This window comes from Lichenostomus cassidix, chromosome 4 (assembly GCF_008360975.1).
Source record: "Lichenostomus cassidix isolate B80296 chromosome 4, HeHo_3.0, whole genome shotgun sequence".
Lineage (NCBI taxonomy): Eukaryota > Metazoa > Chordata > Aves > Passeriformes > Meliphagidae > Lichenostomus > Lichenostomus cassidix.
Genome location: NC_139484.1, coordinates 49,402,676 through 49,512,437, shown reverse-complemented (window position 1 = coordinate 49,512,437; position 109,762 = coordinate 49,402,676). Strand labels below are relative to the sequence as shown.

The following is a 109,762-nucleotide window of genomic DNA, read 5'->3' as shown; positions in this document are numbered from 1 at the left end:
GGACCCACCAGGCTGTAGGTCTGTTCCTCCTATGGCTACCTACCCTCCCCACTGTATTGCAATGGCTATGTGTAGACTGGACTGTATTTCTTACACTCACTTCCCCCTTCAACACACAGCCACTTTGAAACCCTGTTTTATCAGCAGTAGATTTGGGAGTGCCCAGTTTTATCTACCTTATTAAGCACCTGAGCTTTGTGCAACAGCCTAGGGTGCAGAAAGCACCACCTATGCCGTGACACAGACACCCAGCAATTTCCTCCTCTCCCTTCTGGGCCATGCGCTCCTTCCCACAGGCAGGCTGGTGCACAAATACCCCCACCAGGGCCCAGGCCCACTGTGCCAGGGCACCTCCCACTTCTAGGACTGCAGCCCACAGCCAATCCAGGCTCCCTTGCCAGCTGCTCCACTTGCCCTGCCAGTGAATCCATGCTGTTCCACTACATTACAGGCAGTTTATTACCTCCTGTAAAAAAGTGTTATCCACTCTTCCTCCTCTCTTAGGGCTAGCAAAGCTTGATAGCACTTGCATTAACATCCCTAACACTCCACATTTCCATGGAGCTATTCTTCTCATCTACTTCTGATCTACTCATAGTAAAAGAAGCCTAAATCTCAGGCTAATCGATCCTTTTGACGTAAGCTAGCAGACTTGCTCACTTACAGGCCAGTAGAAAACATGCAGTTACTGTCAGCTGTCAGGAACCTGAAACAAGCTTTGTTAAGGCCTCCTCTGTCTCTATTTTTGGTTTGGGTGTGGCATGGAAAAAACAATATTTACCATCTCAGTAGCTGTACCCTTTGTGTATTTGTTTTTCTGTTCCCTTTCCCCACGTGAATTTAGCAGATGTTGCACGGCTCGGTATCAGCCCTGAATTTTGTTGTCAGAGTACATGCATGTCTCCACTGCACATTAGTAATGAATAGGTAATGTCTGCACAGAAAAGATACAGATTCAGCTGCCAGGCACCATTTCAGGGGCAGACGTGGATAAAGGGATAAATACCAAGAACACCATAAGATTTCATTTTCAATGTAAATGAAACAAAAACTACAGCCAGCAGCCCTGAATGGAAGGCTACCAGGGGCCCAAGGAGCTACTGCCATATGCCATGTCCAATTTTTGTCTTAACATCTCTTTTTAAATTAAAATCACTTGGGAATATTTTCCATAGCTTTGGATGAATGCACACATTGCTAAAAGGCTAGTTCATATTTACCAATATACATTAAAGACTAATGTTCAGTGGAATTATCCCATTTATTACCTTCTATAAAAACATTTCCATTCATTTTATGCTTATACAGAGCCAAAACACAGGGATTTGCTAGTGTACAAATGATCAGAAACCCTCAAAGACAGTTAAGAAAACAGAGGAAAGCCAAGGACAAAAAGCTAGATGCTAGGGAAAGGTCAGCTTGCTGTTTTCACAGTCAATACCAGTACCTGGTATCCATCAAACTACAGCCTCAGCTTTCTTTCATTTCCCTGCCATCCTTCCACAATAAAGTTTTACAGTGGCACCACTGAAATCAGTGTGGCTGGACTTTCTTCCTGAACAGTGAGAGATGCTGCAAGCATCCTATTTATCCCAGAGCACACAACTACTGAGATTTCCCATGCAGGGGAAAGGCCAGGTTTGAGAAGCAAGGAGGTAAATCACCCCCATCTCTGTAGGAGGCAGAATTTGAATCTAAATCTCCCAAATGCCCTAAGAGCCAAATCTGCCTCTAGAGAATAACACTCTTTAAAAATCCAGTCCAGTGACTTTCTTGTCACAGGGCAATATGTCAGATTGACCAATAAATAAAGTTCCAACACAAACAGCAGGTATTTGCTTTATGATAGTGTGACCTGAGACACACCATTTATAGTCATTGGAACAAGGAGTTCTGCTGGAAATGTCAGCCTGTTGTTAGCATACAGCATTACAGCATCATGAACAGCTCCACAGGCAAAACATAGTCCAGCAAATTAGACCTGACAGTGCAATCTTCATTGATAATTTCAGTGAATATAGCCCATTCTTTTGCACAGGATTAAAAGAAGAAAAAACAACCAAAAAAAAATTACTATACTGGGTTGATGCCAGACAAAGTCTTTTAAGACAATGAATCCTTTCCTATAGTTTTCAAGTATTGTTTTATTGAGAGACTAAAAAAGGTTGCAAATGCAATCATGATCAGCAATTCAATAATACTACAGAAATGCAGCTGTATTTCACTCTTATCTCACCATTATCACATCTTAGCCACATTTGGTCCTTTTAAATGCAGTGGTCAATATTTTGTGTCTTCCTTGTTCTGAGAAATAATTATTGTAACTAAAACATAAAAGCTTTTTGCTCTTGTTCATAAAATAGTGGTGTCTAATCATTTCTTTAGCCACCCATCATCACTCAATGTCTGTGAAGGAAATTGGTTTAAAATGACCAAATGGAAAAGTTCACCTGCACTCTAAGAAGCTCTAGATTAAATTATCTCTATGCTTTACACTTTAATCTAAGTGCTGTATTTAAAAGGAAAGAAGAACCCTTTGAATCAAAAAGAACTCATGTAAGAGAAAAAGGCATATAACATAAAAGGGCCTTTATTAAAGTATTGTATCAGAGTCATTGCTTGAAAATTTTTGAGTGTGACTTCTAATTGTTTTCAGTATTTTTTCTGTTTTAAGAGGTTTGCTATCCATTTTCACAGTCTTCTGTAACTATGCTTTTTCTACTCTTTGTTGATCAATCTTTATGTGAAATATTCAGGAACGAGATTAAAAAAAGCATCCTGGTATGTTTCCCACACTTGTTATGTAAAAGCAGCATTGTGTAGGGGAAGCATCTTGAGCAGTGAAACTGGGGGGAAAAGACATCCTCCACTCCACCACCACCCCTCTCCCCCCCATAAAAAAAGGGGGAAGGAAAAATAAATGCATCAGGTGTATTAATAACTTTCAGGCTATGTCTGATCTGAGAGCAGACACAGATAAAATCTGATAAAGAAACCGATTTATATGGTTTATACTGTTTTAGAAGGATTTGTTATTTTAGTGTACTTGTTTGATCCTCCTCTAACATCCCCACAGCTGACTAGGTCTAAGCAGCTCTAGATTACAGGCTGCAAGATTGTCTCAGAAACAATGACTTGAGCCAGGCACACCCCAGCCTTGCCATTCATTGAAATACCTGATTATAAACAATTGGCGTCCCTACCATGCCAGGCATTTGTGCAAACTCTGGACCACCAATACCTGACATAACTAACAATATTACTATTTTGCTCACAGAATAAACCAAATTTGCTCCCATAACATGCAAAATTCTTTTGCTGAGGAAAGCATCTTCTCCAGGTGTCCAAACGGAAGCTGTATTACTTATCTGGATTTAATGTTATGATCCAATTAAAAAGCAACAAGGATAAGGAATAATGATTGAAGCAATAAAATTATTTTTGTCACTGTTATCCAGGACAACTGGGTGAGATTTGTTTTTTGAAATGAGCAAAATCAGATTTATTTTTCAAACCTGACTCTTCTGCACCAAGTATATTGTTCTCCAGGTTTTACTTTTATTTCTCCAAATCCATTTTTCTGTGTATGCCTTAGCCCAAACATTGTGCCCTATGCATAGCTGTCTGATTCTCAGACCTGCTAGGAGCTATGAATTTGGGCAGGTGGCCAAGCTGTTAATTCATCACCTTTGTTTCAGTCTTGCCAGGAAAATATAGGTTTTGTCTGAATAATGAATTTATAGCATGTGCTTTGTGGGTCATACCTACTCCTTTGTGTAGGATTCACTTCAGGCTAGCAGTAACAAACCAAGGATGTAATTCTCTCAAACTCAAGCTATTTATAAACAGGTTTCAGTATCTTTTCTTTCTGTTTGCATTCCAAGTTGAAGATCCAGTTAAAACTTGAAACATTCCCAAAAGAGTTTTCAGTGTTTCAGCCACAGAAAATACAATTTTTTCTTCTATCCACCTAAATGTTCTTTGAAATAGTGAAACCGACATTTTCTCTTTTCCCTGTGCATTCTGTTTGCCCTTCAGGGAGGTAGTTTCATCTTTTCCCCCCCAAAGCTGTTATTCTTTAGCCTGTTAAGCTGCCTCACATGTTAAAATTGCCTTTGTCAAACCATTATGATGTTTGTAAACCACAAATTCTTCTTATTTTCTGAAATTCTTGTCCATTCTCTATATCAGTCTAGCTTGATGCAAAAAAGGCAAATGTGCAAAAAAATGGTTTCATAAGGCCAGTATTTCAGATGAGCCCCAGGAGCATGGGTTATTGCAAACTTGTGGTTTGCACTGCTGTAACAGCTGCATTAAATGAGTATTTGTTAGCATAAACTAGATCTGACTGAATTTCTCTAAAGTACATTTAGGACAAATAATCCAGCAGTGGTATGCTCTGTGCTACAGGGCTTGTATTGCTCAGTATCATGCCATGAAAGAGCCTAGATTTGTATGTTCTTCTCTTGACATGAAATAAAGTTAATAATAGACTGAGATTTCCTTTTCAGTACAACAGATTTCTTTTCTGGCCTGTACAAATTCTAGTTTATCTCACATTCCTACAGCCTGCAATATTGCTCTGTCCACAGAACTCCCTGTGCAGTGCAGTGCTAACACAGTTGAACAGCTTACCTAGATACTGGCACAGATTCTCTAGCCCAAGGACTGATTCCATCAAGAGCCTCCTGTTCTCTAGACCTGGCTTCCTGTTTCCCAACCTATACAAGTCTATTGTTACCCTGCAGGATTTGTACTTTATTCAGGTTGTTTTGGTTTTCTCATCTCCATGGTACTCCCAGTAAGGAGCATAATATTCAAAGATATCATAAAAAAGCCTTTTGTGCTCCATACAGAGTTTCCAGAGTAAGACTCTGGAAAGGAAAGTTTCTTGCAAAGGAAATTACATGAGTAAATACACTACTGCCCAGGAAAAGCCATGCTCCTTCTCCCAAACAAAATGGAAAGGTTAACTCCATCAAGGCCTGCAGATACTGGAGTCCTTCATCCCAAAATTTCCTCATCACACAGCTTTTGCAGCTCTTTTGACAGAAGGAAAAATAAGTTTAAATTGGCAAAGACCCCATGCATTTATGCCAGGAAAATCCTACACAATTTGAAATTAATCAATAGCACAGAAATCCACTCCCACCTACCACATGGAGCCCAGTCTCCAAAAATCTGCAGCCTCTCTCTAAGGTGGTATTTGAAATAAGAATGTTTGCAGAACCAGCTTCACCCTCCTCCCATGCCACCTTCCCACACAGAGAGATCTTTTAGTACTTTCCTCCCATGGGAAAAATAACACACCTATGTGGAAAGCAAAGGCTAGAAATGCCTGATTTGAGAAAATCTTCTCCTTGCTGAGCCAACACAATTTTCTCCCACTGAGAAACACTGTCTTTCTAGTACAGCAAAACACAACACCAATATGATTTAGCCTTCATGTCAATAAACCTTTTTGAAAGGCCTGTTGAGAAAGGCATGCCTGAAACAGAGCCTGAGCTTTACCCTCCTACTTTTTCCAGGCACTTCTTTTGCTTTCCAGGAGGCCTGAAGGTCTCTTCATGGAAGCAAGATTTCAATTGATTACTGCAAATATTTCCATGAACTGCTTTTTTGGAGCATCCAGGTGAGACATCTGGAAGGCTCAGAGGTGTTTGTTACTCACGGTGTGCAATTACCCAGCTCCCTTTAAACTTCAGGGGTTTGTCCCCTCCCTTCCTGCAGGATTTGTCCATGTAAGGAGGCTATAGATGCCTTGTCTCTGAGCTACCATCAGGGTTTTGCAGCATTTCCTTGTTTGTGTTAGGGCAGAATCTACAGGCACCATAAGTAATAGAGGCCTTGCTGCTTTGACTGTCCCAGAGATACCTAATAACACATACCATATTTAAACATTTATAGATTACCCTAGACTGTTCCAGACTAGATCCAGACTTCTGGCACATCTTTACATTAGGGAGAATGAGGAAGCACAACCCAGTTCCATCTTGCTTATTATTAAAGAATTAATTATCCCTGAGAAGTAAATTGTGTGGGTTTTAATTCCTTTGGGTTTAGGAGGCACCTAATTGCAGGTGCCTGAAATCCCAAGTGATGGGTGTCATCAGGAGGTCATTACAAAACCTGTGGTGACCACTGCCTCATGTGTCTTTGGCAGCAGCAGGTTCCAGTGCCTGCACTGTGCATGAGGTGGCTCAGAGTTCACCCAGAGCAGCAGGGACTCTCTAAAGTATAGGATACACCAGGTTTGTGAACTTTAAGTTGCTTTGGATAACGTGGCTGTCAGGCTGCCTTGCTCAGAAAGAATGAATCTACCACTAGCATGCTGATGTCAGGCCCAGTAAAAGGACTTAAGACAACTAGACAGATTTTGCTGGACCAAGCATTATGCATAAAAACACTAATATCCCACACAGCTATGCAGGGAATTCTGAATTTTTGTTCTGTCATGGTGTGGCACTTGACTGCAGCTGGAGCTGGACCCAAGCTGTGTCCCATGGACCACTCCTGCAGGGCACCCATGCTTAGAACAACAGAGAGGACAAACAGGCAGGCAGTGCCAGCAGGAAGCCACAACCAGACTGTTGGGAGTTAGTCAGGCCTGGTAATCACAAAGCTGTCCTCCCCAATCATTGCTCCACCCAAACCACACAACCAATTACCCTCACATTAATGTTTGCCACCTGTTTCCTTCTTCTTAGGCTTTGCCTATGGAGACATCCTTTGTCCAGGACTGATTTTCCAGGTTTCCACATTTCTTTCACATTTGAAAAACTTTCTACTATCTGAAAAAGTAATAAATGAAAAAAAAAAATCAACAGATCTTTCAATAAAGTTTGAACTAGCCAAGCTTTGTTCCTTTTCTACAGCATCATATACAGTGCATTCCTTTCCAGAGGCAATAATAGTGAAAAATTTTCACTCTCCCAGTTCTGACTTCAGTAGGGCTGGTGTTTTAACACAATGTCACAAGCATAGGCATTACAATTAAGCCACAGGCTTGTTTAGCAAACTCCCATGTTGGTGTTTGACTATTAAACACCACCTGAATAAGGAACTGACTAACAAACACAACCTTTGTTACAAGAAGGAAGGAGGAAATCAGCAGAGAGTTGTCTCTCTGTCTCACCTCTGTGGAAAACCACTCTCCCCTATCACCAGGGGCCACTTCACTGCTGCACTCTGAGCTGGTGTCCCTCGAGACACCCTCGAGACATCCTCAGCTCCAGCTGTCTTTGGGCAATGCAATGGTTTCTGTGGGCATCAAGGCCTCTGGTTCACAGGCTCTCACCTTATGAACTCAGGTTAAACTCTAGCCACAGCAGACTGGTGGTTTTTTCAGCACTTCTGTTCATTGTGAATCTTCAAATTCACTTTTTTCCTGTTGAATACATAGAGCATAGCACAAGGAATAGGTGAGAAAAGGGCTGGCTCTTGGCAGCAGTTCAGCATCACAGAAATTTAATTGGGACAGTAAGCTACGCAGCAAGTCACTCATAAGTCACTTTTGCAAGAACATTTTGCTACAGAGAAAATAAAAACATAAAGCTTGATACAATTAAAGGATTTCAGGAGGTAATATGCCAGATAGCACAGTGTGAAAAGGCCTTCTTTCCTGTATAGGACAAAAATACCTTATTCCTTCAGATCCCTTCCTCACTTCATCACAATGAGATGTGAAGACTGAAACTTGATCAGCTAACAGGAGGGTTAGGAGAGCACTGACTGCACCTTTATGCAGATTTGCCTGTCCATCCTAGCTGAAATGAATTCTGATGTCTTTCTGACATGAACAAGGCAGGATTTGACAGAATCTAGGAGCTATCTGGGTCTCCACTAGTGACTCAACCACTTTCCTGTCGCTTCGCCATCTCATCTTTCCAGCACTGTGAGGCAAATTGGGACAGCAGCCCAGTGCCTTGGATATCTGAGGAAAACCACAAAACCCAAGCCTTGATATTTATTCCAGGGGCCCAAGAACCTCAAGGCTCTCTCAAATAGGTAAAGACCATCACAAAGATCATGCTATAAAGTTAAAGGGGAAATGGCCTTTTCACAAAGACTTTTTAAAAGAAACCACACGAAAATTATGTTTTCTCAACCAGAATAAAGATACATCTTTGTGGCTTCTGTAAATCTGGCTTACCTTTCCTCACTCGTCTTTATTAACACATGCCATTTAAAAAAAATATGTACAATAAATAAAATGCCTCTAGATGACAAAATATGGGAAGTCTATATGGTGAATCACCACAACAAAAGACTGAGAACACTGCAGTGCAAGGGACAGCACAGACCCTTATAGGCTCCAGTGTCCCCAGTCCATGAGCATCCCTGTCATTAGAACCTGAGAAACAGCTTAAAGAGCTGAAAGGAAACGAAGTCCTTATTGGAGGTAGTATTTATTCTTATTTCCCATAGACCATTTAGGCCCTCAGTTAAATGTGATTTGTAAAAGAAAAGCACTGCAGCATTATTTGCTTTGGATGCATAATAGAACTCCAGTATTTTAACTGATTTTAACATAAAAAAAAAGTTTCGTCAAAACTGAGGAATCATCCATTGAAAGAATGAAATCACACGACTGAAGGACTGATATCAGTCATCTCTGATTGCATTAAAGAAAAAAGAAGTCTTTGCTAGACTTATCCATCCTCAGCAGCTCCAAAATTTCAATAAAGCTCATTCAAGATGTGATACACAGCATTTGTGAATGTAAAACCAAAAGAAATGCTGAGTAATAGTAACCTTTGCATTGCATTGTCTGCTTAAAATCCTTGGAATACATAAAAATCACACCAGTTAGTAAGTTAAAACTACAACAGAGAAATAAATACCTGAATTTCAGACCTTCATTACGTATGAAATGATCAAAGACTGCAAACAGGGAGGATGTTTCTCACCCTTTAAAACTATCCCTTTGGTTTCAATCCTGCATATGCAAATTGCAAGTAAATACCAACACCTGCCAAGGAAGGCAGTCTCACACCAGCACACGGCAGGGGTCTCTTGGCACTGGAAATGTGACAATCCAGCCTGGATTTAATGCCACAGTAGCACTGCTTCAGCTGCAAAACCATTGCCCAGAGCATCTCATGGAAAGACCAATGTGTACTACACACAGCTCTAAAAAATGTGTGGTGTTGCACTGGCATAGTTAAACTGAAGCAATTCTGTACATAAGAATGATGAGCTGATTTAAAACAGGATTATTTATTTGTATATTTTTGCTTCACAGTGGTGCCATTTCTATGGCCAAAGTAGGCTTCAGGCTTAAGTAATTGCTTGGATTGTCAGTCTCATAGGATTAGCAATTTTAAATTAAGGAATGGGTTGCAAGAAAAAGTAATTTCTTGCTTTGAAAAGAACTTTTATTTATTTCAAAGGCTTGGAACCTAGGACCATCACTCCATAATCTTATTCAAATGGTGATGTCATCAATGCATTTTAAAAATCAGCATTTAATTAGGTTAAATAAAGAAAACATAGCTGCTAAAGAAAGCCCAGTAAGAATTTCTATTTCTAGATAAAGCTGCTTTAAATGCGTGACCAATTCTGCTAACTGTGGGATGTGATGCACATGACCGAGTTTTTAGGTGTTTAGTGAGACTTTTGTGCCATTTAATGTGTCACTGTGAGCAGTCAGCACAAAAAGAATGATATAAATATAGAAGAGTGGGCCTATAACTTCTAATTCTAATTGAAAAACTATATATATTGCATAAGTCATACCCTGTAACATTTGCCCTGGGCTGCAACAATGCTTACTTTCCTTCTAAAAAGTTTCTTCTTCCCAAATCAAAAGAGCCCTTTTTAAGTTTTTTAGCTCAAATGAGCATATGGACAAGGAAAGCATTAAGGAACATTCCCTGTATTTAAACTCTGTCAATTAACAGTGCTGTACCCAAATCCCATCCAAGCCATAACATGATCTTAAGAAAGCTAAATTGAATCAGTGTGGAAATCTGTAGCAGAAAGAGAAGAAATAAATTTAGGTCAGTGTAATTGAATTGCAGTAGCTTGTCTGAAAAACACTTTCGCTACCCACTTTGAAAGGGCATTAGGCATCACATTAGGGAACTGTTTTCATTTTGAAAATCTTCTTCATTATTGCCTTCTTTGCTGAAATTACTTTCAAAATATTCATCTTTGCTGCTGCTGCTTTGCTTAGAGGACTCACTGCTGATGCCTCCTCCTGAGCTTTTATTTGTCTGGAGGATGAAAATACAGCCAACGTTAAAGCTAGAACTTTCAAATGGATGAGCACATTATGTGCACATTAAATTTTAACAAAAAACTCCTATGTTTCTCACCCAGAGGAGATGCCCCACCACATTCTGGTCTGTAGGCTGCATATGCAGAAAGCAGAAGGAGAAAAGGGTAGAGCTATTAAATGCTTTGGCAATGGGGTTTTCTGACCTTTGGGTACAGCTTTACACCTCCCACACACAAGTCAGGGAACTTCAGGAAAAGCAGTATGATTGACTCATATTAACACTTAACCACACTGACAGCTGCTCCAGCCCTGGCTCTCCAGGACTAAGTGCTCTTGCTGCTCTGATGCAGACACCAGAAAGCTGTCAGCCAAAGTCCCCTGGATTGCAATCCCTATCCCCTAGATGTGACAGGAGTGTCACACTGCGGGCACAAGTATTTAGTAATGAATTGCAAACCAAATGTACGTGTCATTTTTATCAAGGGTTGATTACACTGATTACTGATGTAAGATGAGCTAGCTAAATGTATGTCAACTATAGAATAAGGGCCCATCCATTTGTTCCACTCTTCATCAGTGGAACAGTATCAGTATCATACTTCTGAAGCAAGAGAAAACCTGGCTCCACCCTTTCAAGAAAAACTCATTCTCAAAAGGAAGATGCACCCTACCAAAAGCAGGAGGAAGAAGCAGCAGCCACTGCAATTCACTTATCTTTCTAGGTGAATGTATACTATTAAAAACTAAATTTCGTAGTGCAGGACTTTTTACACTCTAACCACAATAAGTAGGAAATATATGCACACAACAAAAGTGATGAGGAAAGCCTACACACAAGTCTATTTCCCAGCACTGAAGATTCAAAATTTCACATTGGTTCATTCTCTAATTGTGTCAAGTGTAATATTCACACAATTACAAACTGTAATGAACAAGTCCCACTCTGAAATCTGAGCCCTAAAGGCTGTATATGTTATCTAAATATATAACTGAATGCTAAGTACATTGGGATTTCTTCAACCACAAATTTACATAATTACAATTATTCCTAATGTTGCAATAGCAAATCATGTTCAACTAATTATAACTCAGAACCTTTTTCTACTACATCTTCTGGAAAAGAAATACCATTTTTCAAAGTTACCCAATTTTCATAGCCTTCAGCAAAATATTTCAGCTAAATTTCTTACCTCTATTAGCACAATCTTTACTATTAAGCCATTTGTATAAGTTAGTTTTTGACTGGCTCTCTGATCTTCTGACTGACAGGATTTTAGACATAATGTGTTTTTTCAAGGGATTTTTCTACTTACAGAATCAGTCTGCGAACTTCTCACTGTCTATATTATAGCCTGTGATTTGATGTCATCCATTTTCACATCCTCAAAAACATGAGAGGGAGATCCTGTTCCCAGAGGTGGCTCTCCATGGCTCTTTGCCAACAAAAGTGCTCATAACAGTGAATGACACTCTTCAGAAACCTTACTAATTTTTGTAGCTAAATTAGATGTTGCCTGAAAACAGTCAGAGACTGGGAGATGCCTGGGTGTCTGGGAATATTGTTAACAGAAACAGGCCTTAAGCAAGATACCTGCAACCCAGACAAAAGCTGACAAGACTAGCTAATCATGCGGATTTATTTGCATCAGTACATACCATATCAGACAGTTTTAATGAAAAAGGTAGTGGAAAGAGACATCTACAGCACACACATCTCCCCTTCCCCTCCACTAGTAAATACATGATTTGTTGTAAGAATATAGACAACACAAGCTCCCCAGTAAGGGCAAGCAAAAAGAAGATTCACAGCAGGTCTACAGAGAGGGCCTACAGGGAGCAGAGCATCAGGGAAACATGAGGTCAGGCTTCCAGCACATCCTTGGCTCTGCCCAGCTATAAGTCACCTTTTAATGCTCGGTGACACCACAGCATTACAGTCAGGCACTGATCCTCAGTGTTTTCCCCTCCAGCACAAAGGCTGAAAACAAGTCTTTTGTTGTGGTGATTATACACACTTTCCCCCAGTGCATCCCCATGAAGCTCCTGACATGATGTAGAGACAGCTGAGATTGGCTCGGTTGGATAGAGCGTGGTGCTAATTCTGCCACAGTTCTGGGTTCAATCCCTATTGGGCCATTCTCATAAGAGTTGGACTTGATGAACCTTGTGGATCCTTTTCCAACTCAGAATATTCTGTGATTCTGTGAACAGCTAAACTCAGTGGATGATTGTGAATAAGGCCTTGCCTTTAATTTGTCAGATGGTTCAGCAATCAAGTAATAAAACAATACAGAGCCAAGCTTAACACTCAAGTACAAGTGATTCACAGTCCAGCTTTTACCAAGCTTAAGGACCGAACAAGTTTCTTCCCCTTGAGGAAACCTTCTTGCCATGGAGAAGACACCAGAGAACATGCAGCAATGATGGCTAAAGAGCAGTAAATTTCAGTTCATATGAATGCACATGCTGCAAACCCGGGCAAAAAGGAGCAGAAGAAATGTAACCTCTTCTACATTCCCAATACTGAAAATAGCCTTATCCAGTAATGCAGATGGGAAGATGATTTACGTTTCCAGTCACCCCTACATAAGACTCCAGAGTGTGCAAAATGGCCTTTGCACAAAGTTGTGTATGATGAAATCAGGATGATGAATGGTTTTTTCTTTTTAAGATGCTGTCAGACATAGCTGTAATAATAATTGTAAAAATTATTGAAGTCTTTGATTAATGATGTTATATATAGATGAGAAAGGTAAACTATTTATTCTAGAGTTAGATGAAAAAATGTTCTCTTATAAGAAACACAAAAAACAGTCTCTCAGTGTCTGGCATTCTCTGTGAATATTTTCCAGAATTACAGTGTCAGTGTCTGGCCAGTGTAGCTATAAGTGTGTTTAAATATTTAAACATAGAAAAGATGAAATATTTTTTAACTTGAATTTGTCATGTATATTTTTGGCATGAAATGTTAAAAAACAAGGATCATGGATCTTGTCAGGGTATGAGCATCATAGGGGAAAAAAGAGAGGTTTGAGGATTTTGCCAGATTAAAATATTCAGTGGCTTGCACTCTTAACACTCGCTCTGAATGTTAACTTCCAGGCAAATATTCATAAATGCATTCACCACAGGTCTGGCAATGTTGTTCTGAAATTTAGAGGCTCAGTTTTCCTTGAATCCCCAGATACATACTGTATAGAAGTCTCTCTAAGCAACAACAAAAACAAGAAAATAGCAAGAACTGACACTTTTAGTACATCACATGGTTCAAGAAATCATAGGTCTGTATCTATAGCTTACAGTATGCTTTCATTTGTAGGCAACACAGGGCATAGAGCACATAAATCAACATTTGATCATTTTTCAGTATTTTCAAGCTTATTTTTCAGTATTTGAATAAAGAATCACTATTTTCCAATTTATTTGGAGATTATCTCCACATCTCAGACATTGACAATAACCAAAAGTCCCATCCATATAGAAGAGCTCAAATAATGTTCTGAATAACTCTTTCTTATTTAAAAAAAAAAAAAAAGAAAACCACATTTATCAATAAACATTTTTTCAAGTCATCTAGCTGTCTAGACAGTGAAATCCTACACTTCACTGTAGACTAAAGGGAAAATGTAGCCATCTTGTTACATAACATAAATATGGAGGAACATTCAATCAGATCAAAAAAGGAACTCACCCAGGTGCAAACAAAATTCCACCTCCTGAATAACAAGTCTGAGCAATTGCCATCTATAAATTTGTTACCAGGGGAAAGAGTATAATGAGTTTCCACAGAAAAAACTTAAAACATTGTCCAGCATCACAACAGTGAACATGACAAAATCAAATTAAGGTTTTAAAAAGGTCAAATCTTAGGAGAGTGTAGGTCTTCAGCCACAAGAGACTTAAAACCATGATTGATGTGATGTAAATGCTATGTAATTCCAGCTCCCCATAACACCGGAGGTGTTTCCACAATTTCCTCTGAGGTATCTGATGCTGAACAGCAACAGCACTGAACTGGGGTCTGATCCAGCCTGACAGTTTCTGTGTCTCTTTGCAGTTAACAAGGTAGAACTAAAAATACAATAAAAATCAAACAGTGTAGAGACATTCCTGGTGATCCATTGCAGAGACAGTTTTTAAAAGAGCAAGATATTCCCTTTCTTTTTTTTAACCAGCGGGGCAGAATAAATCTATTTGGTATTTTTTCGTATTATGATTAAATACCCAATCATGTAAAACAGACAAACCCACTCCTTTTTTTTTCCCTTAGAGTTTCCTGTAGCAGTCATTACTAATGCCTTTGTTAAGCAGAAGTCGGCTGGAACCAAGAAAACAGGAGCTAACCTGCTACTCCTCTGATCTGGGTGTCCAAAGAACAAGAATTTGTTGCAGTCATTGTCTTGCCACCTGCCTGAGGCATTCAACTGTATCTAGCACAATAATGCTGGAAAGCATTCATGAGTAAATACACAATAACATGTGTATGTTTACAGCATCTGTGAAAGGCGTGGGTAGGGCGATTTCTCTACTGTGTGTTTCCAGAGCAAGTCAAACCCATTAATTAAATTCATAATCTTGTCCTGTGTCAAAAGTAAAAACAGAGATGATTTATGGGCACTGACAGCTGCAGGAACCAGGAGCTAGTTTTGCTCACTCCCTCTACTTAATTAATTTTGAAGCATCTGGATAGGTTGATTTCTCAGATTCTGATCATAAAAAAGGCTGCACATCCTCAATTTCTACAAAGGAAGAAAAAGAGCTGCTTCATGCAGAGTACTGTCGGTCATGGTTTCTCAGTGCTGGCTGAAGAGTGTTTATTGAAATTGTGTACTTCAACATCCCTGTGCCTGCTCAAGCAACCTGTAGGATAAAACTATAAGAGGTCCCGGTCATAAAACATTTCTTATCTAGTAATTATTTTACTTGTCCTAAAACCAAAAACTCTAAAATTAGAAAGCAGTACATGCAGAACAGTGTAATCTACAGCAACAAAAACTTTCTCTAATAACAGACTTAGGGAAATTACCACAAACACTTCCTTCTAGAGGGAATATCAATGTCTCTATATTGCCACAGCACGTAATGATATATGCAAATATAAATATACAGCAAGACACCAGTGTGTTTATTTCTTCTTCTAGGTTCTTTAAACAGGAGGCAGATTGCTAGAATTTGGGGCTGAAAGCTGGAGGTAAGCAATCAGAAGACATTTAACACACAAGCTAGGACCAGGAAACTGTTACAGAAGTGGAAAATTTTGGGCACTGAACTTTCACCGTTGGCTCCTGTGAGATTTTTTCTAAGAACTATATAAACATAGACAGATTATATTGACATTGGATCACCTGCCCAGCAGAGCCATATGGTGCTGCTGGAGACATGGCCAATAAAGATCAAAGCTTCCCATGCATTAATGAGCTAAACCTGGGTGTTATATGTTTCGTACTATGCTGTAGACCTATATCGACCTATATTGACACAGTGAAAGGCTGGGCCAAAAGAACTGTGCATCTCTCTTTCAATCAACTATTTTACTATTCTGTAGAACACTTTGTAAAACATAAGGCAAATTGATATTGGTGTGATTCATAGCCCAGGCAGCAGAAAGCCTGAGAGGAACAAGGATATTGCCACCTAAAACAGCTCATGATCACTAGTTACCAGGAAGAAATAGAAAGTATCCAGCATAGTCTATAAAAGTGGTGGAGCAAACAGGACATAAAAGTCTTCCTGCCAGTGACTCAAAGGGGCCTCACTAATAGATGACTATAACTAAGGACCTCTATCTAGACATGCATGGGCACATGATAATGGATGACAGAATCAAATAAACAGACAACACTATTCTAAGGTGCCTTAGCTAATAGAAAAATAGTAATTCTCCAGAAAACCCTTGTACAACAGACAAGACCACAAAGCTCTTTCAAACAACCTATTTTCAGCTGTGGAACAAAAGGATCTCTCCTTTTGTCAGCTTCTTTTTACCACTCAGGAAACAACCTGTGCCTTATCATTTACTGGAGAGCTGCTTCACGAATCAGGGAGATTGGTCAGATTTCAAAGAATTGTTAAACAATGTTCATTAAATATTAACTGGTGCATAGTGTCTTACCTTCTTACATTCTTCATGTTGTTGGTGACAAGTTTGGTATTTACAAGGAGTAATGTGATGACAGAATTCAAGACATACTGATGTGTAAAAATATTTTTAAATTCAAGAACTTTGATAGAATGAATAACTTCAACATGATTATAATTCTTATATACTTTTTGTAAAGAAAACTGCCTATTCATTTCTCTTCAATTCCCTCAGTGAACCAAGACCCAAGACAAGTATAGTTACCTATGCTTCCTTCTTCTCATCCCTATAGAGTTTAAGAGAGAAGTGTGCAGTTTGGCAGTTGGAAGATTATTTCTTCACTCCAAGCACTCATAGAAACAATTCAGGATTTTCAAATTCAGCTTTGATTTCACAAAACTACTCCTTTTCTTGAACTTACAACAGATTCTTAAAGGCTTTGAATCCACTCCTAGCAAGGTTAATCAAAGTTTCACCATCAAAATGTAGAAAGAGCACATTAATACAACCATATGTAAACAATTGTAGTGAAATACATGGGCACAATGGCAAAGAATGCACGGAAATCTGAGATTTGTTCTACTGAAAATTAAATTGTGTTCAAGAATTGAACTCATCAAAAAGACTTCCAAAAAAGCTATTGGACTACAGACTTTGCAGCAGAGAAAATATTTGAATGGTACCACAAAAGCACAGGGGCCAAGGCTGTTAGAGAAGGGAAGGAATCTATCAGGGGAATGCAAACCTCAGGGCATTTAAATTAAATGGGCAATTAAAACCACCATTGATAGCTAAGCATTTTCTGAAACTGTCAGGGACAGCATAGAATTCTAACACTTTTTATCAACAAAGGAAAACAAGTAGTGTCTACAACCAACTCAGCTTGGAAGACCAAGTTATGATTTCCAGAAAGAAAGAGTAAAGCCCTGTATGATTTGAGTAAAATCTACTAGTTGTCTGATCCTTAGGGTGAGGGACACTTTTCTTATTAAAAGTGCTGTTCGACTTCACACATTACACAAAGAGAGGCTGTGTGTGGCGCTTGCAAGTTTCAGTATGGGAGATCCTAATGGAGCAGGAGCACAGGTGGGACAGTGACAGCTGTCCAGCCTGCTCAGAAAACGCAGCACCCCATGCATATTTCCACTTTCAGTGGTGGACAAACACAACTTTTAAAACCAAAAGCCTAGAAAGAGATTCAAGAGCAGCACAAGAAGGTAACTAGGGAAACAATTGCTCAGTGGCGAAAAGGTTTATTTTGTCCAGCATGACACCCAGGGTCTGAAGCATACCTATGGTCTATGCCAAAGAAGGTTTAAAGTATTTCATTTTGATTTTATCACTTTGAGGTAGCATGTTTTTTAGCAACTAAATGAAATGGAAAATGCTAATACGAGCTTCTGAGAGCCTAATAATTTTGTTTAAATTCCAGGTTATTTTGGAATGTGAAAACTACTTGCTGCTTGGATCCATGACAACCATGTAGATACTATTTCCTTGCTTTAACAATCTACACCACCATGGTAAGCCATATTCCAAAGACTGAGTCCCACTGGTAATTGTGTTGTGCAATAAGCTGGAGTGAGTAGGTGTATAGGATCTCATATTTCTGTCTCAGAGTAATATAAAAACTATTAAATAGCATAAGCAAGAAGCAAGCAGGATATGGCAACACACCTTGATTCATGAATACTGTTTTACACACCAAACAAGTATTAAATTTCCCAGAATATCTCAAAACAGATGTTGCTAAGCAAAGATGATGGTAGAAAGAGTATTTAATTAAGATGTCTGAATGCAATTTGTAGGACTAACAGCCATGCTCCAAACTATTACCACCAAGCAGAAGAGGAAAAATGTCCAAATACAATGATAAAAGAGATATTTTCAACTCAAGATTAAGTAAAAATAGAGAATGATTTATGCCTAATCCTATCTGGCAATGACAAAATTAATTATTGGCTCAATGCCAGTTTCTACACTTTTCTATTAAATATACATCACTTGAGACTGAATTTTTAGCAGTCATTTTAACATTATATGCAAACAGTTTCCCTAATTCATTGGCTGCCCTTTTCCTTAAAGGAAAAATAGACACATTCTACTTTTGAATCAAAAGCCAATTACACACATCAGATAGAGGTAGATAAAGTAGTTATCACTGGACATGATACAATGAGTAAGCTGACAGCTTACCAACAGCTGTGACTCCCAGCAGCTCTCCTTTTTGGCACTTTCATTTCAAATTTCTAGGGAATTAGAGGAATTTCCTAGAGAATTCAAAAACAAACAAAACCCAATAATAAAGGAAAACCCTATAGCTAACCCACAACTTCAAAATGTGTTAAACAGGCAAAACAAATTTACAGCAGTTAAGAATGCACTTGAAGGTTTAGTTAAACAAGCTATCTCTTTTGAATTTGTTAAATGAAACTGCATCCTTTCCAAACCGGACCTTGGATTTTATTTTTCATTTTACTTTCATTGTATGTATAAACATTTAGGTCATGGCTTACACAAAACAACTAAGGACATCAAGACAGAATTACAGTGCAAATAAGATTATTAGAGATCAGAACAAAAATTAATGGGAGGAATCTTCTCAGTAATCAATAATGATAGCTGTATTAAAAAATAGAATTAATGCAAAAAAAGGACATAAAATGGCTCCAGTAAAAGGTTGCATAAAAACAGGAACACCCCATGACTCATTCTTCATAAGGTTTATTATTCACTTCACATAAAGTACTGATCACACCTTTAAGAGATGCACAAAAACATTCTCAGCCCTTTACAACAGTATAGTAAGATTGAATGGGGCTATAAATCTTTGAAGTGCAGCACAAACATTAAGCTCTGAGAAGGATATGAAATGGTGACACACAAGACAACTTAAGTGACTTGCTCTAAGGGCAACAGAGCGACACAATGAATGGAGGTTGAATGAATCTCAGGTTCTCCTTAGCAATGAGTCACATCAGATATCCAGGCCACTTAAACTTACATTTAGTTTTCAATCACATTTCAGGCTGTTAATGGAAAATTGTCTAAATATTACCTATGGGTCAGACACTATGCAGTTTTGTCCTCTCAGATTTATAAGCAAACAGCAACAATAAAACTACCTATACAGCCAGGGGTACTTTCAAACCTGGAAGCTAGACAGTGAAGTTTTATAAGAACTTGTCAGAGTTTACCCATAAATTTTGAAAATTATAACTGCAAAGAATATGTATGCAAAGAGAGTATAGCAAAAAGAGCAGCAGCAGTGATGACCATGTTGCTTGTACTGTCCTTGCTGCTTTGTGCTGTCCTTCCCTAGCCCCATTACCTGTGGACCCTGAATTCAGGGATGAACTACCCTGGCTTAGACCCTAGGAGTGTTCTGCTGAAAGGTATTTCAAGGCCAATAAAAACTTCACTCTTTTACAAGAAAAGCCTTCCAGGTTTCAAGAATGGTGCAAGCATAAGTCTGTCTGGATTTGTGGTTTGTAATGTAAGCTACACTGAGATTTTTCAAGTTATCATTCAAGCAGAGAGATGCTGAGAATGAAAGCAAGTGTGTGGCCCAAGTTCTAAAATACAAAGCAAAAAATATTGCCCATTTCACAGAAATGAGCTCAACTTGGTGATTAATGGTCATTATAGGTTTGTATGCACACACAAATCCACATGGGCTCACATTTCGCTCACTATAAGAAACACTGAAAATGTTTGTATTTTTAAAGGAGAAAAGGCATCTGCATTGCAGTATTGTTATACTCTAATTCTAGAATTATCTCATTAATTTATTTGTGTCTTCAGAAATTCTTAATAGAAAACCTTTTGCTGAGTTTTCCATTTAGTTGGAGCACATGTCTGAAAGAACAACAGCTTTACTAATATCTAGAATATTATTGCAATGCCAGAGGCATTTCTTAAGTTTCAACGTTTGTGAATATAGGAAGGGTGAAGTTCTGACAAGCCCATAGTAAAGTTTTAACTGATACTATAAATATCCTGGCTCCCAGAAAGAAAAAGAAAAAGAAAAAACAAAGAAAAAAAGTTCCATAATACTGCATATTTGAAAGTTTTCTAATTTTACTGTTGTTGTTTAAACACTTCACATGAGTTCTAATCCACTGCAGTAAAGCTTATGCTCACTTTAAGCAGGTTAGCATTCCAGTTCAGCTCAAGGGGATGAGCATACTACTCAAGTGATTTATTTGATCACTGTCTAAATTTAAAATTCACAATGGTACCAAGAGGAGGTTGTTCTATTTCCACATTGTTTGCAGTAGACACTCTTTGCCTCAGAGTAGCCTTTTTACTTACATGGGAACATGAAGAAATCACTTGCAAATTGTTTTACTATTGCAGGACCAAGACATTTAAAACAATTCTTTCAAGCAGTCAATGGAGTACAATTGGAAAGGTAGGATTTTTTTTTATTCTCCTTGTGTAGGTTTAAAACTTACTGGCCATTCACTATTGTAACTTCAGCATCCCCCAACATAAACCATCTATGGATTATTTTTCTCTCTGCAGTACGCCACAATATTTTATAATGACAATGCTCAGCTGCTATAAGCACTTAAGACAGAGCAGAACTGTGTTTCTTTCCAACCCATAAGTTTCCTGATGTAGCAAATAAAAGCTTGCCAATTTCCACTCTGATGTTTAGAAAAAGAAGAATTACAGGTTTATAACAGTACAGAAGAATTACAGGAATACAAAATTGAATCAATCTCTGTCAGTCAACACAGGTGAAAAATGGCAAAAGAAAATTTGAAAATGGTATGGGAAGAACAAAAATAATGGAAGGCAAGCAGGGAAGAGAGGGGGATTTGGGAAAAGAGAACTAATTGGGAAACATAAGGATTAATTTGGTTGGAGAGGGAGAGCATACTGACTTTTAACAGTTTCCTTACAAGAAGCTGCAGGTTATGCCATTAAGTGGTCAATCACAAAAGCACAATATCCTGAAAATTTTAAGAAATTCCCTTGATCAATGTGTTGGATTTGGGGTTTTTTGGGGGCGTTTGTTTGGGGTGGGTTTTTGTGCTGGTTTCTTTTTGAGGGCAAGGGGTTAGTTTTTGCTGGGTTGGGTTTCTTTGCTTTTTTTTTGAGAGAAGAGAATCATTGACTCATTCTAACTGCTTATGGCCTTATCCAATTTTCTTGGTATTAAGAGAGGCTGATGTTCTGAGCAGTACAATAATACCACCACAGTACCTGCCACTAGCAATATTTTGCATTATATAAACAAATCAGAAGCATCTGAAATATTTAGGGCAAGATGATTTTTGGGCACACTAATCTACAGTTGAATACCAGAGCTGAGATCACATATTCTGCCTGGCCTAAATCCTGCCCAAAGGCATAGACACAAAACACTCCAATACCTATATTTGAAGCAATCTCTATAGACGTCCAAGTCTATTTTCAGACTATTGCTCCCTTAAGTAAAAATGTATGGCATACTTAAAGGATAAAGGCCTGCTAAACTCCAGCAGTCTCATCATGCCCACTTCTAAAGACTCAACAGGGTAAAAAACAAATAAAAATTAAAGAAGCATTGAGCCTTTCCATAGAACTGATGTGCAACCAAGAGTTTTCAATAAGATAGAATTACAAAATTACAGGAGTTAAGCTGCTTAGACTTCATTGCTGATTTCCCAATTTTTATTTTCTTATTTTAACTTACAAGAATTTCGCAATATCTAAAACATATGAGATCTCCACCTCTCTCTCTTTTTCCTTCTTCCTCTGTTCACCAAGATCACCTAAAGATTCAAAGTCTTTTAACAGCATGTTTTCAAGGTCCTGTTATCTTTGGCCCCAAATTTCTGCCACAGGCCAATAAATTATTTTTGCACCGAACTCACAGGCAAATACAAGAGGCAACAACTTCCAGCAGATGGACCAAGAAAGAGTTTGATTTCTTAGTGTACAGAGTGCTGCTATGCTGCAAGCAAGTGGCACTATGTGACAAGGTACATGGCACAAGCACAGAATCACAGAATAAGCTGAGTTGGAAGGTGCCCACAAGGATCATTGAGTCCAACTCATGACCCTGCACAGCATCATCCCCAAGAGTTCACACCATGTGCCTGAGAGCATCCAAACATTTCTGCACCTCTGTTAGGCTTGGTGCTGTGACCACTTCCCTAGGGAACCTGTTCCAGTGCCCAACCACCCTCTGGGCAAAGAACCATTCTTTAATATCCGACTTTAACCTCCCCGACACAGCTTCCTGCCATTCCCTTGGGTCTTGTCACAGGGCACCACTGAGAAGAGATCAGTGTCTGCCCCTCCTCTTCCCCTCGTGAGGAAGTTGTGGACTGCAATGAGGTCTACCCTCAGTCTCCTCCAGGCTGAACAGAACAAGTGACCTCAGAATATACTTGGGAAGCATTCTGACTTGTCAAGTTTTTCTCACAGATTAAGTCCTGTGGCAGTATGCTGCAGCCAATGTGCTCACTGTCTGACATTTTCCATTTTCCTAATGTCCCAAGTAGGATTTCTTATTGATACCAGCATCCATAAAACTAATACAATAAAAATGGAATTATTCCAGGAGGCTAAAAAAAAATAGCCTTTATATATATTCAGTTGAGAAACAATCCACATCTAGAAAATACTTCTATATTTAAGCAGGTTTATACTCATCAGCTGATTCTGTAAATGGAAGTCTAAGAAAAAGTGTCTTCTAGGCAAGAAGACAGCACTCACATCAACTGCCAGTCAAAACCACAGCAGAGGCAGTGATTATTTTACACAGTGTTCAAAGAGTTAGAGAATTCCTTCATAAATTAGGATCCCCAGTTCAGTTTGACCCTCAGTCTCAAAGCCACATCTCACAGCTACCAAAATCACATCCTAGATGGCATGCTCTGAAGCAGGCTGCTCAAGCCTGCCACTGTGAAAGGAACAAAGCATAAGTAAAGGAACCTTGTGAAGTGGCAGCACTATCTCCAAACCAAATTCTAGAGCTGTTTCTATGTTAAATGTTTAAAAAAGACATTGGATACAATCAAGGATTTTCAGATGAAGGGCTGGAACCCAAGAATCTATCCTCCAAACTGCGCTGTTGTGCAAGATCACATAGAGACACTTTAACTTCTAAAGAGAAATGATATTACAGTACAGTCTCTGTGTTACATAAAAATTGGCTATAACTTGTTTGAGGCTCCACGTCTGTTGCCAAACAAAGACCCCCACTGGGGCCTAGCCTAACACAATTGCTGACTCAAATATAGTTTCTCTGCTGATTGCTTCTTTCACATGTACATGACCATTTGCTTGCCCAGTTTTTGCCTTGTCACACACTTAGACCATTAATCCCTTGGGAAGAAGCAAGTTTCTATGTTTGCCTCTTTACAATATGGGACGAAAAAAGACTCAGGGTTTTAGGCTCTGCTGTTAAACAAACTATTATATTTTATGGGAATAACAGTATTAAAAGACAGGAAACATAAACTTCAGTAATTTAAACACCAGCCAATGATCTAAATTTGGTCAAGCCAAAAGTAGAAAACACATTTAGCTGAAGAGGAAATGAAGAGATTTATGCTACCAGCTATATTTGGTTTTCCTTTATGCAAACTGGCTAATGATTGTGAGAGTTTTACCCTTTTCCCCACTCTTCCTTTTACTCTTTAAAAATAAAACAGTCATTTTGTATGGTAAACAATGGGAGTAGGGAAATTATCTATGACTTAGTGCTGTGAATGATGAGGAACTAGTCAGAGAGAATGCATATGCTTTTAAGTATCTTATAAATATTTAAAATCAATTGCAAAGAGCATAACAAGAAAACAAATGATGTGTTCAGATCACCTCCAAGCTGTAGCCCTTATGCCCTCTGGGGCACTCTGCTGGAGCAATAATACCTCACGAAAAGGTCCACCTTCTGTGTGAGCTGGCCTTACTCTCTCGAGTGTTTATAAAACAGTTGATAGCCACCAGAGATAGTAGTCAGTGAATTAAATAGTACAAGAATAACTTCTACAAAACAAAACAAACAAAGAAAACTCATGGAAAAAAAAAAAAACAGGAACAGAAAAAAGAGAAAAAAAACAAACAAAACTGGCAAGGTAGAAATAGGAATCTATGATAAGAATAAAACATGGCACTTCATATGCTGACTAATACTGTCAGGAAGCCACCACAACTAAGTGGAGGGTCTGGCTGACCTTACTGGTTTGAAAAGAAGGTCATTTTGTGGAGAAGCCTGGCAGGACTTAACATAGCTATGCATATTATTACATTTTTTTGAAGATCAGCTTAGGCAATGACCAACACTTACAGAAAAAAATAGAACACCTTTTGTAAAACTGGTAGCATCTACTTTTCATTTCCTTTTCCTTCTGCCAACAAGTGCAGGTGTACTCAAGCAGTACTGGCAGCACCCAAACTTCCCTGCCTTGAGACCTGCCCATTGCTGCCTCTTAGTTTGGTGCAAAGCAGCTGCATGAAAAAGCAAAAATATAAAGGGGCAATGTGGGAGCAGAAAACCCATTAGGATCAGATAAAACACAGCTACATGCCTGGAGGCATGGGAAGAGAGCAGCTGGAAAGAAGTGGAGCAGTTTCTAATGTTGCATTTGCATCAATCCAGATGTTCCTCCTTCCAGCTGAGGTATTTACACTGGCACATAACAATTAGCAGGTATTGCCATTGGCAGCTATACTGTAGTTTCTTGGCAGTACAACTACACATATGTAAGATAATCAGCAAGTATTTTTCTAGTATAAGCAAAGGTCAAACTAAATCTGACCTTTTCTCTGCATTTTGAGAAAACAAACGTAGGCAGATATTTCCATTACTCTGACCATCCTGACTGCCAAAGTAGTTTCTCATCACATTGCAGCTAGACATCAGCTGGCAGGAAGCTTCTTCCCCTATGCTGAGAAATATCACAGCATACATCCACAACTAGAGGGTAGAATTGATCCCTTCACAGTGGACACACTTCTCAGCTGGGAGACTGCACTCTAGTTTGTTGTTACAAACAATCCAAAGATATAATACACAGTTTATCCTATTATAGTACTATTTAATGTACATGGTAATTAGTGTTGACTGCTGTTGTTGTGATCCCAGGACAAAGATCATAGTAATTGCATGTTTTCGTCAACTATTTCTATTGCAAATTTCCTGGATGAACACTTGATAGATGCACATGCATGCCTTTTCATATGACACAACACAAATAAAGGTTAAAATCATGATAGCATACTCCCACTGGTTATTTGGTGAGTAGGCCATACTTTGGTGATTAGCTGATGCCATACTGATGATTCATCAGGCAACTATATTGTTTGTTATTTGGGTATTTGATATTCACAGAATCATAGAAAGGCTTGGTTCACAAGCGACCCTAAAGACTATCTAGCTCCAATCCCCCTGCCATGGGCAGGGATGCCACCCTCTAGAACAGGTTGCTCAGGACTCCATCCAATCTGGCCTTGAACACTGTGAGGAATGGGGCATCCACAGCTTCTCTGGGCAACTTGTTCCAGTGCCTCACTATCCTCTGGGCAAAGAATTTCTTTCCAACATCTCATCTAAATTTCTTCTCTTTCAGTGTAAAATCATTCTGCCTTGTCCCATCATTATCTCCCCATGCAAAAAGTTGCTCTCCTTCATTTTTCTAAGCCCCCTTTAAGTACTGGAAGGCCACAACAAGGTCTCCCCAGAGCCTTCTCTTCTCCAGCTTGAGCAACTCCAGCTTTCATAGCTTGTCTTCAGAGGAGACGTCCTCCAACTGCCTGAATCTTTAAATCACTTTGCTCTTTATCTTCTGAAAAGTGTTGGATTCTGCTAATTAGAAACAAATCTGTTTAAATGTCACTTGGTTTGCTTTACCCCTTGCTATGACTGTTAACATAACTTTGTCATTTAAGGATTTATTTCTCCTGCTATGTATTACCCTGAAGAAGCAAAAACTTTTTGGGATATCAGACCTACTTCTTTTGTAATAAAAAATTACATCAGAATACAAAGCATCCAAATTTATGAGGCCATAACTGTGAGAGTTCTTTAAGTTTCCAGATAACAAGCAACACATGCTTCTGATCAAAGAGAGCCTCCAGATTTTGATACCTGGCCTCATTAAAGCCACTTTTTTCCCTTGAAAAATCTAAAAGTCTAAATCAGTTTCATAGCATTACTGGGAAGAAGCCAAAATTGTATCACTAAATCCTTACACACAAAACCAACAGCAACTTTCATGTCTTGAATAGCACACAAAACACATCAAATTCTTCCCTCATTGAAATAAATACCCACCGTCTCTACACAGTGTCTGTGTGTCATATCACCCAGAAGTGTGATGCTTTAGTCATAAAAACACAAAGAATCAGTCCCCCTTGAACAATATAAAACCCATGGGCATGATTCAGCCTGGCCAAGGAGAAAGGGAACAAATCACCTTAAAAAAATACATTATCATTCTTAACAACTGATGATAGTGTAAGGATTATTTGCATTCAAGCAATGATCATATTTATCTGTAAAAACAGGGCATTCAGTTTAAAAAGGGACAAGCAAAGGGTGGCAATGGGAGTGAAACAGCCAAAGCAGACTGCCATAAGTCACCACTGCAGCTAGGCTGTATCTCAAGAAGTTTTATACGAGTTTTTGATGAGTCCCTATGTGTCAATTTCTCCTATCTTCACAGTTAGCTGTACCAGAAATGCATGCAAACTCTTCAGTGGGCAAATAGTATTCTCAGCGGAGAATAGAAGTGGCTGGTAGACCTGTGCAGCTCCTCAGCTTCGTAAAATAAAGGAAAATAGGACCAGGAACAATAACCTTGGCAATAACCTTGTGCTAGCTGGATAGCATACGGCTTTCTGGCAGACACTGACACTCCCAAATATAGATCCTGCCTCCCTTAAAAACAGGAGAGTAAGCTGCACCAGAAAAAGCACTTGCACAGTTTTCTTTTCTTGCAGAGCAGCACAGATAGCAAAGAGTGCAGGGTGACTCAAAGCCAATCCGACGGTCATACTCTGTCAGCAGGACAGCACAGCCAGATATCTCACTAGGGCTGGACTGCAAGATGGCTGAAGCACAAGGACAACACCTCAGGGATGCATTTTAAGAAAGTGTGAACAAAAAGACCAAAGTCAATTCAGCTAGAGAAAAACAGACAGACTGAAAGAGCCCATGAGGTGGGTTCTGCTTCCTATAAGGGATTATATTACAATATTTCCTCAGTTTAATTCATTTGTTTTAAGTTATACATGTCAATTGAGTTATTCCCTGAGGCACATTTAAAATAAATTTCCAGATTAAGTTTCAGTCAGGAAAAGTGAAATTAGATTTTGGCCCAGCTCTAAGTATTGGTCTCAGGGAAGATTTGAGCACAGACTGTGCTCTCCACAGACCACGATAGAATCATAGAATAGTCTAGGTTGAAAGAGATCCTTAAAGGTTACCTAGATCATGCCACACACACTGAGCAGGGACATCTTCAAGTATATCAGGTTGTTCAGATAATTCTGGGCCCATGATGTATTGGGTTCCCCTGCTCCCCAAGCCTTGCACTTGTTCTGAGGCCCTCTGGTCTCAAAACAGTGACTAAGGCCAGGGAAAAAACCACAGGATTTGAAGCGCTCTCTGTATCTTAAGTAAGACAGTTCTTACAGATTATATTCATCCAATAATAGTGATTAGCCTGCACAATGTGTGGCTAAGTTATGTTTCTTTCTTTTTTCCTTTACAAGCTTTTCCCTGTTATTCTCTCTCCCCTTCTAGCACAGGCTGGTAATTTTTTCTACTGTATGTTTACTAGTTTTCTAAATTTCTAAATATAGTTCTTCTCAACTCTACCACCCCTCCTACAGTTTTTTTGTGCCTCTTTTATATCATCTGTCATCCAGATCAATTATTCTTCTGCCTCCATGCCTCAGTAACACATGAACTCATAGAACAATTTGGGCTCAAAGGGACTTTAAAGGTCATCTAGTCAACACCCCTGCAATGAGCATTGCACTTCCTTCCTCCAGCCAAGGCACATCTTAGCCTTTGGCAGACCCAGCACATGCTGAGGACAGTCTCTGAAACCTTCTGAGAGGTGTGAATGCCTGCTTAGCACAGAAGGCAAACTGCACCTCCTGTTAGGAGATGCTTGTCAAGTGTTAGAGCTCTCTAAGGTTATTCCAATCCCATGTTCTCTGTATTTCCTCTGCACATACTTCTATGCAAACACTTTCTCTTCCCAAACTTGCTTCTGTGCATATGTCTCCTAGCTGGTTAGCGTTGGCATCTCTGACTTTGTTAGCAAAATAATATCGACAAAGTAATTTGTGTTTTTGTTGCTACTGAGGCAAACAGACTTAATTTTGATGAACAAGGATTTCTCTCCATTGCAAAGAGACTAGTAGCTCAGGCCAGTGTCCTTAGAATGGACAGGTTTCACTGAGTGCAAAATACAGCAAACTGGTGGGGAAGACACTGTCAGGATTAAGACTGAAAGGTGCCTCTACTGGAAAAAGTCATCAGAAAGAGGTACCTCAGGCCCCTGGAAGATACATCATTCAGGCCCACCAGCCTAGATAATACACATGTAGGAAAAAGCTCCTTACTTGCTAAAGTAATGTAGACGGGGAAACAATGGAGGAGAGTGAAAAGCCAAACAACAGAAGCATCAGGGTGTGTGGGATAAAAACTTCAAACAAATGGGGGAAAAAAAGAGAAAAACAGTGGTTTAAAAATAATGATCCAAAGTCAGAGTTTATCTGTTTGAGATCTACTAGAGAAACTATTTTAATATGCTCTCCCTCAGCATTCTGCTGCTGCTTCTGGAGGTGTCTAGAAAAAAATTTAAATAAAAATCAAGACAGAAGAAAAAATACACCATGAACAAAAATAAGACTGACCTTTTTCTGTTTCTATGTAAACTTCCAAGAATATTGAAAAAGGTGCCAAACCATTTTTATGACTCAAAAATATTTCTTCTTCCCTTTTCATTACATCATCTCTTGTTTGCCTTTTGTTTGCTCATAACACAGCCACAGTTTAAATAGACAATATGAGCTATGTTATTACATAATTTAAAGTCAGATACCTTGTGTTTCTCAAATCTGATAAAGAAAAGCAGACTTCTCTTAAAGCACACTGTGGCTTGAAAAGCAAGGTTGTGGGTTTGGAGTCAGACATTATTCTTGTTATCTTCACCAAGGTCTCACACTACAAAGAAAAGCCCTATCTCTTTCTCTTGGCAGGTACCATCATAAATGTATTTAACAACCTCTCCTTTTTAAGCATTTGTTTTACTCATAGGATTTGTGTTCTGCTCTCCACAAACTAATTACTACCTCCTTCCATTGTCCAATTCTTTCCGACTTTTAAAAAAAAGTTGCTCTTCTGTATGATATTGCTTTAAAAGAAAGTCAGCCTTTCATAACATCAGTCTTCCTGGTCTTTCTGTGAACACATATTTAATACATTGCAAGGACATTATGTCTAGACTACCTTTAACATGGTCAGCTAAAGGTCTGCTGGAGTGGCTGAGGTAAGCATGCAAAGTTGGGCCTCTTCCATCTCTTTCACTGAAGAAAATATCATAACTTCAAATGAAACAAGCACTGACACTGAATATGCAAACCACAAGGCTATTCTACATGATCATACTGCAAGAATCTGACTGTTTTGTAGAAACTGCTACAAAGCTAATTCACAGAGACACACTTCAGCGACTACTAAAAGCTGAAAAATAAAGCTGAAAAATTCAAGTTCAAAATCTGGGAGAGTAAAAAAATTTAACTCTAGACTTCCTTCATTCCTTTCACCTCAACAGCTCCATCTCCTTCCTGGAAATGCTCCAAGTGTTCCAGTCCACATCTAAAAAAGACATTTAAAAATCTCTACTTAACATTTTTGCTGAGCTTTAATGCCAGTTGATATGTTAGTGTTCAGGATTAAGTAACCACATAATAATCAGTGACAGACATTTACAGGCCTTCACAAATTTCATGGTCAAAAAAGAATAATATCTAGGATTAATAGCAGTTTGATCTGAATTCTGAAGATCTGACTGTTAAGGCCAAGGATTTTACTGCCACTTCAGATAAGCAGCCTTTTTTGGGGGCAAAAATAGCCCCCAAAGTGTTCAACAAGAGAGCATTCCACATCATGTCATGTTTATCTGAAATTATCTAATCAATTTATCAGCACAGCATATCTGACAGAATAAACATTTCATAAGGATTCAATGTTTCTAAATTCAGTATCAGTTAACATATCACCAGCCATTGCTTGAATGGTCTTTTGTTTCAAGTCTGTAGCACTTGCTTGATTCAAACTACTCCAGACAGCAGCTTATTAGTGCTATTTATCCATTAATGCAACTATGAACATCACACAATACACAAGTCTTTAGAGCTATGTACCTAAAACAAGACCAGCAGGATTAAAACATGCCTTTCCATGTCATAGAAGCAATTTGTTTCCCAGAATTATTTTCCAGCTTGACTTGAAAGATTATTATAAATGGAAAGAAAGGGCAAGGGAAAAAGAAAAACAACCCAATGTTCAAACAGTGACATTGTAAAACTATATTCCTATTTCAGGGATGTGAAATAATTCATAAGATAATACAACATACACTATTTTCCATATGTAATAGTTTATTCATGCCAGAGGACAGATCCAGTTGTAACTAATCAGTGGAAAAGCTTAATGCAGTAGCTGCAGAGATAATTCCAACAGCAGCTGTAATAAAAATAAAAAAAAAATACCCCAACCCCAATACCAAATCAAAATAAAAGCCCATACCAAAAAACAGGAAAGTGTTTTCTGTGAAAACTACAACAGTAATTTCAATTTATAATTTCCTTTTATGACAATGAGAAATGTCTTTACAACAGAATAAATAAAGGCCAGCAATTAGGACTTCCCAATGCTTAAAACATATGAGCAATATTTTGTGCTTTCAAAAAATCACAGAATTTGTAAATTAAACCACTGAGTAGGAAATCTGTTGGACAAAACTCTAAGCAGAAACACAGTAGCCCACTCTCAGCTAGAAGCAACATCTATTATCAGAGCTGGTCTACAAACAAATCAAAACTGGGTTCACCAAACCTATAAACTTTAAAGCCAAGCCAAAGGCTGTATGGACGTTTCCGTGGGCAATCCTTTTCATATGAAACAGCCTGTGTCAGAATTGCTGCTGTGATGTTGCTGAGGTGTGTGGGATGAGCACACACAGCACCAGATCCGCAGAGGTGCGGAAGGGAAGCTGCATTTCAGGGAGACAAGCAGCGCCACGAGAAAGGAACCAAAGCAGTTGACTTAAAAGCCATCCCAATAAGCACCGAGCTACATCAAGCTGGCTACTCCTGCCAGAAATTCCTGCCACAGAACAGTTCATGTGCAGACAAAGACAAAAAGCATAGGTATGAGCAGCTATACCCTACCTTAAAGCAGCTGCTGAAGGGCTGCAGGCCCTGAGAGGCTCCAAGGGAGTGGAAGGCCTGACATCAGGCCTGACAAGAACGAGAGGCCTGACATCAGGTATTTTGTTCAGTGCTAACACCAGATTTTAGAAGGGAAATGTTCTGATTTACATTTCTACTAGCAAAATTGCCAGTGTGCAGTTCAGGCCATGCCTGGGAAGAATAAATCAATACTGCTCTCCTTGGATGTTTTGTTAACAAATTACTCCAGAAAATACCCTGACCTTGCTTCATCAATTTCTGTTTTATGGGAAGTGAGCCTCTGTCCTTAGGCACTGGCAAAAGTATGCGAGGTTGTAGAGTGCTTCAAGAGAAAGAGCCTGAATAACAATGCACAAAATATATTAAATACCTTGTCCTGACTTATTAACTTGAAATAAGATAGCCACCACCCATAAAGAATATTGGGAGTTTTGGGGGGTTTGGATGTTTAGATCTGGGACTTCAGTTTAGGTCCAGAACAGGAAAGTTCTCTAGGGTCCAAATTAGCAAATAATTTCTTCTCAAATTAAAGACTTTGGCATAAGAACCATACAATAGATAGTTCTTAGCATCTCACCAGGTCAGGCAATGACGCAGCAAAACACAGACACTCTGCTAGTTCTAGTCAAACTCTGGAATTTTACTGTAGTAAAATGGAGGTGCAACATACTGCATTTAATAAAATGCCCATCCCATGAATTTGTCTGTGCCTCACTAACAGATAGTTCCACAAAAATTTCACCTCAGTGCTCAGTAGCTGCCACAGGGTCAAGTGAATGGAGACAAGAAGATATAAGAAAGAATAAACCTGTGGTTTCAAACACCTTGAGAACTCTGCATTTGTGGTTCCCACACTTCATTTGGAAAGGATGTTGAAATGCAGAAAGACTCAGAAAGCACCACAAGGACAGTTTGTAGTCATGAAATAATGTCAGTACAGGTAACATTTAAATAGATGAGCACTGAAGGGGCAGTGCAGCACCTCTACTATAGTGATAATTGGACATGATGGTCACTACCTGCTCTAATACAAGAACTACAAGGCACCAAACACTACTAGTAAACCCAGGTGCAAGTCAAACAACAGCAGGCAATTCTTCACACAGGCAGGGCTGGTCTGTGAAAGTCCTGAGTAAAAGATGTGGTAGATGAAACAGTTTACTGTTTAAAAAGACAACTGGAAAAATTCATGGAAGAGAACTTCACCAAGAGCTCCAAGTGGAAAAAAACGGAAAAAAAAAACCCAACTGAAAAACAAACCAACAACCCACACCCAATACATTGAATTAGAATTTTCCAAATCATAAAACTGCTTAGGAAACTATTCTGGGAAAACATCACTATCTAAGAATTGTTAAATTCTTCCCCAGATTTTTCCCCAATTAAAGGCCATTGCCAGTGCAAGACAACAACCTACAAAGACCTTGAACAGTACTCCATCCATTCTTGTGTAGACATCTTCCTTTTTAGCTAACAATACCCTTCTAAACATGAACATAATTTTCAGTGAAATTGCTCATATAATAACTTCATAATGCTTCACTCACTCTGTCTCTCCCTTGCCTTCCCTTTCTCTCTTTTCAGATTAAAGAAAATCCAGATGGGGTGCAGGTGCTGCAAAATGATACAAAGGTACAACAGCATAAGTGTTGCTTAGATGGAATGAAAGAAAAGCATTAAACCTTGTGTCTGTGCTTCCCTATACCCCTTGCTTTAATTAGACATTGTAAAAGGCTGGAGTTTTCTTAAAGTTTACAGCATCTTTAAGCATAGGCATACTGATTTCCTATGAATGTCCTTTTGATTTACTGTAATTAAGGTCCACTTCTATAACTCCTATCCCACAAAAGGAACAGTATGGCATTGAAAACTCTTCTTTAGTAAAGCTTTTTCTCATTTAGGTAGCATGAGCTTCCCTCAATTCAGTAGAACAAGGAGTACACATTTTGTCAGATCCTCCCTCTCTCCCAAGCAATGGAAATGAACTACAGTTCCTTGCTTCCATCACAGCTTTTAAATGTAGTTGGTTGGGGGAAGAATTCCCATATTAAAATTCTCCCTAGAGAGGACTAAACAGTTTTATAAAGACCGCATTTCAGCCCTACTTGAGGGTTACTCCTTCCCTGGGCCACTTCTGTAGAACAGGAAAGGAAGTGGGGAGAAAATGGTGCCATGAGAGAAAAAAGGAAGATGAAGAAAAGAGAGGGGCCCTAGAAGAGATAGGTCAAGGAAAATATAGAGCAAGAGGAAGAAAATAAATCAGGAGGGGGGGGGAGAAGGAAGAAAAAAAAAGAAAAAGAAAGGGGAAAAAAAAAAAAAAATATAAAAGGACAAAAGACTTGAAGGAAGAACACCAGGAAAAAATGGGAGATATTTTAGCAACTACATGAGGACATATTAATTAACAATCCACGTGATGGCTATTCATTGGCTAATCAGCTCCCCAGAGAAAACAAAAAATGAAGCTGGAAATAAGAAACAACCAGTACACTGTTCTCCAACATCCTCCTTATGCCCCTGGTGAATCTCACTACAGGGGTTAGTTATGATCAATCCCAGGAGACAGCAGCCAACAGCATAGTTCAGTGTTTTCATTCAGTTTGACTCATTCTCAGGGCCCAAGGCCAAGTTCAGTGACATTTGCTCCTCAAGACCTTCAGCTTAAAAATGAAGCTTAATCTTTTTTACTAATTATATTGATTAACATCATAATTAACATCTCCTTTACAAATTTTCTTCACTCCAGCTATATTTTTGAACCAGAAGAAGTACAAGCATCTGGATGCATCCATGAAGTAAACAGCTATAAACGCAATGAACTAGGCAGCAACAAATTCAAATTCAAAGAGAACAGTGAAAATGAAGAACACAAAAATGAACTCCACAAGGGTGAGGTAAACAGAACAGAAAATAAATATCCAGTAAACAGTACAAAAGAAACTCTCTGGAATCACAGAGGCAATGATTCTCAAGAGGATGGCCCTGTGAAGTGTGCTGCAAAGCTCGATGTTGCAGTCAATGGTGGCAACTCCTGTGCTGAGCACTCCATGCTCAACCCCAACACAAACCTAGTCAAAGAAACCAACGAAAAGGGAACCTCCAGCCAGTCAGAGGCTTCTTCAGCCAGCGACAGAGACTTTCACACCAAATCAAACAGGTCTGGACAAGAACTTGACCTGGAAACAGGCAGCCAGAGTAAGGCAGCCAGCAATGTGCCTAACAGTATTCCAGACTCCCAGTCTGCAGAACACAGCATCTTTCTCAAAGGAAACTCAATACTGGAGACAGAAAGCAATGCCATAGAACTGCCAGATATTGATTATCCCCAAAATGGCAATCAAACTGAGAACTATATTGAAAAAGACAGCTTTTCAGTCAACTGTGCACATTCAGACCAAAACACTGGTGCTTCACCAATACAGGACCAGGACCTTTGTGTAATCCCGCCTTCATCTGTGAGGGAGAGCAGTATGGAACCTTTTAAAACTGACTCTGTAAGTCTGACTGAGAGCCTAACTGGTGGTATCACTGCAGTGGCTGTTACCAAAGCTGCACTGGCACCCACACATACCAGCCATAAAGATGTGAACGGAGAAATTGAGGAGGAAGATGCAGAAGTTGCAGCAGCTCTGGCTGCACTGGAAGCTGCAACAGCAGGAGAAGACCTGGAAGACGATGATGATGAGTCCTAGTGATGAAGGTTTTTTTCTAATACACTGGGTAAGATCCAGATGCTATTTCTGGATCTATAGGAGCAGATATACAGCATACACAGAGAGCTGTTATGAACAGCATATTTATAAGGAGTTCAGACTAAATCTCTGTCTCTTCAGCTGTTTTATACAGCCTTTTAATTTCTACTGCCTGAGGTAGAGAAGTGCTCCCTTGGCTAATGGTAATACTCCTCTCTGTGGGCCCAAACAGGTGGACAAAGCATCATTTTTTCCACACAGAATATTCAGCTGTACACCCAGATAAGGTATCTGGACTCATGCAAATGTTGTCTTTGGGTCTGACCCTATAAGGGTCTGTGCACACTGCATGTTCCAGGTTCACAAAACTTCCATTATTTAAAACAGAACTGAAGCCATGGAGTTAGAAACCACAGATTTTCATCATTAGCAGAAAAAAATACATAAATTAGCCCAAGTTCTATAATCTACTGAAGCACGAAATAGGGAAGGCCGCTTGGGTTGAACTTTACCGTGGCTATGTCTCCATTATGGATTAAGCCTAAATCTGTGCATGTGCACCTGGCATTGAGGTAGTAACATCATATCTCCCCTCACAACTCCCTCAGCTTCGTTTGATACCCCAAGTGTTGCTGCTTCAGTTCCTTAAAGAGCAGAAGCCCAGGCAAATCCAAGAGAGTGGGTAACTGTTGGTTTAATGTGCTAAAGTAGCTCACATAAGAATTGTACACACAGTATCAGAGGCCAGAGAGAGATCGAAACTCAGTCCCTACCAGTTTGGATAGATTAAAGTTCTTGTAAAACTACAGCCTGAAACCTCTGAACTCCACTGAATTTTCCAGGTGCATGTCACTTGTCTTAACAACTCAGTTTTCAAACAGGTTGTGCCTCAAACATCCCCAGCAAGCTGTGTTTTGTTTATATAAAAGCAGAAAGGGCCAATGTGGACCCCTGCTTGGCTCTGCTGTAGTCCCTAAATTTACAGCAAGAAAGGGATCAAGTTTCCAAGTTGGGTTAAGCATAAGACCTGAAAATAGTTGCATTCCTGGAAGGGGCTGCATTTCTAATGGGAGAAAAAAAAGGAGGTAGGCATTAATTTGGTGCTGCCAATTCAGCAAAAGTACAGTTGAAATAGAAAGTGCTTGAAATTTACTACTGAAATTTTGTGGTTTCCAAGTTTTTGTTATAAACTCCAAATAAATTTTAGCCATGTAAAAAAATAATCTGGTGGCTTTTGTATTTTATGCATTTTCTGAATATAAAAGTTACATTAAAGACGTTCAATAAGATATAGCCCTCATTAGATACATGAAAAGCACCAACAATGTATTTGCCTACAGTATATGCTGATTTCAATTTCTCAAAACATTATTGATACTCCTAGGAGCAATTAAAACAATGTAAAGTCTCAGCTTCTACAGAACTATATTCAGCTGCAGGCGAGAGTCACAACATTGTATCTGTAAAATAAAAAAGCTTTATATGGTTTTAAAGTATTGTAGTACTGTTGATTTCTCTACCACTTTCCCATTTTAATAGGTCCTTGTAAGCCATTTCATAAGTGCATACAAGTTTTATGTACGCATTTGTCTTTCAAAGATTACTACAATACTGCAAGTCAGTGAAAGAGTCCTGGCACATTGCCGACCGATTACCAGTTACGGTTAGGAAAGGACACCACGTATGTCTGTCAGTACTGGGAGGGACCTGAGGGTCTCACAAGTCCTGACTGTCCCTGCCCACCACCCCAGGGCTCTCCCTGCCTTGCCTAGGGCCCAGACCCCATGTCAGCCCCCCAGGGGCACCAGACCCTGCCAGCCCTGCCATGAAACCCACCAGAGGTACCTGTGCTGGGGCTATCCTGGTGCCTTCAGCTGCCCCGTTCCTCACTGGGGTAGCAGGACAGACTCTGTGGGATCCAGCCCTGCTGTCCCCAGGGAGCCCCCTCTGCTCCCCACATCCCAGCCCCGGGGAGCCAGCAGCCCCTTGCTGCACCATGGCATGAACCATGAAAAACAATTCAAATAAAAGAAGATGTAAAAGAAAGAAATAGAACAAATACCCCAGAAAACTTACCTGATTTTTTCAATATCCACTCAATCAGATTTTTCTAACCTGAACTACATTTGAACTTCAAGTGCAAATCACAGCAAGTTTCTCACCTTGCTCCCCAAGCATTAAAACATATTGGAGGAGAGCCCCTGGTCAGACCCAGCCCAAACAACCCAAACCAGGCAAATCTTCTATGGGCAACTGCCTACAGCCATGGGCCACCAGGCTGAAATCCTCTGCAAGAGAAATGCTGAGCCACAGACAGTGCATGCCTTGCAGCCCAAGTTCTCATTGTCATAAACAGAAGAGGCAAAATCCAGTGTCTATTCACTGCAAGTCTATTCACTGAATTGGAAATAACTGCTCAGTGTTCTCTCACACAAAAAAAAAAAAAAAAAAAAAAGTCAGGCATCTGCATATCTCAAAGCTACATCATATGGAAAGCTTCCATAAAATAAACCTATGAGGTAAAACCAACATTTAGACTTCTCTTATCTGCTGTCTAAAAAAAACAAAACAAAACAAAAACAAAAAAACCCCACTTGCATGCATTTTATACTTATGTATGTGTTTATATACCTTTAACTCTACAATGATACTCTGAGTATCAGAATTCTTAGCCATTTTTCAGACTGCAGTACAATTTTCACAATAAATGTGAATCACTTATTTAAGAATAATGTTTAAATGCCACACACAATTCTCTCCATAAAAATCTGATTTTAAATAATTATGTGAGAACAAAATCTTACTCAGTCCATCAGATGTTGATGCAAATAAACACAAACATTGCCAACTTGAAGAACCCATTTTGCTCAGGCAATTGTGAGAGTAAAATTCAGCAACTTGAGAAAACAGAAAATCACAGGGAAAAATTTTACTAGAAGCAAGAGTAAACTGTATTTTAAGATTTCTCTCCAAAACTACACATTTTTTTAAGATACCCAAACACTGTGACTTCAGCTACCAATCAACTATTGTTGCTTATATTCAGAGAGCTCACAAAGTATCATTTAAAACTTTCAGTTTTCCTTTGATACAAAAGGAATATGGGAGCTGGTTGGCCAATATCTATTATTATTAATGTGAGTGTGAAGACATAGGTAGCAATAAAGAACAGGCAATAGAATGGGAAACTATGATAAGAGTTGGTATTTCTATGAAAGTTCTTGCATCTTGGAAGGTCATGTTTTACTCAGTATTCTTCAAAGTCAGTAATACAACTTCAAGGGAGTTTTCAATCTTTCATATGTAAGCAAAGACACATGGAATAAGACTGTTTAGCAGCATCTCCTTTAGCAGTAAGTCAACCTTGGATTATTAAAAAAGAAATTCAGATCACTGCAGAGGTTCCACAGATGAAACAAGAGTGGAAAACAGCACAGGCTACCCTCAAGGAAGTTGATTATTTCCTAGAGAGAACATAGCAAGAGTAGAACCCAAAATTTGACACTGCGTAATTCTTCAGCTCAGCAAACAAAGTTCTAAAAAGTAAGCAGGAACCTGGAAATAGATGAAGTCCACAGAGATGGAGCTTTTCCCTTCCCTGGTAAAGAACAAAGGTTATTGTCCAGGCAAGTGTTGCTATGGAGACTTCCCATTAAAAAATGAAATTCAGAAAGTACATTATTTTCTAAAAAATATTTCAGATTTGATTGTTTAAATAAAAATACCATTTTTATCATAATTTGAAGGGTAAAACAAGAAACACTGACTTGGAAATAAGAAAAAAAATTAATCTTGACCTTATGCTGCATCTGTAGTTCTGTAGTTTCAATTTCTTAAGTGTGATTTAGTTTTCCAGAAGATTAATTCTTACCAATGTATCTCATTGTGCTAAATGAGAATAGAATATCTCACCATTTGTTAAGATCTGTGTATATGGTATTCCATGTATTTATTCAAATGCCTATATTATACATTTTAATTACATTGAAACAATGAATCTTAATAGATTATCTCTCTGGACTCGCAGTATCTCTCCTTGCATGTAGACAGAAATTGAAATCCACTAAATTGCACAAGAGCAGCACTTCAAAATTAAATGTATTAAAACTTCTTTAACATGCTGAATACACAAGGAAGTTAATTTATCAAAGTCATTCTACATTAAAAACTAATTTATTTTTAAACAATTCTGTTGATAAAACTTCCTTTCAGACATTATGTCCTACATTTTAGAACACAGATATCACAAAATGTGTAAGAGTAATTGTTAGAAACAGATTAAAATTTTTTCATTGGTCTTTCCAACATGAAATGCCCTTGGAAGAGACTTTTTTCCCTTACCATCATGAAATCAAAACAGAAACTCCTCAGCTTGTTTTCTGACCAGGCTTTTCAAATTTCATGCATTCACATACACTGCTAGAGACATTAGCCTTAGGATTCCCTTCTCCATTAACAATTTCACTTGGTATCTCAGGGAGGTTTGATTTTAAGTTTTCCTTCATTTTGAACCTTCACAATCATCTTCTAAACTTCAGATCAGACAATCCTTGAACTGAACTAGTTGAGTAAACAGATAACAGGAAATACTGCCTGCCCCTAAAATGGTACTACTGCTGACCACTTCTGCAAATTCTATCCCACCTGCTTTGGGAATTCTTCCATTTCAAACTATGAACTGTTGAAATTTTGGAAGAAACTAAATGTGTGTCTTGGACTCTGTAATAAAAATTGAAATAAATTATAACAATATAATACCTTAACTTAAGCAGCAATGACTTTTTAATTGTTTTATTGTTAAATGCCGTTTTAACTTTTTTTACATGGTTTAGTAAAATTTCACAACAGAATTTATTACATGTACTTATTTCCCCACTCCCTATCTCTTCTTTTCGTCAGAGAAAAGAAATATTCCCTTGTATAACTTAGTTTGGAAAAGAGGATTCTCTCAAAGAAGCATGAAAAACATTGCCTCTCTTGATTTTGTTCCCAATCCAATTGTTGAAGTACACATCCCAAGTGGTCACCTCACAATGACTGTGATCAAAGCTACGGAGGTAACATCATTCTCTGCTCTGAACCGTGACTGAAATTGTAAACAGGATTTAACAGGTTTTTGCTTTGATTCATAGTTCAATTACTGTACACTAACTACTGAGAAACCTTTCATTCTTTAGCAAAACAAAAAAGCCCACAAGTCTTTCAGGAAATACAGCATCAAGACAACTTAAGTATTCTACCAACACCACGATAAAATCATGTCACATGAAGACAGCAGTTTAAGTAATAAGCTCCTTAAGCTCCCTTCTGTTTACTCTGAGCTAGAGATTAGCTTGATTATTACAAGGGTGCAGAAGCAAAAAGGAGAAAGGCTACACCCTCAGCAATTCACCTTAACCTCGAGCAGGCCAGATTTTCAATAATCTGTGATCACACATACTATTCCCTCCCTGCTCTTAATACTGGGAACTGGTACCAAGTGATTTACCTAGACTTATGCAAAATGAAAGGAAGCTAAGTGACAAAGGCAAGATAACAACAGAGCAAAATGAATGAGATTAAAATTCTGTTTAGGTATTCGAGAAGAAACCATAGGGATCTGGCCAAGAATTAAAAACCTAGGTTGTTTCCATCTCACTTTTCTTCCGTTCTTATTTGAGATCCTCTTCCAGAAATAATGTATTAAATAATTTAGGGGCATTGCTCAGATAAGCTTTTTCATAAAACCTTCAGAAAAAAAAAAAAATCCATGCTAATGTCCCTAATTTCAATTGTCCTGGTTTCAGCTGGGATAGAATTTATTTCTTCTCAGTAGCTGTTACAGTGCTGTGGTTTGGATTCAGAATAAGAATGGCACTGACCACACAATAATGTTCTGGGTTTTTGGGAAGTCATGTTTATCCCTAAGTCAAGAACCTTCTTTTCTTGTCTAGTGCTCTGCCAGTGAGGAGGTGCGCAAAAGAAACTGGGAGGGAGCAGAGCTGGGACAGCTGGCCTGAACTGACCAAAGGGATATTCCACACCACAGAACATCATGCCCACTGGGAGATGTTTGGGCTCATGGTGTTTGTCTTCCCAAGTCACTGTTACACGCGATGGGCTTCTGCCCTCCCAGAGATGGCTGAACACCTGCCTTTCCATGAGAAGCAGTGAATTAATTCCTTGTTTTGCTTTGCTTGCATGCATGGCTTTTGCTTTCCCTATTAAACTGTCTCTATCTCAACCCACGAGTTTTCCAGCATTTACCCTTGTGATTCTCCCCCCAAACCCACTGGTGTGGGAGTGAGCAAGCAGCTGCCTGGAGCTTGGGGTTGAACCATGACATTAATACATGATGCACTACACAAAGTGATTTTGCTGTGGCCAGCAGTGGTACAAGTTTCCCCAGAATCAATCTCCAGAACAGATGAAATATTACAGATTTTTAATGCCACAGTTTCAGTTTGGTGGGTAAAAGTGACACAGGGGTTAATCTAACAAGTACATACCGTACTTTGCCTGTCTGATTTTACCTTTTACTCATTAATCTGCTGTTTATGTAGACTTGCATAAAAAACTCATCCAACTAGCACCTGCAAAAAAACCAACCATACTAGAGATCTGGCATTAATTAAAATCAAGACAAATTATCAAAAGCCTTACAAAAGGATATGCATACTCCACCCTGTCTGGGAATTATTTTTCCAGATTCATGCATGAGTGTTAATTACCAGGCAATGCACACTGCTATTGTTTTGACATACAGCACACAGATCCTGTTCTTCCTCATCGCTTTGATTAAAAATTTGGCTCAGAGAGAAGTTTACTTTTTTTTTTTTAGTAACTGCAGCAGCTACTTCCAGGCCACTGCAGGGCAGGAGAGGGGCTGAGCTGGGTCCTGACCAGCCACAGCTCTGCTCCAAACCTATGAGGCACCTCAGATCTCCCATTAAATTGGGACTTTTTCAAATTTTTTGGTTTAATTTTTTTCACAGTGACCTGCTCCGACCTCTCCGAATTATCAATAAAAGCTTCATAGCTCCCTCTGCTGCCAGCAAGTATGTAATTCAGCTACTCTACACAAAACCTGCTTACACCTGACAAAACATTGCATTCCTGTCTCTCTATGCATGTAGGTGTGTAGAGTCCTTTAAAAATAAGATTTGGGAAATATGGGTATTTTAAGGCTCTCCTAAGATTGCTGATTTTATTGGATAATTATTTTACTGTAAATTAATATTGAATACCAGTGGTTAAATACTATTTTAATATGGTAATTTCAAAGTACTACCTTATTTAATGTGAAAATCAAACCATTTTATTACCTGGGTATTTAGCTGAATATCTAATCACACCCATGGAGCAATGGTCAATTTTTCAGAACAGTTAGAGACAACAGTTTGTCTCAAAGTAATTCTACCCTATCACTACTTTATTTCAGTCCTTCTTCCCAAGTCTTTCACACTCTCATTGCTGCCTCTTCTCTGAAGCTGCCCCTCCCCAGCAGTGCCTCTCAACCTGCCCCTCTGCATCAGCTACCAGCTAGGTTTGTTAGTTGTTTTGCTGTTGCTGTTCTGCTGCATACTGACAGCTATGAAAAGTGTACTGAATTCAATGCTCCCTATTCCCCAACACCATTTCAACACAATCATGACACACCAGCACGAGTGCCTCCCATCTGCCCCTGCTGGAATCTAACAATGCTGCAGCCCAGAAGAGACAGGACTGGGATGACCAGCTGAAAATAGGCAAGGAAAGGACAGCTAACAAGGGAAGGTTTATACATATAAAGCTGAGGTAGATATATTGGCATATATACATATTGGTAGAAAAATGCATTTGCTACTACATCCTCGTTTGCATTGTAGGTGCAGCTATGTTATTGCACCGATGCTATTGCACCTCTACAGCACTAGAGGCTGCCCAGGCCTACACAGCTGACACACAGTGACACAGAGCCCTGCAAGGCTTGGCATCCAGAAACAGCCAGCCAAGCACTACCCACCTAACTGGTTCTGGATGAAGTCCATGTCACAGGGAACTTGGCTTCATTTATCTAAACTTAGTAGCAAAATATACCACCAACCCACTCTTTTCCTTCAGATAATTTGGAGGTTGCCTACTGTAACAGCACAGAGCCTTCAGACCTTGCCACTATGTCTCTTTGAAAGCTTCCACCACCTTCTCACTTCCAGCTCGACAGGCCTGGCATCTCTCCTGCCTTTTCTCTGAAAGTTAGAGGAACAGACTCCTACTTTCCCAAACTGTTCAGCTTCCTTTTCCTCATCCTGCTCCAGCCTCATGTATCCTTTTATTAGTTTTGCCTCAGCAGATGACCTTAACGTGCCAGGAAGGCAGCTCCAAGGCTGACAGGGTGCTTTCCAGCTCTGCACAATGGTAGCTCCAGAATAAGCCAGTCCTGCCTCAGGTGGTGCAGAGAGGGGAAAGGGAGCATCCAGAACAAGGGATACTATCGAATTATGGCTTGAGTAAACAGACCAGCAGCACCTTAGTGCAGGCCCTCTATCACTAGAAAAAATCTAAAAATTTACAATTAAAAAAAAAAAAAAAATCAACAAGTGGAAATTGCAGGTGCCAGTACTTTGAGCCTGATCTCCCTCAAACAAAATCCCAAAATACAGGATTTCACAAAACACTGAGAAAAAAATTAAATCCAAATCCATCTTTCTCTGTCCAAGTTTTATATGCTGTTCATTAATATTAGATAGCCAAGGCTTAACCACTCTTTTCTTGTTTACTCATTAGCAGTAGCATTACTCACTTAGCACGGAAAAGGAACAAGCCCAAAGCGCACAGAAACCCCAAATTAATAGCTACAAATTGATTCACAATTCAAACTACTGGGCATAGGTGGGAGACCTCAACAATCACTAAACATCCAGGAAACTTAATTCCTTAGGAGAGACAGTCTCACATTCCAACCCAGTACGCACTTTCAAGCCAGAACAGACCGTATGTCCTCCCCTCTTCCAGACAGCACTAATCTCATAAAAAGGCTCTTTTTAATCCACATGATTTTGTATTAGTATGCAGTAAGTACCAGCTCAATTCATTTGTAGGGGGGAAAAAAACAACAAAAAAACAAACCAAACAAAAACAAAAAACCAAACAAAAAAAAAAAAACCAAACAAAAAAAACAAACAAAAAAAAAAAACCCAGAAAACAAATTTATCTGGCACCCTTTTCTCCTGTCATTTCTTATGATGCTCTTAGTGACCATTTCCCTCTTCTGTGCCTTTTGAGTCTGGCTCTGCTACACAGCCCCCCAAGCAGCCCCACAAGCAGCCCCATCACTCCAGCAGCCCCAAAACAGCTCCCTTCTCCAAACTGTATGCACACATTCTTCAGGAACAGTGGAGTCTGGGGTCATTTCTACAGACAGCTGCAAGATCTACCTGCAGAGCTCAGTACACAAAAAACCACTTGAGCATTAGCATTCCCCCAAAATGAGACCAGCTGGCTGAAATAACACTTTCACCAAGTGACACGCAACACACTTAGGAGTACCAATTTTGTCAAGGTTTCTGTACATGTGAAAAATGGGGATATAGTTCAGAAAGAAAATGGCAATGAGAAACCAGGTACACTATGGATGCTTTTCAATTGAGATTGTTTTATAAAGAGATTCAGAAGCAAAAGAAATGCTTTAATCCTTTCTATGTTTCAAAAATACATTGTACATGGGCTCTGTGCTCAGATTTTATTCAACACAGAAGTAGCTCCCTAGACTGTTTGCTACAGCTGCATAAGGTAAGATGCTGAATTTTGGAATAATGCTTTACTAAATAATAAAGTGTCTGAAATGGGTAAAAGTAACCGTGTACCATAAAAAAAACAAAATCCATTTGAAAAGCATTCTTTGTGTTTCTTTTGAGGACTTGCCTATGTCAGCCTAGTTATAACAGAATTTCTCAAACTTTAATACAGCAATCCTCTTGTATTTCAATATATATAAAAATTATCTAATAAAAACTGTGTATTACACAGAATTCTTCTGTAGAGGAAAAAAAAGAAACAAAAGAAAAATCCCTAAAAAAGAGAATCACATAGTGTGTTTAATTTACAGAAGCTTCATCAGTATCAGCGCCTCAATTCTGTTTGAAAAGTAAGGCCTGGAAGGACTTTTTTTATTTTTTTCCATTCTGAATATAAACCACAGCTGTATATCAACCTCTGAAATTTAAACACAGAGCTCAAAACAGACCTTATGTGATGCTGCTAGGAACACTGAAATAATAATTTAAAAAACCCAAGCCTGCAAACAGGATGGTACACTTATAATCCCATCTCAGATAGCCACAACTTGCTTCAAGGCTCCTTCACACTATTCAAACAGCAAAACCCATTTTTAATGCCATTTACAGATCACAGTCATCCGTGAGAACATAATGGAACAAATTAAGCATTGTAGTATCACAGACGGACACAGACTGAGAGGAAATAACTGCAAAGAGCTTCCTGTCATTTGTGACTTTTTGTTCCCCACCTTGCAAAAAATTAAGAATAATGTTGAGTATTTTTTAAAAGCTCCATGTCAAATATAATAAAAACTGAAGTCTTGATACTTTTAATCTAAGATACCAGCTCGGGTTAAAGCACAGATCTCTGCCTTTCCCATTTAAATATGAAACCAAAGCAGTATTTGTAATTGTCCTTTCTGAAGAAAATAAAACTGCTCTGAAGTACATCACACTATAACCTAATCTTCTCACTACCTCCACAAACAAAAACTTAAAGAGGCAAAAAGATTGCATTTTACATTTAGATTGCAAAAATTAAATTTCACTCAATGGGTACAGGCTTAAGGAAGTCACAAGCAAGCTTAAGAATCAATATTTTTTATTTACTGCTTGGTAGTATAAAAGTTGTATATAAACTATTTTGTTAAAAATACATTTGATATGCAAATTTTAAAAAAGCAGACTAATATGGCAATATCCATACCCCTACAAAATAGCAGTGTAGTGTTAAAGGCAATGAAACAGGCACGGTTTCTAAATCCTCTCTTACTTAGGTAGCAATACATAAATTCAATTCTTGCACATATCAGATCTTATAATACCTAACATAATTACTTTATACAGGTAAACAATGTTGTACATATCCAACATCTTTCCATCCCTTTTATTCTACATATTTTCAATGGAATCAAAATACAAACTACTATTAAAATAAGTTAAAAAATACATACTACTGTTTCAGCTTTCTCCCAACCTTTTGACAAATTTATTCACAGTACTAACCCATCACACATCAAAACAGGATATCAAGAGAAACTGTCCTCTTTTTAGAAAAAGCTCTGGGGACAGTCTGTAACTGTGCATCCTCTTTCTGAAAATTATTTGAAACAGCTGTTTTGCTCAATACTCCCTGTTTCTGGTAACATTTTACACTCCTAGCTATCAATCTCTTGGAAACTGAAAGCTAATTACTACAACCAATACTAATTAAATCTTCTAGAAATATTCTTCACACAAATCATGTGAAGCTTAATATATGCCTGTACAATGAGGTTGGTATTTATGTTGTACTTAAATATTGATGAGATTTCACAAGCTGAGTTTAAATCTGTGGAAGCAGGGATGCTGAACACTGAAGTTCCAGTCCCGTCCAAACAGTTATTTTGGGTTCTCAAGGACAGAAAATTATCTCTAAAAATATCCATTTTAAGAAGAATAAAACATTTACTGTTTTCAAAGTCTGAGTGAGTAGTGGTGGGGTTTTTTTGGCAAATACAGAATAGCTGAAAAGTACATATAGATAGGTCCAATCAGTATCTTGTGGACACACATATAAGGAAGACCATCAGCAGCACATACTTTCAGCAAGAATGAAAAAAACTTGATGTTTCCTGATAAGACATGGGAGTATCTAATACACAAGCAAAGAGAGTACTTTTGTACACACTGATTGTTAACACTGCATAATCTGAGGAAGAAACACAATTCTCAGATATGAAGGAGAAATACAATTTAGAGCACTTGTATTAAAAAGATTGAAGGTATTAATTTAAAATAAATCTATTTCAAAAACAGACACTGATTTTCATTGAGTTCATAAAGCAGATTAAGTTATAGTTCTCAGAATACAGTGCAATCTCTATGAAAATGCATTATATTAGAGCTTATATTCTTAGGCACTCAGAACAAATAATATTTTTCAGTTTCTATTACACAGAAAAGTTTGCTGAAGTATTACAAAGATTTCCCTCCCCAAAACAAGTAACAGGATAAAGCAGAGATCATAAGTAGATACACAGAATTAGCATCACAATACCATAGTAATTTTAGCAGTAAGTCACACTTAAAATATGAAGGGAGTAACACTGGCTTAAGATTTTGGTGCCAATGAATACAGCTACCCTCAGTCCAATAAAGCCACTCTGAAGCACTTTAGTATATATTCCATAAAATTTTAATGCCAAATATTCCATATCCTTATCTAAGGGTTGAAATATGTTGCCTTAGCTTAATAAGGAACCTGTGGGCAAGAACAAAAAAAAAAAGCAAAACTATTAGGCATTCTTCAAATACGAGTGAGCAGTTACAAGAAAACAGGAGAACAAAGGGCCTTGAGGAAAGTAACCTCACCAAGAGCTCATCCAACTGCATAGGAATAGATGCTCCTCAGCCTTTGTTAAGTAGTAAGGGAGAGGTACAGGTCCAGGGCACAAGTATTTTATTTAACATCTGCATATAACTGAACCAGTCTCTACTGTTAAGTACCCTGCACAGAGTTCAAGGGCTTATGTAATAAAGGCACACATGCAGATTTGGTTGACAGTTATTTCCTTGTATGTTTTACTTGGCTATGAGCAGCTAGATTTAAAGATTATTTTTATCTTTCAAAGGCTGGCTTTTATCTTCAGCAAACACTTGTCAATTCTGGAGTGGGCAGAACAGAAGAAAAATCCTGATGGACCACTGGGGTGAATGCAGTTTATCCACGAGGTAATTGTATTACTTTTAATATTGAGCTCATTAAATATGCTTGTCTAAGTACAAAAAAAGTTTAAGACTTGATAAAGCTTTTACCTTTCCTGTCCAAAACCTTGTATGTATGTTTTCTTTCCAAGATGAAGCCATTCGTTATGATGTCCACACAGCTCAATAGTATTTAAATGTCTAAATCTTACTATTTTACTGGTCAAAAACCATTAAGTGTTTAACCTTGCGGGAATGACATCACAGAACTTGTAAAATGCCACACTGCCATAAATACATTTCCTTAAATAGTTCGCATCTCTTGGGAGTTTTCAGTTTTCTCCAAAGTGCTTGCAGACAAACTTCTAAAGGTTCCACCTGTAAGAGAAGAAAACAATTCGAAAAATAAACCTACATAGCAAAATTAGTTTTAGGATGGACACACCAATTAAAAAGTTAGCAGGTACTCTGAAATGGAAAAAAAAGCCACAATTGCATGAAGTAGTTGCTGTGCATTCAAAGTTTAGCATCTGAAATCCTAAAGAGGAACTAAAAGTTGAGCTAGGACTCTTGAAATGCATGGACAAACTGACAAATCACACCACAGTGCAAAGCACTAGGAATGGAAAATGTCACATAGCTTCAGTGTACCAATACCAGTTTCTGTTTACCCAGTAGCTTAAAATGGATGTGCAAGCGCTCAACTCAAAGTTTTGTCTTCAACTATCAGCTGTGTATCTGCTCTTTTTATGCGCCACTAAGCATATTCAAAATAAAATTACTGATGAAGTCTGCTGAGAACATGAATCTTGAAGACATGGAGAAGACATGCTACAACTTCAAATGATGCAACCAGCAAGATACTAGATAAGCTGAAACACTGTAGAGGTCACTTCAGAACACGCCAGTTTAGGAGGAAAAAAACCCTGGACTTGAGAGTAGCAGTGAATACAGGTAACCAGCAATGCTACTTCATTCAGGTACTGTCCAATTCAGGAATTCCACCTCATACAAGAACTCTCAGCAACAGTGATTAAAGTCAGCCACAAAGCACAAATCTACTGCCTCTGAATGACAGAAAAAAACCTTTTCTGGAAGCAATTAAACACACATTTCTGTCTGCCTTCTTCCTCTGCATCTGAAGATCTGAGTCTAATTCCCCCAAACTATAAGCTTTTAATCAGAAATGTATTGACTAGAGGCACAGAAGTCTTAAATGCTGATTTTATCTACTCAGTTTCAGTAAACTGGGCCACAATGATTTACTAGAAGTCTGAAATAAGTAATTGAAGTAAAGGTCTAACTGCTACTCATTTACATGTGAACAGTTTCTCATGACAGTAGACAAAAACTGCTGTAGAACCAGGCCAGGAAATAATATCACACCCTTTCAAGCAAGATCTGTTTATTTTTTGTAGTGCACATCAAACAGACCTGGCTAGTTACCCAGATGATTTACAAAATAGCTCTGTTGGACTGGAGAGACCATTAAAAAAGTCTGCTGAGCCATTTCTCTGCTATTAGAACACTTGTTTTCACAAGGGGCAAAACTTTATTACTAAGGGAGGTTTTACAATAAAAAGCTGCTGTAGATGGACATTTTTTATAGCTTTACTGTCATATCTCTCTAGAGAACAGCTTGTTTTTAAATTAAAGTAGTAATGGTTTAAATTTATAGAACTTTTAGGTAATTACAGGGAACAGCTTTCCTATTTAGGAGAGGAAAGAGCAAATTAGAGAGAAAACTGGACTATAAAACATTTTGAGTGATTTCAAAATGTTGGGGTTTTTTTAATCAAAGTGCACTGGAATTTATTTTCATATATGCCCTATTATTTCTAATGCTTAAAGAGAAGATAAATAGCCTGCCTTTAAGAAAAAAACATATTACAAACAATCTGATGATTCTCCCACTAGAGATATAAAAAGAAATAAAAATAGTCACAGGAGTAAGAAAACAATTAGTTGGGCATAGAAATGCCAATCCAGTGAAGAAAGCTGTTATCTCCTATTGCATTTAGCTCAAATTGATTTTTAAAAAGAGAAGAAATAAAAAAGAAACCACACCAACATAAAAAAACCCTGAGCACAAGGACATTATTCTGAATCAGAAAATGAGAGTACAGTTTGCCTTTCACTAACATCTGTAGATCCCTCACAGATTACACTGCAACAATGAATCAGCAGCCACTAGGCAGCTGTGATTTGCCAAAATGTGCTACAGAAAAAAAATCAAAGCACTGGCATAGATAAGCATTTCTTCAGTCTGGTCTTATATATGTCCAGCAATTAAGATGCAACAGCTTATTCCAATTTTGTAATTTTTGAAACCTGAACTCCACCTCCTTGCAATTTACTGTATCATTGTCTTCTTATCCACTGAGCAAAAAAAAAAAAAAAATCAATTTACTTCATTATTCTCCGTAACTTCTTTAATATTTAGAAGGGTACCACATCTCCAAATCTCTCTTCCTCTATAGCAATGGTTCAAAAAAAGCTGGGTATAGTTTAGTGATGAGGCATAGAGGCCAGACAAATACACTCTGCTTAGTTCAACAGTCAAACCTGTGCTGCCAGTAAGGGTTGGGAGGAAGTATCTCACTGCATACTAGCTCTCTACTTTATCCTCAAGATAATTGAGGGCATTTGAGTCTTGTTGCTTTTTTAAACAGACCCAATTTCCTCTTACGCATTTCCCTCTTCCATTTGAAGTTACCAATAGTTTGACACAACATAATTTTATCCTTTCTCTCAGCATACAAAGAGTTTGGCACTGTGCACTTTGTTCATTTTCTTCAAGTCCAGTACCTTTCCTATGTCACCTCAGAACCTCTCTTCCTCAAGGGTCAAGTCTGACTTTTCAGTCACATTTGTGTAAAATCACCTTTCCCCTTCTTATTATCCCTCAAATAGATAGCATGTCATCAAATAGAGGCAAATCCAGGGGTTTTTTCCCACCAACATTCTAAACTATTAAAAAAAAAACACCAACACAGTGAGGGTTGAATTTTAAAGCCATGCTGGACATATTTTTCACATGCTTAACAGAGGAACGCAAGCAATTCACTGAAGTTTAATGACTCACAAGAAAACCCCAACCGCCTGGTTTAGTTAGATCCCCGTGAGACCAGCAGTTTCACATGTCTCCATTGCTATTAGTCAAAGCTCCACAGATCTATCAGAGAAGTATCTAGTAAGCAATTATCTTATACAAGCATGCAGTACAAAGCAGCAAGCATAAGGAAGCAGCTGTAGTTACTGAATAACTGTAGTTATTCCAGTGATACAACTGTCACTAGCTGCTGTTTGTTTTGGGCAGTAAGCACATTGCCACTAAATCTGAGCCATTGTTTATTGGCAGAAAATTAATATGCACATGTTTTATCTCTTGGACTACTGATGCCACACCCGCAAAGAAGTTTTTATTTCAATACCTAATCTAATTACAATGTCTGACTAAAAAATTAGATAAGAATTTGGTGGATAAAAAAGCCTTTACAAATTTATCATTAACTGAGTGATCAAATGTAATGTTTGCAGACCTGTGTAGAAAATTTTGAAATTGAAAGATGAGTTTTCACACAGAACAGATACGTTTTCAACTTTACTGACTACTTCCACATATGTCACAACGTAACACTCATAACAGTGTGAGTTCCAAACATGCAATAGTTTGATACCTGCAGTTTACTCTGAGCTTCTCCTCTCTTGCATTTCCTGTTTCACAGGTGTGGCAGGCGCTTCGCTCCCTCCCTGTTTGGCAGGCGTGGCAGGCATCTCACCATTGACACCCTCCACACCAGTAACGGACATCAAGCTTTTCCGTTCTTTGGAGTTTGACTTGTGATCCACTTTTGTCACTCGAAATCTGAGGTGAGCAAAATAAAGTTCACTTGTATTTCCCCACAGATCAGTTAGATCATTCTCAGGACCAATAGCATGGGCAGGAAAAAATTCCCAGGTCCCAAGAACAGGATGCCAGAGCAGACACATACACAGACCCTGCTTCTCTTCTGAGTATCCTCCTTCCTTTTACCTACAGGTATCTCTAGTACTCACTACTGCTGAATCACACTTCCTCAGGGAATTGTGTTTTGAAGCGGAATCCACAGATTGCATACCACTTCTTAGAATATTAACTTTCAAAGACAACTATGACATAAGGTAGGAATTAAAAATAACAAAGAGAATGAAGTGGTTTCTATAGCTCACACTTAATTGAGAAATACCAAATTAAGAAACAGAGAAATTTATTAGTATGCAATTTTTGTTTCTTTTTAGCCTGCACCAGTACAGCAATAGCCTTAGATTTATACCCACAGTAAATCTGCATCTTTTTACATAGTTCTCAAAAAAAAAAAAAAAGAAAATCACATTTCCTTCTTCCAGAAATAATTTCTGTCTACTAGTAACAGAGTTATAAAAAATTGTAAAAATAATCCCTGATGTTATAAACAGAGAAGAATCAGTGGATATTTGATCCAACACTGGCCACTGTAGCATTCCCAAGAAAGGTATACAACAAAATGACCTAAGCCTTACCTTCCCACAGAAAGGACTGTAACTTCTCCAATCCGACTTCTTCTGTTCTCTTTAGATTTTTGAGCTGGCTTTATAAGGTGCCATCGTTTGTGACTACAACGAGTACAAACATCCTTTTCTACCACTCCTCCAACAGTGTGGAAGTGGTGGGCTTTGCAGCTGTGTCTGAATGGAACAACACCTGGTGACAAAGGAGTCCCTGGACTCACTGGACTCTCAGGAGAGGCAGGAGATAAAGGGCTGTAGGAAAAAGAAATAAAGAAAATTTAATGTTTGCTATAAAATACTGTTTCTTGAAAAGGAAAAAGGATGAAATCCAAGCTTCGGTTATGTCTAGTGAACAGCTACTTTTTACAGGGAACATATATTTGTGAGGATGTTCAGCTTAAGGTTCCCTCCAATAGCATATTTTTGCAGTTAGAACCCCTTCCAGAAATTAATTCAGCTGCAGTCATGTGTTAAAGGTAACTAACACAGAAGATCAGGAAATAAAGAGGGAAAAAAAAAATCAGGCTAAAGTAGAAGAGAACAGGATACATGAACTTATACTGATGAGGACATTTAATAAGCTGATTACACTCATGAAAGCACTACCTTGGAGAACCATGGAAAGTATTTCAGAACTGTTACAGTATTTCAAGGAACACACAGAAGAAGAGCACAGTCCCACAATATTGAAAGGAGGCAAAACTAAAATGTCTTCCACAACGACAAGAGGAAACAACAGATCATTAAGTTTCAGGGGAAAAACAAATTTTTAAGTACCTAGAAAGAAAGAAAAAGCAGTACAACCTCCAAAAGACATTTGAGAATATCTAATCAAATCAATCTGATTTTCTTCTAAAACAGAAAGATAGCACACACAGAAACCAGGTGTACTTTTTTTGGACTTTAGCATCAATTTTGATGCTGTCTTGTAACACATTCCCCTAAAGCAGGTCAGAGCTCATGAAAGCTGAAGTAACTGTAGAGTAAGGCAGCACATCTTGTGACAAAAAAAAATTAAAAAAACATACAGAAAGTAATGAATCTGTAGTTGCTATGAAACTGGAAAGACATACTAAATGTGGGGGTTTTGGTCCTGAAAAAATTCAGTGTTTTAAATAGTTCACTGGGAAATAGAATAGAAGAATAGCTAAAGTACCCATAGACTTTGGGTCACCCACAGTAACTGTAGAGGACAAGATAAGAAATTAGAATGAGGAGAGGAGAACATGCATGTGAAAGACATTCACACATACATAAATCTTACTAAAAATATTGGATGTATTGCAGTAAGGACAACACAAATATTCAGTGCTTTAGCAGAAAACCTTTACACAAATGTAGATTAAAAAGCAACTAGACAGATGATCATTCTTCAGAAAAAGAGAATCATGAGCTGAACATGAATCATTTACAATGTTCTTGCTTAAAAAGGACAAACTTAGCAGTGGAAATAACCGATGTATAACCTGTGAATCTAAGGTTACATTACTCAGCATTAATCATGCCACATCTGACCCTACCATGCAGATTTAAAAATGTTATTTCAAGAAAAATACTAACAAACTGAAGAGACTCCAAAGGGGAACAAAAAGAACAAATTAAAGTAAAACATGCCAGAGAAGATTGGAGGTACTTAAATGTTTATTTTCTAAATAAAAATATTGACAGGAGATATTTAATTGTCCTCAAATAAATAAGAAAATGCTATTAAAGGAAATAAAAGTTGTTCAATATCTGAAGCAAAGACAGAACTAACTGGCTTCAAGTGAGAGAAGAATAGATTTTACTCAGCCATTACTATTGCTATAATTAGGAAGTTTCATAGTGCGCTGAACATAAAAAGAAATACATCGGATTTCTACTTGATTACAAAAGCTTCAGGAATATCTGTCAAATTCTCTAAGAGCAATCATTTTTCCCTCCCCCTTTTCATATTTTAATTCACCACTAAAACTATAGTCTAAAACTCCCAAGATAACATTACACGTGCCTGTGCAAAAAATTCAAACAAATATTTCTACAGCATCATAGAAGTTTAAAAATACCTCCACTTGAGTAGAAATCTCCTTGGAAATTCAGTTTTTTTCAATAACCAAGCTTCTCACCATTAGAACAGGTGTTTAATGGTTGCATACTCAACTCTTTGTTTTGCTGAAACTATATACTCCTACTTCTTTTACAGATGACACAATACTACTTGAACTCCCATCTCCCCTGCCTTGAATATGAGCACAGAGCTACATCCGAAGAGTATCTAGAGTAGTATAAATATAGCTAAAAGTACTCATGTACAGATAAAAGCACCTTTACCCATATGATGCATCTACAAGTTCTTTTACATGTAAAATGCATCTGTAAGGCAAAGCTGCTTTCCCTACCTAATTATCTAAACAGGTGTACAGTGAAAAAACATAAGAGGTAGATCAACCAATGTCTATTGCCACAATTATAAAGAGAAAAGTGAACGAAAAGGACACAGAAAGAGATGTCTAATGTAAATTAGCATCTATACAAATGGAATGAGTGCTACTTCTATTCTTTGAAGTCAGAGTAGCTTTGGACTAAGCCACCTGGTATGTAACTTCATCCCAAAGTAAACCAGCATTTGCAGCTTCTGTAAATCTTTAGCCCAAAATGCAGTAAAACTGTATCATGCACCTAGAACACATAGCCAGAAGAGCCAGTCACTAACCCAGGGTATATGTTAAAATTTAAGGACTCAGACACAACAGAAAATCAAAGTATTATCCTCTTTAGCTGGTAACTCAAGCAAGCAATGTAGTCTTAAAAGCGTGCAGGAAACAAAATCCTTTGAAAGGGTATGTTTTTGGTTGCCTCAAGAAACATGCATTATAATGAGGAGTAATTACCTTTCAGGTTCAAAGACACTGCTATCTGCTACCATGGCCTTTAACACATCAGCATTTGCTGCAATGAGAATAAACAGAATTCTTCAAAAGTGAATGGCTCTAACTTCAGAAAAAACCAAAACAAAAATTAAAGTTCCTCAAAGAAATTTCATCTACAAGAAAGATGACTGCATTACGTATATCTCCAAAAAGGCATAAGAGAAAACTGCAGAAAACAAAGGTTAAAATAATTCTATGGGAAGTCTTAACATGAGCTCCTAAAATTGCAGGTCATATTGCACTCAAAGCTCCACCCCAATACAAGCCATGAAACGTAGCCATCTACACAAAACTCTGAAACAAGATCTCTTGATCAGCTCACACGTTTAACACAACTTCAGATTAAAAACATCAGTTCAAGTGAGCCCTACAAAATGCAAATTCATTATCAGCCAAAAAACTATCAGATGCTCACTTCTTATCAAAACACATGAATTACCTAATCCCAATCTCAAGGAAAAATACACAAGCTCAAAGCTCTGACAGTCTAAAAGAACAAAAAACACCAAAACAACAACAACCAAAAAACCAAAAAAAAAAAAAAAAAAAGCCCCAAAAACCCCACATGCAAACCAAAAACACCACTTTTCCAGAGGACTTCATTCAGAGGTAACTCAAAGCCAGTTCAATGATTAGAACTCTGATTTATACAAATGTAAAATTAAAAGGCTGAAGGCCCTTGTCCTATAAAAACATCCAGTCTCCTAAACATTTCTTCTCTTGGGCAAATACATTCTGAATTAACCAAGCATTCCATGGGGTGCTTAGCTATGATTTTATCTTCTCAGTCACATTTTCCTCTTTATTCTTTACTTTGCACACACATGAAGATACCATGTAGGGAATTCAACATTAGTGCTATATACCCAATTGTCTCAGTTGTGCACAAGCCTCTCATCAGAAAAGAGCTGCAAGAATCACTTCAGGACAAAAAGCTCAATCTAGTCAAAACATAGAAGTTTCTGCAGGCTTTAAACACTGCCACTAAGAAAGCAACCTTGAGCTTTTACTTCACAAACAAAGCAAAAGGTTGAACCAAAAAACCCCAAATATCTAAACAGTTAAAATATCAGGAACTGCATGACCTGAATTTACCATACAAAATAATTTTCAAGTAAGCAAGAAACTTCCCTATTGTCCTTGAAGTTATTGCCTTGTGAAGGCAAATTCAAAGAGCTAAGAATGAACAAACTGGTTAATAAATGAAAGCACATGAACATACCATACATCAGACTATCTGAAAAAACATTTGTTATAGAACGCCATCACAGGGGCTGATAACTTCAATGTCACAATACTATACCTTCATTTTTCATGATGTAGTTAACAATTTGTCCCACAGTGTCACTATTCTCATGTATAGTATCATTCATTTCTGTGCAAAGAAATAAATACATTGTCAGTATTTTATAGGCCTCATGAACCAAGAACAGAACTATTTTAAAAGTAAATAATGCTGAAAAAGTCACAACTAAAACCAAACACATACCAGAAGAAACTATATTTTTTCTAAAAAAGCAAGATCTGTTGTCATTATGGAGGGACAGCTTAGATAAGTCTTTATAGTCCTTATTCACTAAAAACTATGAATACGTTTATCATGTATATATCAGCTCTAACAAATTCAGCTAAGATTTAAATAAGCTCAGTATTTTCACACACATACTTCAAAATTCCTTCTCTAGCTAGTAAAGAGGAGACAAAAGAGAGCAGCATTTCTAATCCTGACAACAGGGAGAAAAAGAATCAAACCAAAACAAATCATTAAACTGTTTCAAGTCACTATTCTAAAATACGTATTATTGGCTTTTAGAATGAGGAGGATTCAAATTATGTTTTCCACCATATCTACAAGGACATAACAACTGATTAATTTAAAAAAAAATCCAAAAACTTTTGGAACAGAATGCACCTATTAACAGCATTAAAAGCTTACCTAGAATAACCTGCAAAGGCTGAAAAAGATCAGTGGGGGAACTAAAACAGTAAAGAGGCAACACTGTGCCCTTCCCTAATAATTGTTATAACCCTTCATGAAAACAATAAATAGAGATGAGGCAAGCTTGATAGGCTAGACTCTAAAGCCTTCTCTTAGGTAGTAAATTAGGGGCTTCTCCACCTCTGTACCCATGCTTCATCTTAATACCTGCAACTCTGCAATGTAATTTAGACACAGCTAGTTCCTGACACTCAGACACAGGTCACGTCCCTGTTTCATTACCATTCACCTCACTGTTAGCACTCAGGTGAACTAACAGATCACACAGCTCACTCACTGCACAGATGCCCCAGGCAGTAAATGCTTAAGGACACATTGACCCATCATTACTGCACCACATGGGTCTACCCTTACCATGCAGCCACTGTAATTTGCACTCATTATGAACCTACTGAAATTAACTGGGAGAAAGGAAGAGGCCCAGAGTATTTACAAGTGACTTTTGTTTTTACCTACATTTTACAAATGCTATACCAGGTTACTATAGCTCTCCCCCATGACAACACCCTTATTTTTGCTCCCAAGAAAGAATAGATGGGAATAAGAAACAATAAAAACAAGGGAACAAATAAACAAACATTAGGATAAAAACAAAGCTATCTTTGAGAAAAAGTTATAAGCAGCAGACATTACATAAAACAGAATGAAGATATTCAGTCCAAACGCTTGGTTTTATACAGAGAGGATATGAGAATGACAGGACAACAGGAACAAATTAAGATTGCAAAACATAAAACTAATATTTTAGGCTTTAAATGGCAGCTTTTTGCCATGTCTCAGCTAGTACACTAATAATTTGTTGTTAACAGCATGCAGAATGCAGAAAAGTGATCTGGTGACTCCAGCTGTAGACCTGCAAACAAATATACTGATGCTTTGATCCCTCTGTAAGCTCTTACATGATGTTAGCAGACTAGCATGGGAAATTGGAACACTTCTAGTTTTGACTGGCAAAGACCAAACCCCAAGTGACATACAATAACAAAAATATTTCTCTTAATACTGCTTTGATGTCAAATATAGCCATAGAAATGACAGAAGTCTCACAAAAAACTATTTTATAGTAGTTGCAATGTACAGAAATAGGAATTTGTTTTTTAGACTTGATTACCTATTTTTTCATCAAGTTTTTCTTCTTCTACTTCTTCAGCCTCGGTTGTACAACGATATCCTTTTTTCTTAAGGACATGGCAGATAAGGATCCCCAAGAGACCCATGATGAAGAAAACAGGAACCAAAGCAAAGGCAATGTACTCTAGGTGTTCAGCCTTGCCATCATTGCCATCCGTTTTAGTTGTCAAAGTAGTTGTCTGTAAGCCATAGCTTGACAAAACCACAGGAACGTCTCCAACTATGTGAATCAATAAACACATTTATCACTATACACTGTAAATCACTTGAAAGCATTCAGAAAATTACAAGTATGACCAAATCCCCCCAGTGTCAATGCAAGGTACCTTCTGTGATGATGTGGACAACACATACTCTACCGGCTGAGAACTGACAGCAGAAACAGCAGATATTCCCTCTTCACCAAATAATTACAAACATCTAACATCCAAAAAGCCTCCGTGATATTTCTTCAATATAACGGTGAAGAACCAACAATATTCTAGCCTGACAGGCTTGTAATCTCAAATAGAGGGCTCATATATTTCACACAGGAGTAACACCACTACTGCTTCTTGTTCACATCAGTAAGGAAAATGCCATACCATTCCTCCAGTCCTAAATTCCTGCAAAATTACCAATAAAATGTGGATCCTTCCCTAATATGAGAGTAAATAAAGGATTTAATATTGACCCTCGAATAGAAAAAGTATCAGGTGTGAGAGAAATAGACTTGATTTTTTTTCTTTTTTTTTGACAGTGGAAATTCGCAAAAGAAAGAGCATCTATCCCCTGCTCACCAGAATAAGGTGGGCTCATTCTTTGCTTTTCTGAGATTTGGAAATCATTTTGTATTTAAACTTGCAACAGGACATGAAATAGAATTCTTTTTGTTTGCAAAGAATTTAAGTTGAAGCATTGTCCCACACTAACTCTATACCCACAATTAAGCACTTTTGTTTCTATTTAATTCTGAATTTCACAGATGTATACTCAATGTTATAAACTGGGATTTTGACCTATCAAAAGTATAGAATATTTACATTAGAAGGGGACATCTGAAGTTCATCAGTCCAAATGTTGCTAAAAGCAGCATTGATTAGATCAGGTTTCTCAGGTAAGCTCCATTAGATGATGAATGCTCCACATTTCTGGGCAATCTGTTCCAATATTAACACACTTTTATGTCCAACATACACAGAGAAACTAAAAACTCAGTACCTTCTCACATATCAAACATAAAAGTATAGAAAGTTCAACAGCTCAGATGAATCCAAAATTACATATGTTGCATACTCAAAATTTTCCTATACCCTTAGAGCTTATACATAGTACCCACCCCATATAATAAAGACTTAAACATTACTATCCCAACATGCAAGAATGGTCCTGCATTTCTACCTTCTATTCTTCTCCTCCACTCCAGCTGACAACAATTTTTTTGGAGCAGGAAATCATGACAACCAGAAAGTGTTAGTCTATTTCAAGGTATTTTCCATCTACGTGTATTAAAATGGACAAGGCAATTCACAATTGTTCCATTCACCAAGCTCGTTGAAGAAATGAAGAGTCAGCAGAAAACCATTTACATGACAGGGACACTTTCACAACACAAATGCCTAGAGTAATAATCCTTCCCAGTCAAAAATAAAATAATGGAAGCTTCCACAAACTTGCAGAAAGAGCATTATTCCAAAAACATCTCCTGCACTGGATGAACAACTAAGTTGCATTTGAGAAACACCAGTAAGCTGACAGACAGTAAGTGAAGAAAAGTTAAAACTGCAGTTTGGTATTCACCCTAGTTTTCTTTATTCCTCTAGAAACAGGAAACCTTTTATTTTAAAATATTTCTGAAATTTTCAGAACAGTCTTGAATTGTCAGTTGAGTAGTATGCAATACACAAGACTTGCTCAAAGTGAAAACAATGGAAATTATTTGACATAACAATTGATAAACCCCAATTAGCAACAACAAAAGAAAAAGATGTATTAAGAATTTCACTAAAATAATTTTCTAGAAAATAGAGGAAATGCAGAAAAACAGAAAGAAGTGCAAACAAATTACTGAACAGATCACAAAACTAAATGTTAAAACAAAATCCTAGGATATTTGCTTTGGACAAAACCAGATAGTCTAGTTTGTTTACAAAACCAAAAGAGAAAGCTATTCACTTTTAAGAGGCCAGCAATCCTACAGATGATTTTATGCAGAATTTACCAAAACATAACCCTTAGAAGCTTTAACTCATGCCTGAGTAGGACAACTGAACAATATGTACAATTTAACACTTTAAGGTTGCAATTGTTTTATACAATTACACAAGGACAATTACAAAAGACAGGAAAGGGTATGGATTACAATCATATAACTGAGTAAGCTGTTCTTACATGAAGTTTATTTGCATTCTAAGGATTTATAATTCATGCTTCAATATACCAAAATAAAATCATAATTATGATTAACTTTTTTCTAACTCATCAGGTAGCAACAGCCACAAAGTCCCCCACTTAAGAAAGTAGCTTCATTTATTTTTGAGGCAGGAGAAAAGCCATCACACCAGAGAAGTGATTGGCTGTGTGAATGGCAGACATTACTTGGCTGACTATGACATCTCAGAATCTAAGAAACCAAACTGAAACAGTATGCATCACAAGCTCTGAATAGTATTAATAAATAAGCACCTTTCCTGCTCAAATATAAGACCAAAACAGGCAGATGCTCTGGATTTTGTTGTACTGCATCCATTTTAAGAATGAACAGGAAACACCTCCCTGCTATCAACAGCCACTTGCTAATCAAGTTACTTTGTGGAAGGGTCACAGAATTTATCCAACTCAACTTTTTAGGTTTTCTGCCTCTCTTCGTGGCAAGAGTGGCATGCATTGTCCAAAGAAATACCTATTTTCTCCATAACCATGGCAAGAAATTCCCACCAAACCCAGAAAGAAACGGGGCATTATCACATGGCTAGAGGTCCATTCCTCACTTTCCAAGCTGTGGTTTATGGCAATTCCTCCTCAGATGCAAAGTTGCTTCAGGAGGTCCCTTCCCATTCAGTTTTCTGCTACCCCACTGGCTGTGCTCCTGACAGACAACAGCCCTGAAAACAGTTTTAAACCGGATTACTGAGATAACCAGGTTTTAAGAAAAAATACCACAAAGTGTCTTAAGCAGTCATTTTACTGAATCAATATAGCCTGAGGTTTGGCAAACTCCTCTATTACAACAATATTTACACAAAGTCCAGAAACTGCTTGATGCCATTCATTTTTTGTTCAGAGACACAAAAATTCACCAAAAGCAAACCAAAAATATCCAAGAAGAAATTAACTAGCTGAAACAAATACTTGGTGCTGTGTAACCTTACAAGTAGAGCAAAGCACTCAGCTTTCATTATCAAACACCCTACACAGTCTGCCCTCAAAACCCTCAGCAGTTATGACATAATGCAAAGCCAAGCCCGGCATACCTAAATGGACAATATATTTTATGTCCCAAGTCACAGCTACCTCATTCATTGCACATTCCCTATTCCCTTTCCCCAGAGGCACATTATGCTTATATCAGACTGTTGACAGTTTACCTCATTCTCGTGATGCATGACACTGCTTCTCAATGGTCTTAATCAGGCCATAGCAGTCTTCCTTAATTTGAGTCAATTCATAAAAGAACTGATTTGTTTCAGTGCTCTGCTGTCCTGGCATTGTGATACACCAGTCACTGTATACCAGTTTATATACCACACTTACTTGAAGGTGTGATCTAAATGAAAATATTTAGGAGCAATATTTGGCACGTTTAGTGGTGCTTAAACAGTAAATAACAAATTGCACTCATGCTACTAATTCAGATCACATGCACTCATTTGCTTAAAAATTAATACATTCCAAGTACTGAAGTTGAACATTGCCTGTCCTTACTTAATCCTTACCTAGGAAGTAAAATATAAAGAGTCAACCTCAGACAAGTCTTTTGGTTCTAATCACTGTTACTCAGATACAAAGGTAGCATTCTTCCACCTCAGCAACTGCTCAAGACAATTTTACAGCACCTTCAGGAAACAGAATATAAGAGGAAAAAAGTTAACAGATAGATGAAAAAATATCTCATCCTTCATTAAACTGCAATTTTTACATGACCTAGACAAGCTTTTCATAAAGTACATGAGAAATTTCTAGAAATATTTAATCTTATCTTGCTTAAAGTACATCTTGGATTCTTGAAAAACAAATCCTTTCAATAACAAGGATCAAAACTGTTTAGTTCTTACAGAAGCAATATACAACTCAGCCTAAAAATTATCCAGTTTTTCTAAATCTCCTATGTTAAACCTAAGCATAATCTATATCCAGATGATTATTTCAATCACATCCCACAAGTTTTTGTATTTAACTTATAGAAAGTGGCTCACAAACAATTAAGTAATCTTCTCTCTGATAAGGAATCCTATTTGGCTGGATTTTGCCCATTATGCCCATGCCATTTATCTTTTATGGCATGCCTTTTAAAAAGATTTGTTTATATGTTATGAATGTGATTATTCTAGCAATGTACCTGCTAAAAATAAGTACCTATATATTCACTATCTTGTCCATGAAGTTTAAAAAGTTACAGGATCATATTCCCTGCTTTCAGGCAGGAAAATGAAACATGGCTATCAATCTCACAGTATACAGAAACAAATTACTGATGGCTTTAATGTTAATTAATATTTAAAGAAATTACATATGATCACATTCAACCTATTTAAGTACAAGACATGAAATATTCAGGTATGGCACGTGATCTGCTCAAACATCTCTGCTAAGCATAGCTGGAAAACATGCCTCAGCAGCAACATCAGCTAAGGCATTTCTCACCCTCCTCACCATTAACGTGCCAGTCCACCCATATGCAGAAAAAAGGACAACCACTTCAGGATCAAAACAATGAGACAGAATTTGCATGGTGAGTTTGGGTTCTTTTTTAGGGTTTAATGGTGCTTTTATTTTCTCTTTTTCTTTCTTTTGTACCTGGATCACTTCTGCTTCAATTCACCATGCAGACACACTGCTAAAAGGGCATAATCAAAGCATTGCTTAAGCTTTTTGTGGCAATGCCAAAAGGAGAAACTGTCAGGCAGCCTGTGACCCCAGCCCCCCTGCAAGGAAAAGCCTACCTCCAGGACAGATATCAAAGGTGGATGGAACATGGAATGATTTGGATCGGAAAGGACTTTAAGGAGTACGTAATCCCAACCCCCCCTCACTGACTAGTACACCTTCACTAGATCAGGCTGCTCAATCTGGACATGCTCTTTGATTTACAGCATTCATTTTAAGTATCATTTAGTTTAAAACTTCTTTCAGTTTAAATAATAAGCTTTTAAATTCAGGCATGAAAATAAAAACTCCTTGTTTATTAGCACAATTTCCTAAATACACACTAAATACCCCACTCTCAAGAATTTAAGAAATTAACTTTACTTTTGAAAACTTAATTGAGTTTTAGTGAATATAATTAAATGCCAGCTTGTATCTCTCAGCATTTCTGAAGTGGTGTATATTTCCTTCAAAGAAAAGAACTTCTAAATCAGCTCTATACTTTCATTTGGTATATTCAACTTATTCAGAGATAAAGCATTCTACTAGAGCTGTAGTAGAGGTTTCTGTTATCAAAGTTGAATTTAATTTTTTTAGATTCTTAATTCAAGTGCTTAGCAGTGAAATCATTTAGATAAATCATTTACTCTGACAGTAATCAAGTACTTATTTAATACATGTTTTTAATTATTTTAACAGTAGTAAATTTAACAAGAAAAGTTTGATGCAACTTCAAATTAAACATACTTTTTACGAATTATCTGACTTAAACAGTAGCTCTCTAGTGTTTATCTAGTAAACAGATGAAATTACAAGCAATTTCAGTCATAAGACAAACTATACTACTGCCAAAACACACATACACAAAAATAATTACGAAACATTTGGGCTTCTCTGTCTTACTAGTAAGGTGGTAGCTACAGAAGAGAGCAGACAAACCAAAAAAGTCAGTAAAGAACAGGTTAAAAAAGGTTTATTTTCTAGAGCCAAAAAAACTCTTAAGTGAAGAAAACCTATTGCCTACCACTTGCTTTGTCTATTGTTCAAGGAAATTGTACTTCAGGGAATAGGCTTAAAGTGAATAACAAAGGGAAAACACCTATCATCGAAGAACATTCAACACATTTGTGAATTCCACTTAACTTCTAGCTTCCTTGTAGTAATCACAACCTACAACCAGAAGCGAAATAAGCAGGAAGTGAGATGAGAAAAAGGAAGACACATGATGAAAGAACATATGACAACTAGTAACACACTGCCAACTGCCTTAGAGTTTAAGCAGGGCTGATTAAGAACTTCTGTCAAGAACAGACCTCAAAATCTTCATTAGATTTGTCAAAAGCAGTATCTCAAGAAAGTGAGCAGAAGGATCAGCCATGCTTCTTTAAAACTTATTCTAAGTGCACCTACTTTGGGAACAGGCAGTAAGTCTCAGGCATGACCCACCTGAACACAACACCAAACAGAATCCTTCATACCCAATACTGCATTACAACCAAAAAACACCAAGCTTTTCATAGTACCTCAGGCTGGAGCCTGCTAAGAGTTCTTGCATTACAGAAAATGTCTCTGGCTCACTGAATCCACTACAAAAATTTTGACTGTAGGCAACTTTTGCAGTAGCTCAGAAAAGAGCTTTCTACTCTGAGAGGTAAGCCTCTGCCCTGACGAGTTCTTCACTAATCCCAAATTTTTCGAAGTTACACGCCCTATCAACACGTTTAGTAAATTGTCTGCAGAAAGTTTTAGGCTGGCTTCTCTGAAAGCCTGAGGGTAGGGTGGGGATTCAGAAAGGATGTACCTGCTATGTAAGGTAGGTCCTGCTCACAGCAAAAAAATCGATAGCTAAAAGTATTACAGTATAAGGCACACAACTCTCGACAATTCTGAGTGTTGAAATAAGTGCAATAAAAATTGCAATTCCCACATAGCCAGATAGAACTTGTTAGTAACCAAAAGGGAAGACCAAATCTAACAAATCATCCTGTCAGTCACCCAGACAGTCCAAACAGTCACACCATGAAGGCATCTGACATTATTAAAAATTCAATGGGGAAAAAAATAAATTAAGAGTATACAGAGCAGTTTTGTCCTGCTGAGAAAGGGAAAAATTGAAATATAAAGGGAAGTAACAGATTCACCCCGTTCTTTGTGCAGCACAGTATGTGGTTGCTAATGCTGTGTTAACATATACAGAGACAAAAAGCTTACAGTTCACTGTTTACCAGTACTAAATTGCAGTGCTTATGGTCTAAGTGCTTTGGTCACTACTTGAGCAACACATAGTTCCTACTGCAAAATTACACAGAACTGGTGCTTTACATTTGCATTTTGCTTGGAAAACTTTTCCTCAAATTTCAGTTTTCAAATAAAACACACCCGGCAAATAGCTACCAGGTACATTTAACAAAGCTCACTTCACCAGTATGGCTGATAAAAAACAATGAAATAAAATCCATCCTGGACACATCACCTATTTAAAACTATTGCATATCACAGGTTAAATTTACAAGGGCAATTGGCATCTAGTAAGCAGCATTAAATCAATGTCACCAAGAACATTATATCGATGGATTTATGCAAGCTAGCAATCCTCACTAGCTTACAGGAGTCAAAAATCAATTTTAACCAAAACCAATGTATGTCCTACATGAAGAGCTATAGTGTGATCTTGAGATACAGCAGATACATTGACAGAAAGCATTTGTAGAACTCCAAAAATTCTTTCATAGTTTTTGCATCTCTTGCTAGATTTGCCAACTTTTAGTCAGCCAAAGTACAATCCTATTCACCTAAATATACGACTAAATTGCTGCTATAGTTATTAAATCCTACAAATGCAGAGAGCATACTAAGAGTCCTCCACCCACATAACTGCCCTGAAGTTCAATAAAGGAATCCTGAGCATAAACATTTGGAAAAAGTCTGTATAAGCCTACTTATACACATCCTTTCATTTAGTGAAAGATCTGTTTACAGTCTCTTCAAGATACCAGTAGTAGGTAAACGGTATAGTAATCATAACATGTAGAAACAAGCAGTAATATGATGAAGTAACAACCATCAAAGAGCAAATTATTCTTTTATCCGTTAAAAAAACTATATATGGTCATGATCAAGAAGAGAACAAAACTCCACAATTTTTCTTTTCCTCCTTCTTTTGCATGGAAAACCTCATGTCCTCAGATAGCAGCTACCACTAGCTACCAGTCAACACAAATCTGAGCTCAAGATGCCTAGTGGTACTTATTTGTTTCCACTTTCCTGAAGAGAAGCATGGACGGGATGACAAGCTTTCCATTTCTCTTGCTTTCAGAAAACAAACAGCAGGTAGTAGATATCTCCAGCCCTTCTGGCCAAGCTTACCTGCACCAACTAATATACAGATGTACAAAAGGAAGCACAGAAAGACAAGAAACATTTCTTGATTTATTGCTTGCTAGTAAGTATGGCCATCTTAACTGTTTCCACCAAACTGAAAGTTTACTCTCGAACAAGCTGATACACTCTTGCCATGTCGTACCACCCAAAGGTAACACAGATGATCAAGTTGAAAGAGGAAATTAACATCATTTTTTAACACAAGTGTTTGAGCAGCACAGACAATGCACAAAAAAAAGCCCTTCGGACTACACAGGCAACAAATTCGGTTTCATTTGAGATTATTAGTACCACAGCAGTTGGAGTTAGACATAAACAAAGAAAATGTCATTTTAAACTAACTTCCTCTTGGGATTGTATGTGAGCGAGGGCTCTTCAGAGTTCTCAAGGGTCACAGTCAACTTTTCATTTCGAAAACCTAAACTCTAAGCCAAGTTTAACCTAGCAGATGAGGGTAAAATAGAAACAATTCTTTAGTGCGCTTCTGCCTTAAGAGACGATTCCAGTTAAGATGAATCGGCTACGGAGGAGTTATCAGACTCGAGTTCGTACAGCTCTTTAGAGTTTTTCTCTTTTTTTTTCCCTCAACTCCCGACCACGAGCGACTACATCAGCGGGCCGGGGTGTTGCGACAGCGAGCACCGTTCGATCGCGGCGGGCACTCAGCCCCGCGCCGCTCCCCAGCCCGCCCGGGCGGGACCCTGCAGCGCCCGCCCCGAGCGCCCCGCCGCGCTCCGCTGACAGGCGGGAGGAACTTCAGCCGCTGCCGCCGCGGAGCCCCGACCGCCCCCCGCCTGCCCGCCGGGCTGCCCGCGGCTAGGGCGGAGGGGAACGCGCCCCTGCCGTGCCGCTCTCCAGCGGGCCCCGCAGGGACTCGAACGCGGGGCAGCCCCAGGAACCCGAGCGGCCCGCGGCAGAAGCAGCGGGGTCAGCCGAGGCACCCGAGCGCCGAGAGAGGCCGCACTGCCCAGCGAGGTGACAGGTGCGCAGAGGCGCCAGGGCCGCCGGCGGGGAACGAGGGGGTCCCGGACTGCACCTTCCCACCGCGGCGAAAGACCGAGGCCGCAGCGACCCACCGAGAGCGGAGCTGTTGCCCAGCCAGTTGGCCATCAGGCCCAGCGATGGCGTAGTCGGCGGGACCCCGCCGGTCGCTGCCGGGGCCATTCCCGACGCCTTGCCCGCGCTTCTCCGCGTTGGCAGCGGGGCTGCCGCCACCCTGCCCGCCCCGGCCCAGCCCGGCCCAGCGGCGGCTGGGCGCGCCCTACCGCACGGCGCCTGCGCGGGCCGCCGGCCCGGGGCGGTGCTGCGCCTCAGCGCCCGCCCTGGCGGGGGTGGTGTGGGGATGGCGGGGCGAGGGGTGCCTGTGCCCAGCCTTGGCGGAGGAGTTACGCAGTCCTGCGGGGATTAGCCTGAGGTCTCGCCATACAGCAGTTTATTAGTACAGCTCCCAGAGACGGTTCCCTGAGCCCGGCCCCCTCAGCCCGGCAACCGCAACGCTGGGGTGCAGCGAGGGGGCAAGACGGGCAGGGGCATCGTGACCTGAAGGGTCCAGGGCGGGCCGAGATGACTCCTTGACCCGTTTGCTTGGCGTTGCCCGTGTGCCACAATGGCTCCCGAGCGCTTGAGGTGCAGTACCAGCCTCACGGGGCTGCCCGTGGCGGAGCCTGTCACCCAGGCAGGTTTGGGTGTGTCTCTTTTGACAGCAGGGAGGTTCAGCTGTGGCCAGGGAAGGCTGCTCTGCCGCTGCTGCCCCAGGGGCCGTGCTCACCGTGCCGCCAGCTTCTTGGCTGCATGGGCGTAGCATGGCTCAAGGGCTGAGGAGATACGGCAGGAACACTTGTTCTGCCCCGGCACGGAGCCTGGTTTCAGAGCTGCACTGAAGCTCCTGCTGTAAGGGCAGGGCCATGGACCTGCCCCGAGGAGCCATAAGGCCCTGGCGAAGTTTTTGCCACTACTGCAGCATTAATACCAAGATACACTAGCATTCAGAAGCTAAATGTGTCCCTGTATCCACTGCCCCTTAACTTGTGGGGGCATTGCTTACACTCACTCTGTTACCTGTTCCCTCACACTAGGCCTCAAAATCATGCTTTATTCCTTATATCTTCACTGCTAAACTTCAGCTTAGTTTTATACTCTGGTAAACTAACTCTCATACTTAGACCTTGGCCCACTTTGCATTTCAGCAACCACAGATTGACTTTTCTAATGACATGGAGTGAAACTAAGGACTTATTCTTGCATCAAGGCAAAGGCAAATATAGCTTCCCAGTACTTCCAAATACAATACTCTAAATTATTCTAATCTAAATAATTTATTCACTTACTTTTACTGATTTTTGAATACCCAAAAAAGCCACCCTCATTTAAGATATAATATTGCACTAATTATAAAGACAGATACATTATTGAATGGTTTTTGTATCTGGCACCAACATTGTGTGCAGAAATACCCTTATCAGCCTCTGACTAGACCTACCCACAGGTAGATTCAGAATACCAGACTGCCAGCTTCCTGTTTGGGACAATAACCCCATCTCACATCTCCTCCCCTCACTACCCCCCAGTCATCTCTTCTAGTGGAGAAAATACGCAAAAATTACGTTGTGAAAAATAAAGTGCTCTGGAAATAATGACAGTTTTAACCCTTTTCCTCTGTGCTTGACTGTCAGCTCTATTCCTGGTACAAACTGTAGCCACTATTTTTTTATCCAATTTTCTTTTTCAGAGATACAAGTATAAAAAGATTAGGGTGATTCCATCCCTGAGATGTTTATAGTTGGAAATATCTCTTCTCAGTCAAGTAAATAACCAAGAACATGAAAACTGAGATGTCTTCTTGCTACTTGGTGGGAGACTTACCCGTTTATTAACAAAACTAATGAGGAACTAGCAGAACTGTTGTTTTCAACAGAATAGGAAGTCAAGCAGCAGGACATGGGGTTCTTTGCACTTATAAAAACATTTCTTTCTTCCTCTTGGATTTTCTACAGAAAGTACTGCTGCTCACCCAACTTGCTTCTGCTCTGTCTCTTAAATTTTTATGTACTCTTTTTTTCAGGGTGTGGTTCTGTGTCAACTGTTCTCAGTGTCACAAAGGAGAAAGACTTGAAAAGAGAGACAATCCTCCTTTTCTCCTGGGTAAAGTGCAGCTCTGCAGATTGCAACTCAAAGGAAATGGCAAAATGCAGCAGGATTACTGAACCATATCTGCCTCCATGAAACAAGTTCTCCAGAGGTAGGCTTTATCTCAATCTCCCTCTGACTTCAGAAAGAAAGACTGTACTTTTTTTTTTTTTCCCCTTGAAGATTAGAGAACCAATCTGGGTTTACAGCAAAACCCACAGGCAAGGAATTGGCACAATTTCTGGGGCAGTAACTTCCTGCCCTTCTTCACCCACTGGAACAAACAGCCCTGGGCACAGGAAGTTATCAAATTAGCTTTGCCACTAGAAGATCTGTGAAACCACCTGTCAGTTTTTATGGAAAACAATAAATCCCACTCAAAACATTACCAAGTTTCCTTAACAGTCTCAAAACTAAGTTGCAATAACATTTAATTGGCCCAATCTATGTCAGTTATTTAGTCAAGTTTTCTAGAATGTTTCTTTGGTTTGTTCCTATTACTAGAAAATGCAATGAATTAGGAAAAATATAAGAAGTTTTTCTATTGCAAACCAGTCAAGAAATTTTCTTTAAGTAGTCTTTGGCTCTACCCACTAGTAATTCTTGAAAGTTCGTCTCCAGTGTTGACTTTTTTCATTGGAATCTTTTCTGGATTTTATTTTTATTTGTAATAATGCCTGAACAGACCAGACAACTATCTGTCCTAAATTGTAAAAGTTACAGAAAGAATAAACATTAGCAGAGATAAATGGAAGACAGGAATCTATTTCTTTCACATCTTAAGTAGCATGGTCTTAAAGATCAAAACAAAGATAGTGACACTGGAAATCTCACATCATCAAGCCCTTTTATATGACTTAATGAGATACTTTATACTGACTTAGCAGGATGCTAATTTCACAATTAATTATATATATATATATATGTAATTACATATTAAAACCTATCTATTTCAAGTATGCATAAATACCTCAGTAAATCAACTAATCAATTCTAGTGCTAGTAAAACTTGAATACTTGAAATTCCCCTTGATAGTCAAATTATACATATTCCCACATCACTTAATAGAATCACAGTTAAGACTGTCTCTGTTTTCTAAGCATCCTTTCTACAAGCATCCTTTGTATATATTATCTATATATTCAAGGCAAAAATACTTCCAAAACATTTTAAAGCTGCATCTAAATGCCAGCAGTAATTCCTCATTCATAAGAAACTATTACAAATCTCTGTGGGACTGAGACCTTCCTAGTATGGGCATCTGCAGTTTGAAAACTAAAAAACCTTGTGTATTTGTTTATGGAAAATGACATATTGAAAAAAAAATAAAATTCATAGACCCAGACAGTATAACCCACCATGATGTTCCAGGTTTGGCTGTTTGGTGCTTAACTGCTTAGTGGAATTAAACCACACCACTTGGAAATGGTACCTCTGACTCAAAGTAGCTGTATTCATCAAACCATTAGTGATGGAAAACTGGTAAGGAACACTCCCAGCAACTTTATATATAGTTATATAAAGACTCCTAATTAGTTGTTTCCACTTTGTCCAGCAAGCAGCTGTTTCTGATGATGAAAGTAAAAGCAATGCTGAAAGGTATTGCTAATGGGCAGCCTGGTCTAGTGGAAGGTGTGTCTTCCCTTGGAGAACTACAAGATCTTTAAGGTCCCTTCCAGCCCAAGCCATTCTGTGATTCTACGATTTTTACACAGAAAAATAAATCCCTAAACCTAACACAGGTGTAAAGAAGATACAGTTCTTTATTAAAATTCTGAACTTTTTATTTGAAAAATTGCCCAATTTTACAATATTTCAGCCTGTCAGATTGAGAAAATATCAGTAGAAAAACCAAACTACAAGGTAGTATGTCTCTAAAATAAAGCTCTCTCTCCTGCTTACTCTCTTTATCTCCCTGTGTCTTTCATGACACTGTCCTTCTAATTCAATAATCAATTAGCTTACATGACTTTGTAAGCAGGAATTCAGTTTCAGTTTTATTTGTTCATGTGTAAGGTCAGGGGTCAGGTGGCTGTCACCTTTCAGGGAAATAGTTTAACCACTAGACTTTTGGCTTGAGAAGGACTGTCTTCCCTTTGTTTGTAATGAGTTCCACTGATGAGGATAAAATCTGTTTCTCTGCTCCAGAGAGAATAAAAAAACCTGGACTTGGTTCTACTTGCCAAAGAAGAGAGTAAGGTTTTGATGCTGTCCCAAGGACAGAGGCAATACTTTGCAATCATTTGCATGTGGATTGAAAAAATCTATTGGAAACCAGAATTGGAACCTAGCACATCCTTTCAGGACACCAGCACTTAACATTATAGCAGTTGTGGTAAGGAACAAAGAGGGAAGTGGTGCAATTAGCTTTAAGTCTTAAAACTGTTGTGGTTGCCATTACATCTCCTGAAAAGACAGATCCTGTTGATACTCAATAAGGTTCTCCCCAGGAATGCCTGATAGATAGAGCTTTCTTCAGGGGACTGAAGAAGAATATTGGTGTTCTGGATGTAACCAGGTTTAGGCATGATATGCAATTAACTTGGTCCTAAGCTTCAAACCAAATATGCCTTCAATGCCTTGGGAGACTTTAAAGGTTCTGCTATGGCTCTTAGGAAGCTCAGGTACATCCTAAATTTATCAACAGCTTTGGGCTTTAGTGGGATATAAGGAGTTGCATGTTATTAGATCAGTTCTTTGGAACATAGAGGAAAGAGGATCTTGAGCAGCTTCTGAGCTTGACAAGGGGACCACAGCAAAACAATGAAGTCCATTCTAGGCTGAAAGAAGACTAGTGGTTTTGTGGAGAACCATATTATGAATAAGCAATGTACACAGGTGGCTTGCTTGGGGTGGGGTAGAGGCAGAAACTGAAGCAGCACAAAGTAGATCAAGTCTCTACAGATGACAACTTTTTCTTGGGTTTTATGCTGGCACATTTGTCAAGGAATTTATCACACAATAGTTAGCAAGTAAAAATCAGCATGTAAATATTATATTAATATTTTAAATTGTAATGCTTAAGTAAATTAGAAGTGAAGCAAAAGTCTACAATAATGAAACCAAAATCCACTGGTTCCTATTCCCCATTCATACATTATTATCAATTAACCTGATGAAGTTTGAATTTGTCGTATCTGGGCAAGTACTCCTTGAGGAATTTAACAATAGTACTGGGGTTGGGAAACTGAAGAACGATTAGTGGAATTGTGTGCAGGGACAAAGCATGAAGGGATGGGCTTCATTAGTGGCCTTATTCCAGAGAACACATTCACAGCTCCGCATGCCTAAGGCTATATATGTACGTACAAAAGGAAATGTAGAAGTATTCTATTAATATTTCAATTCAACTCTAATAATTTTGGCAACATTCATAAATGGAAGTGTGGGAGGTCCAGACCTGGTAGTTGTTGTCCTTCAACATGGAAGCAAGAGAGTAACTGGGGAAGATTGCTTTTGCATTTTGGCAAACAGGGAAGCATGGAGACGTGTGGAAACCTGGAAGCATTTCTTAGTTCTTCAGTGACTGCATGGCTGTGTAAAGCCAGGCAGAAAGCACTTCTGAGAGGATTTACTCCCAGCTTCTGCCTAGGGCAGACTTGCATTTGGTGTTGCATTGCAGATGTTTTCCACTTACCAGAGCTAGTAAAAAGATCAGTACAAAGTGAAAATCTTGGCTATTCTGATTAACCAAATCCTATTGATTTGTTTTATCTGACCAATTTGAAGATACTTGTTTTCCTTATCTTCTCTATCCTGGTTCCTATTAAGGAAAACAGAGTAACTGAAAGTTGAATTTCAAGTTAAATTATTTTCAATGCTCAAAACTTAAGATAACATTTTAAGTAACTCTCTTTATCTTCTGAGATCTGATTATCAATAACAAACTGCCTATCCTGCAAGATGATAGCAGTAAATTTGTTTGAAAAAGGACAGTAAGAAAGTATTTTGTAAAATATAAGTATTAATCAAGTTTCTAGGTTAATAATTCTGGAGTGACTTTATCCAAATGCAACAAAGAGATTTGCTCTTTGCTAAAAATGGACTGCTTGGCAGCCTTTTCTTGCATTTTTGTAGATCAAACCTTCTAAAGAAGTCCTCTGTCTCCAGCTGTCTCTAGCACCATAAGAGAGATAGCAGTTAAATCGCTATAGAAAGTGATTAGTCATGGAAAATATGCTTATCCTGGACTCTTCAAAAATTACCTTTGTACTGCTTTTGCTCCCTTATGATTTCATGGAACTGTTTGTCTGGTTGGGTTTTTTTAATGTATAAAAACCTAATGTTAAACCAATTGCATTTTGATTATTTTTCCATACTGGTCTGACATACGAGTAAAAAAGGTAGCCCAATAGCACTAACTTGTGCAGATTATGCCACATCCATCTTTATTAAATAACCTGCTGAAGACTGTATTCATAACAAAAACCAGGCTAGGAGAATGCAATGACTGTAAACTAGCAAGGAAATATGGCAGAAGTACATCTGTTTGGCCTTTCCATCTTACGACTCGTGGTCCTAGTCTGTCAGCAGCATTTAGGCTTAGCTGTACACTGCCTAGCCACTTTCTCAATCCTCTGTTCAGAAGCTTCTTTCTAGTTCTTCATCACTCATAAGTAATATTTTCCAGAAAATTTAAAATCTAATTCTAGGACTTATGAACTGGGGAAAAAAAAGACCTGCAAGGGACCTCTGGCAGAGAACTTAAGAGTTTCAGTTATTAGCTTGGAGGATCACTTACTCATAACAAGCCTTGCTTTAATTTGAGCATGCTGGCTGTGCAGGTGGAATAGCACATTCCTTTGAAATAACACTGAGGCTGAATCTGTTACAGTAAAATAAAAGACACTACTGCAGTAACAGTTCCTCATACATTTTCAGAGGATGGAGGTCAGGAAAGTGATCTGTTAGCCTGTTATGATTGAACTTCTCATGTTGGTTGACCAAACTATTAGCTACAACATTTAATCTCCTTAAGCATGAATATATAATGTAGATAAAAGCCCAGAGCCAAGTACATAATCACTAAATTACAATTTAAAGTTCTAGTAAGGACAGCCTTTATTTCCTCCGAGATTTCAGAAGCACACTCTGCTTTATGCAAATATGACTCACCAAGTTTGCATGTCAGGAGTTTGGTTTAAAACTCAGTGAAGAACAGATCTGTTAAGATAAACCTCAAATCTTGTTAGACCTGTTTATTTCCACTTATTTTGATATGAAACTCTTTAGATAAGAAGCCACAAACAGACTCAAAAGCTATAGGGAGATCGAAAAGATTTGATTTTAATTCCAGTCTGTTGTTTCCACAACAGTGTTTCTATTTATATGTATAATCCCTGGTAGGTCACCAATTGTTTAGAGACAGAGAAAGCACTTGTACACAAGTAAATGTAGAAAAATGTAAAAGCTTGACTTCACTAAGGTATAAAGTGATCATGGCTGTCTGAATGCTTATTAAATGTAACATCTGAAGTACTATTTGGGGATTTGCAAAAATAATGTGAATATTGAGAATTTCTTCAGCTTCTTATCTTGCCTTCTCTTAGCCCAATGGTGCAGTAATCTTCATACCAAGGTAGCATCTTTCAGTAAATCTTTTTCTCTGGGAGACACAAAATAGTTTATTGACAAGAATTTAAATGAGAAAAGATAGTGACATCATAGATGATTTCTGATGCACAGTGTTTTCATTGTACTGACCAGACCTTGTTGGATAAAGTACCTGAGAATGTGGGTTTGAAGCACAGGTGATTCAGGATTTGATTCAGTTTTGAAGCCTGAGAGGGAATCAAGGGATAGATGGAAGCAGGAGGCAGGTGGATGAGAGTCTAGGGAAAAGTCAATGGAAGAAGTTTCTTAAAGCTGGTCAGGAAATAACATCCCCTGACGGTGAGGATTTACAAGATTTGGACAGCTTTTTCTTTTTCATTTAAGGAAAAAGCTGAGATCTGAACCATGATTAAATCAGAATAATTTTTGCTTTAACAGCTCATTAACAGACAGTGTTTGTGACAGCTTTAAAAAGGTGAAGTATATAATTCTGAGAAGTCACAGTTTCCCAAGGAATGTATTATCTATAGATTAATCTTCTATTTTGTTTACTTTAAATTGATGAGAATTTTCACTGAGGACAGAAAAAACTATAATCAGGAAACAAGTAGTGCCAAAGGCCAGCAGGAGTGCTGAGAGTCACTCTGGGGAAAAGAATAATGTTCCACAAGCAAGAGGGACTCAGGCACTGTTTTTTGAAGAGGATCTTGTGGCAAGAACAAAAATCTTGGTGCCTCTCACTGAATGTCAGAAATCTGGTCCTGCCCTGGCTGAATTAGTACCAGTGTAGAGCTCACCTATCTTTAGTGTCATACTTTCAAAAACTGGAATGTTTAACTCTGATACAAACTGCACTTAAACAATAATATTGTTACCAGAAGGCAGTGTGCTTTTTTAAAAAAGAAAAAAGCAGGTTGTGTTCTCAAACAATTGGAGATAAAGGAGCTGCTGATCTTCCATGTTTTGTGTGGAGCATATGGTCTGGTTAATAGTCCTGGTTACCCTGCTGTATCACCTACTCTTGCTGTAGGATTTGAGACAAATGTCTTTTACAGGATTTTAATAGGTGTCTGATAATTTAATTAATATTAAAGTAATATTTTAAATGAATAGTTTTTTTGGTTAAGACATGCCCATATATATCAAGTCTTAGCAAGCTAGGTTTTCTTGCCCAATGTGGAGGGGCAGGGCAAGGGTGACAGGTAAATTAATTAAAATATATGATTTCAGATATGCCCAAACAGTTTATTAAATGCAGTCAAACTTGTTGCAGTATAAGAACAGCAAAAACATTCTGCAGGAGGTGGGAACAGGCTCCCATGTTTGCAGAGGGAGGAGACACGTTTTAATCAAAACGCCCAGTGTTAGCCTTCTTTTCAGATGTTCACAAGTTGTTTGATTTACTTCTGGAACTAAAAGGACATATATCCATAGGTCCTATTTTGCTAAACAGATTCTTAATTAAAGGATTGTGAAAGCTGAGGTTTTCTGTTCTGTTTCTCAACTATGGATGCTGTTTTACTTTATACAACCAGACAAATCTTTAGAGCAGCAGAAACTATTGTCAGCAGTACCTTGTGTCCTAATCACAAAGATATGGAGTAATCATCTCTTTTTGCTGCTACCTCAATGATTATTTGAAAAATTGTAATGTTTCAAACAATGTCTAAGTCTCAAAACATTATGTAGTTTGATGATTTAACACATTGCTAGAATACTTAGTTTCAGTATCTGGGGGAATGTAGCAAATGCTAGACTACAGGGAAAAAAGGAAAGAAACTCCTCTGTAGTTCATCGTTAATTTTTTTCTTACTAATAGTTTCAATGAAATATTTACCTTTATGTTAAACGTTTCCTATAAAGTGTTTTTGCTTTATATTTTCAGGAAAGCAACAATGTATACATGGGATATAAACAAATCAGTTTCTTCCTGCCAGAGCGTTTTCTAATGGAAATGGAGGTGGGAATGAAAATGTACAAACAGGACTTTATTATAACCAGACTAGGCTTGCAAAGCATTATCTCAGAATAGTGAAAAAAATATTAATACATTAAGATGAGGACAGATTTATGAAGGATATTTTTTGCATTAATCACTATGTACACCAAACACTACCCTGCAATAATCACAACCTTAATAATCATTATTCCAGGAGCAGTGTGTAACCCAGCCTTCCTCAGGAGAGTCATTGCCTAAAGTTATATTAGAACCTAGATAGATATAATACATCTCTCTATATTATCTGTATTATTTATATCTCTATCATATGTATATTAAATAATATATTATAGAGAGATATTTTCACCTAGAATTCTGTTAGGTAAAAATCTTAAACCATTCAGTCACTTCACGGGAAATATATAGGTAGTCTACTGTACAAGAGATATTTCCTAAGGATTCGTTTGACCTTTATTCAGCCTCCTAAAGTAAACACCTAAATTATTCCATAGCATCCCTCAAGAGTGTTAAGTCTACAAAAGGCTTTGTATTCTCCAAATATTTGCTTCTGGTGATAGCACAGTACAAATAGTAGCCATAATCAGGAATTCCACCTAATGTTTACAAAATGTAACCTTGTCTCAGTTATTGAGGTCCTCAAAAGGTAAGGTCTTCCTGAATGGTTTCACATTCCTTGAGTTCAAAATACTTTGCCTGAAAAGAAAGCAAAGGCTTCCTTTTCCAGTGGTGTTTGTCCCTACACCACTCTAACAACAGCATGCAATCCAGATCAAAACAGTGCTGTTGTATAAGGTCAGATTCTTCATTTAATCTTCTATGGCAAGGAACTCTGACAAGAGGATTTTCCTCCCCTTTAAAAGATGAAATACCATTTTCAAAAAAAAAAATCCAACTCAAGTAGTGTTTTAAGTTCCATTGAGAGAAAATGCCACCACATAGTAAAAGTCTGTACACTTAATATAGGTACTTAATGCTGCTTCCCTCTCAGCTCTTCCTTCTACCTTTCTGCCAGAATAGTTGTTAGCAGGACACAGGAGGAGGAGCAGCCCCTTGACAGCTCAGAGTAACTGCTGTTTGAGAGTTGAAGAGATGTTAGTGGATTGGTATTTACCACAGATTCACATTTGTGGTTAAACACAGTGAAGCTTTTTACTCTGCCTTTCATGCAATTTATAATTGAAAAGCAGCAGAAGTCTAGCAGAAGAGTAAACAGTAGTTTGAATAATAGTTTGCTCTTAGGAGACAAATTATACCAATAAATTTTACTGATTCATGGGGGACCACTGCTAGGGCTGGGAAAAAAGTAGAGATGTGATGAGAACAATAGGAAGGGGAGCAAAAGCTGATTAATTGGCACACTGTCAGTGTCATCATTGCTAAAGCTGGTGTGGAAACAACATGACAGTGTACTTGAGGGGACCCATGAGAATGGATGAAAATAAAACTTGGGAGTGATTGAGTGAAATCAGGGGTTTTCTGAAGCACAATATGCTGCTTCAGCAAAGGGGAGGAGATGCTGATAGCATGCTTGTCCCTTCATTAAATCACTAACTGGTTAAGCTTTGAGAATTTTGAAAGGGTCATCCAAAGATTTGACTCTTTCAGAGGACATCTGACTGATCTACCTTCTAGTCACAAAGTTCACAGCTGCTTTTTGGGTTAGGCAGCACATAAATAAGGCTTGGTATCTAGATCAGTTTAGCTGAGCATTGCAGGGGAAGGAGCTCTGCACCTTAAAATAGGAGCACAGATCTATTTTAACAGCTGCAAAGGTTAGCAGCTCCAGTATAGTCACACCAAGAGCTTGTGGTTTAATCATCTGAGGAAATATTAGCATGTGATCCTTGCATGTCACACAGATAGCTGCTTACAAGTCTTTTTAAGTAAGGGACAGTAGTATTTTCAGGTTAATTTAGGATGGTGGATATGGTGGGAAGAGGGATTTCTTCTGCTCCTTTGTGCATTGTAGAGTTATTCCTTCCCTGTTGTACAGATAAGTAAAGCTTATATTGCTGGTTGTTTCTGTCTTCCAAGGGCTGTAGTATTTCCAGTGGATGATTAACAGAAAAACCATGTGTAGTAAAGCATTCTGTGGAGAACTGCCTGGCTGACATCTGAGATTTTGTATCATTCAGTCCTCGCTTTCTCCCAACCTCTTTTTCCATTTTCTGACTTTTGTAGGTTTATATCAGTCTGTCGGGTCACAGGTCTATAACTGGAAATATTTCAAATAATTATGCAGATGGGTTTCTTTCTTTGCTAGTTTGTGCTATGGCCAATAAGCAAGCACATTAAATAGTGATGTTCTTAAATACATTTCTATCTATGAGGTGATTGACAGCTGAGGCCAATAGATATTAATCCAGACTGAACAGACTATGGGACAAGGCAACTGATTATCTGAACAGCCTCAAACAATCCGCACCCTTGCACACATGGCTAGAAGTGATGTTTACATGTTCAATAGCACTTGCTGAATTTCTGTTCCTTAGGCTTCTTGTTTAAAAGATTGCAAACCTAATTTTAAAAGATAGCAAAAAACACAATCTTTTTACTGTTAGATTGCTAAGTATAAAACTTTTAATGCTCTATAAATTTGCTGCTATTTGCTGTATAAAAGACTACTAACAGTAGTAAAAGTTCCTCATATGATATGAGGGAGAGGGAGGTAAATAAGAGCATATGTGCCCCCAATATTTATGTGCCACACATTTGGAGATGTGCTATGAAAACTTCAGGTACTGCATGATTCAAAATTTGTAGCGTAAGGAATTGAGTGACTTGTGTCTGCATATGTATTTATGTGCTTTGGTTGTAAAGCATGAGATGAATGCTGTGTTTAATTGTTTCAACTAATAAGTTAGTGCATTCAGTAAGTCTTGCTGACAGTTTATCTGGCATGTGGCTGAGCTCACACATTACTGCATCCGTAGTATGAAAAAGATGTGCAGAAAGATCTTAAAGAAAGATGGAAGCGATTGTCTGTGCCTGCACAGCACGCTTGCCCACAGTGGCAATGAGTCTATATGTATTAGCTGTATATGGGATTTATTCTTCCAGTTAACTTCATACTTATTAATCTTTTAATTTATAAGATGGATTATTGCTTTAAAGCAACTCTTTATAGAAAATATCATCTTGTCTTATTGACACTGAATTGCTTGAGAATTCTTTAACGGTGTTTGTGTCAGGAAGACTTTGTTCCAGCAAATATTTATATCTATAGAGGAAATGGTACAGTTTCCTCTACAAAAATATCATATTACAATACACAGGCAGTATATATTTATAAAGTAATGCTAAAGTACTGAAATATCAGGATTCAGAATGTATATTAGAGATTTTTTATTCAATATTGTCCTTCCACCAGCTGACACCGACAGAAACTTTGTTCTCTCTCTTGTCATTGGTGCACAATACCTAGAGGTCATTCACAAAGCAGGTTTGAATGGCAGCTGTAGTATGTCTACAAGTCACCAGATTTGGGCTCTCCCGTGTTACTGAGCAAACAGGCTGTAGTGCCACCAAGCCATCCTGGCCTCTTAGCTGACTACCAAAGTGGCAATAAATGCCTCCTCAAGTAGAGATGCCTTAGGTCATCTGGGATTAATGAAAACTTTACATTTGTGCCCACAACTATCAACAATATATAACTCTTTGTTTTATGTTTCTTACTACGGCGATTCTGTCTCTTCTTCACTAACAGCCTTCTCACTTGCAAAATACTTTTCTCTTTTTTGAGAATGATGCATCTTCTAATGGAAAGTTATTGCTGCTTTAGACTCAGACAGATAGATATTCTAAATCTGATATTAACACAACTAGGAATGGAAAGATAGTCCTTCTGAATGGATAATATTGCTACCTTTGCAGAGCTTGTACAGAAGGGTTTCTGCACTGCTGGTTGTGCACCACATCATCCATGTCAAATTTTCTGAAGACGTTTCAAACTTCAGGCTTCTCAAGAACTATACTCAGGCTTCTTCTTTTCCTGATATCCATTGCCATCTCCCTACTTTTTGTATATTGAGTGTTTTCCTTCCTCAAGAGTAAAGCTTTTGTACAGTCTATTTTTTTTAAGCTAATCTCTTTTTTCAGGTTTAGTTACCATACAATCCAAAGTACTACACTACTATCAATTCCTCCTTAATATAGCTCTAATTATATGGTGCTCATACATCCTTGGACAAAGTGAGATGTCTTTTACTAGTATCAGATAATTGTGCTGGAGGGCGCAAATATTATTAATTGCTTGTTTGCAAGAGATAATTACTCTTGGTGGTGTTATGAAGCTGTTATTATTGTAAGAAAAAATCGTACTTAAAATCAAACATGCTCAAACCTTTTCAGTACATTTTTACTCCAGAAGATGGGGTAAAATGGCAAGGCATTACACTACTAATTCTTTTAATCATGTATCATTACCATCTTGCCATGAAAAACAAGCATCTTATGACTAACCTATCATCTACAAAGTATGAACAAGCAGGAAGTAACATTGAGTACTTGGCAAGTAAACCAAGAATAAAAATGAGCATAATTATGCTAATCAGAAAGCCAATCTCAAAACAATTTCTAAGGCAGTGAAGGCATCAAGCCAAATACCTACAGTAATATTTGCATTTACCAAGCAAGCACATGACACCAGAAAAATTTATTAATACAGGAGTGGTAAGAGAAGCAAATTGTTCTCAGAGGTGGCAACATTAATTCTTTCCAACAATTCAGTCAGAGAACATAGAAAGAAAAACAAACCCCTTAGGCCTGTAGTGAAGTTTTACAGCCTTTATGAACATGTATAACTATGATAATTTACTTAAATTTTTTGTATGTTAACAATAGGACTTCAAACAGTAAAATGTAGTTGAATTAAAGTTTTATGCAAAAATATATATTGGAAATATGGTAGTTTTCTCAATGCATGGCACTCTGTTATGTTCTCAGTGTTTATTTTCATTTCTTGATACTGGAACACTCTGGAAACAGTAATATTGTAGCAGCTTAAGAAAGAGCGCAGATCATTTTTATTCACTGACATTCGTGTTAGTTCGTTTAGATTGTCTAAATCGAAAGACAAGGAGAGGAAACTCCTGCCCCAAATTACAGGAAGACTAACACTGCAATATCAAGCAATTGTTATCTGGCAGAAACGGGGGGAATTTTTCGTAAGGCGGGAGCCGCAGACGCAGTTCCAGCTCAACTCAGAGAGCAGCAGATGACCTCGATACTTATTCCTGCTGTGACCGCGAGAGGGCAGCCTGAGCCCTTTAAACCAATGCATGACGCCTGCAACTCCCTTTAGAAGAATTTGTGGTTTGGGGGGTTTTAATTATTCTGCTTCCTTTTAATTAAAACTTTGTGAAGTTTAGAAGTTAAGCTGTTTAAAAAGCGTACTGTAGTGCAATGTCGAAGTTGTTCGAGGCCATTTTAAGGCCCACTGCACAAATTACTCAGTATGGCCATTCATTAAGTTCTTGTATGGTTTCAATAGTATGTGCTCTATCTCCTCTACCAAGAGTAAAAAATATGCATTAATAAGACTTTATATATTTTCAGTCAATTCCTTAATTTCAGATTTTTTTATATATTCAGGAAAAACAAGGTAGGGCATTTAGTGTTACGTTAGAGCAGCTTTCTAACAGAAATGTGCCTCTACTAACTTTCCATATTTTAGATACTATTTCCTCCATCAATAGGACATCAGATAAATCTTTTGCATGTGAGTTCTTCTGTCTGTAAAACAAATATTTCAACTTTAGTGGTGTAAACTGTGGAGTGTAGCTGTATATTATAAAAGCATACTGTGCCAGTTTTTTTTAAGCAACTGCCTTTCCCCTTTGATATTGCCATCATGCCTCTCAGCCATGCATTTGCAAGCCTGAGCATTCAATGGGAACTGCTGCAGGTTCAGCACTTTTGAGAAACAGCTTACTTAGAAATCTAAAGTTGGATTTAGAAGCTTAACATTTTTGGGAAACTTGTCTATAATCCTCATAACTTATTGTTGTTAAGCAAATATCAATCCAGTATATTCATGATGCATGTGGTTTAGATTTTTTGACTTCTACTCTGGATAACTAATCCTGGTTAAGGAAAGTTTTCCTTAACTTAGGGCAAGAGAACTGTGAGAATCCCTCTCAACCCCATTTCTGTAACAGTGATGTTATTCAAATTAAGTTGTAGGCCTGGTAAGTCCACCTAGGTGTCACAAAATTACCTAGGGAGGGACAAAATTTTAATTGCAATCAAACTGAAGGACATATATAAAAATAATGTACCCCACTCGCTTCTTTCATAAAGGAATTGGGACAAAATAAACTGTGCATATTATTCTTGAATTCTGTGAAACCATAACATCAAATGTTTCTTTTTTGTCACAGCATAATTTGAATCATTTGCACAAGGGGTGAGATCAAGATCATGCATTTGTCAGACTAATTTTATTTTTCACTTTAGCTTGCTTTTTCAGTCTTCAAATGTGAAGCAATATCTTAGTGAAGGGCAGCAGTCCAAAATATACTTGAAAAGAACTGGCATTAGCTCTGACTTTGTCCTATCTGTTAAACAAACATAAGTTAATTCATCCTTGAACCTAGAAACAGGATGCTGTCTAGAACAAGAAAGAAAAAGCATGTTTTAGTAGTTCTGCTGCCACAGGATCTGAGATCTGCCTGCCTCCCAGAGATCAGGAGTCCATGCCAAATGGTGGAAATTATAAAAGACTTTCAGCTGTGAACAAGAAGCTTACAATAAACAATGGAGAAAAAATTTCCAAGAGGAAATGTAAAATAACCCAACACATCCTTGGGTTAGCTGGTAGACAACAGAAATGGAGAACAAATGCTAAAATTCAAGCCAGGAATACAATATCCACCACATCCTTCCTTTTCTTCCCCTGCTTCCCCCTCCCCTCACTTCAGATTGAAAGAACAGTGCTTTATGTAGGACAACATCCTCTTCTGAGGGCTGTATGTGCTTTCGGAAAAGTGCAATGAGCACCACAGTTTCCCAGTCAATCTGTGTGGTTGAGTCAAAGCCTCTTTCTCTCCTGTCCCCTACTACTATTACAAGCTGGTGATGAATGTTGAAACTAATAAAATACCTTTAATATTTCAGACTGCTCAAAGTAATGCAGCTAAGTATGCACATTAAGCTCTGAGAACTTAAAGCTGACTTTGTTTTCAGTAATGTCCTATAATCCTTAGTCCTTTTTCTTTCTGTAGGAACCACAAATAGCAATTGCGGAGCTTTACAGTAATTTTGTTGTTATTTTTTTTTCTATTTCAGAGAACAGGTGTGTTCACTGACTGCCATGCTTTGAGAAGAAATGATACATCATTTTTTAACCACCACACATAGAGACAGATTGGTTCTCTCAAAGTTGAACCAAGTCATTAAAAAAGCCCCCATAACATGAAATTCAAAAATTAACTGAAACTTGACTGAAGATATTGATGAGCACCATTGATGCATTCATTGCTCTTCCTACCTGCAAGTTAAATTAAGCAATTTGGTGCTGTGTTGTTATGGCTAAAGCCTAACACAGCTAACAGGCCAATGCCATTTAGTACACACTTGGTGTGAAAGCCTGTGTAGCTGCAGCCACACTGTGCCCAAGTTATAAAACGCAATATTCATCTGAAACTTTTCACTTCAGTAAATGCAGGGATGAGATGCTTGAGAGATGCTTTAGGTACCTCACTAAGTACCCCATTCTGAAATTCTAGCACTACTTTGAATTTAGTAATGATTCCACATGTTTTGAAGAAGATTCCATTAAAATTAGGGACAGTCCTTTAAGTACCCAGAAGGAGTATAAAGTCAGCAAATTTACTTGGTTTATTCGTTGGGGATTTTAAGTTTTATTTTGTCAATTTCAGTTGGGTTTGGTAACAGCTGGAGGGAAAAAAAAAGGAAAAAATCCTCCATCCTTTATCTCAGTTTTATTTGATTTTTGACGCGTAGTCAACCAACTTTTCTCCAACTCAGTATCTAGGGCTTCTAATGAAATATTGTTAGTTTTTGAGTTCTTTCTGGGAAATGCACTTTTTGAAAGAATCACTAGGAAAGATCTCATTGCTAAATTATGTGGTATTTTGAAATAATTTACACTGTATTGTTTCCATGAAAAAATGTGTTAATTGCAGCAGCAACTGCAGACGGCATTTGGCTATTCTTTCTTTTTCAGCCTCTTCTAGTGTCATTAGATCATGAAGTTTTCAGGACTGTGGCACATTGCAAGTTGCATGGTTCTTGGCCACTCTGTTCAAAGCAGTCCCAGAAGGTATTAGACAAGAATTTTGAAAAAATTTTTCTGTGACACAGCTGAGCCTACACTATAATGGATCCTGATAACCATTTTTCTCCATCGTGGGGAAAACCTGCTTAATTTATAGTCAACCTCAGTCATTCAGGAGAAAGAGGACATGTTCTGTGAACCTGTCACCCCCTTCAGTTGAGTCAGTGGCAATACTTTGTTATGGTGCTTTAGAAAATCAGTGTTGTAGTGGCTGTATCATTCTTCACATACGCAAATCTTGCTTTTTTCCTGTGGTTATTTCTCTCCTGCCTTTGGCCAGCATGGTAGAAGTTCAGTACATTTCCACAAGGACAGCCCCTTCCTCATTTGCCTCATCCTCTAAACTTGGGACAAAAGGGATGCTCTGATTGCTCCCATTGAAGCACTGTTGGAAAGTACCTGGATAGGTATATCCCTTACAGGAGTTCACATTCAGAACTTAGCACCAGTGGCAAATTACTCTGCTCCTCCTGTATGCCACCTTCACAGTGACCTCACATTTCTCAGCAGCCTCAGAACACCTGCAACACACACTCTGCATCCATACCACACCCAGGGATCTTCCCCTGCCACGGCCTGTTCTGCAGAGTTAAACAGGGAAATCCCAGTCACTCCTTAGAGCTCTCCCTGCACGTGTGCATCACCTAGTCTAGCTCAGCTTCAGGCAGAGGCTGATAAAATGTAGGGAAAACCTCCTGACTGCCTTGTCCCTGAAGCTTCAGAGCAATCAGACTGCTTTTCACTTAGTACTTTAGGAAGTTTATGCCAGAAATCTTGTTAGGCAAGAAAGAGAGTTCAGTGTTCTCTGGACTATATGTTTGCCAAAAAAATTGTAAGAAATCAACCTGGCTGAAGGGGCTTATTATGGCATCTTCAGGGTGCTATTCCCATCAAAACACAAGCTAAACTATAGGAACTGTTTAGACAGAGCAGCAGCTTGTCAGCTCAGGATTCTCTCAAAGACGCTGTGCTATAAGCTATAAGAATTGTTCAATAAAAGCCATATTAACTTGTTCTTTAATTCTGGCAGAAGGAACACAGTCAGTTTTCCTGAGTGAAATTCAGCTACCTTCTTTTTGCAGCAGACGTCATATTTGTGTCTAGCCAGAGAGGTGCACAGGCCAGAGTAGCTGGGTTAAATGACCATTATCAAAATGACAGAGAAAACAGGTGATTCCAAAAGTGGCCAAACAAATTTTTTTTTGTCTGATTTTCTTACTCTTTGGTTCCACTGATGTTTCATCTTTGTGTTTTTCTGTAAGGGTATCTTAATTATTTTATTGATCAGTAGTAACAATCAGAAGGATATGCATTAACATCCTTGCAAGTGATGCGCATAGCATTTCTCTTGTTCACGTGCATTCTAGTAATGTACTAATGAACTTTGAAACGTTTCCAAGTATCTGTAAAAGTCATTATTTCTATGAAAAGTTATCATAGAATCATAGAATGTTTTGGATCAGAAAAGACCTTAAAAATGATCTAGTTATAATCTTTATCCCAAATCAGAGAGCTCCCGAGCTCCTGCCTTATTTATCTTGACTTCAAAAAGTAATCTCAGTCGCCTTTGTGCAATGCCCGTGGAAAGCGGCACTTCGGACAACAGCGCTACTCTCTTCCATCAGGCGTGCTGCGGGGGAGGTGGCTGCGCTGTCCGCCGCAGTTTTCCCGCTGTTCCTTGGGGACGCTCCTCCTCCGCCCGGCGCAGTGCGGGGGCAGGGGCCGCTCGGGGCTCCCCGGGGCCGGCAGCCACAGCCCCGCCGGGGGCTCTGCGCTTGCCTTCGGCCCGGGCAGCACCACCGGCGACGGGGCAGCCCCTCGCCGCATCCCGGCCGCCGAATGGCAACATTCAGCGCGCCGGGGGAAAATTCCTAAACCCCCTCTCTAAACGAGTGCCCTGACCGCGGCCCCGGCGGGCGGAGCGGAGGCGGGGCTGCCCTGTCCGGCCCTGGCCCCGGCACCGGCCTCGACCCCGACCCTGACCCCGGGCAGGCAGGCAGGCGGGCGGGGCGGAGGAGGGGCGGCCCGGCGGGCGGAGCGGAGCGGAGCGCTCCGGAAGAGGGAAGGAGCGGTGGCGGCGCTCGGGCGGCAGCGGGATGGCAGCGCGGGGGTCTGCGGGGGACGCTGCGCTCTGCCGCGCGGCCGAGCAGTGGCTGCTCTGGGATAAGGTGAGGGGCGGCGGCGGCTCCGGCCAGGCAGGGGCTGGGTGGGGGGCGATGGGGCTGCAGGATGGAGAGGGGTCAGAAGCACGGGGTGACGCTCGGCTGTTGCCTTGTGCCGGTTCGGGGTGCGGTAAAGGCACTTGTTTGCTCCTTTGGCTCTGCTTTCAGAGCTCTCTGACAAAGGGGTGCTCTCCCTCCACCCCTCCACCCGTTCCATTCCGCCGCTGCCGCCCCCCGCCCGGTGCCGCGGCTCCGTCACCTGCCGCAGCAGCTTTAGAACGCCCCGGCTGCTCTCTCAGTCCGGCTTTCACCTGTACTGAATGTCTTACGAAAGGGCCTGTATTGTTCCGAACAGCTTCAGTCGCAGGGCAGTTGATAGACTTAAATTATTAGAGATCAGCATACATTGCCGTGTTACCTGTCTCTCAGTGTTAAAAACCTCCTGGCACCTCTAAATTTTTGTTTACTAAAATATTGATTCCAAAAGACATGTGGGCTCACTTCAGAAACACTAGGAAATGCAGAAGCTGTCAGTCCTGGTTTTTTCAGGTGTAACCCAGTGCTTAGTGATCCTTACTGTTAATAAAATAGCTCCTGAATCTTCAATATTGTTTGGTTTTGTAGTTTTCCTCCTTTTCTGCTATTGCATAGGAATATTTTAGCATGTGTTATTTCCTTTCCTATTGAGACTTATCTTCAGTATTAGTCTTGACTATAAGCACTATATGCAGAAGTAAAATCTTTTGTGTATTTCTGTTTTCCATATATCTTAAGAAACACCTTGCCACAGTGGTGTTCTGGAAATGCTCATGTAGTTGCTTGCTCCTGCAGTTCCCACTGAGATACAGGCCTCTATTGGCATATTTGGGTTGCATTTTTGTTTTCCTATTCATATAGTTTGTTCATTTGGCTGTATTGGAACACACTGGCTATTACCCCCCTTCAGTCACTAAAGTGACTGCCCTGGGCTCCGCACTCTACAAAGCTCTCTGAGTGTTGTGCAGCATATTTACCTGTTTGGTAAGGCATCTTCTGCTTATTTCAAGAATATAGTGAAAACATACAAGAATTATTTCTTTAGTATTCTTTCCAGGTTTTAAAGGACATCATTAGAAGTACCTCAGGTTTGTTGTGATTCTTCATTAATTCAACTGTTTAATTGACCAGTTATCCAGCTCTGGTTTTATTAATGATTGAGCAGTGACAAACTAGTCTTCTTTTCAGAAATGGTAATGTATCACATCAAATAGTAATAAGCTTTTGTGTCTTTTTTTCCCCCCAGTTTAATTGATTTTGAGAAAACAGTTTGGTTTTAAAGAGCCTCTTATTTGCATAACTTCCCTGACCAGCATTAGTTATTTTCTGTGTAATAATTTACTTTTCAAGTGGTTATTCTGATTATTTTGTTAAACCCTCTGGGAATCTAATGCAGTATCCCTTAGAGCATCTTTACTTTTGAAAATTTAGCCCTCTGTTAATACTTGAATCTTTGAGTCAGTAATAATTGACTGGTGTGCAATACCCATTACTGATTGCTCAAAAAGGTGAGGTATTTTAATTTCTCAGGGAGCTGTTACATGTGTGTATTGAGCAACAGAAGACTCAGATTTAACCCTTGTCCATTTACTCTGGTATAAAAAAATAAGTTCCTTTTTGACATGCAAAGATAGGTTAATATTTAATTATGATAAGCCACATATTTCTTACAAAATAATCATTTGCAAGAGCAAGCCCTTATGGCTGATGGCAGTCCTGCTGACCTAACTGAAAGTTTCTACCTAGATGACAGTTACTGTTCTTGTTACCAGGCTGTTTTCATCACTCTATTCATTACAGTAATAGCATACTTTTCATTCTTTCTATTATCAGTCATAAAATTATGAACAGAAGGTAGCTTCTGGTTTTAGTAAAAATAAAATCTGTTTAGTCAGAAGTTTTTCCTCTACTCTAAAACCTTGTGGGGACTCCTCTACTGATGATACCTCTTTGGGCCTTCCTGTAGTGTAGATTAAAGTAAATAATTTGAGTGTTACCAGGTGATGTTCAAGCTAATTGCTCTAGTGGATATTAACTCAGTATTAAATCACCTGCCACTGTATTCACAGGAAATGGTACTCCCATACTCACATCTGGTTTAGCTTGAGAGTAGAAAAAGTGTTAACCTGAGAGAATCAGTAAGAAAGGAGAAAAACAGCACTTCATCCTTCACATAAAATTCAATCCTTCTTTGGCAGAGATGCTGTGAAGGGTTTGTTTTAATACAAGAAAAAGCCAAGATTAGTTTTTCACTTATCTGTATACAATGGCATCATAACGTTCACCACAAAAAATAGGCAAATTCTTAGGAGAATACAACCATAAACAATTAAAACAGTAGTTCTGGAAAAATCCTTCTGCTGTATTGAGCAGACTTGGCCTGGCTTTTACCATGACTTGTTGTGGGGTGGAGGCAGGCAGTGGGGAGCAACCCAAACTAAATTAATGCAATCAGGTTTTCTTCAGCAAATTATATGGACTGAAGCTCTTAAGACTCAGGCAGCTACTTACACATGTACATTTAACCAGACTTAAAAAACTAGAGGATCCCTCTAGCTTCACAGTACATACCAAACCTGGGAAATTCCTCTAAGACTACAAACAAAAGCCTCCTTGGCTGTGAGAACTGCAGGATGCTCCTGGTGTCCTGCCTGCATTGGCATTACAACTGTCTGTCAAACATCTTTAGAAATATGTGCAGTATCCACCTAAAAAAATGCTTACTTCAGTGTTAGGAGATGGCTTGTGTGCACAAAGCTCATGCAGGGGAATGAAAAGGTGACTAGCCAGTGTACAAAACCAGATGCAGGTGGTGTCATTCAGGCTTTACCTATGAGACATAGGCCTAATGTTGCAGCAAAACTTGGTGTCAACTTGTAAACAGCCTAAACTCAGAATAGTTATGCTGCCCTGTATATTCTATAACAACACGGAATTATATTTGTTCATATAGAATATAATTAGTCAATAATAATAGATAATTATGTCAAGCTGCCTACAAGGAAGTGTCAGTTACAACATTCTTTGACTGGTAACTTGGTAATTTTTGCACTGGAAATCTGTAATTCTGGGGTACCTAATTGCTTACTGCACTCAAGAAGCCAGCTTTCTTTTTTTAATTCTTTAGCTTTGTGTTAGTTTGAAAACAAAGCGGTGGGAGATCACAAGTCAGGATTATAAGTTTAATAGGAAAATTTAAAATAATTTTCCTATTAATAATAATAAGTGCAATAATACAAGGGAAAAACAAAAAAAAAAACCACAGAGTCAGATATTACCTGACACCCTGTTAGGGTGGTGGTAGCAGTCCAAGTGAAGTAGTTAGGTTGAAGTAGTGATCCTGTGGAAGGTCTGGTCTCCATCTGAAGGTCCAGTGGTAGCTCTTGTCCTCTGGGAATCCAGTCAACAGGGCTGGCTTGGGTAGTTCCAAAGCCAGGTTATATCCAGGTGGGAACACCTGGCTCCTCCCTTCTGGGTGGAGCATCTCACAATAGGATGAGATAAGTCCATGAGTCATGCTGTTGGTTCTTGATAGCTCACTGTCTGTTATCAGGCGTATAGCAGGAGATATAGCAGGAGATAACAGCTAATGCCCCACAGCTGGTGGTAATAGAATACTGAATACATCTGTATTGTAACCTAGGACAAGCTTATTCTGCATTATGTAGTTTGCTCATTAGCACCAAAGGCTTTTTAGCTGTTTAAGTATTTTTTAAACTGTGTTGCTTGTCCTGCAGCAGTGGGTTCACAGGTCAGTGGTTAGGGCATCCAGACTCTGGTCTTGGTTTGATGTGCAGAATGCTTATACCTTTGTATCCAGGTTTACTCACATGTCTACTACTCTGTGTGTTCAGCAGCATTTTCTGAAGCTGCTAAAGATATATGGTTTTACTTTTTTTTTTTTTTTCCTTTTTGCCTAGGATGATATGCTTTCTCTTGCTGTCAGCATACCTAGGTCATCCAGGAAATAATCAAGTCTGTGACTTTTATGAGGTTAATTGCCTAGAAATCAAAGTTTGTGTCCCTTTGGAAATTATAATCTTAGTACTCCAGAGTAAAGTGTGTGCGCTCATGCAGTGAGTAACCTGCTGCCTCTCCAGATACCCCTGTAGTTAGGAGTCTGCCACCTGCCATCTGTCCTCTAGGTTCATCATTTATCAAGAAATCAAAAACTGAACTTCACAAGTCTCATGTTATTAAGATTGAGAAGTTGAGGTATACAGGACTTTACTAATTCCCTAAGTCTGGAAACAAAGATGTGGCTAGCACAGTTTTTCCCATGAGAAGTTTTCTTGTGTTTTGTAAATAAAGATAAAGTTTGGATGTTTTTGGAACAGTGTCCCAGAGCTTGGGCAGTGCAGGCCTGGCCAATCAGGCCTGGGGGAAGGCTTCTGACTGACCAATCTGGGTGACTTTTGAGAACTCTATAAATGTGATGAAATCAAAACAATAAAGGTCATTCCTTCTTGCCACTGAGAACCGATGCATTCATTACTCTGCTAGCTGCTCAACAGCAACACAAAGATAGTTAGTAACAGTAGAAGGTCTGTGGAAGCAATATACCAAGAGAAGCAGTGAAAGTTATAAACTCCTCACTGTTCTCAAGCAGTCTGACATGGCCCTTTTGTTGCCATTCTTGAGTAATTTTATTTAAGAATTTGGCTGTAGTTTCTAGGCTTTCATCTTGGGGTTGTACTTATTTTTATAAGCATTACCTGCAAATATATTGAAAATTATCTATCTTCTGACCAGTCTGCTTAGTTTTGCTGCTGCCTCTGGTGCTAGCCAGTCTTGGGACAAGGTTATGATTTAATTTTTTTTAAACTCTACATATAGTGCTATAGAAATAACAAATATTTCTTAGTAACCAGCTTAACTTACTTTCTTAAATATTTAGTGTAGTTCTTGTGTTGTGATGAGGAAAAATTCTCTGAACTGTGAAAGTGCTTCTTAGTGTTTGTTTTGTTTTTAAAAATAAAAAACATTGAAAATGACATCTTGAAAATCTTTTAACATCCCAAATTGTGATATATATACACTGCTGTCAAGGTTGCATGTTCACTTAAGGAAATAAATCTAAAATAAGTAATACTTGGGGTTATACTGATGTAAAAGCAAGAAGTAGCAGGAGTTCTGGTGTTCTTGAAGTTGTGTGCCATGTTTTGCTACTGAAATAACCCAGCGACTGGGACAGAAAATCAGTTCTGTTAAGACAAACAAAACCTCATTTAGAATATCTGAATTTTGTCTCAACAGAATCCAAAAACTTATGCAATCGTGAAACAATTGCTTGCGGAAGGAAATGCCGGAGAACTGCAGAAATACTTTGGCTCGCGGATGGAGTTTGGCACAGCAGGGCTCAGAGCTGCCATGGGAGCAGGGATTTCCCACATGAATGACTTGACTATTATCCAGACAACCCAGGTATTGTGTTCAGCACTTCATCTCACTTAGCTGGTTGTATATATGAATGGAAGAGCCTCATTTATGGCAAATAAATAATTATTCTGTGGAAGTACAAGTTGTCTCCTATTCTTCCAGTTTTCAGAAGTAATTTAAATTGTAATTACTAGCTGAGTGCTGATCTCTAAAACAGGCAGAGAGAAGCTATTAAACCATTAAAAGAAGTTACATTCCATATTTGATTTACAATTTAATTTATACACAGCTGCAGTTAAGCTCAAGTGTAACAGTTAGTCCTGTTGTAACAACTACAAAAAGCCCTAAAGGTACCCAACATTTGGCTAAGGTTTGTGTTTGTAGGACATGGGCTTGCATAAAGGCAGTGAAGGTATGTATGCATGCATAGATCCTATAGTAGATCTACTTGGGGAGAGCTTAAAGAACCAGAACCTTAAATTGCTGCAGCCTGGAGTGGTGATGTATGATGTGCTAAACAGATGTCATTAGTTACGGTGAGATTCAGTTAAAAACATGAAACACTGGCCAGCTGTTCTCTTCTTCATATGAGACCTAAGGCAGCTGAATCATTTCTCAAAACTTGCAATTTGGACTAATCATGTTACCTGTTCCTTTTTGGAGTTGGTTCTCATATTTTAAAAAATACTGAAATGCTGTCCAGGTTTGGAATATTGATTTGAAGGTTTCTGACATTTCTTGATGTTTATTGGTCCCGGACAAGCAGAATCCCAGAGCAGTTCAGTAAGATGCTGTGTATGCTCACTTTCAAAAGACATCAGCATCTTAGCAATCATCTTAATGATATGATAAGTTGAACATCAAGGTTGGGTTAATAAGGTGGATTTGTTGTTGTTTCAGGGATTTTGCAGATACCTGGAGAAGAATTTCAGTGACCTGAAAAAGAGAGGAGTTGTGATTGGGTTTGATGCTCGTGCTCATCTTTCCAGTGGAGGTAGTAGCAAAAGGTACTTCTTAGGTTTTGTATTTAGTATTTTGTAGATGCCTTGTGTGATTCATTATGCCTTTATATCTACTTCAACTGTATGTTCTTTCTGTCAAGTGAACTAATGTGTGGGATTTAGAGTATTTTTACATTATGGTAATGCTAGAGCAGGTCTTGGAATTGTGTTTTGTCTATTGGGAATAGTGAGGGAACACATTTAAATTGTGTCTGTATAATTGAGATATATTGATAAGTGGTGGTGTTTGTTGTTGGGATTTTGTAATTGCATTAGGGTAGGAGGGAAAGCAGTGAATTTTAGGAAACTAATTGGTAAGAAAATTATTATGTTCCCTTGATGTCTTCCTGTTTAGGTTTGCAAGACTTGCTGCCAATACCTTCATCAGTCAGGGAGTTCCAGTTTATCTATTCTCTGATATAATACCAACTCCCTTTGTGGTAGGTTTTTCTATTATAACTTTCTATGTACTATATCTTCTTTATATGCACACAAATTCTGTCAGTTACCTTGCATTACTTAAATTAAGAGTAACTACATAAACCAGTTCTTACTTTTTAGCTTTTCCTGCAGTTAATCTTGTACTTATTTAGCTATGTTTGGTTTACAACATCCGTAGCAAAAGAAGGGAGAATGTGGAATGTCAGGACAGTGGGATGCATTTCTATTCATTCCTGTTTTCAGTCACACACCTTGCAGGAAGCATCTCATAATTTCTAGATTGTTGTGGAGTCTGAAGTCTGAAACATACACACACATTTAGTTTTGTGATTGTTGATTTGGCTGGTTTTTGACTTTTTTTTTTTTTGAGGGGAGGAGGGGCAAGGGTAGGTATTGAATCCAAAATAGCAATTTGTTGGAGTGCAGTGATGTTTTGCCAGAAGGATTGTTGGATGTGTCCACGATGCCCCCATCAGAACACCAGGTGTCTCCAGAGCAATACAGAAAATCCCTGCTCTTGGCTCTTGTACTAAAAGCAACAATTTTCCCCTATAGCAGTTGTTCTAGTGAGCATTGCAAACATAGTGGTATACTATGTTTATCTCACTAATAGTTTCTATATAAACTATGTTTAGAGTCAAATTCTTCATAGTGCTGCTTAAATTGGTGTGCAGTTGATTGCATTTCACTATTGAATAAAGAGCCAGGAGTAAACACAAATTGGACCTGTGTTTGTGAATAATGCTTTATTTTTAATTCATTCCATCTGTTTTGAGCTAAATTGTAAGAGCTCTCCCCAAAACAGTTCTGAACCCTGGAGTAGTTGCTCCCTAGGCTGCTCCCCAAAGACAGTATGGATTGAGCTGCTTGAGCTGTAGTTCTCTGCCCCTGGCAGACTTCTGTCATTGCCCCAACAGACTTGGCACCCTCTAAGGCCTCGGGTACCTCAAGTCATTTTACAGTAGGCAAGACATGCATCCAGCTTCCTACTATAAATACACTATCCTAGAGATTCACAAAACATCTGAAACAACATTAAGAACATATAAATGGAAAAATGCACAAGAAGAGACAGGGGCTAAAGTTGTACCACATGGAGTCTAGTGGAGCAAGTACTATTTAGCTTCTGCTTTAGGGAGTCTGTGTGTAGGACTCATGTCGTGACTTTCTCTTCATTCATCATTAGGCAAGTATTATATATGCATGAGAAGAAATAATATATGTTGCACATTCTACTTCAGGTAACTTTCTCTTGTTACAGCCATACACAGTAACTCATCTGAAGCTTTGTGCTGGAATTATGGTTACTGCTTCCCATAATCCAAAGCAAGACAATGGTTACAAGGTATTCCAACGTGATCTACTTTCTGGCTCTTTTTTTTCCGTGTATACAAACTAATGCTCTTGTATATAGTTCCTATCATGGTATAGACCAAATTAATTACTAGTCTCTCTAACCTCTTCTATGTATTTAAAGCTAGTATCATGTACTAATAATGTAATTAAAATCTTTCTTCTAGAAAGCAGGAAGTAATAGCATTCCATATTTTGGAATACTTAAAATATTAGCTTCTTTTCAAAAGCATTAATTATATCCCAAATTCATAATTTTGAAAGATTTCTTTAGTTCTACAAACACAGAAAATTCAATATATGTAAAATTTGATGAGTTGCTTGTACAAAGCATTTTGAATAAATTCCATTAATTTTTTGTAGTATATTGTTCTTTTGCAAAGTGACACAGATATCAGCATAAGTTTTTTCTGTGATGGAAATCTGCTTTCCACTGAAAAAAACCACAGCTGAATTACCTGTGCACTAGTCATTCAGTAGCTGGACTAATTGTATACAGACTGTTTCCAAAATACAAAAATGGAAGCTTTTTCAATAAATGACTGGGCCTTGTTTTGTGTTTCATTATGGATCTCAATATCTTTTGATAAAATTAAACAGTTTTTTTTTAATAAAACAAAAATGGGATGTGAGTAGAAACACTGAGGATACAAACAGAATACTTCTGGTATACTTAAGCCTAATTTACTGTTATACTTTACTGAATGTACTGCACCTTAACCAACGAAAAAAGTAACAAAACTATCTTACAAGATTAATAATCAAATATTCACTTTCCCTATTTTTATTTAGGTTTACTGGGAAAATGGTGCTCAGATCATTTCACCTCATGACAAAGGAATTTCTCAGGCTATTGAGGAGAACCAAGAACCATGGCCTCAGGCTTGGGATGACAAACTGATTGACAGCAGCCTTCTACTTCATGATCCATATGCAATGGTCAATAAGGAGTATTTCAAAGACATACAGAAACAGTGCTTTTACAGGTGACTGGTGTTAATTCCTTTAAGAGTACAGGATATTTCATCTAGTATATTAGCTGGGCAGTTTAAATCGATGGAAGTGAAGGTGGCCACAACCCTGGAATGACCCAGTTCTGCCTGTGGCTTTTTTATCATCTTTTGTGGTAGTACTGGCAGCTATGTGGTATTACAGTAAGGCAGTTCATAAAGCTGTCCTGGTAGAAGCCTAACCCAGCAAAGTGAGCAAATTTCTGATTATATCATCTCCCTGTAATTTCATGGCCATGCATCAGCCAAGTGCCACAGCAAGACTGGGCCTATGTCATGCAGCTGGAGGTAAGCTGACATGGACAGCCTGCCAGCCTGAAGGCAAGGTTCTGAGAGAGATGATGAACCAGGTTGTTAAGCCTGTTCTGGATGAAGGAAGCCTTGCTCTGTCATTCTAGCCTTGCTTGTGCTCCTCATAGCCTTGGGTGCCTTACAACACCCTATTCCTATCACTTGCTCGGTAAAATCTTTACTCAGCAAAGTGAAGTGAATGTTTCTCTTGGTGATTAACAGTTAAAATTGGTTTATGTATTAGATGAGTATCAGCCTTTTAGATCTGCTTATTTTATATCAAAATTTTAACCACCAGTAACCATGCTCTTATTCTTGCTAAAAACAGTCCGAATTACTAGAAAGCTGGGGCTATTACACTGCTTTTTCAGAACTGGAATTAAATATCTCCTTAGGAGTTTGCATGATTTTAGATATGTCCTATGCTTTCAGTGCTGTACTTCGTAAAAATGAGTGTGCTCAAATTGTGCAGGCTGCTGTTGACTGACTGTGTTCAGTCTTTGAGGGTGTTTTAAATAAAATAGAGTTGGGGATGAAGAATCTCTTTACTCAGTTGTATTTGTTTTTCACTCGCCTTCTTTGGGATGAGTAGAGTGTACTGTCTTACTTCAGTGATTTCCACATACCAGGACATTGGATGCCAAGAGTGACTCATTGTTGAAAAACTAGACTAAGCCAATTTTCAAGCCATTACTTTTAGAATCTGACCTCCTTTAATTTATAATTTTAACAGTTATACAGAATACCAAATATTATCTTTTCCCAAATATAGTCAGTTTTGTGCAGATTATTCCATGTCCATGTTTACTGTTAACCTGTTGTATTTCAGGAATATAAACAAGGAAACAAACCTGAAATTTGTTCATACTTCTGTGCATGGCGTAGGACATAAATTTGTGCAGTTGGCGTTCAAAGCATTTGACCTTAGCCCTCCTTTTGCTGTTCCGGAGCAGAAAGACCCTGATCCAGATTTTCCCACAGTGAAGTATCCAAATCCTGAAGAAGGCAAAGGTGTTCTGGTAAACAGATTTTTCTTTTCTTTTTTTTTTTTTTTTAAATGTAGTTGCGATGTCTTTCAGTGTTTCCTTTTTACCAGAAGTCTGCATATCTACATCTGTAGCTATTGCTGGAAGGTGTATTTTGAATCTGTATCATACCATTACATTTAGCAAAGAGTTAGCTGGTATCCTTTCATTGACATAACCCTCTTTGAACCAGTCAGGTAGTAATTTGCTATAACTTCCAACTACTTTGTTCTGTACTCTAACAGAAGGAGCAGGATCTGCACATAGAACAAAGTGATAGTTTATTAAAAAAACCCAATATAATAATAAAAGTCTTCTCAGATGGTTTTGGAAGGCTTCTACTATTTTTTTCTGACATATCACCAGGAGGGGGCAGGAGAAATCCTGACAGGTGGTTAGAATTTCTGATACACTTGGTTACTGAAGGATCCTTTTAAATCTAGGTAGCTTTTAAGTTGGGCTAGACAAGTGGAATGATGTAGGTAAAGTAAATATCCTGACTATGTTCTACTACTGCCAGGCTAGAAGTTTCTGGGTTTTTGAGAGACACATAATGACTTTGGGTGTTTTAGATGAAATAAATATTGGAAAATTACTTAAAACCTATGAAGAAAGTGGAAATATTATTTGGGAATATTAATGCTCATCTGGTCCTGCTTGCCACTTTTCTAGACATTGTCTTTTGCTTTGGCTGAAAAAGATGGGGCAAGAATCATTTTAGCAAATGATCCTGATGCTGATCGACTTGCAGTGGCAGAGAAACAAGAGAGGTATGGTAATAAAGTAATGCAAACCATAAACATTTTTTACTCCAAGGCTAGGCTCATTTGGAGAATTCTTGCTAGCTGTAGAGGAAGAATAGTCACAGTAGTCAATTTTGGATTGAAAACACATAGAAATGTAAGACTATTGTATGAAACAGACCACAGTACAGGAAAGGTATGAAATAATGATCAATATTAGACACTGTATAGAAGCCTGAATAAATACTTGACACTTGCTGTACGTTAGATATGCACAGAAGCACATGAATTGTTATTGTGCTATACCTTTTTAAAGGTAGGTTTTCAGTTAGGATTCTTTCACATAAGACTGATAAACATTCTTTCATACTAGGTTTATTGAATAATAACTTGGATTCAGGAGAATCTGTATAGTTCCCTGATAATCTCTGCTCTTTAGTACGAGTGTCTTTCTCAAATCCTGTTAAACCAAAGATTTTACTAATCATTAGATGATTTCTGCTTCTCTTGCTCAGTTTCCCACTTCTTTACATAATGTTACACATTTTCATTTCACTTTAAGGTTTCTCACTGTTACTTCTCAGTGTGGTCATTTGTACTCCCTCCAAGACCCGCTATATATGCATTATTTTTCTTTGTATATCCAGTCAAAGAAGGGGATCACAAAAGGTAAATTTGCTCAGTCAGGGGCTTATCATAAATAGTTCATATTTATGATGTGCAACCTATAGATATGACTCAATACAGAAACTATAAATCCTTAGTAAATATAAGCTTCAAGGTTTTCAGGTTAGAGAGGAGCAGAAAAAATCTGCTGCTGGGCCAGCATATATGAATTCCCTGTGCATGAGAGCCAGAAGATGGATTTAAAATTACAACAACAGTCTTTGGTACCCAAGGGATGATATGGGCGTCTGCTAGATGTCCTCAGGGGTTGTGGATGAATTAAATAGTTGAATCTGTATCAGTGAGACAAATTTCACAAGTAAAAGGAGACAGTGCACATACCACTTTTGCTCAACAAATGACCTCTTTTGGTCTAGTAGTAAAAAAGTGGCAGTGTTTTCTTTGTGGTTTTGGGGTGCTTTTAAACTCATGAGCCTCACAGCATGAACTAAGGAGGTTTCTCTGTCTTTAGAAGAAGAATGGTCTTTGTGGGCACTCTGCTGTATCTTGGACAGTGTTTAGCTGGAAGGTTCGTATTTTAGTGGGTTTGGTCTGTGCTAGCCTCGGCTGGCAATTCAGCATTGAGGAAAATGTTTCAGTTGATGCAGGTTATGATGGGTTAAAACAAGAATGCAAAATCACTCATGCTTTTTGTCTGAAAACTTAGAGCTACCAGTAACTTGAAGAGGGGTGTTAGTTTATTATATCCATCACCAGTGAGAGCGTGGTGCTCTCATTCTGCTACCTCTATGCTTGTTGTTTACCCAGTCTTAGTTGTCTCCTGACTTTTAGTCCTGCGACTCTCAGACTTCTGCTGTAGCTTTTCATACACTAATCAAATATTAATATAGGCTTCTACAGTATCTGTCCTTCTTCTTTGACAGAAACTCCTGCTAGAGCACACTCTCTCAGCGCTCTTTCACTATTGCCGTTGTGCATTGCTTTGTGCCTGTTGGCATCAATAAATGCAGGAGGCTGAGTCTGCTTCTCTTTCACAACAGGTACTGTTTCTGTAGGCCTTGGTTTTGTCAGTTTGGTAGTGTCTTTGTCCCCTTTTGTGACTGGGAATTTTTTAAAATATTTTGACATTTCTCTTTCTTTTTTCTTCATTTTTTTCTTGTTCTAGCAACACATCAATATTAATGCTTTTTGCCCACTTGAGATTTTTTTTTCCAATCTTTTCAAGGGCCAATTGATGTATTTGTAGTTAAATAAAAAGTCTTTGTCACTAGGTCAACTAAAAATACTGATCACTTCAGAACTGTATTTTTCTGTCTCCATGCTTGTCTTAATCACTGAGTTTATAATTTGTCTGCTGAACATTTTTGTTTTACTTTAAATATGTTGGAAATATCACTGTTTCATCTTTGGATAAACACAAAAGTTTATGTGTATGATAGAGGAGAAAGGCAACAGTTTCAGAATGCTTTGGGGAAGGAAATTTTTGTTTGTTCATCATGAACACGATACCTTGTTACTGTTACTTGGAATTCCAAAGCAGTGATTTATTTCTTAATATTCATTTATAGAAGAACCCATTAGATTTTTCTCCCATATTATCCTTTGAATTCATGCACTTTCTAATATTTTTCCTCTCTAGTGGTGAATGGAAAGTGTTTTCTGGAAATGAATTAGGAGCTCTTTTAGGCTGGTGGATCTTCACTTGCTGGAAAAATAACAATAAGGATAATCGTGCCATTAAAGATGTCTACATGTTATCCAGTACTGTTTCTTCCAAAATCCTGAGAGCAATTGCACTAAAGGAGGGTTTTCATTTTGAGGTAACCAACATGTTACATATTATTCCATGTTCTTGTATTTGCTTTCCTACAAAGTGTCATATGTTCATAAAACATTGTTTTTCTTTTTAATGCCTTTGATTTCTCTTCACTGCTGTAGGAAACACTCACGGGTTTCAAGTGGATGGGCAACCGTGCCAAGCAGCTCATGGACCAGGGAAAAGCTGTTCTTTTTGCATTTGAAGAAGCTATAGGTAAGAAACAATGTTACATTTTCATATCTTGCAAAATAGTGAAAGTAGAACTACTGCAAAAAGGGACAGACTTGCAGAGAATCACAAAATGGGTAATGTTGGAAGGGACTGCTGGAGGTCATTTGGTCCAACCTTCCTGCTCAAGCAGGGCATCCTAGGGCACATTACACTGGATTGTGCCCAGATGGTTCTTGAAGATCTCCTGGGAGGGAGATTCTGCAACCTCTCTGGGCAACCTTTGCTACTTTGCTCTGTTACCATCTCAGTAATGAAGTAAAGTGTAAAAGAAAAAAAGTGAAAATGGCAACATAAGGGTGCCCTCAACACAATGGGTATATTTCCAGTGAGTAGCAGATAATTATCTGTTTGGCTGAATAATACTACTGGTTAAAACCTTTGTATCTCTGCTTAGCACAAAGGTGAGCTAGGGATATATCTCCACAGTAGCATGGCTATGTAGACTTGGACTGCAAATTCTGCATGAACTATTAAAAAAAAACCCCACATTTTTCAGACTTGATGTTGAGTTTGTGTACCTGACAGATTTATGCTAAGTGTTGATGTGAATAACAAATGGTAAAAACTCCCCCAAATTACCTTTGTGAACTGGAATGCCATGGTTGGAAACCACAAATAAAAGTTATGAATTCATGAGGAGGAAATTGTGAAGCTATAATGCTATTTCTTAAGTATCTCAGTACCTGAAAACCAGAGAAAATGTGACTACTTTCACAAATAATTTTCAGTGTTATCTTATACTGCTGTGTAAGGTAATCACATTTGAGACAGTGCCATACTTGCATTGTTCCTGTAGTGTGGCATTTCTTTCAAGAAAGCTCCATAAGGACCTGGGAGCTTGTGACACTGGTATGATGCAAACCTCTGTCTCGAAATTCCATTAAATACCTTGCTTATTAAAATTAACACTGATTAGAAGATAAAATTTTTCTACTTTTGTTTTGACTCTGAAATGTCTGTACTATGGTAATGTGCATTTCTCCTTTAAAACACGTTGGCAAACTTTCCCTCCCCATCTTATTTCTTGTTAAAAATGTGTCAAATTATATCTAATGTTCTTTGTTTAGGGTACATGTGCTGTCCTGCGGTTCTGGACAAAGATGGTGTCAGTGCTGCTGTTATAACTGCAGAGATGGCAAGCTTTTTGGCAACCAGGAATTTGTCTTTGTCTCAGCAGCTGAAAGCTGTCTATGATGAGTAAGTTCAATTTTAATTTTTCATCTTTCAGATTTTTTCAATTTCACGTACTGAGGTTAATAGGGACTCAATAGCAACATATAAAGAAATAAAATGTGGGTTATTTTACTATGAAGACAATTCTGTGCTAATAGTAATCTTCCCAAAAGTGTTCCTGCCTTGTGGACATGAATATATTTATGACTTCATTTTGTGTCGTTTTAAGGTATTTTAAAAATAATAATAACTGTCTTACTAATTCTGTATTAATTAATAAGATCTTCAGGGTATTTTTGTTTGCTTGTCTGAAAGATTTTTCCATTTTGGGAAGTCCTGCACTTGGGTCCTTTTACAGAAGATTGGGCAGGTTTTTGGACAGCAGTATTGCTGAGCTGTAGAGATCATAATGCGTCTTGCTGCTTAAATGAGCCAGACAAACAAAAATATTGATGGGAAAATGAGTCTAAGCAACTCTGCCTTGTTTATACTATACACAGAAGCCAGCTAGCTTCTGTCCTTACAGGGCTACTTGTGATTAAATTAATTCTAGTTGGCTCCAAAGTTAGGCTTTTTATTATATTATTCTGCCTTTTTTTTTTTTGATGGATGATTGTTGTTGAGTTTTGGTTGTCCTTTTCTGTTTCTGCTCCTGATTGAGATTTGAGGTGATTATGCAGAAGTGCTGTGACTGGCCATTACTCTTGGCTATATACAGCCAGGTATCCCTCTGAGAGCTTTTAATATGAGGCACTATTTTTTCTCGTTTTCTTGTCTATTGTGTTCAAAGAAATCAATAGCAAAATGACTATTGGATTTCATGGGCTAGGGAGTGGTTTTTGTGGAGGTTTTGGGTTGGCTGTTTTAAAGGAGGGAGCAGCAGAGGCTGTCTGATACTCTCCAGCTCTTTATGTTTCACAGACAGTAACAAGAGAGTGTGGAACCTGCAGAGACTCATGGAAAATGCCAGACTTCTTGCTACTTGTTTTGCCAGTCCTGAGTTCTCATTTGTGTGCAACACTAGCCATGCTTGTTTTGTCAGCTCTTTAGGAAGGAATCAAGTGGCAAAGACTTGGTTATACTGCATAAATAAATTGTGTAATGTAAAAGTGTGAGAGAGGAATTCATGCCTAGAGCAGCAAATACAGCATCGGATGTGAGAATTTCCTTAAATACTAGTAGCTGAAAGTGCATATTCAAAGAATTATCCTCCTCTGGCTTTGAGGATAATTCCTTGAGGGAATTTTATTCTTTTTTTCTTTTAATACTAATTCAGTACACACCTGCTTCAGGTTGTCCTCAGAATATTTAACTGAGTGGAATTGAGCTGTGCCACAATGTGTACATAGCCACTGAAGAGGACTCAAAGCTGCTTTAGCATAAAAGCAGTCTGTAAGATGTCACTGCACTTAGTCACTCTTTGTGGAAAAGTTACAGATACAGAGAAGGATAGAAATCTGGCCTATTAAACTGATGTTTGATAATTAACTGGAAAGGAGGGTTCTTGGTTTGGGGGTTGTTTTGTGTGTGTTTGATTTTTGTTTGTTTGTCGCTAGTGCAGAGTTGAAGTTTTCTACTCCTTACTGCTTTACTTTTTTATCAGATTTGCTTTGTGAGTAACTTTTGAAGCAGAAGAAACTCTACTCTGTGTTTTGGGAGTGTAAAAGGGAAATCTGTCTCAAAGAAGTAAATGCAGATCAGGAAAAGGACACAGTCCTAGTAGGCTTATCACTTTTTTCAGTTACAGAATAGGTTTTGTTAATTCCCTCATTGAATTCTTAAGATTAATTTAACTACCATTAACCTTCCATATGTCCATTTAGGTATAAACATGACCCTATTTAAGGAGCCTTTCAGGTTCCTAGCTAGAATATCCTAGTACCAATGAAGATTCCACCCTTCAGATTTTCACTGCCATCAAGGATATTTACCAAGTCTTGATCTGTAGCAAGAGCTCACTTGAACAACCAGTCCAGGCTTACATGTTTTTCAACAACATGCTATGTTGAAAAGTCAGTGTTAGCAGGTTGTCTTTGATGCATCACATTACCTGGCAGCAAATAGGTGAGGTAAAGAAACAAACCAAACTCTTCAGAACAGTTTGGTTTAGTAGAAACACTTTAATGGGAGAGTAGAAACAATGAAGTGTAATTGGAAAAAGCAGTCTAGAATTTGTTTTATTTAAAAAGGTCAGCTGGAATCCAGTCAAAGAAGCTATTGGATGTAGTAGCTTCTCTTGCTATAAAGATTTCTTGCCTTCCTATGCTAGTTAGAACTCTTGAAGGCAACAATGGTATCTTCTTTTCATCTGGTTTTGCTGTCAACTTTCTCAGTTTTAATCATTAAAAATAAAAGGCATCTGCATGGAAGTTTCTTTAAAGTATGTAAAATAGGATAATTAAGCTGTTTAGGCCTTTTAAAAATTGTAAGGGGGTGAACTGATGCCTCAGTTGAGTGACCATGTGTCTAGAGAGTTGCTTTTTGGAAGGCAGTATAATGTGTCTGGTGTACAAATCTTAGAGCATTGCTTCTTGGATTCACTAATATTGTGTCTTCACAGGTATGGCTTCCATATTACCAAAGCTTCATATTTCATCTGCCATGATCCTAAAGTTATTCAGCAGCTTTTTGACAACCTTAGAAATTTTGATGGAAAAAACACATACCCAAAATCTTGTGGCAGATTTAAAGTTTCTGGAATAAGGGATCTAACTACTGGGTATGACAGCAGTCAGCCAGATCAAAAGGCTGTAAGTATCTTTTAAAATTACATATAGATCATATGTGATGTATATACACATACATAAAACATTCTGTAGAGAAACACTGAACATATTTACATACTGAGTAATAAAATAAGTTAGATTGGTGATGATTGTTTTGCCTTGGTGAGAGGAAGGCAAGCGGGGGAGTGTTGGGTATTTTGTTAGGATTTGTGGTACTTCTTCCTCTCCAAGATGACAGTTTGCAGAGGGCAGTAGGAGGATCTTGCTGCCTTGCTACAGCAATCTGCATTCTTGGGAGTGCAAGTTAAAGAATCCAAAGCCACATCTAAGTACACAGTTTATTTTTCCAGTCTCCGTTTCCTTCCTTCCTAGGAAATGCCATCACAGAGTACCTTCTATTAGCAGTAAGAGTTGACTAGATTTGAAATGAGCTACCTAGCAGAGATGTAGTTCTACCAGATTCCAGGTTGATGGTAAGGCTGTCCTTGTGTGATCTCAAGACCACAAGGTTGAAGAAAACAGAACTACATTTTAATTTTAGCTGATGCTTTTGTCATACTATATGTCATCGAGTCATGTGTTTATATATAGTCTCTTTCCATGCTTTAAGAAAAAATATTCTTAATACTTTTAGATACTTCCTACTAGTAAAAGTAGCCAAATGATAACATTCACTTTTGCTAATGGAGGAGTGGCCACAATGAGAACCAGTGGGACGGAACCAAAGATCAAATACTATTCTGAACTTTGTGCACCCCCTGGAAACAGGTATTGTCACTTACAGTAGTACATTTAGTGTAATAGAGGCTGTGTGGCTTTTTGGTGTTGTTTTAGTTGGATAAGGGCTCTCCATGATCAAATAATATTACTAAAGTAATTATTTTAATGAATGTGTTTGCATAAAGTTTCAATTCTGCAAGATTTGTTGACACATTGTTGTCACTGAAATTCCTTTGAACTCAGTTTTGCATTCAGTAAAAACAATATCAGGAAAAATATTCTACCTTAAACGAAGGTAAATATTTTCACCCCCTTTTTACATGCATAGCTGCTTTAAAAGTATATAAACAAATATAAAGTATCCTAATATATTCAAACCCATTTATGTTTAATAATTATATCCTTGACTGGTAGCCTTGGAAATCATACAGTCTAAAAGATAAGTTATTATTAACTTACATAATGAAATTAATGCTTTTTCACAGTTGAAAAGTCGTCTAAGAATACTGTTACAGGTGTAAAAATAACATAATTGCATACGTTTTGTAATAGAAGATCCTCTGAACTCAAATTGGCCATTCTACTTTAGATTATATTGTGGGGTTGTGTTTCTACATAGTCTTCATGCATATCAGTTGAAAGTGAACATCAGTGCATTACCATAAGAAATCAAATATGTACACTTTTAGCATTAATAGAAAATGTTTGTCTAAAGCAATGTAACAGATTTAAAAATTCATCATTCTGAAAATGTGCATTGTAGCTTTTCCATTGTTTCACTATTTTCTGTGCTTGTGTGAATTTTGTTTTCCAGTGATGTTGAGCAACTGAAGAAGGAACTAGATGAATTGGTCAACGCTCTTGAAAAACACTTCTTTCAACCAGAAAAAAATAAGCTTCAACGAAAGACTGAGTAAAACAGCAAAATTACTACCTTGGTTGGCTTTTGCAGCATTAGAAGTACATTATTTAAGATGTTCAGGATTTTTAGGACCAAACATCTGAGAACTGACTATAAAGACTCCTGCTTTTAAGAGTTATTTTATGTACTCTTGGATCTAGTATTGTGTTTTGGAAAGAAATTACCTTTACCATTAATGGACCAAAAAACTCAATAAGTTAAACTAAAAGCTTTATGGACTAAAAGTTGACTGCAAATGTATTTCAATCAAAACTTTCAATCAAAACTTTTTGTTTTAATTAAATATAAGTAATATTCTGATATCTGAAACAGCCTGTTGTGTGGTGAGTTCTTTCTTTTGTGCATATATAATCTGATAACGCTATGCAACTTTGTCTAGGTTTAGGTTCTTCTGTTAACAGGAAGTACTTAAAGCCTGTGATGAGACTTTGACAAACTTGGGGCAGATGTTTCAGCAACAGGGATCTTTCTTAGAGATTTTGGCCCCAAAAAACGAGAAACTCACAGCAAATCTGCTGAATATCTATTTGCTGTGGGACTATATATCATATTTCAGGCTAGAAATACGAAGTGTACTAAACTGCCTTTTAATACCATGAACCCATTAAGATAGTATATCTACATCCAGAACCTTTTTGTTGCCTCACTGAACTAAGCATAATTATTTTAATGCATACCCTTGGTTTGGAGCCTGTCTTACTGTTTGCTGCCATGACTTGTTGCATAACTATGTGTGTCTAATTTAGAGCAAAAGTTTCCATTCTATTGCATGCTGTTGTCTGTGCTTGCAAAGCCTGAGAGGGTTATTTGGGGGTTACCAGTTGATATGTAGGGGTTTTCTGAATTTGCAGTACTTGTTTGGGATATCAGTGTAGCTGTAACATTCACAACCATAGCTACATACTTTTTATGAATGCAAAACTTTTAACGTTTATTATTCTCCCAGAAGTCAAGTCCTCTATCCTTGTTATTTCCAGTACAACTTGAAGATTGCAGCAGTTGTGCAGCTGGGTGCAGGGAGGCAGCCTTTTGGAAAGCTGAAGAAATTTCTCAGCATCATGATGGGAGGGATGCATGTGCCATTCATATTCAGCAACCACCTGTTTCACCCTGCACACAGATGAGATTGGTTCTTCAAGGAGTAAGCAGTTTTTATCTGGTGGCATGGAGCTTTCTGGCTTCTGATTAGTCATTTACTACAACCTGGCACCAGTCTGTCACTGCCTACCTGGCACCTACACTACTGAAAGTTTGTATGTGTCTCTAGCACAATGTCAGGTTGGGAGCAGGAGGAGGAGGAGAGGCACAGGCATATAATCCCCAGAACAGCATAAGGGGCTCTATTTCAGGGTACTGGCTGTGTGAGAAGTGGAAGGGTAAATGCTGGGTTTATACCTGAATTTCACTTGTGGTCAAGTTGAAAATGTGGTTTGTAACTTAAATCACAGGCCACCCTTGCAAACGTGATTTTTTTGCACTGCATTGCAGCCTGAGCTTCAAAGCAAATGGCTCTTCACAACCCAGACTGTTTGCTGCCTGTTGGATTACATTGGTCAGTGCTTCCAAGACTTACTTGTTTGTGGTGCACAGCCTCTGTGGCATCAGTGTGGACTCAGGGTCAAGATTAAGATAGGCCACCCAGCAGCAGCACCTTTGCTAGGAGATACAGCACTAGGGTGTTACGAAAGTGGGGAAGCTGAAGTTCTTGTTAATAATAGATCCCTTGGGATGGATTAGAGTGAAATGTCACTAAATGACCAGTGTTCATAAATACATAGATGCTAGATTTATTTCAGAAC

At 38.4% G+C, this 109,762-nt stretch overlaps 3 protein-coding genes across 6 annotated transcripts; 2 read left to right on the top strand and 1 right to left on the bottom strand.

Moving 5' to 3' along the window:
- Positions 1–17,787: 17,787 nt before the first annotated feature.
- Positions 17,788–36,921, top strand: PGCKA1 (PDCD10 and GCKIII kinases associated 1). Its single transcript, XM_085059179.1, has 3 exons — positions 17,788–17,824; positions 20,661–20,715; positions 34,483–36,921. Exon 3 carries the CDS (start codon positions 34,784–34,786, stop codon positions 35,426–35,428), a length of 645 nt encoding a protein of 214 aa, XP_084915305.1. The 5' UTR covers positions 17,788–17,824; positions 20,661–20,715; positions 34,483–34,783; the 3' UTR covers positions 35,429–36,921.
- Positions 36,922–46,250: 9,329 nt separating this feature from the next.
- Positions 46,251–68,638, bottom strand: RELL1 (RELT like 1). 3 transcript variants are annotated; one of them, XR_014851779.1, is made up of 8 exons: positions 68,442–68,638; positions 58,901–59,140; positions 57,094–57,165; positions 55,752–55,809; positions 52,894–53,133; positions 52,032–52,219; positions 51,437–51,526; positions 46,251–48,729 (listed from the first exon to the last, which is right to left on the bottom strand). XR_014851779.1 is itself a non-coding variant. In XM_085059178.1 (7 exons), the coding sequence occupies exons 1-6, from the start codon at positions 68,527–68,529 to the stop codon at positions 52,039–52,041; spliced, it is 879 nt and encodes a 292-aa protein (XP_084915304.1). In that variant the 5' UTR covers positions 68,530–68,637; the 3' UTR covers positions 46,251–48,729; positions 52,032–52,038. The 3 variants fall into 3 exon arrangements, 1 of the variants encoding a protein (XP_084915304.1); XR_014851780.1 differs by lacking the exon at positions 51,437–51,526 and having other exon boundaries at positions 46,251–47,908; positions 48,463–48,729; positions 68,442–68,637; XM_085059178.1 differs by lacking the exon at positions 51,437–51,526 and having other exon boundaries at positions 68,442–68,637.
- A 1,810-nt stretch (positions 68,639–70,448) lies between these two features.
- PGM2 (phosphoglucomutase 2) lies at positions 70,449–108,274 on the top strand. 2 transcript variants are annotated; one of them, XM_085059177.1, is made up of 14 exons: positions 70,449–70,603; positions 93,759–93,926; positions 94,782–94,888; positions 95,238–95,322; positions 96,585–96,668; positions 97,469–97,662; positions 98,807–98,996; positions 99,675–99,772; positions 102,012–102,192; positions 102,311–102,404; positions 103,490–103,619; positions 106,156–106,345; positions 106,956–107,089; positions 107,856–108,274. In XM_085059177.1, the coding sequence occupies exons 2-14, from the start codon at positions 93,840–93,842 to the stop codon at positions 107,956–107,958; spliced, it is 1,677 nt and encodes a 558-aa protein (XP_084915303.1). In that variant the 5' UTR covers positions 70,449–70,603; positions 93,759–93,839; the 3' UTR covers positions 107,959–108,274. The 2 variants fall into 2 exon arrangements, with proteins under 2 accessions (XP_084915303.1, XP_084915302.1); XM_085059176.1 differs by lacking the exon at positions 70,449–70,603 and adding an exon at positions 88,042–88,472.
- The last annotated feature ends 1,488 nt before the right edge of the window (positions 108,275–109,762 follow it).

Excerpts from the sequence above, each read along its gene's own strand:
- PGM2 (XM_085059176.1), top strand. The coding sequence starts at position 88,401 with ATGGCAGCGCGGGGGTCTGCGGGGGACGCTGCGCTCTGCCGCGCGGCC. Across the intron at positions 97,663-98,806 it reads CAGAAACAGTGCTTTTACAG|GAATATAAACAAGGAAACAA; the intron begins GTGACTGGTGTT and ends GTTGTATTTCAG. Across the intron at positions 106,346-106,955 it reads GTCAGCCAGATCAAAAGGCT|ATACTTCCTACTAGTAAAAG; the intron begins GTAAGTATCTTT and ends TAATACTTTTAG.
- RELL1 (XM_085059178.1), bottom strand. The coding sequence starts at position 68,529 with ATGGCCCCGGCAGCGACCGGCGGGGTCCCGCCGACTACGCCATCGCTG. Across the intron at positions 57,166-58,900 it reads AAAACTTGATGAAAAAATAG|AAATGAATGATACTATACAT; the intron begins GTAATCAAGTCT and ends TTCTTTGCACAG. Across the intron at positions 53,134-55,751 it reads AGTGTCTTTGAACCTGAAAG|CCCTTTATCTCCTGCCTCTC; the intron begins GTAATTACTCCT and ends TTTTTCCTACAG.
- PGCKA1 (XM_085059179.1), top strand. The coding sequence starts at position 34,784 with ATGCTCAACCCCAACACAAACCTAGTCAAAGAAACCAACGAAAAGGGA.